The 143,130-nt window shown below is 34.3% G+C and overlaps 12 protein-coding genes, 1 long non-coding RNA gene and 1 pseudogene across 22 annotated transcripts in view; 8 read left to right on the top strand and 6 right to left on the bottom strand.

The window, feature by feature from the left end:
• Nucleotides 1-2,010, top strand: part of LOC103863500 (zinc finger CCCH domain-containing protein 46) — a 3,376-nt gene extending 1,366 nt beyond the window's left edge. The window contains exons 2-9 of the mRNA XM_009141244.3: nt 1-231; nt 306-473; nt 565-750; nt 849-916; nt 981-1,257; nt 1,343-1,519; nt 1,597-1,661; nt 1,748-2,010. The exon at nt 1-231 is cut by the window's left edge and continues 657 nt beyond it. Coding sequence (XP_009139492.1) covers nt 1-231; nt 306-473; nt 565-750; nt 849-916; nt 981-1,257; nt 1,343-1,519; nt 1,597-1,657 — 1,168 coding nt within the window. The 3' untranslated portion in view covers nt 1,658-1,661; nt 1,748-2,010. The remainder of the gene's footprint in view (nt 232-305; nt 474-564; nt 751-848; nt 917-980; nt 1,258-1,342; nt 1,520-1,596; nt 1,662-1,747) is intronic.
• Nucleotides 2,011-8,357: 6,347 nt separating this feature from the next.
• LOC103863501 (protein JINGUBANG) lies at nt 8,358-22,850 on the bottom strand. The gene has a single exon (XM_033289832.1). The coding sequence runs from the start codon at nt 11,608-11,610 to the stop codon at nt 10,336-10,338; it is 1,275 nt and encodes a 424-aa protein (XP_033145723.1). The 5' UTR covers nt 11,611-22,850; the 3' UTR covers nt 8,358-10,335.
• An 8,762-nt stretch (nt 22,851-31,612) lies between these two features.
• On the top strand, nt 31,613-39,022 carry LOC103863503 (calmodulin-like protein 9). Of its 2 annotated transcripts, XR_004457761.1 has the most exons (5): nt 31,613-31,857; nt 31,975-32,135; nt 32,222-32,299; nt 32,490-32,805; nt 39,003-39,022. XR_004457761.1 is itself a non-coding variant. In XM_009141246.3 (4 exons), the coding sequence occupies exons 1-4, from the start codon at nt 31,782-31,784 to the stop codon at nt 32,628-32,630; spliced, it is 456 nt and encodes a 151-aa protein (XP_009139494.1). In that variant the 5' UTR covers nt 31,613-31,781; the 3' UTR covers nt 32,631-32,808. The 2 variants fall into 2 exon arrangements, 1 of the variants encoding a protein (XP_009139494.1); XM_009141246.3 differs by lacking the exon at nt 39,003-39,022 and having other exon boundaries at nt 32,490-32,808.
• Nucleotides 32,812-35,176, top strand: LOC117133759. Its single transcript, XM_033290749.1, has one exon. It carries the CDS (start codon nt 33,895-33,897, stop codon nt 34,852-34,854), a length of 960 nt encoding a protein of 319 aa, XP_033146640.1. The 5' UTR covers nt 32,812-33,894; the 3' UTR covers nt 34,855-35,176.
• A 1,043-nt stretch (nt 39,023-40,065) lies between the features above and the next one.
• On the bottom strand, nt 40,066-47,112 carry LOC103863505 (heat stress transcription factor A-7a). 4 transcript variants are annotated; one of them, XM_009141247.3, is made up of 2 exons: nt 46,290-46,795; nt 40,066-40,810 (listed from the first exon to the last, which is right to left on the bottom strand). In XM_009141247.3, exons 1-2 carry the CDS (start codon nt 46,542-46,544, stop codon nt 40,268-40,270), a joined length of 798 nt encoding a protein of 265 aa, XP_009139495.1. In that variant the 5' UTR covers nt 46,545-46,795; the 3' UTR covers nt 40,066-40,267. The 4 variants fall into 4 exon arrangements, with proteins under 4 accessions (XP_009139495.1, XP_009139496.1, XP_033146632.1 ...); XM_009141248.3 differs by having other exon boundaries at nt 46,121-46,532; XM_033290741.1 differs by lacking the exon at nt 40,066-40,810 and adding an exon at nt 42,550-43,679 and having other exon boundaries at nt 46,290-47,112.
• A 7,793-nt stretch (nt 47,113-54,905) lies between these two features.
• Nucleotides 54,906-56,084, top strand: LOC117133652. Its single transcript, XM_033290365.1, has one exon. It carries the CDS (start codon nt 54,906-54,908, stop codon nt 56,082-56,084), a length of 1,179 nt encoding a protein of 392 aa, XP_033146256.1.
• Nucleotides 56,085-59,707: 3,623 nt separating this feature from the next.
• LOC117125721 (sulfate transporter 3.1) lies at nt 59,708-60,997 on the top strand. Its single transcript, XM_033290366.1, has 7 exons — nt 59,708-59,804; nt 59,907-60,077; nt 60,197-60,252; nt 60,299-60,387; nt 60,467-60,552; nt 60,614-60,690; nt 60,818-60,997. The coding sequence occupies exons 1-7, from the start codon at nt 59,708-59,710 to the stop codon at nt 60,995-60,997; spliced, it is 756 nt and encodes a 251-aa protein (XP_033146257.1).
• Nucleotides 60,998-61,594: 597 nt separating this feature from the next.
• LOC103863507 (cysteine-rich receptor-like protein kinase 38) lies at nt 61,595-63,242 on the bottom strand. Of its 6 annotated transcripts, none has more exons than XM_018658149.2 (5): nt 62,969-63,242; nt 62,829-62,904; nt 62,294-62,732; nt 61,911-62,112; nt 61,595-61,833 (listed from the first exon to the last, which is right to left on the bottom strand). In XM_018658149.2, the coding sequence occupies exons 3-5, from the start codon at nt 62,587-62,589 to the stop codon at nt 61,813-61,815; spliced, it is 519 nt and encodes a 172-aa protein (XP_018513665.1). In that variant the 5' UTR covers nt 62,590-62,732; nt 62,829-62,904; nt 62,969-63,242; the 3' UTR covers nt 61,595-61,812. The 6 variants fall into 6 exon arrangements, 5 of the variants coding, with proteins under 5 accessions (XP_018513665.1, XP_033146648.1, XP_018513666.1 ...); XM_033290757.1 differs by having other exon boundaries at nt 62,234-62,732; XM_018658150.2 differs by having other exon boundaries at nt 61,633-62,112; nt 62,294-62,434; nt 62,531-62,732.
• Nucleotides 63,243-63,466: 224 nt separating this feature from the next.
• LOC103863508 (clathrin light chain 3) lies at nt 63,467-65,088 on the top strand. Its single transcript, XM_009141253.3, has 3 exons — nt 63,467-63,910; nt 64,299-64,452; nt 64,543-65,088. The coding sequence occupies exons 1-3, from the start codon at nt 63,573-63,575 to the stop codon at nt 64,804-64,806; spliced, it is 756 nt and encodes a 251-aa protein (XP_009139501.1). The 5' UTR covers nt 63,467-63,572; the 3' UTR covers nt 64,807-65,088.
• Nucleotides 65,089-69,599: 4,511 nt separating this feature from the next.
• On the bottom strand, nt 69,600-72,221 carry LOC103863510 (probable envelope ADP,ATP carrier protein, chloroplastic). Its single transcript, XM_009141254.3, has 9 exons — nt 71,786-72,221; nt 71,631-71,687; nt 71,273-71,392; nt 71,022-71,105; nt 70,769-70,837; nt 70,558-70,670; nt 70,306-70,475; nt 70,136-70,214; nt 69,600-69,935 (listed from the first exon to the last, which is right to left on the bottom strand). Exons 1-9 carry the CDS (start codon nt 72,134-72,136, stop codon nt 69,833-69,835), a joined length of 1,146 nt encoding a protein of 381 aa, XP_009139502.1. The 5' UTR covers nt 72,137-72,221; the 3' UTR covers nt 69,600-69,832.
• Nucleotides 72,222-72,465: 244 nt separating this feature from the next.
• Nucleotides 72,466-81,581, top strand: LOC103863511 (annotated as a pseudogene).
• A 1,898-nt stretch (nt 81,582-83,479) lies between these two features.
• Nucleotides 83,480-84,082, bottom strand: LOC103863512. The gene is made up of 2 exons (XR_004457771.1): nt 83,910-84,082; nt 83,480-83,801 (listed from the first exon to the last, which is right to left on the bottom strand). It is a non-coding gene; the product is annotated as an uncharacterized LOC103863512 (long non-coding RNA).
• Nucleotides 84,083-90,100: 6,018 nt separating this feature from the next.
• LOC103863514 (calcium-dependent protein kinase 13) lies at nt 90,101-93,727 on the bottom strand. The gene is made up of 7 exons (XM_009141255.2): nt 92,711-93,727; nt 92,094-92,237; nt 91,767-91,919; nt 91,561-91,676; nt 91,306-91,473; nt 90,960-91,190; nt 90,101-90,568 (listed from the first exon to the last, which is right to left on the bottom strand). Exons 1-7 carry the CDS (start codon nt 93,333-93,335, stop codon nt 90,419-90,421), a joined length of 1,587 nt encoding a protein of 528 aa, XP_009139503.1. The 5' UTR covers nt 93,336-93,727; the 3' UTR covers nt 90,101-90,418.
• A 36,641-nt stretch (nt 93,728-130,368) lies between these two features.
• On the top strand, nt 130,369-133,628 carry LOC103847601 (acyl-coenzyme A oxidase 4, peroxisomal-like). The gene is made up of 13 exons (XM_033290732.1): nt 130,369-130,558; nt 130,846-130,950; nt 131,052-131,158; nt 131,271-131,348; nt 131,446-131,569; nt 131,697-131,770; nt 131,855-131,914; nt 132,002-132,111; nt 132,352-132,511; nt 132,636-132,712; nt 132,777-132,948; nt 133,083-133,175; nt 133,255-133,628. Exons 1-13 carry the CDS (start codon nt 130,531-130,533, stop codon nt 133,384-133,386), a joined length of 1,320 nt encoding a protein of 439 aa, XP_033146623.1. The 5' UTR covers nt 130,369-130,530; the 3' UTR covers nt 133,387-133,628.
• The last annotated feature ends 9,502 nt before the right edge of the window (nt 133,629-143,130 follow it).

The raw sequence follows: 143,130 nt of genomic DNA on the forward strand, positions 1-143,130 counted from the left end.
TTCTGATTTAGGGTTTGGAGGTGTACCCTGTTCTTATTACGCTAGAGGCTTCTGCAAGAACGGAAGTAGCTGCAGATTCGTTCACAGTGAGGGAGGAGCTGAGTTAGTTGGCTCTCCAAGCAGAATCGAGCTTCTTAGGTCTAACTCGGTACCTCCAAGACTTGCTCATCACTTCATGACTCGCTCTTTCTCTCCAAAAGGAGTAAACTTGCAGAGCAGCGATGCACAAAGGTTCGAGCCTTTATTCAACTCTTTTTCTTTGTGTTTTTTATTTATTTATAAATCTTGTGTAAATTTATGTGCAGAGCTGCTGCTGCTGCTTTGATGATGGGAGATGATTTTCAGAAGCTTGGGAGATGGAGGCCTGAGAGGATTGATCTCTCTGCTATGGCATGTCCAGCTTCAAGACAGATCTATCTGACATTTCCTGCCGACAGTAGGTTCAGGGAGGAAGATGTGTCCAACTATTTTAGGTAGTGCTTGAAAACACAATTAGACAGACCTTCTCTTTAGTCTTAATATATGTTCTTGTGTGACTTAAGCTGTTGTTATGGTGGGTAATAGTACTTTTGGACCAGTTCAAGATGTGAGGATACCATATCAGCAAAAGAGGATGTTTGGGTTTGTGACATTTGTTTACCCTGAGACTGTCAAGAGCATTCTCGCCAAAGGGAACCCTCACTTTGTGTGTGACTCAAGGGTTCTTGTCAAGCCTTACAAGGAGAAAGGCAAAGTCCCTGACAAATACAGGTACGTAACTAGTTGTCATAGTAGTGATAAACTCTCATACTTGGGACTGATTGTCCCTTGAATCCCTATGTTTACTTCACTTTTATCCTTTCTTGTAGAACAAACCAACCAACAGAGCTAGAATTGTCCCCAACAGGCCTTGCTTCAAGCCCCAGAGATGCTATAGGTAAACAAACACTTAAGCTCTGTCTTTTGGAGCTTAGTTGGTGAACCTTTTGCTTGTGGCGCAGGCGGGAGAGGGTTTTATAACAACACCCAAGATGTTTTGTGGGAGAGTAAGTTTGAAGAAGAGATTCTTGAGCTTCAGAGCAGAAGGCTTATGAACATGCAGCTTCATGACGTCAAGAAGCATTTCCAACTCAATTCCCCTACACACATTCATTCCCCAAATCCTTTTACCCAAGCACTCGTGTCTCCACGCCCATTACCGGTTAAAGCAGGAAGAGAGATAGGGAAAGGAAGTTCCAAGGAAGGATCTGATGATGACACAATGAATCTACCAGAGAGGTAGGTTTGCTAATAAACAATGTATTGTTTATGTATTTTGAAGCTGTGAGGTTGAATAGTAAGTTTTTTTTTTGGATTGGTATAGGTTGGAGGATAGCTTGCCGGATAGTCCATTTGCCTCGTCCACACATCATTTGGTTATGTTTGGTGAATCTACAGACAACAATGGATCGGATTTGTGGTCGCCTTCTTCAGACAATGATGATAATTCTACTCCATCTACACTCTCTGATTCCAACTCTTTCAACTGCCAAATGCCTAGGTTTGGAGATTTAACCACGGTATTGTGTCCTCTATCAAGTAAATGGTATTTAACATTGCTTTCATGAATCTAAATAGGTTACTGCCTATTGGGATGTTGCCCGGTAGGGGTGGACCGGCCTGTCGTGTCGGGATATAAACAGGTAGAAAGAGTATATTAATGGATGGTGAACACATAGAGCAAGAATCTTGCTAGGATAATCATTTTGTTTCTCTGTTGTTTTTGCAGGAAGAGAAGTAAGAAAAACTGATAATATAGAGACCTTTAATAACCAAAGATGCAGAGGTGTAAAATATAAAGCAGGAAATTTAATGTAAGAGATAGAGAAGAAAAAGAAGGATGATTGCTTTGCCATTTCTCTAGTATTAATGTGTAATGTGATGGACCACAGAAAATGATGTAATATGATATGATATATAAATATATAGGACAAGAAGTGTAATCTCTCTAAAGATTTACAAAAGAAAGACATTGCAATTTGGGTTTGACAAGTGTGAGTATTGTTCTTGTCCTTACCAGTTGCTACCCTCTGAGTACTCTAACCACTCTCCAACTTGAAAAATCCAGAGATCTTCTTTTGGTTATATTTTCTTCAACTATAAATCTTAAAATTTTGATTTTTGTGAAGGTAGGTTATGTGTCCTCGTTATTAAGTGCGACTTTGTGAGGTGGAAAGCGTAAAAGGAGTAGTTGATACATCCATTGCTATTACCGTGATTTAAGAGAAAGGAAGAATGTTAATGTCATACTGCATGTAATATGTCACTAGTTCAGCTTTTCTAATCGTGTAAAAATAGTTATATAAGTACTAATTTATAATAAAATATCATTATTATATGTATGAGATACTGTATCTTTGCCGATAATGATGTTCACTAAAGTTAGGATAGATACTCAAATTAAATGAAATGTGTGATATTATGTGAAGCATTAATGATTTTAGCAAAGACACGGACAGTGGCGTGTGGTGGGGCATGCGAGAGAGAGTGAGTGCCAAAAATTAAATCACAGCATTACAAATATAGTACGTGACTTGCGGTTTACTTACAACTATGTCGCTTCTATTATGTGAAATTAGTAAAGGTTTACTTCAATTCATCATACCCACCTATGATCAAACGAATGTGAAGGCCATATATATTTCTTTTAGGGTTAATAATGCACACATCTGTGATGTGATGTGATGTGTGTATAGAACGTCTTGCCATGGATATCCGCTATTCTTATATCAGGAGCAAAGAATAATGCATTTACCTAAAAAAGAGTACAGAAAGCATGTAACAATTGTATGGTATCTTTTAAGAGTTTTCTGATGTTTAATTAAGTCAGAACTAAAATCATATGATTCAACGAAAAATGGAAGTTCAATAGGTCAATTAAAAATGGAACATTTTAAAGTCTTACTACAAAAATTCACAACTCCATTGCATTTTAAAGAAATGACTGGCCAAGCATGCAAAGGCCCTTGGCCATGTGACACTCTTTATATACTTAAGTTCCTAGTTATTTCATTGCAAAAAGTCACAACTCTTCTCCATTTGTTTGTATAAAAACAAAGAGAATAAAAGCAACTTCGAAATAGGAAAAACAGGAGAAAGAAAATAATGGGATCCCACGAGCCAACACACAGGCCATGTGGTGTGGGGATAAATATGCCAGAAGTTGTGTTCTTTGGAGACATCTCCACAAATATACTCTTTCAAATGGTTTTTTAATATTTACATATGTATAAATGAGACCATATACGAAATGCCAATTACATGTCCTTTCCTAATTAATGTCAATTAAGCGCATACGGATACGTGTTTTGATTATAAACTCATAACTAGATTTTGATCCGAGCTTTCAAAGCGCAGATTTATTTTATTTTCAATTGACAAATATTTAGTATATGTCATATTTTCATATATTTGTGTTTTATTTTATAAAAGACTTAAACATTTTATCTTTATTTATCGTATTTCATTTTAAATGACTATTTATGTTTAAAAAATTAAATTTTATTATTTTCATGAATTAAGTTGGTATAACTCTGATAAATTAATTTTATTATGTGGTTAATATTTTAATAAAAAATTTATATACTTTTAATAAAGATTTATACTTTTCAATGAAAAAATTCAATTTTTTTATGAATGCTTAAATTATATTAAGAAAGGAAAAAAAATAATAATTAAGAATAGTTGAAAAAAAATTATTTGAACTTGGACTCAATGGGTCAAAGGAAAAAAAATATGAGAATTGGACCTGATTTCTTAATTAGCTCAAATGGCCCAAGAAAGATCTGATGTAGGCTATATCCGAAAAAATGACCCAATATAGATGTGTTATTAGTATTACTTGATTGTCTTTAATAAAACATGCAATATTATTAAAAAAAATGGCAGGTTAAGATAAAAATGATAATATGATCTTGCTTTAATAGTATAGATGTTATGGCAGCTAGTCAGACATACTTGAACCGAGCAATACCAACTCCAAAACTTCAAATATGATTTTTTTCATATTCCAAAAACAACTTTAGATCTCGAGGTATTAAACAGTAGTTCCATATGCAAAATACAAACGAAGATCCATACTTTAAGTCTTTTCAATTATATATCTTTCAAATTATCATGTTAACTTTTGTGGTTCTCATTTTAGTCTTTATAATTTTTAATTCTTATGAAAAATATAAATATATTAATAGCAGTAAAGCCAAATACTATGCAAAACAATATTACAATGCACATTTAATACAAATTATAAAGCGAAAATACAAAAAGATAAAATTATATGAAAACAAAATTATTACATCAACTAAAGAAAGTACAAGATTTCAACAACTTTTAGTTTGTAATCTACAAAAAAAAAACTCAGTTATTATTTCGAAATGCATGTAATATGCTCTTAAAATGTATTATCTTACTAATTAATAGTGTGTATAATGTTTTTATTATATATCTTATTGTTAGATAATTTTTTTTTTGATTTTGGTTAATTTTTATCATTAAGAAATACTGTATTGTAAAATATAAATTTTCAAAGTTTAATTTGAAGTTATTCTTTCGGAGATGAACACCCCCAAACTTCAAATTTGAAAATTTGCCAACTTCAAAAATGAAATTGCTTTTGGAGATGCTTAAACTAGTTAATGCTAATCAATGTTACAAAAAAGTGTTAAGCGGTATTTAGATGCTTAAAAATATTATTCTTTTAAGTATTAAGTTTTCTGGTCTCTGAGTTAAAACTACTTAGGACTAAGTTAGTCCAATTATATATATATATATATATATATATATATATTCTTAGTTTACTTTTAGTTTTTTTCGACGAAACGCTCCAACACACTCTTTTGAAATAATCTTTTTTAACCATTAATCTCAAAAAATCTATCATATTTCATCTGAAATGATATTTTCTAGTTATTATGATGAATTGTGTATTTTTGAACCATCAACTAATGGTATGATTGGACTCTTTTATGGATCATATTAATGGTCCAAAATGTGGATCAATTCTGATACCATATTAAGTTAGATGAATTACTAATCTAAAATTAATTGGCGATAAGTGGAATGATCCAAATCATTTAGATATTATACATACTTTTAATCTTTCTCATGTAAGATTTTCTCTCTCTAACACTAAGGGTCTAACTAGTTGAAACAAAACAATCGCGGGAGTTTGTAGATATGGATGGTTGCGATTCTAGCGTTGTTAAGCGATTTTTACGACTGGTGCAGCGGTTAGAAATTGGTGCATTTCCGGAATATTTATGATTGGTTGATTATAAGAGGATGCAACAGTTTAATAATAAATGAACAATATTAAAACATTATCACATTGTAAAAATATCAAAACATACTATTATGATAAAATGTAACAATTCTTAAAATAATATAACTAATAACAATATTACGTTTATTTAGTTAGTTTAAATGAAAGTTATAATTTTAATAAAATATATTTTGAAGATTTATATTTGAACTTTCAAATGAATATTTTACTCTCGTTTATGTACGTATATTTCTTTATATATGTGTATATATTAATGTTTAAAAATTATAATGAATATTCAATTGGTTTAAAGTTTTTATAATATAAATGATGATTTTGTTGGTGGATTTAAAATTAAAATATACAATGTACATATATTTTCATTTATAATATTTTAATTTTTAATTTTTAAAATGTCTTTTAGAAAATACTTTATATCTACTTGTCCGTCCGTAACTGTTCGTAATTACAAACGCAATCAGGAACCAAATTTTTATTTTAAGATGTTTTGAGCGTTTTGAAACGACTATAGCATTTTATGATTGTTGCAAAATAACAATAACCTCTAACAACTGTGTTTGCGGCCGATAGTGAGGAAACTAGTCATTGCTCTAAATGCCTTGACGCTGTTAAACTAACTTATTAAAAATCATTTTAAAATTGTTTTGTTTATGACTACAGTAATTTGTTGGGACGTCTACGAATTATCCTGAATTTTTTTTAGAACCAGGGCCAGCTTAGATAGGAGAACAAGCGGTGTAACCGTTCTGGGTCCAGTCCGTTGTTTTCTCTTATTTTTTAATACATAAGGGTTCAATTTTTTTTAAAAAGATGTATTTTGATATTTAAAATATGGAAAAGGACTCCAATTTTTTTATATAAAATTATTTTTTATTTTCTCTCAGTTTTATTTTTTAAAAATATTTTTGGTATTTTGACAAAAACCAATATCTATAAGCTTTTAAAAAAAATATTAATTTAAAATTTTTAAAAAAATTTTACTCCGGAGCCCATAACATCATTGAGCTAACCTGTTTAGAACACTTGTGGCAATTAACGCGGGAAGAGCGAGTGATGAAATAAATGGACGACATTGAACCTGTATTTGTTTCGAAGAAAGAGGCATATGCTGATTATTGTTATTCATTTATGCTGATAAAAACTGAAACCTACCCAATCCAACCCGAAGACTGAGTCAAACCATTAAATGAAAGAAAACTCTAAATGAAACGAAGAGCTCAATAATAGATGGATTTTTTAAATCGATAGAATAAAAAAAAATCATCGGCGCGTGAGAATAGCAGCCAGTGGCTGCGCGTGAATGTCTTAGAGAGTGGAAGCAACTAAAACTAAAATGATGGTGTCAGAGGGTTGAATGCAACACAACGTGCGATTACCTTTTCTTGTCTTAAAAGTGGTCCCATATTTTCTCTTTTCTCTTTACTGTTTTATTTTATTTTTGTGTGATTATTTTCAATTTATAGCATTTTCTACAAAAGCAGAGTGGAAAGATCTGTTCGAGTAAAAATAGCAATATTAAGAGCGAATCGAACATGGAAGGCGACGTCATTTTACTGATGGGGAGCAATTGAGCGATGATTGTCTTTATGCACCAATGATTCAACAAGCGTAACTTTATTTAGTATTGTTTCAATAGGTAGTGGTCAATGTGTGAACGCAGATACACGCGTAAGTTTTGCTATTTTTAGTACGAATTCAATAGTTGTGGTAACAATTTCATTGAACGTTGCAAAACATGAACTTCAATCTGTGGTGGACATGAAATAATAACGTGGTACTTTACTTACTATATAGATATAGAACAACAATTAATTAATTTTACTTTGACCTACAAATATGATTTTACTAAGTAAATTTGTTTAGACATTGGAAAAGAGAAAGTTCAAGTTTTGATGTTGTCTGTGAAAGTTTATATTTTTCTGTAAACTAGTTAGGTGAACAAGTTCCAAGGGATAGGAGGGACAAAATTAGAATCACTTGCATTGTTGATGCTCATTTCGAAGCGTCATTTTGTTTGAAGAAAAATATGATAGTAAGTCGTAGTAATTGACTAGTAGACTCAAAAAAAAAACATTGACTGACTAGTAAACTAGTGAGTTCGAGAAGCTTGGTCCCAAAAGAAAGCTCAAAGCAGATAAAACATATATGAGCTGCTGATTAAGCACTTGATTTCAAATAATGAAAACGTAAGTTAGTTTTGTATGTATGGAAAGTTTTATACGTATGGAAACCAGAGCCTGAAAAGATCTAAAAGTTACATAGCAATGGAAAGAGAGAATTTCATTCAGTTTCAGATTGCTACGCGAGAAAAAGAAAAGAATACTAAGACCATCTCCAATGTATTTCTCTATTTTTACCTCTAAAATAGAGGAACTCTATAATAGAGATGGGTTTTACTCCAATGTATTTCTCTAAAATAGAGATCTCTATATATAGAGCAAAATATAGAGGAATGCTATTTCTTCCCCTATAAATAGAGGAAAAAATAGCAATCTCTATTTTAGAGGCAAAAATAGAGATGAGTTGGAGTGATTTTGCCTCTAAATGCTATTATAGATGTAGAAATAAAGGTGGGTTGGAGATGCTCTAATAAGTAATGTGATGTGATAATCTTATGGTCACTTTGGTAGTGTTGGTTTCTTTTAAGAATGCTTTTGCTACAAGCAATAACTTTCGGTAAATAAAGCTTACCTTGTTCTAGGTCGGGAACAAGAATTTTGTATATAAAACAAAAGAAACAAAATTTGGTATTTACATATTCAAAAGAGATGCAAGAATTTTTAGTCATGTGCCCTAAAACATCGCCTTTGTGGGTATTATAGATGTCTACGTCTGCTGTTTGGGTCAGTCTCAATCTAACGGGTTAAATAGGTCCCGGACCTAAGCAAATATGGCACAGACATTTGAGTTTACATCGCGTAAATGCTCCAATTTTACACATTTTTCATTTCAATCCAAACAAAACTCAGAAGAGGCAGGATATCCTTTTTCAAACAACATTTTTGAAAACAAATGACGACGTATACATGTTGTCTAAATTTGTAGTATTGTTGTTGTGTTGTAACTAACATTCTTTTTTTTTTTGAAACACTTTGTAACTAACATTCAAAATCAGTAATGTGCATATGCAAGTTGTATACGATAGAATCAATGTTTTCTCCCTCAATCATTTGCCCTGGAAGTGACAAAATCGTATTCTACAATTTTATTGGAATATTTAGGTCAACCAAGAATTCTAGGAGCCCTAAAAACTGTCTTCAACTTTTGGCCCATTTATAGACGAACGTAAAAACTCGGGCCGTTACCAAAATTAGGACTTTTCTTAAAAAGACACCTGTGTAGCTTATTCGAAACCGAATGGTGAGATTATCTAACTTTTTTTTCTTTTGCAAAAGTTCTGGTTAAGACGATGAGATTCCAGTGTGGGAGAAGAAATTCTGTGAGGTGACTGGATCAGTGCCATGAAAAATGCTGTTGAAGCTACTGACTTCAAGAGCTGGTACACAGGTAAAGTAATTACTTGGGATGATTCTGCATGCCTACGAGGAGACTTTCTACTATGAGAAAAAGCGGTTTTGGCCACAATCTAACGGGGGCATCGAGACAAGAGTTGGAGTACTGGGTGTAACATCTGAAATATTGGAAGAGGCCATAGAGAAGGAAGTGACAAAATCCATGATGTTAGTGGAACTTATTAGAGAATTGTACTGATCATCTGAAATATCGGACGAGGCCTTGGGAAGCCAAGCCTAGTCGTGGAAACGAGAAAGCAAATGATACAACATCTGGAGATTGCTTGACGACTGAGGAACGGAAGGAGATCTATTGAAAGATAGGGATACTGCCAGGAAGGTCAATTTCTCATTTAATTAAGTAGTTCAAATGATCCTTAGTTTTTGGTGATGTCTTTTTGCGCTTGATGACTTAATTTAAGCTGGGTCATTTATATTTTCATGTAATTCAAAAAGGTATTTCTTTTTTCTCTTTCCAAAATCAACATCTCTAGTCTATATACACGACTACAAGTACCCTTTTATGATAAATAATTAGGGGTTTTGGCTCTGGGACGAGAATATGATAATGTTTCTTCCTGAAGAGGTTATAATCACACTTTACCTACTCTCTTCCGAATTCAAAAAGAAACGCATCTACACATATGAATACACTTATGTTTTGGCTACATGCATCCCTTCGAAGCTTTCTCATCGCATTTTTATATTTAAAACTGGGGAATTATATATGCTTTTTTGCTGAATATACTTTGGAATAAACAAAGCTTGCTATATGCTTCACTTTCAAAACAACAGGTTGGTCCATTATGATGGGTGCATCTGATTAATAAACAAATAAAACATTAATTGGACATGGTTAAAGCATGATGGTGATGGAAAAAGTTGCATAACTCTTGTTTTGATAATTGGACGGCGATCAAAGCCTAAAAAGTAGGCTCAACACAATATATTGTCCAACGCAGAAGCCATCACCCCCCATTGCTACAGTTTCAATACAAAGCAAAGACAACCCCAAAGCATGAGACTTTACTTTACTGTATTATCTTTATTAGGACCAAAAATAGTTGGTAGAAGACACACATGTTAGAACATGATTAACTCAGGTTTTTAATTTGAGGTTCTTAACTCATGAATTGACATTTTTTTTATATATTTTTCGGCTAAGAACCGACTCTTAGTTAAAAGCTAAGAAAGAGTTCTTAGCCGGAGCTAAGAAAGGATTTTTAGCCGGAGCTAAGAACCCCATCCTAAAAACTTGAGTTAATCATGGTCTTAGTTAACAAATTAAAAATCTCATTCATGTTCTCAATCAATTCAACATATAATTAGGATACATGAACTTACATTAAGCAAAGGATTATGTTGGTTGAAGAAACTCAAGTCAATCAAAACGAATCAATATCATTTATATATCTTGGAGAAAAAAAAACTCTCGACTTTACAAATCGAATAACAAATTACAAATATCAACCAAAACGTATATGAAAACCACAAAAATATAATACCAAATAAAATATCTTTCACTCATTCCTGCTGCATCAACAATGTTTTAAAACTTGTTTTCTTCTTCTCTTCTTCTAAGTTGTCTTGTTTTGGCACCCACCAAACCCTAATGCTCTTGTCAAGACCTCCACTGTAAAGCATGAATCCAGCACCCACATTGTTGGGAGAAGCTTGCAAGCATTTCACCGGACCTTCATGCCCTTGTATGACTCCAACTTTACAGAGCTTACCACTCCCTTCTCTCTTCCACAGTCCAATGCTCTTATCAGCCGATCCACTACACACCATTTCCCCAACCAGACACATACACAGAACCGCCATCTTATGTCCTCTCATCTCAAACCCTAACTCCCATTCCTCAAAGTCTCCTCCTTTCTCTCTCTTCTCCCATCCCATCACAAACCCATCTGACCCTCCTCCGTATACCCACTTCCCGTCGCCGGAAACCACCACCGAGTTCACCGAAACCTCCGCACGACCCTCCAGTGTCGCCTTCAGAACATGTGAACAAGAAGAAGAAGAAGAATGAGAAGACAAAGACGATCCCGTCTGCTTTCTTTTCTCCTTCCCCCAAATCTTGATCTTCCCGTCGGCAGACGCGGAGTACACTCTACCTTCTCCGACGAAAAGACCGTTAATGGCATCATCATGTGCCTTGATGGACTCAAGACACTTGAGATCCGACAATCTCCAAACTTTGAGAGTCTTGTCCCACGACCCTGAGTAGATTATTCCAGCGTGGACCGCAAGGCAAGAGATGCTGTCCGAGTGTTCTATCCAGAGACGCTTGTGGTTCCTCCTCGTCTGAACGTAGTTACTTTGTTTCATAAACTTCCCCAAGTAATCTTTAGTCGTGGGCAGCGTGTCGACAAGGCGGAAAGCGTTCTCGGAGCTTCTCCGAGATACTTTCCAGACTCTGATTCTGCTGTCTTGATGAGCGGTAAACACTTTGCTTCCCACGCTGACCAAAGCCTTCACGGACCCGTCTCCTTGTCCGAACTTCGCGAAGATCTTGAGATCTGGCTGTTGCCAGACGATGATGTCTTTCCCCTGAGAGGCACTTAGCAAGAACTCGCCGCAGAGGGCTAGCGAAGAAACAGAGCCGACGTGAGCGGAGAGGACGGCGAGTGGCTTGTACGCGGCGGTGATAAAGGGAGTGAGAGCGCTGAGGACGAAGCTTTTTGAGGAGGAGGAGGGGCTGAGGGAACCGTCGGAGTCGGTTCCGTTGCTTGTGGTTGTTGAAGAGGAAGAAGGTGAAGACGTCATCAAGTCTCCTTCTTGGATTGATCTCACCATTGCATCAAGAGATTAAAGATTTTTTTTTTTTTTTTTTTTGGTAACCAAAAGTGGAGCGTTTGAGGAAACGTTGAAAGAGTATTTAAAAGGGGATAAAAGAAGAGGAAGGTGCAACGGCTACATGACGGATGGCGTGACCTCCTTTTTCGCCTTTTTGTTTCATTTATTCTTATAAAATAAAATGGAGAATGATATGTAACATTCTTTTTCAATTCGTATTATTGGCTCATGGAATCTTTATGTGTATAATAACAGACTGGTCGTTGGTCTCTTGTGTTGACCACTGAAATATTAGTTGAAAATATGGAATTGTGCATATTGTAACGTTAAGGGATTATGTTAATTAAGATAAAATATTTGTAACATCTAAAAATTATTAACGATTAAATGCGAGAAAATTGATAATAATCAGAAGACCTCGACATTACTTAGTAGCTAGCTTTGTAACATAACATAACTACGAGTTAATTCTCAACTTATATATTACTCTCTTAAAATGAGCTTAATTTTCTTTATGGTTTGATAGATCGGATCAGTGGAGCTTAATCGATTTGATGATTACTTGTATTGTCCCTTTATGTGTTTGTCTTAACATGTATGATGTTATTATTCGCGGGAGAAGACAAAATTTCAGGAAGCTCTGCCATTTAACACGGAGATCAAGACATATAGGCTCAAAAAGTTACCATAAACTAGTGTGATGAAATTGAACATTTAGTTAATAACAATTAAAAATAGCTTGGAAAGTAAATACATAATGTAGAGATTTGGGGGGATCAAATGAGATATCTCCAACTAGCTAAAGCGGAGTGGGAGTGTAACTTCACGTGCTCCAATTATGAATCATATCTTATCTACCAAATCAAACATTCCCTTGTTCTTTCTTGATTTGTTGAGTTGTCCGTATTTGGTAAGTACTATTACAAGATAATAGATCTAAATCAAGTCATGGATCTAGATACCAAAATGGCAATGCCCACTTGTTGGTTATTTTATTTATTTGGTCATTTGAATTGATCACTGTTCTGATTTGTATTAGTTAAGCAAGTCTTTAGGGACTTGTAATATTAAGTTATGTCTTTCTATCAAGTTTTTACGTTTGGTATCAGAGCGCCTGTAAAAGAGAACAAATAAGTTTAATGGAGCTTAATCTTCTTCTTTTTTTTTTTTTTTGCAAAGAATGTGAATACAAATGCACATCTGATACAAGTTATTGGCTTGATCCCATTCTGATTTGAAAGCTGGATGGTTTCTAAGTCTCCAAAAAATTAAGAACAGCTAGGAAACTGAAAGAGGCCTAATCCCCTATATATTAATTTTGGAGCATTACAATATGTTTTTGTACCACGTGTCATCACAAAGATGATTTTTAGAATTTTTTAAAAAATAAATTTGTCCATATAAATATACATTTTTAATACAAAATAAGTTTATATGATATTTATATCCGCGAATTCGCAAACAACCACCTTTTTTTTTGGAGTTTCAAAAAAAAAAGTGGTTGCTTGCGAATTCGCGGATATAAATATCATATAAAATATATATTATGTATACAATGGTATAAGTTTTGAATAATAATTAAAAATATTAAAATATAATTTTTAATTTCAAATAGTTTAAAAATGAGACAATTTGCTGTATAACCATAGCAGAGAAAAAAATGAAGAATATAGACATACTTTGGAAAATGTGTCATTATGCCACATAAATATACATTACAGTCCTTTACGGTGAGGGGGTGTGTGTATATCACACATTATAATCATATACTATTCTATTTATAATTTCGATATAGAATAGATTATTTTAACCATATATGTTGTAATACGTAATAATTTGATCTATTAGTATTATCTATTTATAGGGTTCAATGCAGTTTAAGTAGTAAACAATATAAGAGAACATATTTATAGATAGGAATGATGTTTAGTGTATATTAAATTACATAAAATAATATATTTGACTGATATTGTATATTATTTATCTATTCTATGTTTCTAAATAGTTTGGAATACAACAAAATTGTGTCTTATTTGAAAACAAAATATGACTATACTATATATGTTTCTATGATAGTATAGATTTAAAGTCGTGTTTATAGAATATTGTAAAAAAATTATAAAATATATGTTTGTTTTGAAAATTTTAAAACATAATATGTGTAGAAAAAAATCTATGTTTTTATCATGTTAAATTCAAAGTTTAATAATTGTTCTAACCAAAATTAAAATCAATTAAAAGTAAAAGGGGAAAACATATTTATAAGAATAAAAAAGTGTATGTCAAGGGTAATATAGCAATTATTATACAAATATCATAGCCTAAGTTTTCTTATGGTTATATGCTTAATTTGATGATCTGTTATAGACATGAATCCAAATTTCCCTTTAAAAATCAGTCGTAAAGTTTCTATAAATTTGATGTAAAAATAACTGATGAATATTTATTAATAACAAATGCTGTGAAGTTATATATGTAATTATCAAATTAACTTCACCAAGACATATTATGCATCTTCTTTGGCTTTTTTTTTTCTTTTCTCGATATCATTTTGTTCATTTTATTAAACTTTTGCTAATGTTTTCATAATTTTTTTCATATTTTTTTGCTAAATATTTATTTATCTTTCTAAATAGTAATACAAAACATACAATCAATAAAAAAGTCCCCAACGACATGCCAACTGTTATTCTGGGAAAAATGTAAAAACTTATAACTACACCTCTAACTTTTTAGGTCTTAATAACAAAGAACTGAAAAGCCAAAATATAAAATGATAACTTATTTGTTTAGATTATAATTATCTAAATACAAAACATATGTTAATATTGATATAATTCTTTGTCTATAAAATAAATCGTAATTTATTATATTTTGTATAGGCATCATAGAACTATGGAGCAGCACCGAACATCTCGATGTCCCCCACGAGGGTGACTTATGATCTAATAACGGAGATTTTCGAATGCATATTTGGTTTTTAGTAGAGATAAAGATTTGGTCACACAATCTTCAACAACAGATTCTACAGCAACATGGGATTGATAACATCTGGTTTCTGAATTGCTCGGTACAGTTTTCTTTATGGTGTGTTGTTGGTCGAGCTGTATTTCAATTTGGAATTGTTGAGCATCTTGTTTAGGCTGATTCTCCCATTTAAAATGTTGGGCATCATCCTCCTGTTTGGTTGGTGTTTGAAGGTTCATGAAAGTTCTGCAGGTCATATAGAGAGATTTGATATAGAGGAGGGGAAGTTTCAGGTTCAGGTCGTATAAAAATATATATTATGTATACAATGATATAAGTTTTGAAAAATAATTAGAAACATTAAAATATAAATTTTAACTTCAAATAGTTTAAAAATCAGTCGTAAATTTTCTATAAATTTGATGTAAAAATAACTGATGAATATTTATTAATAACAAATGCTTGTGGAAATATATATGTAATTATCAAATGAACTTTACCAAGACATAATATGCATCTTCTTCGGTCTTTTTTTTTTATTTTTCTCAATATCATTTCATTCTTTTTACTAATATTTTGCTAATTTTTTACATATTTTTTGCTAAATATTCTTTTTAAAAAACATAGTAAGACAAAACATACAATCAATAAAAAAAAATCCATCTTAGAATCCATTTTTTTTTAGTGATTAAAAAAAAAACTATGTTATCTGACTTAAATGCAAACATTTTTCAAATCAATTTCTCACATTATCATTAAATATAATCCGTCCAATCTTCAAAATCTAATTATTTATGAAGCATATGGACATTATAAGATATTAATTATTATTATAGATACAGCTATATTTTTATATGAATATAAAATCATTATATCGATTTCTATAAACTGTTTTCTATTCATTATTTTATGTAGTATATAAATATAAAAAGAGTTGATAAAAAAATTATTATACTTTCTATAACTTTGAAAATTAGCTACCATTAATTATTATTTGTAATATAATTTAGATTATTTGGCAAAGAATAATAATTAATTTTAGACTTACTTTTTATTTTAGATCTAATTAAAAGATTACAAAAGTTTCGTTCATTTTATTATTTAGTTTATAAATAGAAAAAAGAATTGATCAAATGTTTTTATTCTTTATATAATTTCAACAATTAGTTTCATAAATCATTATTTGTAATATAATTTATCGACCACACAAATCATAATAACAATTTTCTTAATATTTCATAAATGATCGACAAAAAATCACGTAAGCGACTTCTCGTTTAATATATAGGAGAATTTTTTATTTTTATAAATATTTTATAAACACATATAAATAATTTAAAATTAAGATAAAATAATTTTATAAGGCATGATAGATAATTTTATAAATGTTTTAATTTATTATTAATGACTTATAAGACATATATGGACACTATAAGACATTAATAATTATTATAATTCTTTATATATAAGTATAATGTTTTATAAAAGAATATGAAATCGTTATATCGATTTCTATAAATAGTGTTCTACTAATTATTTTATGAAGTATATAAATATTAAAAGAAATAATCAAACATTACTACAGTTTCTATAATTTTGACAATTAGTTACCATAAATTATCATTTATAATATCATTTTGGCTATTTGGTAAGTGATATTAATTCGTTCTATACTTACCTTCTATTTTAGATCTAATTAAAATAAATAAACATTTCAGCTAATCAAATTATATCAATTTTTCTTAAATTATCTCTATGATTGACGCCTAAGCAAAAATCATTTAAGTGACTTCTTATTTAATATATAAGAGTAATATTGATTTATATAAATTGTGTTATACTAATTATTTTATGTAGTATATAATTATAAAAATAAATAATCAAACATTACTACAGTTTCTCTCGCAATAAGTTATCATAAATTATTATTTGTAATATCATTTAGGCTATTTGGTAAGTGATATTAATTAGTTCTATACTTATATTTTATTTTAGATCTAATTAAAATAATTAAAAATTGCAACCAATCAAATTATAATAATTTTTCTTAAAATCTATCTATGATTGACACCTAATCAAAAGTTACTTAAGTGACTGTTCATCTATATTAAAGCAGAATCCCTCGTATGATTACGCCTTTGGTTTTTAAAAAATTACAATGCAATGCCATTGTCATTTATTTTTAATTAGAAATTTATTAATGTTAATAATTATTTACACCCTACTTCCTTATATGACAAATATATTATGAAACATTTAATACTATTAGAGTATTTAGGCGCATCTGCACAAAATACATAAAATACAAAATTTATAATATTGAGCAATATATATTGTATCTGACATCTCTACGGCTTTTATAGTTTATCGGATTACACATGCAATTTTTTTTTGCAATTTATTAGCTTTAGAATACTATTGATATACTATAATTATCACTAGATCCAAATTGATATGAAACGTTCTAATACACATGCAATTGTAATTTATTACCCATGAATTTTAAATCTATTTTTTCTATACAAAATAGGGATCCAAACTGTGGGTGGAAAACAATAAAATGTGCCACTAAAATTTAAACACATTATCTTTGAAAAATCTAAACAAAAATAATGAAATATTCTGAAACCTATTTTTTGAAAAATAAATTCTTTCAATATCTAACAAACATTGAAAAGAAAACATAAAGTAAATTAAATGATTGTTTTGATTTACTTACCGAAAACATGGTTGTAAATTAACAAAATGTATTGGTTTGATTTATATGTTTAATCTAATGCACAAATTGTTTTTAAATAGTTGGTTTCTAATATGTTATTTGATCCTGACAATCCCAGAAACATATTTGTTCAAATCGAAGTGATTATTAATAACGGGAGCACTATATATTTTATTTTATTCAGATTAAATAATTTAGTTTTGATTTTTATTCATAAAAAGCTTTTAATGAAATAATATGACAAGATTCCAATCACCTCCTTTTGAGTTTGTTCGAAGAATGAAAGATTTAATCATTCATTTAATATTTGTTTCTCCATAATACTTTATCTAGTTATTATGATTGTAAGAATGAGAGATTTGAACTATTTATTGTAATTTTTTTGGTTTATCATTAATAAATAAAACTGTTCTTAGTTTATACATAGTTTACATAGAATGATAAAGTATTATATATTTTTTTATCGGTATACTCTTAAGTAACTAAACCTCAAAAATGTAGGTTAATAAAAATAAGCTATTTGTTTTGTTGTTCTAAAATTAGAGGATTTTTAGACAGAACGAGTGAATATATACTAGACAACCATTTATATTTCAAGTCTCTACTTATATTCTATAACAACTTGATATATTAGATTTGAACACTAACTTGTGAATCGAGTTTGCCGTGATTTTCTTCAAAATTTTGATTCTTAGATATGTATCTAGAGTGAAACTAATTTTTACAAATGACAATCTTTTTAAATTGACACTTATGTAATTCACCGAATTCTTAGAAAAAAAAACTAAATTCATATCAATGAAACGGAAACGAGAACGGTTGTAGTATAGTGGTAAGTATTCCCGCCTGTCACGCGGGTGACCCGGGTTTGATCTCCGGCGGCGACACCAAATTTGATAAGGACTTTTACAATCCTATGTCAAAGTAGTAAAGATAGATGTCAATCCAATCCTAAGTGATCATGAAACAAAGAGAATGCAAGTAATGCTTAATCTAAGTGCAATCAAGGTAGTTAAGTGATTTCAATTCAATAACCAAACAAACAAGAGCAATAACTAGAGTTTTCAATCAAATCATAAAAGTAGAACCCATGGACTTAAGGTAATTCACACAAGGCAATTAATTCGAAGTCAAGATGTTAACTTCAAGCAATCACAAGTTCCTATAGGTCTAGAACACAAATAAAGATCAATCATTTCCCAAGGTAGAGATCCCTTTGCAATCATGAATCAAATATCAATTCCCATTGGTTCAAATCATTCAAGCAAGTATTATAATCAAGTCTACTAACCATCTAGCAAGCCTAACATCAAATCCATTTGATTATTCAAGCTAGAGCAATATTAAGTTCAGTCAAACATTTTAACAAATACCTTTCGGATATAAAATATAGCTTATTATCAAGATGAGAGTGATCAAGTCAAATCAAGCATCAAGAACACTCAGTATGCATAGAAACAAAGAGATTTAATCATTAAACACCTTAACTCTTCATTAATCACTCTAGATCTACCTAACCTATGGATTCAAAAGGTAACTACTAACTAATAGACATGATAAACCCAAAAACCAATGGTGATTTAAGGTTAATCATGATTAGTGATCAAGATAATCCAATAAACACAAGATATAAAGATGAAAAGAAGCTAAAAAATGAATATTTCACCAAAATAGGTTTGTGTTTAGATAGAAAACAAGATAATCTCATCCTTTAGGTCTAAAACATATTTATATTAAGCTAGAATTCGAATTGGGTAAACCCAACAATTTTGGGCCAGCCCAACTAAAAGATGGATCAAAGCTATATAATGTCTCGGCTGCAACCCTCTCCACCCCGCGATCTTCACCCACGAAACACATGCAATGGCCGCGACCAGTACATCCTGCGATCATCACCTGCAAAATCAACTGGACAGTTTCGACGACATACTACCGCGGTCATGACTACCCCGCAGAAGATGGTTGCGGTGAGGGTTCCATTTCGTCGACATCTTGCTGCGGTCAGCTTCTTTCTGCGACGCTTCGCACGCGGTGATACTGTCCTTTCGCGGGCACCAGTTGGTCGCGGTCGTCGACTGCTACCACACCAAGCTTCATCATCTTGAACGTTTTATGACCTCTTAATCTCCAAAACCTGATTAACACTTCTCCAAACCTGAAAACACACAAATGCAGCCTAAACAAACTCTAAATGGATCTAAATGGTCTATATATGAACTAGAATGATGCTTAAAACATGTAAATATACAAGATATCAATATCAATGAAACAAAAACGAGAACAAAAACACAATTTTATAGATGTAGAAAATGAAATCACTTATTGAGAGTCAATAGTAAACAAAATCGTAAGCATAAAACCTAATCCTCTTTCGTCATTTTACAATTGATGTTCTCTATCTGGTTTTGGTGATTTGTGTCAGCCACAAAACTTAATTTCTTAAAAATAATTAAAATGAGCTGTAATACGTTAACTCTTCAACAACGATGATACATTTAAGAGACCAACATTTGTATTCGTCATTTTACATCGATAAAAATTGTAGTGTTGCAAAATGTTAAAACTATTTAATGAACAAACATTAGTATAAAAACCCATTCCGCGTGCGTGCGGATTATCATCCAGTATATTGATATTACTATTGCTGTTTAATATACTGGTAAAAGACACTTAGGAAACATTTAATCTATTGATCGTACTATTTAGGATATGCTTATTTTTGTTTATATTTTGATAGATCAGATCAATGGAGCCTAATCGGTTTGATGCGAACTTTTATTTTCACTTTCTGTTTGGCTTTTCCCCTTCTTTGTCGATGTAACATACATGAAGTTATTATTTGTGGGAGAAGACAGAATTATCAAGGAATTCTGCTATTTAACACGGAGATCAAGACATAGGCTCTAAAATGAAACATAAACAAGTGTGATGAAATGTAACATCTAGTTAGCAATAATTATAAAATAGCAGCAAAAATAAATAAAAGGTAAAGATTTGGAGAAACAAATGAAACATCTGCAACTAGCTAAAGCGGACTGGGTGTAAGTTCACGTGACTCCAATTATACAGATTTTATCTGCCAAATCAAACATTTTCTTGTTCTTTCTTGAGTTGTCCGTATTTTGTAAGTACTATGACAAGAGAATAGATCTAAATCAAGACATGGAGCTAAATACCAAAATGGTAATGTGCACATATTGGTTATTTAGTCATTTGAACTGATCACGGTTCTGTTTTGTGTTAGATTTTTAGTTAAGCAGGGCTTAGTCTTTAGGGATTTGTTAAATTTGAAAGCGATACTAGTTTCTCGTTGGTTCAGTTGTTAAGTTGTTGATGTAAAGGTCTATAAAATTGATTCTGCTTTATTCGGTCAAGTTTTCATGTTTGGTATCAGAGCCTGTGAAAGAGAACACAAAAGTTTCAGAGAGCCTAATCTATTGATATTACTATTTAAAATAGGTAAGCTTAATTTTTGTTTATACTTTGATAGATCGGATCAATGGAGCTTAATCGATTTGATGCTTGTACTAGTATTGTCCCTTTCTGTTTGGCCTTTCCCCTTTCTTTGTCTACTATGTAACATGTATGAAGTTACTATTCGTGGGAGAAGACATAATTTTTCAGGGAGTTTTGTCATTTTATATGGAAGTCAAGACATGGGCTCTAAAATGAAACATAAACTAATGTGAGGAGATGGAACATTTAGTTAACAACACTAAAAAATAGCTGGAAAAATAAATAAATGTAAAGAGTTGAGCAATTACAAATGATATCCCAACTAGCTAAAGCGGGGTGGGAGTGTAAGTTCACGTGACTCCAGTAAATCATATCTTATCTGCCAAATCAAACATTCCCTTGTTCTTTCTTGATTTGTTGAATTGTCCTTATTTGGTAAGTACTATTACAAGAGAACAGATCTAAATCAAGGCATGGATCTAGATACCAAAATGGCAATGCCGACTTACAACCATGTACGAATATATTTACACCACATCTTAAACTCCACTTCCCTCTATAATCAGTTTTAGTACCAAAGTAGTGATGAGTTATCTGAAAACTACCTAGTCACAAGAAAATCAGATTTTTCATACCATATTTGTTTTTTTTTTGTCAAGCCCTTTTATACCTTATTTTAAAGAAAAATATTACACTTTGGGACAGTTTTCTAGTTTAATATTACATTATGAAACAGTTTCTGCTACTAGATTAGTTTTTTTTTCTTGCCAAACTCAATTTTTAGTTATAAACTAACTAAATAAGCTTGTAACTAAGTGATATCACCCTAACTAATTTAACATCTGATTTCTACAAGATTTAATCACAATTCTTTGTCGCAAAGAAAATAAAGTGGGTCCCATGTATTTTTATTTTTCGTTTCTTCCTCTTGAGTTCTTTTTTACTTTCTAAAATGAATGTTGTTTTCTCGAACTTTTTTCAAGAAAATATGTTTTGAATCAGTATCTTTATTATTCAATCTATCTTTTGAGATATGTCAAGCTATATCTCTGATGATGATATAATTATGATGTATACAACGACGTCAATATTGTCATCGATTCAAGCTTCAACCATGGCGTTTATGTCTTCTCGCGTCACCGTACTCTGTTAATGCTTCAATATCGCATGGGAGCCTCAACCAAGCTCGATCTCCAAGCTGTCAGGTTCATTTTCCTCGTGGTGTCACACGACAATTGAATCCAGTCCGTCACGCTCTCAATGTGCCTCAGTCCTCTATGTTGTGTCTCAGCTCCTCTTTTCTCGTTGTGATTCATCATCGCCATGACCTTCGTTCCTATTTAATGCCCCTCCTACTAGCTGGAAAAGCTCAAGAGAAACAATGGCTAACTATGTCACTTGTGCACATCTAGTCCTTTAACAAATTGCTCTTTAGTTTCGCCTCCAAACTTCTAAATTTGCATTTTAGTCCCTGTGATATGCATATAACTACAGAAATGCAATATATACACCTTAAATGTAACTTAAATTGTTTAAAATGAACTAAAATAGGTTATTAAAAATCATTAAAATCATAAAATTTCATAAAATCCCAAATGTCTCGCTCCTATTTATGCTAAACGATTTCAGTTGCTATAAGAAAATATTGTCCATTCTAATATTCAAACCACTAAATGTATGTTAAAACCTATTTGATGTACAAATGACCGGTGTATATGTGAGTTTTTATAACACAATATACATGTGGACATTGAAATATATATATTTGAACTATGACTTGTGGACTGGTGGTGATTAACTTGAGGGCAAAAGCCCAATACGGTGAAACCACCAGGGTTCGAGTCCTGGCGACTTGAAAATTAACATTTCGGCATCACCAAGGATAGGAGACCGACACATGGTAACACGTGACTTGTGACACCCCCGATCGTAGTTGACCAGAAATGACACGGTTGATGTTCCTCGATGGTCGATCTGAAGTTCTCAGAATACTTCTGATCGCCTTAGACCAAGAACCAAAGAACACCAACGCTCCTATCAGATATCACTCTAGGCTTTTCAACCGGAAAAAGCAATACCTGATAGTTAGTTCGTCCGGACAAGGACTAATATCATATGGAACCCGTACTTTAAAAACATTCTTTATATATCATTCAAAAGCATCTTACAAATTTTTTTTATAATTTAACCTTGTGGTTTTCGGTCAACAAATCTTATACCTAAGAAATATCAAAACGTCTTTGCAAGGATAATAAAACTACCGCTGGCTAATGTTGTTCCTTCCCGTCCTAGAGTAAGGTCTCCTGTCTACTGGTTACCTGCATCACAAATGAGTCATGAGTAACTAATTTACTCAGTGAGCCTAGTCCCTCACCCCAACATATATTAATAATATTCTCAAGTAATCAACTTCATTTGTATGCAGTGGAAATATATTTCATAACTGAATATTTATATATAAGGCCTATCCTTCCATCATTATGAATCTAATCATATACCTCACTTCCTATTCCCGTCTCTTATATCATTTATATATATATATATATATATACCAGACCTGAGAAACCACAAAGGCTAAACGAGTCTAGCGAGTTAGCATCGTCATCATCACCATCAGATATTCAAAGATCGAACATCTAACGCTGCATGCAGTTATACGGCCTCCAGGGTGCGACCCCATCATCGTGTCTTCGTGACCTTGTTCCATATCGCAGGACCAATTCACGGTAATGCGGGAACTTTCAGGAGAGTGAGTATACAATAAGGCTTCACATGATTTATACTCATATATTTAATAATATAATATATCAGTACTTGAGAACAAGTACTAAGGTTCGGAATAAACCTCTACGAACATTCATAAATATTTATTAAGTGTTTACACTAAGTAAACACCTCACCAATTCAATATTTGATCAAGAGACAAAGCCTATCAATCATCTATATTTTCAATCATGCAACACTAATTTATAACTCTTTAACCATCTATCTAGACTCACCTTTGATTCCATGAGATTGGCTAGGGAAGACTAGACTCAAGCTCAACTAATAACACTCCATTTCACTCCTGATTCAGAATGTGTTATCAGTCAGGTCGATTCCAACAGAAACTCTACTCAGCTTAGTTCAAAGCAGTTCAGTTCGGTTGAAAGATAATTCAGTTCAGCTAAGCCTTTTAAAAAACTCTAAGAGACATAACTGAACCAAGATCAATCGACATACAGGTTTAAAAACTAATCTGGACATGAAGCTTAACAAATCAGTCCACTTGTTCCAAACAAAACTTCTCTGAACTAGTAGCTATGGCTTACCGATTTCCTCAAGCTTTAAGATGAACTTGGTTGATATAAACTTCAAGCTGAACACATGTCTAACCTGATCAGGACAAGATATCCATGATAGGTTCAATATCAGAAACAGACCAAATCGTTTTGGTTACCTAACAAGAACTGAAGCTCAAGCAAAACTGATCTCATCAAACCCATATGTTCTTACCGATAAAATCCAAGGCTAAAGAACTTGGGTGATTCTAAACTCTTGGACGCCAAACCTTCAGCTCTTAACCACACCAGAACACACTGATTAAAGTCACAGGATGGTGAGAAAGGGTTGTCCATGCTCACTCCTCTTCCCAGAATTTTTTTCTGAATTTTTCATGAAATTTTCTCACAGATTTTTCTCTCTTCTTTCTCTCTTTCTCTCTGAATTTTTCTCTGGTTTTTCTTGCAGTAACAGGACGTCCAGAGGAGAGAAGAAGATGTTTTATACCATATGGGGTTGATTCAGCTCAGGGTTTTCTCTTTACACAAAGCAAGGCTGAGAAAAGACATGTAGAGAGCAGCTTCAGCACTTCCAAAAACAAGCTGCTGTCCTTTCCCTCCCAAGACGAAAGCTGCAAGCAGCTGGTGACAATCATGTGACTGAATTAATGAGCAAGCACAACAAGCAGCTTGTGACTTGCATGTGCTGTTACTGAAGAAGCTAGGCAAGCAGGCAGGTGCATAACATGTGATTTAATACTGAGCAAGCAGGCTGGTGGTGAACATAACTTAGTTCTGAAATTATTTAGGAAGTTGGTTGATAATTTTTAATAATTTTTCAACCAAATATTCCTTGTCTTCAGCCCTCGTTATTCTCTCAGAAAATCTCGTCCAGCTTAAATAAAAAGAATTCGACCAAATATATAAGACTCGACCAAAACTATCAAGTGATGGTCTTTCGACCACAAGACAGTCTTGTCGAAGCATTAGTTTACCGGCTCGATTTTTATTTTTAATTCTGGTCGAACCAACTCTGAATTGGTCGAGCGGAATTTTTCTCGACCAAAATCCTATCCGCTCGTGAGGGTCTTTACATGACTAGTCTAGACCACTTCTGTGGGGCCAGATTACCCATGTATAATTCAAAGAAAAAAAAAGAAATATATATGTGTGTGTGTACACATTGGTGATTTCGACCATGCTATCATTGTTATGTATTCCTGATTATCAAATGTACATTTGAATCATTGCAAATAAATGTAAAATATTATCTGGTGTCCCTGTATTATTGTACAAATTAATTGATGTAAATGTGAATCATTGTACATGTGTATAATAAAAAAATTGTTTACATGGTGTAGTGTATACACCAAATGCCTTTTAAATTTATAGTTTCATTTTTATGCATTTTGTATAACTTTAGTGGTTTGTTTGTGTTATTTTAACATATGTCAAGAAGTTATACACATATAAGTGAATTGGTGGCTGTTTACTAAAAAATACCAAACATAATAAAATATATCAAGTCAAACTGAAGATGGTGTACATAACAATAGGTGTACATATAGTTTTTTTTGTGTTAAGTTAATCATATCTAATGATTTTTACCTTTTGATTTTAGTTAATTTTATTCATTTTATATTACATTTAATTATGTTCATATTTTTGTTCAATGCATTAAGAGGAGGCTGTAGTATATAATTGGTCAATTTTTGGCTAAATCAAAGAGACAATTGATTATTTTGAAAGTTCGGAGGCAAAAATGAAAGCAATCAAAAGACCAACGACAATTCTTGCAATTATGAGAATGTACTGGAATGACCAATCAAGAAGTTTATGGGTTAATTTAAGTATACATATGTACAATTAATAAGTTTTAGATTTAAAAAAATTATACAAAACTTTAAGGACCAAAAGTGCAAAAAACCCCAAAAGTGGCCATTGATATTCTTGAGCCTCTACAGTGTCATGACGGCGAGAGACCTGAGGTCGCGACGCCAGGAAATTTGTTGATACGCAATGGAAGAGATGACTTGATGAATCAACACATCGGAGGAGATGACAAAGAAGACTACGACAGATTTGGGCCCTCGCCGAGATATGAGAAGACGGGTGGCGTTTGTGGCAAGAGCTTTGTTCATATCAACACCGTCTTCAGGTGAGGACGGTGCAACAAGAATCCGACAAAATGACTGTAGAAAGACCACGATGACCGTTCAGTTTCTTCATCTTCTTTTGCCATTAAAGACATTATTTTCTAGATTTTTTCTTAAATTTCTCTGCCATTAAAATTGTTTTTTTTTCTGTTACAGAGAGAGAGAAGAAAAATAAGATTAAAAACGGTGAGACCTATTTTGGTAGAAAAATAAGCTTAGTTAGCTTGTAATCACAAAAAAAACTACTTTAAGAGTAATAACTGCTCTATAGCGTAATAAAAAATCATAAACTGACAATGCATTTGTAACAAATGTGATTGGCTTTTTTTTTCATTTTCATATGGTAACAAGAGATCTTCGTAACTTTTCAAACTTTCTGATCTAACAATCACTATTAACACATACTTTTTCCAAATGGGTCGGCATCATTCATAACTTGACAGAAGTTGATGTAGATTTTTTTGCCCGATTATGATTTTTTTGTGTACCTAAACAATTATTGGACTTTTTTCAAATATGACTCAAAATAAAAAAAAAGCTAAACACAAAACTAATCCTTAATTTTTTTTTAAAACTTTTATTTGTCTTATTCACCCTAAAAGTTCAGATTATTCACGAAAATGCCATTATTTCTTTTTTTCTTCTTTTTTCCAAAATGAGTGTTTTACTTTATCATCTTCATCTTCATCAAATATTTATAATATTGCCATTGCCATCAATATACCAACCCACCATAAACAACCAATTTGAAGCTCTTAATGCCCCAAAGTTTCGATTTTCACTCTTCATATCTCATTACTTATTCACACAAACTACATCTCTTTCAATTTCTCTCTATATTCATCAAAAAAATTCCAAAATTTTGATTCTAAACTTTGTAAGGTTCAAACTCATTATTCTTGGTCATCAACAAGTGGGGTTGTTTCGTGGTATAGTTTTGCGTGATAAGAGAAGCTAATCAAGTTATCTCACTGGTTGAAAGTATGAAATTGATTTTTTTTTTCCAGATATGTTCGCCAGAACATTTCCGTGTAAGTCTTCTCGTCGTAGAAGACTTTTATGGAAGTCTTTTGGTGAATACAAAGGTTATTTTTTCAATTGACTTTATGTGTGTTTTTAGAGATGATTTCTCTAGAAGTCTTCCAACTTTTCTTTGTTAAAAAAAAATCTCGAAAATACCAGAGAAAATAAGTCGTCAAGGATACAAAAGTTAGTTTTGCAATTGACCGGATTGTGTCAGAAGTTTGACTTTCTCTAGATGACTTACACGGAAGTCTTTCGGCGGAAGACTTCCCTGTAAGTCTTCCGAACTCTCCATGAAAATCTTCTCACTGTTGGTGAAAGTTTTCTCGAGTAACTTTTGTAATTGAAAAATAAAAGTTAAATATTTAATTATAATTAAATGACTTTCATGTAAGTCTCCCGGAAGACGACTTACACATAAGTCTTCCAGAATTTTATTACGAGATTCTGGTGAAACCTTGGTTATCAGAGAAGACTTCCGTGTAAGTCTTTTGCCGGAAGACTTACATGGACGTCGTCTAATTAAAACTAAATATTTAAGTTTTTTTTTCAAATGCAAAAGTAACCTGACACGACGACGTACATGGAAATCGCCAACTAAATGTAATATTTAAGTTTTTTTTTCTGGTAGAAGAATTACATGTAAGTCTTCTAGAAAAAGTAAAATTTCTTACACAGTTCGGTCAATTGCAAAACTAAATTGTTTATCGTAGAAGACTTACCGGTAAGTCTTTTCTGATATTTTTGAGATTTTTTTAAAAACAAGAGCAAGCCGTTATTTACAAAGAAAGATTTCCAAAGAAGTTTGCTGTAGAGTAGACTTCTATGAAAGTATTCCTTTGTAAATTGTCAACTGTAAGAATAACCTAAATGGAAGACTTCCTGGAAGTCTTCTGGCGAACGACTTATGTGGAAGTCTTCTCAAGATTATCAAGTTATATGGTTTAATATGTATTCTTAGATCATAAGATATAATTTTTAATTTTCATGAGATTTAAAATTTTAATTTTCATTTAAAACTAAAGTTTCCCGCCTAAATTTTCCGCTTATATTTTATTTCCTGCTTAAAATTTAAGTCCTCTGAGAAGACTTCCTAGAAGATTTCCCGGAAGACTTGCCAAATGACTTCTAGTGAAAGTGTTATATGTTTGAACTTATGTAATTTTTATATTTTGTGAATTTGACTAAGTTTTGCTAAAAGTCTTCTCTCGTAGTTTTAGTAAATTGGATAAAATTTTGAGTTATTTTGTTTTGCTATTGAAATTGTATCAATAACTTCAATAAATTCATGTATTTTTGGCAAGATATTATTGTAAACATGAACATATTTACTAAAAATTTCATTAATATATTTTCAAATTTACAAAAGAATTCACATCTAAAAGAGTACACACATAAATCACAAAACATGCCATAAATAAAACTATTACATATGGAATTAGAGATTATTCCTCCACAAAGATAAGCTTGGACTTTACTTGACAGAATCTGTCAGAACACTAAGGCATTATATTTTTGAAGACTTCCAAAAAGACTTCCAAAATCTGAATCAGATCTGAAAAACTTGCATATCCAAAAAAATTCAAATGACATCAAACAGAGAAAATGAGTGAAAAAGTAGATAGATATATATTTATAGAACACACAAAATAGATATCCAACATTTATAGATCTATCTTTAGAGGAGTGGAAGATGAGAACCATGTAATAAATAACCGACAAGAACAAGATAAATTTGGGAGAAAGACATGAGACAAAAAAAAAGGAAAAATTGGTATAAAGTTTGGTGTTCCAATTTCAAAGAGATTAGTGAAAGGTTATAGAGTTTTAGTTTGGAAAAAAGGTAAGAGCTTTATACAACAAAATGTTACCTAATGAAGAAAAATCAAACATGCAGACTTACCAAAACGCTTAAATCTGTTATGAAAGAGGAGACATAAGAGAAAACTCAGTCAGAAGACTTCCAGGAAGTCTTCTATGAAGTCAGAAGACTTCCAGGAAGTCTTCCTTGAAGTCAGAAGACTTCCTGGAAGTCTTCTGGTGCATTATATTTTAGAAGACTTTCGGGAAGACTTCTTCGAGAGTCAGATCCAGATCTCAAAAACCAGATCTGAAAAACATGCATATCCAAAAACGTTTTATTGGCTTCAAAATAGAAAAAATAAATGAAAGATTAAATAGATTTACCTTAATAAAACATAAAAAAAAACTAGATATCAAAAATTTATAGATTTACCTTTAAATGAGTAGAAGATGAGAATCATGTGATAGAAAATCTACAAAAATAAGATAAAATAGTGAAAAAAAAACATGAGACAAAAATGAAAAATTAATAAACAAATTTGATGTTTTTAAGTTCAAAGAGATTAGAAAGAGGTTGGAAAGTATTAGTTTGGGAAAAGTAAGAGCTTTATGCAATAAGAAGTTACCAAATGAAAAAAAAAAATCAAACATGGAGATTTATCAAAACGCTTAGATCTGTTATGAAATGAGAGACATGGAAGAAGACTCAGTCAGAAGACTTTCAGGAAGTCTTCCATGAAGTCAAAAGACTTTCAAGTAGTCTTGTGGCACATAATATTTTAGAAGACTTCCCAGAAGTCTTCAAAAGTCTGACCCATATCTCAAAAACATGCATATCCAAAAACGTTCAAATGGCTTCAAAAAGAGAAATAAGTGGAAGATTAGATATATCTAGTTTTATAGAAAAAAAAATAGATCTCCAAAATTTATAGATTTACCTTTAAAAGAATAGAAGATTAGAACCATGTGATAAAAACTGCAAAAACAAGATAAATTAGTGAGATGAGACAAAAAAATGAAAAATTCATATAAAATTTAATGTTTTCAAGTTCAAATAGATTAGAGAGATGTTGAAGAGTTTTAGTGAGAATCATTACATTTTTGTTGCATCCATTTCAGAGGAAGAGAGAGAATGTGTACATTTTCTTTATATATGGAGACAAAAATTTCTATTTAGGTTAAATATTTTCGATTCAGAAGACTTTAAGAGAAATTTTCTATTAGACGACTTTCATGAAGTCTTCTACCTCTAAATATACTACTCGCCCTTCTAGACCTTAAATTTATACCCTTAAATAACTAACTAAATAGGAAAAAACAATTCACTAAACTTAAAATAAACTTTGAAATTTTTTAATATACTTGAAACTAAACATATATAGGTCAAATTTTAATTTTACAAAAAAATGTTAAAATTTTAATTTTACAAAAAAATGTTAAGCTTCCAAAATCTAACCTTAAAAATACAAAAAAAAAAATACTACAACATATGTTACCAAACCCTAAACCATATAATACTATGACTCACTACAATCACTCATCTGTGTTGAAATTTTTTAAATTTTATTGTATCTTAATTTAAATCATTTACAAATGTTTATAATTACATGATTTCAATTTCCCCCCCATCAAAATATTTTTAATAAAATTTATAAATTATTTTTAAGATCTACAATATGAGAAGACTTCCTCGAAGTATTCTCCCAGAAGACTTACAAAGCTCTTAGAAGACTTCCAAGGGTTATATTCGTAATAGTACATTTTGTTTTTTTTTTGTCACAAGGAGCTACTTGTGATTTCACTAGCCTTTTGGGTTTGTTTTTCATTTGATTCAACTTGGGGTATACCTTTGTGTTTAAAATCAAGTTATGGGTCATATTTTCACACATATTAATAAAACACATTAAATCACTATAATAAAAATATCATTTTATGTAATTTTCAAGTTTTAATAACTTTTAAGCAATAATAATTCAATAAAGTCAATTAATTTTATTGAAGTTTACAAATCTTTTATAGAAAATACAAAATTTTTATCTTTGCGAAACAATTTTTTTCCCAAAACATCTATCTTAGTGAAACAGATGGAGTATAGTTTTTGTTTCCTTTATGCATCACCATAAAGCTAGTCTTTCTTTCCTGCATAGGTTTTGAAAATATTCATTTTGACAATCATCATTAATAATAGTCATCTTGGAATGAAAGAATTAAAAAATTTATTTGAAGTTCCAAATTGGTTTTATTAAAAATGACTAATATTAATGGGATCAAGAAACTGAAACCAAATTTTCTTTCTCAAAGAAAGTGTTTCTTGAAAATGTAGTTAATCATGTCTAATTTGCATTATTATTACTTACCAGGACACCAGAGACCTAAAATGCAACTTGCTCGTATTGTGAGACTTTTAAACACTTGACTCGTCAGACGTGATCAATACTTCAAGATACTAACTTAAAGCTGTGTAATCAAAGGTTTTTATAGAAATCCCGTACATCATTAATTCCTAATTCAAAAACTATGAAAATGAGCCTTGGAAGTCAGAAGTTTGAACATTGACCCATGACTTGGAGTCGTGCCTCAGAAAAAAAAAATCACAAAATAATGAAAACGCAAGGTCATTTATGTTGACTTTTGACGCGGCAAGAGCCATGGGATGTGTGAGGTCATTACTTAAATCCAGATGGAATGCTCTCTTTCTTCCCCATAATCTTCCTTCACAATAAAAAAAAAACAAGAGAAAAGTTAATCATCAAGAAAATCTTTGACTTTTCTTTGTGATCGACGAAGATGGCCGATGCTTTCACCGATGAGCAGATCCAAGAGTTCTACGAAGCCTTCTGTCTCATCGACAAAGACTCCGATGGTCAGTCTGATTTTATCATCTTTTGTCCTATATAACACACAGTTTGTTTTATCAGAATCGATCATAGGACTGGTGATGATGGATTAGTTGACTTATATATGGTTGCGTGTAACACAGGGTTCATAACGAAGGAGAAACTAACGAAGGTGATGAAGTCTATGGGGAAGAGTCCAAACGAGGAACAACTTCAAGAGATGATGAGCCATGTCGACATCTTTGGCAACGGAGGCATCACCTTTGATGACTTCTTGTATATAATGGCTCAAAACACCTCTCAGGTTTAATATAAATAATACTAAAAAAACTGTGAAAAATTAATATATATAAACTTAGACAGAAAATTTAAATGAAAAAATCGGTTTAGGAAGCGGCATCGGATGAATTAATAGAAGTATTCAGAGTGTTTGACAGAGACGGAGACGGTGTCATATCCGCACTCGAGGTAATATTTTCTTCTTTTACTATTTTAAACTAAAGCTTACGTAGTTATATAGCATAGAAACAATATACAAAGAGTTACTTGATCATTGGTGATATTATATTTCAAATTCATAACATAGAGACAATATACAAAGAGGTACTTGATAAGTGGTAATATAGATGGTGTGCTATTTATTTATGGTCAAATGCAGTTGGGAGAAGGAATGAAAGACATGGGGATGAAGATAACGGTGGAAGAGGCGGAGCATATGGTGCGAGAAGCGGATCTGGACGGCGATGGTGTTCTCTCTTTCCACGAGTTCTCCAAAATGATGATCGCTGCCTCTTATTAGCATTTTATATATCCCTATATAAAAGCTATGATATAAGGGGGTTTGTTTCGGTGATGCTCTGCTCTTTTGAGTTTGCAATTTCTAATAAAGCTTCAGATGATAAAAAGTGGGTTTGTTTAAGCACTTATTAACTACTATTCAGTATGTTAAACTTAAAACACAGATCAAATCGTATGTTGTTGTAAACGTGAAGAAAAACAACGTCAAAATAATACGCACCAAAACTTGACATTTTCGCATTGTTATTTACTATGTGGAGCCCACCGTCACTATGCACACACAGTAACTTTCTCTTTTTCACTTCTATATAAACGATCGTTTCGATCAATTGTAATACACCATCTCTTCTTCCTCTTATAACATATTCTCTCTCGTTATTATCTTATATCAGTAGTATCTCCTTTCTGCGGGTATAAAATTTCGCTCTTAATTAAATTTCTCTATACTATAAAATTATAAGTTATTTTATAACACGTTATCAGCACGATCACTCTGCGATTCGGTAAAACTTATATGTATCATATTTACTCTGCTATAATGGCCGGTATACCGCCTATATTATTATCTATAATTTTATAGTGGTTGTTTTAATTATTATTATTTATCTATATTAATGCGGACGGTATGTCGCCTCGTTAATAAACCTTGATTGCTAATTACACTATAATTATTGGCTTGGCTGTGCCGCCGCCTAATTTATTTAATCTTATAATTTTTCTATCACCATAATATGATTGATATTTATTTGTTTATTATATTATTGTTATTATATAAATGTTTGGTCACCTATATAAAATATTATGAAATTTACGGAATTTGGTTGACTGATTATTACAGTATTTTCAGAATAATTTTCAGTTCATACGATTTAATCCCAACGGTCACAAAGAAAAAATTTCAAAATTTTTACCCTTTTCAAACGGCTATGAACAGTATTTTCATCTATAAATATACTCATTCTTCACTCATTTACTTCATCCAAAATATTTCATCTTCTCTCAAATATTTTCAAATCGCCACATTCCGGTTTTTCATTGCAAGAAAGATGATTCGCATATTTTTGGTTTTATGTGCAATTTTAATTTTTGCTTCTATGGCCGGTCTTTTTATTGGAGAATTTGCTCCTGAACAATTTACGCTTAATGTCGGTTTACTTTTCTATGCATTGTTTCTTCTTGTAATTGCGTGTATTATTAATATAAATGGTTCGTTCTAAAAGTACGAAATTCTAATAAAACATATTATTTTGTGTTTAGAAATACAAATGGCAAACATCGAGAAACTTCAGTTCCCGGCTCTCAAAATAACTGGCGAAAACTACGTCGGATGGGTCACGAACGTGAAACCATATCTGGTGATGAAAAAGATAACCGAAACGATTGTAATCGGTAACAAATCGCCGCCCGAGCATATAGCCGAGGCGATAATCTTCCTGAAGAAGCATTTAGATGAGAATCTAACGCACGACTATGCAAGCGTCGAAGACCCAGCTGAACTGTGGCAAGCTTTAAAAGAAAGGTTTGATAACCAGAGACAAGTCAACCTCCCTCACGCTCTAGAAGAGTGGAAAAACTTGAGGTTCCAAGATTTTCAAAAGGTTGAGGATTACAATTCCGCTGTCCTGAGGATAGTTTCACTCCTGAAATATTGCGGTAACCCTGTCTCTGAGGAAGAAATGATGAATAAAACATACAATACTTTCCACAAACAGCTTCACTTCCTGCCCGAAATATACAGAAAATGCGGGTACACAAGATTTTCTGAATTGATGGTTGCGCTCATGTTGGCTGAAAAGAACAATGAGCTCCTGATCAAAAACCACAATTCCCGACCTACGGGAGCCAAGGCATTTCCTGAAGTGAATGCTACGGCGATAGAAAATTCGGAAAGGAGGAACCAGACCAACCGAGGTCATGGTCGTCGTTTCAACAACAAACGTGGAAAAACTTACAATCCCAAATGGAAGGGATCTAACAAGTGGGTTAGATCCGAACAAGTTTCTAAGGGTAAAGAAACTCAAGGGGATACCACCCAGAAGCGTGAGACAGTGTGTTACAGATGTGGCTGTAAAGGACATTGGTCCCATACATGTCGTACTCCTCCACATCTCTGTAAGTTATATCAAGAGTCCACGAAAGGCAAAGCTAAAGAAGTGAACCTCACTGAAAACTTTGAAGGGACATCGTACCTCGATGCCTCCGACTTCGCAAATGAGCTGGACTAGATTACTCCTGAAGAGAACTGAGATGCTTATAATAAGACTATTGAATAATTTTCAGTATTGTCATGTATAATTATTACATTTCCTGTTTTAAACAAATAATGATGTTTTAACGTCACCTTAATGTATAATTATTGTGTGTTTCCTTATATGATTATTATATGAATGAATTTTATGTTTTTCTTTTATTAATAACAATTTCAGAAATGGATCGAAATACTAATGGAGCAAAATCCAAGAAACGGATTCGTGAAATATGTATACCAGATAGTGGAACAACACACACTATTCTGAAACAAAAGAGATATTTCTCTAATATAAAACCGACAAGAATTGTCGTCAATACAATATCAGGTCCTGCAGACGTGATTGAAGGAACCGGTAAAGCAAACTTTACGTTACCGAATGGAACAAAATTTTCCATAAATAATGCTCTATATTCTCCGAGTTCTAAAAGAAATTTGTTGAGTTTTAAAGACATATATCTTCATGGATATGACACTCAGTCTGCAACTGAGGATGGAAAGAAATACATGTATGTAACTTCTGAGCAATGTGGCAGAAAACACATATTGGAAAAGTTTCCAGAACTTCCTTCGGGACTACATCATACTTATATCGATGAGATCGAATCAAACCTTGTGGTAAAACGGAACCCAGAAGAGTTCACATTATGGCATGATCGTCTCGGCCACCCAGGCACTACAATGATGCGTAAAATCATAGAAAGTTCGCATGGTCATTCACTGAAAGTCCAGGAGATTTCTCAAGGGAATAAAATGACATGTGTTGCATGTTCTCTAGGAAAATTGATCGTAAGGCCATCGCCAACCAAAATCGATAAAGAATCACCAAAGTTCCTTGAAAGAATTCAAGGCGATATATGTGGACCTATACACCCACCTTGTGGACCATTCCACTATTTTATGGTATTAATTGACGCATCCAGTAGATGGTCACACGTTTGTCTATTATCTTCTCGAAATATGGCATTTGCGAGATTTCTAACTCAGATAATCAAACTGCGAGCACAGTTTCCTGATTATACTATTAAAAGAGTTAGACTAGACAACGCTGGTGAATTCACATCCCAAGCATTCAATGACTATTGTATGGTAACGGGAATTGAAGTTGAACATTCGGTTGCTCATGTTCATACGCAAAATGGTTTGGCTGAATCTTTAATTAAGCGTCTGCAATTGATTGCAAGACCATTGATCATGAGATCAAAACTTCCAACCTCTGTATGGGGACATGCTATTTTGCATGCTGAAGCACTTATTCGGATTAGACCGAGTGCATACCATAAGTATTCTCCACTACAGTTAGCGTTTGGTCGAGAACCAAACATTTCCCATTTTAGAATATTTGGTTGTGCAGTATATGTGCCTGTAGCACCACCACAACGTACAAAGATGGGACCACAAAGAAGATTGGGAATATATGTTGGTTGTGATTCCCCATCAATTATACGATATCTCGAACCACAAACTGGTGACGTCTTTACGGCACGTTTCGCCGATTGTCACTTTGATGAGAAAGTATTCCCAGTTCTAGGGGGAGAAAACAAAAATGTAGAAAATGATATCAAATGGAGTGTACCTTCGTTACTATATCTTGATCCTCCTACTAAAGAGTCTGAACTAGAAGTTCGACGAATCATGCATTTACAGAGTATAGCTAATCAGCTACCTGATGCATTTGCGGATACCAAAACGGTAACTAAATCTCATATACCAGCCGCGAATGCTCCTGCTTGTATCAAAATAACAAATGAGCAAAGAAAGGCAGACGATACACGAGAGTCTAAAACACGCTTGAAGCGTGGCAGACCTACTGGTTCTAAGAATAAAAATCCTAGAAAACAAAAAGAAGTCGAAATAAATGACACACCCAAAATAGCGGAAAATATTTTGGAAGAAACAAATAATGAGGATACTGACAAAGTAGAGCATCATGAGTCAGAAAAGAATCATGAGATTTCTATCAACTACATCCATAATAAGAAGATATGGAATAGAAATGAACAGGATGATGTTGATGATGCTTTCTCATATATTGTGTCAAGTGAAATAAATGAAGAAATCGATGATCCAGAACCAAAATCTGTTTATGAATGTCAAAAGAGACATGATTGGAAACAATGGAAAGATGCAATACAAGCTGAACTTGATTCGCTTAATAAACGAGAAGTGTTTGGATCTATTGTACTCACACCTGCAGATGTGAGACCAGTCGGGTACAAATGGGTTTTCGTTCGAAAACGAAATGAGAAAAATGAGGTTACGAGATACAAAGCTCGTCTTGTGGCTCAAGGTTTTTCTCAAAGACCTGGAATCGATTATGAAGAAACATATTCTCCAGTTATGGATGCAATCACGTTTAGATTTCTGATGAGTCTAGCCGCTGATAAAAATCTAGAGATGCGTCTCATGGATGTTGTTACAGCTTATCTATATGGATCATTAGATACTGATATCTACATGAAAGTTCCTGATGGTTTTAAAATGCCAGAAGCATTAAATTCCAAACCTAAAGAGTTATGTGCAATAAAATTGCAAAGATCATTATATGGGCTAAAGCAATCTGGACGTATGTGGTATAATCGTCTCAGTGAGCATTTAACAAAAGAAGGATATGTGAATGATCCTATATGTCCATGTGTTTTCATTAAGAAAACAATGTCCGGATTTGTAATAATCGCGGTATATGTTGATGATCTTAACATTATCGGAACTCAGAAGGAAATACAAAAGGCATCAGACTATCTCAAAGGAGAATTTGAGATGAAAGATCTTGGACAAACACAATATTGTCTTGGCCTACAAATAGAGCATTCACAAAATGGTATATTTGTGCATCAATCCACATACACTAAAAGAGTGTTGAAACGATTTAACATGGATAAATCGACTCCTCTTAGCACCCCGATGGTTGTTAGGTCACTTAATATTGAAAGTGATCCATTTCGACCACCTGAGGAGAAAGAAGAGATACTTGGTCCGGAAGTACCATATCTAAGTGCAATTGGAGCGCTAATGTACCTTGCAAATTGTACACGGCCTGATATATCATTTGCTGTAAATCTTTTGGCAAGATTCAGCTCATCTCCAACTCGGAGACATTGGAATGGGATTAAACATGTTTTTCGTTACCTCCAAGGGACCATTGATTTGGGTTTATTTTACCCTAAAGATTCAAAAGGTCAAATGATTGGTTTTGCAGATGCAGGATATCTTTCAGATCCACACAAAGCCCGATCGCAAACGGGATATGTTTTCACGATTGGAGGCACTGCTATATCTTGGCGTTCTCAGAAACAAACGCTCGTGGCTACTTCTTCAAATCATGCTGAAATCATCGCACTCCATGAAGCAAGTAGAGAATGTGTTTGGCTAAGATCAATAAGCCGACACATCTGTTCAAACAGTGGGATTGACGGAAATACAGAGCCAACTATCCTCTATGAAGATAATGCAGCATGTGTTACTCAAACAAAGGACGGATATATCAAAAGTGATAGAACGAAGCATATTCATCCAAAGTTCTTCTCATACACTCAAGAGCTCGTGAAAAAGAAAGAGATTGAAGTAAGATATGTCCGATCATGCGACAATGCAGCCGACCTTTTCACAAAATCACTTCCGACTGCGGTATTCAGAAAACATGTCCATAACATTGGAATGCGTCATCAGAAGGATCTATGACTGCTCATTCGAGGGGGAGCTTACGTAGTTGTACTCTTTTTACCTTACTATGGTTTTTCCCATTGGGTTTTCCTAGAAAGGTTTTTAACGAGGCAACAAAGACGTTAAGCAAGAAGCGATAGTGACACTGGTCTCCAAGGGGGAGTGTTGTAAACGTGAAGAAAAACAACGTCAAAATAATACGCACCAAAACTTGACATTTTCGCATTGTTATTTACTATGTGGAGCCCACCGTCACTATGCACACACAGTAACTTTCTCTTTTTCACTTCTATATAAACGATCGTTTCGATCAATTGTAATACACCATCTCTTCTTCCTCTTATAACATATTCTCTCTCGTTATTATCTTATATCAGTAGTATCTCCTTTCTGCGGGTATAAAATTTCGCTCTTAATTAAATTTCTCTATACTATAAAATTATAAGTTATTTTATAACATATGTTAAATTATTTTCCCAACATATAATAAAAGTGTCGGTCCCATATCAATGAATTGTTTTGAGTTAATTAGCCTTTCTTTTGTCGTCGACAGCTTTCATTGATAGTTAAGTATAACATGGTCCATTTGATTACATATTTTGTGAATTACATCTACCCTGCTTGGCTAGCTCATATGCAATGACATTTGATTTTATATGAATCTACTTAAAAGAGAAATTACAAACAGTTGATTTTTTTTCATAATACCATGCAAATAAATGGCAAGAGCCAAGGTGGGCGATTTGGGTACCATTCGGGCTCGGTTCGGATCCATTCAAATTTCAAGTTTTTGAAATTAAAGATTCTGGTTCGGGTTTAGTTCGGATCTTTTCGGGTTCGGTTCGGATACGAATAACCCGTTGAAATTGTTTCTAAAATTTTAATGTTCATAAATACTCTAGATTTTTAAAATCTAAAAATAAAATGATATAACATATAAATTTAAATAATGTATGCTAAAATATATGAACATATAAATTGGTTTGTTCGAATATTTGAATAAATAATTAATAGATATTTTAAATATTTTGGTGTTTTAATTATTGTATAGATATTTTAGACATTTATTTTTTACTATTTGTATATATTTTAGATATCTGTCGGAGAATATGTACTTTAGATACTTGATCGGCTAAGCCGAGGGCAAGGGGTTCTCCATGTTAGAGATCAATTTTAATGAAGAGGCAAGAGTCACAAGTAGATAGATGTCTAAAGTTTTCATATTGCATGGAACAAAAATAAGCTGCCGTGGGAGAAACTTTAGAGCAGAGCATGGAAATGTGAATTATTAATCTTGTGAAACAAAACCAGTCATTGACACACGAAGGGATGAACCGAGGACCCTGACCCAGTCCATTGTCTTGCTTCCCTAGACGAGCAGCAAACAGCTGACAATCATCGCCAAAGGAGTTTTCTTCTTTGTCTATGAGTCTTTCCACCATCTAGAATTCTTGGTTCTTGCTGGTACAAAGAAGGTAGAATCATATCCCCTGAAGACAATTTTCAAAGCCCAAAGGGCCGGCACTAATGAGAAAATATATTTCATATACGCATATATCTATGTACATACAGGAAAGAATTATAATGTTCTGTAGTTTACACTATTACTAATTTAAAACTGACAAGAGATGCCTGGAAACAAACAAAGATACAAAGGAAAAAGGGCGTTTGCAAGAAATGAAAATAAAAGCTTCAGAGTACAACTAAAAACCAAAAGGATCCATCTACTAGCTAGAAGTAGAAGCCAAACTCTCATTACTAAGCAACTCTTCCCAGAAACCATCATCCAATTCTCTCTCGACCACCATATCTTCTTCTTCCTTCACATTCCTCTGTTTCCCATAGCCTTGCATCTCCAAAGCAAGAGCTTCAAGTTCCGACATCGAAGAACCTCTTTCCCTCTCTGCCGTCTCATCCTCAAGCTCCTTAAGTCTCATATCTCTCTTATTCAGCAGCTGATGCAGAAACGAAGGGCTCCGCATAGCTCTAGCCAAGAAAGACATCATCTGTCTCTGTTTCCTCTCTGCTCCTTCGATCCTCTGTTCCATGGCTTTGATGTAGCTCCTTGTGGTTTGTTGCTGCTGTCTCAGACACACCAGCTCCATCATTAACAACTGCTTCTCCCTACGAAGCTCAGTGCAAGGATCATTGGTCGATGGAGAAGAACCGAAGGAAGCTCGTCTCTTGATGCTCTTCAGTAACTGTCTCTGTCCTAACAAGAACCCATCGTTCGCAAATTCCCATCTATCCGATTCTATCTTTCTGAAACCCTGATAATCTTTTTTAAGTTAATATCCAAAAATTATCTCAAATATTTATTTAAAACACGATTGAAAAAAAAAAATAATTCACGTTTACTGTTAGTGTTGTTAATTTTTTTTTTTGACATCTGTGTAGTGTTGTTAATTATGTGATTATATAATTAAGAGTTAGTTACAAAATATCATAAAACAAGTGTTTTCTCATAAATATCTGATGAGAACCGCTTATAATTAAGATTTAAAGACCTTCCAATAGAAATGTTGCAAGAGTTTCAAATGTGATATCAAGATATTGAGAGAGAGAGCACAAAAACTTAAACTGTGTATCTTAGATTAATGAAGAATGTATAATGTGTGTCCTTTATATACAAGTATACGGTATATAGTAAAGTATGCTAAGCCTCTGTTTCTATACAAGTATTAGAGAGCTTAGTATATTCAATACGCCCCTCTCAAGCCTCTGAAATGGAAGGTAGAGTTGATGAAGTAGAAGGTGAAGATGATGATGGAGTGAAGAGGCTTGAAACAGACATACGAGAGAGGATGTGATGAAAAGGAGATGGATGTAGCGGCTTGGTGAAGATATCCACATGATTGTCAGCACTGATGACATGTATGAGCCTTATGAAGCCTTTCTTGACCTGATCACGCGTCGTGTGACAATCAATCTCTATATGTTTAGTGCGTTCATGAAATACCGGATTAGTCGCAATGTGAATGGCAGACTTGTTGTCACAAAAGAGCTTAGCTGTGTGTTGAACTGTAATCTTCAAATCAGTAAGCAACTGCTGCAACCAGATGAGTTCACAAGTCGCCAAAGCCATGCTGCGATATTCTGCTTCAGTACTGCTTCTACTCACTGTCTGTTACTTCTTACACTTCCAACTGATCAATGATTTGCCAAGATAGACACAGAAGCCAGTAACAGAGCGTCGAGTGTCAGGACAAGAAGCCCAATCTGCATCAACAAAGGCATTCAAGCATGTCTCCGAGTCAGCAGCATAGAACAAACCCTGGCCAGGATTAGATTTCACATAACGAATGATCCGATGAGCAGCCTGAAAGTGAACATCAGTAGGAGCAGATAGAAACTGACTCAACCGATGAACAACATACGTAATATCAGGCCGAGTTATCGTGAGATAGAGTAGTCGTCCAATCAACTCACGATAAGGAGTAGCATCAGGCAAAGAGACTCCAGTAGTGGCACTCAAAGGAATAGATGGATCCATTGGGACGGCACACGGCTTTGAGGCAAGCAAACCTGTGTCCGCAAGGAGATCCAGTGCATACTTCCGTTGAGATACCGAAATGCCTGTCGAGTTTCTTGCTATCTCCAGACCAAGAAAGAATCGAGCAGGACCTAAGTCTTTTATCTTGAAAGCTTGATGAAGGACCTTCTTAACATCAAGAACAGCTTGAAGATTATTGCTAGTGATGAGAATATCATCAACGTAGACAAGCAACGCAATAAAAGATGATCCAGAGGACTTCACAAAGAGAGAGTGATCTCCTGGAGAAGGTGAGAACCCATTTGCGAGAAGAACAGAAGAGAAACAGTTGTACCACTGGCGAGACGCCTGCTTCAGACCATAGATCGATTTGTTGAGACGGCAAACCGGATTTGGTGGCAAGCTGACACCAGGGGGTGGAGTATATCCCAATGGTAAGCTCATGTATATCTCCTCATCAAGCTCACTATGCAAAAACGCATTAGTGACATCCATTTGATCCAGACTCCAACCTTGTGAAGCTGCAAGACTGAGAATAAGCTTCACACTAGTCATTTTAGCCACTGGAGAGAAGGTATATGTGTAATCAAGACCCTCTTGTTGTGTATATCCTTTAGCAACAAGGCGTGCTTTCGGTCTCTCCACAGTGCCATCTGCATTGTATTTGATCGTATAAATCCATCTGCAACCCACAACATTTTTACCCGGGGGCAGAGAAACAACAGTGAAAGTCTCATTACGATCCATTCCCTCAAACTCCACATTCATTGCTTTTGTCCAAAACTCAGACTTCACGGCTTGCTTAAAAGATGTAGGTACTGTCTCAAGAGAACAGGTAAGGACAGCATCTTTGAAAGAAAAGGAAATGTTATCATATGAGAGAACAGAGGAAAGTGGATAGAGTGGTTCAGATGAAGGAGAGGAAATGATATTAGCAACATAGTGGTTTTTCAAAGAAGAATCCATAGAAATGAGAGAACAATGGTAATCACATTAGATTGAAACATTAATGCACGTGCAACGTTTAAGAGATGCTGATGCTTACGCTCAACAACAGAGTTCTGTTGAGGAGTGTAAGCACATGAAAATTGATGCATAATACCATTCTCTCTTATCAGGTTTGAAAAGGCAAGTTCTTGAGCATTATCACTACGAATCATTTTGATATTAACCTTATATTGAGTGCGCACAAGCTTAACAAAAGATGGTAAGATAACAGAAACATCACTTTTATATTTCATCATATAGATCCACGTTACACGAGTATGATCATCTACAATAGTAAGAAAGTACTTGTAACCCTCAACAGACTCAACACTAAAAGGACCCCAAGTGTCTATATGAATAAGATCAAATGGTTCCTTAGACATGTTATTTTTATGAGGAAAAGGTAAACGACGTTGCTTAGCTAATGGACAAACAGGACAACTAGCATGTTCGAGTAAAGAAGACTTATCTAAAGCAATATCAGCAGAGAGATGTTGTAACTTGGCAGAAGATGGATGTCCGAGGCGTTGATGCCAAAGAGAACCATCAACCTTCAAGGATCCACAGAAGTTCAACGACGGAGAAAGCATTTGTTGATCAAGAATGTATAGATTGTGAATCACAGAACCTCTACCAATCATCAAGCCCTGAGTATGCTCCTGTATATGACATGAATCAAAAAAGAAATGAGCAGAGTGGCGATGTTGTTGTAATAGACTACTAACACTGATGAGATTAAACCGGAAAGATGGCACATGTAAGACATTCAACAAGACAAGTGAATCAGATAAATGCACTGTGCCAGTATGAGTTATCGGTTTCTTAGCACCATTTGGAAGAGAGACTGTAACTCCTGAAACAAGAGACACTGAACTAAACAGAGCTAAGTCAGAACAAACATGTGTAGTAGCACCACTATCTATTATCCAGGAACCCAAAGGGAGATTTGTAGATAAGGAAGAAAGTGTTTGGTGTTGAAAGGTTAAAGATTGATGCTCAAAACGCAGGCTAGTGGAAGGAAAAGAGAAATTTGAGACAATACCACTTGAAGATTGAGCAGCCATGAAACCTTTGTCTGTGATTGACGCATTAACCAATGACTGTGAAGCAAGAGAGTCAGGAGGTCGCATATGAGACTGTAACTGTTGAATGAGCTGATGAACTTGATCAGGATGAAAAGCAGTCAGATCCAAAGTCCCTGCCTGAGGAGCAATCGAGGAAGCAGTTGTTGCATTAGCAACATTGTTCTGCTTAGAGTAAGATTGTACAAGCTTTGTTTGAAGTGGTCTCTGAGAAGAACCAGACTGAGGATTATGCTGAGAGTTGCTTCGCTGAGAGTTGTTGTTGTTGTAAAATCTGTGACCAGGCGGATAACCATGCAACTTGAAACATTTATGCACAATGTGTCCTGCAACGCCGCAATGTGTACAAATAGGACGTGGCCTAGACCGATATGAGTTATTGTTGTTCACAGTAGCATAGGCCGCATTCTCAACTGGTCCAGAGTAGTGAGACTGATCAAACTCACTCGTCGAACTTTGAAAGACAACATTATCAACTCTTGTAGCCGGCTTAATACTCTTCTGACGCTCATCCTGAGTAACCAAGTTGAAAACTTCCTCAATTGGGGGAATTGGTTTCAGCATCAGAATGTGACGTCGAGTAGCTTCATAGGACTCATTCAAACCCATCAAGAACTTCATGACACGACTCCTTTGTTGGAGCTTCTCCCAAGACGCCGCAACACTACACTCACATTTGCCACACGTACACACAGGGAGATCAACATAATTTTGATACTCCTCCCAAAGCGTGACAAGTTCCGTATAGTAAGTACTGATGTCCAAAAAACCTTGCTGGATAGAGCTCAACTTTTGCTCAATCTCAAAGATGCGAGGAGCATCATCCTGCTTGAACCTCGTCATAAGATTCTTCCAAATACATTCAGCACTAGACATGAAGAGCAAACTCTGACCTATCTTCTTAGAAACCGAATTCATTAGCCACGTAGAGACCATATCGTTGCACCTAGACCAAGCACCAGAGTCTCTATGATCAGCAGAAGGTTTCAAGATTGTACCGTCAATGAAGCCGAGTTTGTTCCTGACATTAAGAGCCATACGAACGGAACGACGCCAAGAATGGAAGTCAGCACCAGAGGCAAGACGATCTGTAACAAGCGCCAATCCAGCATGATCAGAGTTGTGAAGATAGTAAGGATTCTCATACTGATCCACGAGTGGGCGAGTCGAAGTAGAAGGCGAAGTCGCCATCGAATGAATGTCAAGAAACGAGTCGACTCAGCGATGAAAGTCGAGTTGAGCTGAATCGCAGTTTGCAAAACGGAATCGAAGAACCGGAACAAAGAAACGAGAGCTGCGATGCGAATCGGAACTCAGTCGAAGATGAAACAAAGCTCAGAGGCACGCGAGACGAAGAACGACGACGAAACAAACGAAAGCAATCAGATCCAGCACTCGAATCACCAATGAAATGAGGAAATCAAAGAAAAGATTTGAGATCGAAGCACTCATGGTGAAAATCGAAGCTCAAGAATGAAGAAAAATAGCGGAAAAATTAGTTATGCTCTGATACCATATTAAGATATTGAGAGAGAGAGCACAAAAACTTAAACTGTGTATCTTAGATTAATGAAGAATGTACAATGTGTGTCCTTTATATATAAGTATACGGTATATAGTAAAGTATGCTAAGGCTCTGTTTCTATACAAGTATTAGAGAGCTTAGTATACTCAATATGTGATTAAACAACAACAATTACTGAGAGAGTTGTGTACTCTGATTTTTATATTGGTGAAGATAATATAAAGAATGGAACAAGTGGGCAACCTTAAAGCTGACTATTGAATAAACAAAGAGTATCGGGATAAGATTGATGACTCGTTCTTGAGATTATTTTAGAAGCAAAGTTGCCACGAATCAAGATTCTAGAACTTACTAATTGTTTTCGAAGCCAAGTTGACACGAAACAAGATTCTAGAACTTACTAAAGAACCTTCTTCTATTCTACGGAATCCTACATTTTAGATGTTTCTAGAAATGACAGAAATAAATTGAATTTCAGTATGGGTATCATTACCAAGTAAACGATGAATCCACAATACTTCACTTCATTTCCAGCAACTATAATAAGATGAAGGGGAAAAATATTTGGGAAGTACAAGAAAAACAGAGCATTACTCTGTTTTTTCATTTCTTCTTGGGTCAGACAACATAGACAAAAGAAAGAAGAGTGAGAAAGGACTTACATAAGTGTTGAGTTGTCTGATGAAACTCGAGAAATTGCTGTGTTTGAAGTGTCGAGGGAGAAGAAACGTTGAGAAAGAATGCAAATCCCAAACGACAAAACTAGTGCCTCCTCTGTTCCAAGATACGATGTGGTCTGTGTTTGGATCCTCCACAATCTCGAATGTCTTGATTAGAAACGGTGGTGGACCGACTTCGTGCAACCCTTCGACTGGTTTTGGTGGTGGATCACCTTCTTGGAGCTGAAACGGATTCATCGAGTTCTGGAAACCCAAATCGAAAATTAAGAAAAAAAAAACAACAATCTTGGATCAATGACTTGGGTTGGTTTGATAAAAATCTAGAGGAGAATGGGTCTTGTGCGGCTGGCCGGTTTAAGTTCGTTGATGGCAGTTGGGTAGAGAAGAAGGAAAGGAGGGAAGGTAATCTCCACGTAAGCGATGCGAGGTGGCTTAAATAAGAAGAGTGAGAAAGTTAGTGACGATATTAAATTGATTAAAATAAGATAAAGATAATAATATAGTACTCTCAACTTAGAGATTTCGAAAGTTCCGGAACAATGAATGCGAAGAGAGAACGGGTGGGTTCGAAACTTCTCGAACTTCAATAGTTTGACGACTGTACGGTCTGGTTTTCACGTGGGTACCTACCCATCATCTTACTTTTTACTTATCTGCGAATATAAAACTCGACAACATTGTATGAAATGACAATTCGCTGGTTGTTTCTAACTGGTTTTTATGTTGACGTGGTAGTCGGTCCATCTAGAGACATTTGGTTTGTGGTCTAAACCGGTTGGTCAGTGACATAATTGGATTTCTTTTTTTTTTTTCGTTTTGGATCACAACTATGTATGTATTTAATTACTTAAAGGATATTTAGTTTTATAAAGCAAATCTCAAAAAAATATTAAAAATAATTTATGATAAAATAAGATACAAGAAAAAGATTCCCAAAATAACATTAATTAAATAGTAAAATAATTGATTACTTCAAACCCTAAATTTTCATCATAATTTTGCTCCTAAAAATTAAACTCTAAACTCTCACTACTAAACTAAAATAATTTTTTTTAGGTAAACTTATTTTAGAAATTTTTATTTATGTGTTATTCATCAAATGTAAATATTTTTATTATTATCATATAATATTATTTTAAAAGGTAACTAATTTAGTTGTGATTTGATACAAATTTTTTAGAATATCATTAACCGTTAAATTTGAATTTATTATGGACTTCTAATTTAAAATCAATTGACGATAAATGAATTTTCTCTAGTCCTTCATACCATGATAAATTTAGTTTTATTATGAGATTTTAACCTAAAACAAAATGACGATAAATATTTTTTCTAACATTTGATATATTACTCTCTTTATTTCACAAAAATTGTCATTTTAACATTTTCTTTTGTTATTCAGAAATTGTCATTTTAAAATTTAATGCAATTTTTAATTACTTTCAGCTTAATATTAATTACAACTATATTGATCTTATAAATAATTTTACTTATCTCAAATATTATTAATTAAGTATGTGTAACTTATAAGAACATAAATACATTTTAATCATTTTTAATTTATATGAAAAATGTTAGAGCGATTAATTGTGATGTATGGTGTAGTATCTGTGGGGCAGAGGAGGAAGCCACAAATCATGTCCTCTTCAAATGTCCAGCATCATTACAAACTTAGGCTTTATACAGGGTTCCTTCTCATCCAGGAAAGTTTTCGTCCTCTTTGATTTTCACTAGCTTAGACTATCTTTTTTTGGAGGCTTCCGAAAGACGATGATTTCAGCTATTTTTCATGGATCATGTGGTATATATGGAAGAATATAAACAACAAAATTTATAAGAATAAGAACGAGAATCCGCAGGAAATTCTACGCATAACTGAAGTAGAAGGTGCACTTTGGGCTGAGATGCAGTTATCAGTGAATGAACATCATGGGGACGTCCAGCCGGTTCTTGATTGGCAATCTATGGGGCATACCATAGTCTGTTATGTCCACGGCACATGGAGGGAGCAATATGTTTTTACCGGTCAAGGATGGTTATGTCGAACGATCGATTCAGATGATGTGATGATGGGAGCGATGAATCTCCGACGAAGCCCATCACCTTTACCTTCAACATGTAAAGCTCTGATTTTGGTAATTGAATGCATGAAGACCTTCCAAAATATCTGATGAACTTTTTTGCGATGGATTATTCTCAATTGGTAAAGATCGTGTTGATACCTAAAGAATATCCAACTTTTTCTACACATATGGAAGAATTTCGACGCAGTAAAACTTTGTTCCCTAACTTCAAAATCAGACATATTCCAAGAGTATAAAACACAATGGCGTACAAGCTTTCAAGTGGTGCTAATAATTCTCCTTCAGTTATATTTACGTCGGTTCTTCACTTTTGGTTTGGCTTTATTAACTAACAGGTTAGTTTATCTTTTGTTATAAAACAAAATACTAATATAAGACTTTCATTCATTTACTAGCATTAACTTATTGACTTAAACTATAGTAAATATAATGGCCTTGAATTCATTTAAACAAACTATACACGACATATACCTTTTGTTACCAAAAGAAAAAAAAAGAGTAAGAAAAGAGAACCAACCATAAGTGTTTCAAGAATGACAAAGTTTTCGTTGACTATACGTCCTTGCCGGTAGTTTAGGTTCAAGCAAATGGCGGTAATCCCGTTGATTATGTCGATGTCATGAGAGAAGCATACACTAACAAGAAGACGGGCGAAATTCAGGATCCCCTCATGAGAGATGTCATAGACTTGGTGCAAACCAAAAATAAAACAGAATTCCTAGCTTCTCAGCCAATCTCTGATGACGATTCTACGGCAGCTTCTCAGCCAATCTCTGATGACGATTCGTATGATATTATTTTTAATTTCAATTTTTATGGATTTATAAAACATATTTCTAAAATACACATTTATTTAAAGATAAAATAAATAAAGTATTTGAAATTGAAAAATAATAAAGGATTCAGACAAAACAGGTTCCGTCGGAAATTTCCGACGAACAGTGGCCGTCGGAAATTTTCCACGGACTCCCACGGATGTATGTCTCTCGGAAATTCCGACGGAGTCAAGTATCATCGGAATATCGGAATAACACATCGTCGGAATTTCTTCAGAAATTTTTTCTGTTGCCCGCCTCTGTCAGAAATTTATTCCGACAAATTGCAGACGAAATCCTTCCGATGAAACATATTGGCGGAATATCCGTCTGAATTCTATCCGTCGGTACTGGTCGGGCTTTCGTCGAAATTTGTGACGAATTTCCGACGAACATTTTTTTCCGACATAATAATTCCGCCGACTATTTTCGTCGGAATTTTGTCGAAATAGCCTGACGAAGTTCCTACGAAATTGGCCGTCGGATTTCACATGTTTTCTTGCAGTGATGGTGGTGATAAAGATTAATTAATTTGTCACAACTAATTTGTTCAAAAGCATATATAAAGGTAGAATATGTTGTTGATACTTGAAAAAATTACTGCTAATAAAAAGGCGTTAATGAGTCACACCCACTTAATTTAAGAAAAATCAAAAGAAACCGAAACGAAGTTTGCAGGTTAAGGTTTATAGTGGATTTCTATCGCATGCAACGATAGTAGGGTTCATGGGAGGAGCAGGGATGGTGGTGAGTCGTCAACAGCTTAAGGATATTTTCGGACTTAAACGTTTGACAGAGGCCACTGATGTTATCTCCATCGTGCGTGCAGTCTTCTTCCAAACTCACCAGGTGTTTCTCTGTAATGACCTTCATATAAAAAAAAAAAAAAAAAAACCACATGATAGTCACAAGCAGTGTGCTTGCTTGCTTAATTAATTAAAATTAAATTATGTGGCTGGGAGAGATTTCTTCAAAGGAAGGAATTAGTGAGCTGCTTAGTTGATGATTATGAATCAAGTTGCCAGCTGTCATATGTTCACCAAGTTTGGAGTAACTCAAGACACTTAGCTTGACATCAAATGATTACTCTTCCTTTCCCCTCTCTCCTTGTCGTGAACAAACTGATCAGAGAAAGAAAAAAAAAATTGCAGAGAGAAAACAGAAAGAGAAGAGAAAAAGTGAAGGAAAAAAAATCATAGGAAAAATCAGAGAAAATAGACAAGACCTTGGAAGACTTTCTTTCATCCTCTATTTCAGTTCCTTGCTGTATAGAATATCAGAAGTTCAGTAGCAGGTTCAGTGTAAGGGGGAGGATCAAGTGAGTTCTTCTGTCCATCAGTTGTTGTGGTAAGCTTAATCTTCTTGCCTCAGTCAACTCTTGATCAGAATCAGATATTGATCAGTTAAGCTGTTATCATGGATCAGTTGTTTAAGCTTCATCGTTTCAGTTTTATATATTTCAGATTAAATCAGTTGCTGGAATAATTAGCTCATGTTTTATGAACTAGTTTGATTTAATCTGAACTGATCTTATCGTGGTATGAACTTCACTTGATCTGAACTGATAAACCTTGTTCTGAATCGAGCTGATAAGATCTTATTTAAAATTCTTCTTCAGAACCGAACAAAGTATCTAAAGATAGTACTTGTGTTCTGTTTTGTCAGCTGCTTGCTGGTCTTGCTGACTCACTCCAGTTCGTCCTTGTACCTGTGTACTCCCTTGGTAAGCTGTAATGAAGTGGTTTGGATGTGGTGATCAGAAAACGTAGTAACCGTAATGAACGTTGTCCATTCTCAGGTTCCTTTCAGCCTGTTCGAGATCAGTTCCAAGCTTTCTTAAATTTCGGTTTCAAGACTTATTTTAAGGTGAGTCTAGATAGTTGGATAATAAATCATGTATGAGTGTAGCATGATTTATCTGCAGTCAATAGTCATGAATGGCTAGGTGTTGTCTAATTATTCTTAAAAATTAGTGAAGAGTTTAACTTGTGTGAACTCTTACGAAATACTCATAAGTGTTCATGGAGGTTTATGTGTGACTAGTATTTGTTTCTAAGTACTAATCTGATATGCATTAATATAGTTAAGTATTTAAGTAATATTCATATGAAGTCTTGGTCAATACTCGCTACCTAAATATCACCGTAATATGAAAAGCCGTCGCTTGATCGTACGTGGTTCACGTGACGTTTCAAGCTGTACGAAGACACGGAGTTACGGTATTGCAGACTAGGGCCGTGTACTGGGTGACGATCCAGTGTCGGGTGTTCATCTAGTGATTATCCGAAGGAGATGAATTTTAATTATTTTAATTATTTTTATTACCCGCTAAGCTCTTAGCCTTTTGTGGTTTCGGATTTAGCATATGCCTATACAATAAATATATATATATATAATTATGAGTTAAGGGCGGGTGATATGGAGCGATGTATAGGAAGAGATTCATAGTGATTATGTACTAGTACTTGAATGATTATACTAATGCATTATTGTGATTGCTTGTGTTGATTTGTTGTGTTGTGATTCTAGATTCACTGAGTATTTGTTACTCACGACTCATTCGTGTGTGCAGGTAACCATTAGGCGGGAGACACTTTTCTCTTTTGGACTAGAAGGAACGGCGTAATCAGCGGTAGTTTTTGTTGTCCTTGCAACGAACCTTTTGATGTATATTTACTGTAAACGTTGTTGGGCGATAGGCCGTAGGATAAAACTATAACGGTTTGTAAAAGGTTTAAAGTAAATAAATAAGGTATAAAGTATGTTTTATAAACTACTAGTTCTCACATGATATTAGTCCTTGTCCGGGACAAACCAACTATCGAGTATTGCTTGTCGGGTTGAAAAGCCTAAAGTGATATCCGATAGGAGCGTCGGTGTTCTCAGTTTGTTGATCTAAGGTGATCGGAATTATTCAGGGAACCTCGGATCGACCTTCGGAGAACAACGACGGTGTCATTTCCGGTCATCTATGATCGGGGGTGCCACATTCTCATTTCCGTTATTCTTTTAATTAAATTATTCACTAGTACATCAAAAATCTCATTCCCAATGTCGATGATTATTCTTTTAATTAAAGTAATAATTGTATTTTGACAATAAACATGTGTTTATTTGTTGTGTAGTGGAGATGGGAGAGTGGCGTTCTCGGTTGTGTTTTCCTTTTTTTCCTTCTTTCCACTAGATATTTCGTAAGTATTCTCATTCTACCTTTTATCCATGAAAAATGTTTCCCAGCTAATATGGTGAAATCCATTCAATGTATGAGAATGTGTCAACAATTATACGAAGTTTATGTTAATACATACCACATGTACGAAGTAAATGATTATATGATGGAAACATCACAATTCAGTTTAATTGATTTTAAGCTAAGTTAATGAGGTCAATCCGTAATATAAGAAAGTTAATTATGATTTACAAAATTTGACCCGACCCAGCTCCTTTACCCGACCAATTGTGGATTTAAGTCTCATGTTTGGATCCCCAATTTTCGAAATTAGGGTTCATAACAACAAAAAATCGATTTCAAACATATATATATATAGAGAGAGAGAGAGCGATGGAATTGAATAGAGGATCCAACATTAAGCGAAGGGGCAAGGCAAGTGAAGTCAATGTGCTTTGTTTTTGTGGGTTACCGCCAATTATATCTTAAGCATGGACATACAAAATCCCACTCTGTTTTATCTAGTTAAGGGTTCGCAGGACTCTCACTCTGTCTCTAGTGGCGACTCCTTCCCTTTCTCGCAATTTCTCACCTCTGTTTCTCCCAAATCGATTTCCGTTATGAACCCTAAAATTTTCAATTGGGGCAAAATCAAGAACAAGGGCCGGGTTAAGGAAAATGAAGAAATCGGGTTTTAATAATTTGGGTTGGGTCGGAGTTAGTTAAATTGGGGTTAAGTTTAATAATTATGAATTGACTTCATTAACTTAAATTTAAATCAATTAAACTCAATTATGATGTTGCCACCATATAATCATTTATTTCATACATGTGGCATATATTAACATAAACTTTGTGTAGTTATTGATAAATTTTCATACATTGAATGGTTTTCACCATATTAAGGTAAACCTCGTTTAGGTGAGAAACGTTTTTCCTTTTATCAAAATATTAGTAACTCCAAAAAAAAAATTAAATTATAAGTTTTTAGAACCTATTAGTAACTCTAAAATACAAAAGTCATCATGTAAGAGAAAGTTAATGTTTTTACTAACATAAAAAAAAAATATATATACATATATATAATTGACTAACTATAATTTTTTTTTTCTTTTAGAAACTTATATGGTTTCTTATTGTTGGAGTTCCTCTTAACTTTACACACGGCAGATCTTAATAAAAACACGTTATAGTAAAAAAAAAACGTTCCCACAAGGTCATAATCTATAGTTTATCAATCTTTTACTTACAGATAATATATAAGAAAAAACGTTCATAATCAATGTGTGTGTCTTTATTTTTCTTTTCTGACACCACATATCTAGCTAAAATGATGATACAGAGCACGAAGAAACCAAAATTCTTCTGGGTGGCGGCGATGGCTCCTTTGACCTCAGTGATTCTTGGAAGCCTCTTGGTTTACCTCACTCACGCTGAGCGACATGGTGTTCAAGTGGTATTTTTCAGTCTCTTTATTTTACAATGACAACCCCACAAAAATAATCTATTAAGAGAAAGTATATACGTACATCTCACTGAAAATCTACAAACTTAATATATATATTCAACGGAAATCTGAAAAAAAGAAAGGTAGGTAGAACATTGTGGTTAGAAAAGATACAACATGCAAGAAATTTTAGTTTATAAATAGATTGTGGGAAAAGAAGTGAGATCATGAGCATTTTTGGCCTTTTTAATATTGTCCGAAATGGAGAGGAATTATAGTAAAAGAAGGTGTGTGATTGTGCAGATAGGGAACCTTAAGAAAGGGCTGAATCCACTGTCCATTTCTGATCTGAGATCTCGTCTTTACTTCGCCTTACATGCCGACAGCTCTCAAAACTGGCCTCATTACTGGGATCATAGCTCTCGCTGTAAGTTTAATACCAAACATTCTTTTGTTCATTCGGGAGAAAACGCAATAATCAGGGTTTGAACAATCCATGCCTGCATAACGTCTCCTCCAAAAAACATGCACTTATACAAATCATAATAAGCAGTTTTTAAGGTTGAATCATGAAAAAAAAAAATCAAAATTTAAGTAAAATTCATGTCTAAATGTAGGAAGGGGTAGTAGCTGTATTAGAGTTATAACCGGTTATTGATATCTGGTTTAGACTGGTTTAGTTTCCTTTAGCTTAAACCAGCTATATATATACAAACACTTGTACAGTTACATGATTGAGCTGAATAATATACAGTTTTATATTTTCTAACAAACTTTCTTCATCGTCTTCTTCTCTTCATCATCTCATCGATTCATCACCTTCATATCTTCTAATATGGTATCAGAGACTTTCTGATCTTCGTTCTTCCGCTTCATCTCTTCCGATTATCAGCTCCGTTTTCGCTTCATTCCGCCGATCATGAGTGTTTTCATACATCCTCTGCTCGTCGAACTTCTTGAGCTTCTTTCTACTTTCATCGTCGCCGTCTACGAGCTTATTCTTCTCGTTCTCTTTCTCGTTTCTCATTGAACCGAGTGTTCTTGCTTACGACTGGATCGATATTTTCTTGATTGGATTTCGCTATGGCTTCTCCAGATCTGGAATCGATTCCGCCGCCTTCTTCTTCGATTCCGGCTCGCTCGAGCTCGATTCCGTCATTATCTAATCCAAATTCCAATCCTCTGTACGTTCACAATGCGGATCATGCCGGTATCTCTCTTGTCTCTGAAAAACTTACTGGCCTTGGGAACTTTAATAGCTGGCGTCGCTCGATGTTACTAGCTTTAGGTGCTCGCAATAAGGCCGTCTTTGTTACGGGACTCTATCCGGATTTAGATGAGAGTCATCCTGATTTTGGTTCTTGGTCGAGATGCAACAACATTGTATGCACGTGGATAGTGAATGCCGTTGATAAGTCCATTGCTAAGAGTATCATGTATCTTGATACTGCTCGCCAAATGTGGCAAGATATTCACGACCAGTTCAAACAGAGTGATGGCCCTCGTACTGCTGAGATCAAACAACAGATATATGCGGAGACTCAAGGTTCACAGAGCGTCAGTGAGTATTATACACGTCTCAAACAGCTTTGGGAGGAGCTTAAGAATCATGAGGATCCGTACACATGTTGCTGTGGACATTTGGATTGTGCTAGTCATAAGCAGCTTGCCACAAAGGATGAACAAGATCGTGTTCTGAAGTTTCTAATGGGTCTTAATGACAGCTTCACTGCTACAAGAGGGCAGATTCTGATGATGGAGCCGAAACCACTTCTTGCAAAAGTGTTTAACATTGTCTCTCAAGAAGAACGTCAACGGTCTATGAAGTCTACAAGTGGTGTGGCGTTTCAGGCTTCTCAAATGACTTCTTCTCCGGACTCAGTGGTTGCGGCTTATGCTGGTGGCTATAATAAACAGAGGCCTCGTCCCATCTGCTCTCACTGTGGTCTTGCAGGACACACGGTAAACCGATGCTATAAGCTCCATGGTTATCCTCAAGGCTACAAGGCTTCGAACTCCAGCTATAAGGGACAGAATCAATCACAGCCCAAACCTACTGGTGGTTCTCAACAATGGAACAAGAACACGAACGTGGCTAATATGGTTGCTCAGGATCTTGGGAGTATCTCTATGCATGATCAACAGGGAACTCACTTGGAGACAGTGACGACAGAACAAGTTCAGCATCTTCTAAGTGTTCTCAAAGCTAATTCTAACAGCAAGGAGAACAATCATTCTCAGATTTCAGGGAGCACAATTTAACTTGCAGATGGCTCAGTCTCTACTATCAAACCTCAACCACATCTTGTTCCCATTTCGTCTTCTCACCCTTCTTCTTCTGGTACTCTCCTAAATGACTCAAACTTTATCTTTTCTGCGGGAATCAAAGACAGCCTTACTTTTATGCATGATTCTTGGGTCATAGATACAGGAGCTAGTTGTCACGTGTGTTCTAACTTGAAAATGTTTTCTCAAACGCAAACAATTACTAACACCACTGTGACTTTACCTGATGGAACACGGATTGCGGTAACAACTTCTGGAACTATTGTCTTGACTGACAACTTGATTTTAAATCCGGTGCTTTATGTTCCTAATTTTCATTTCAATCTTCTAAGCATCAGTGCATTAACTAAAAACACTTCTATCTCGGTTCTTTTCTCTTCTAGTTCATGTCACATTTTGTCTTACAATCCTCTTGAATTTCTTCAGGAGCATACTCCGGATTACATGATTGGGAAGGGTAACCTTCTCGACAATCTCTATATCCTGGATCCATGTGCTCCTGCTTCTTCTGTTTTACCTCAAGATCATCACGTTTCTCAAATTTCATTTGAAGTATGGCATCAAAGATTGGGACATCCTTCGCAGAATAAAATTCATATTCTTTCAAAGAGTTTAGAGGTTTTCAAAAACAAGATAGGCCATGATCATTTGTGTAAAATTTGTCCTTTGGCTAAACAGAAACGCTTGTCATTTTCTTCTTCTAATAAAATGTCTGCTTTACCATTTGACTTGTTACATTTAGACATTTGGGGTCCTTTTCGTGTTCCAACTATTGATGGATATAGATATTTCTTAACAATAGTAGATGATTGCTCACGAGTTACATGGGTGTATCTCTTGAAAGATAAAAGCTCGGTTGCTACGGTTTTCCCAGAATTTTTAACTTTCATTGAAACACAATTTCAAACTTCTGTGAAAGCCATTAGAACCGATAATGCTCCTGAACTCTTGTTTACATCATTGCTTGCTTCTAAAGGAATTCATCACTACTTTTCTTGCGCTTACACGCCACAGCAGAACTCTGTTGTGGAACGCAAACACCAACACATATTGAATGTTGCACGATCACTTTTATTTCAATCTAACGTACCATTAGAATATTGGGGTGACTGCATACAAACTGCCATATACTTGATAAATCGAACTCCTACTCCACTTTTGAAAGATAAATCCCCTTATGAAGTTCTCATGTCAAAACCTTCTTCTTATGATCATCTTCGTGTGTTTGGTTGTCTCTGTTTCACTTCAACATTACTCAAAGATCGTCACAAATTTTCACCACGTGCATCTCCTTGCGTTTTTCTTGGTTATCCTCAGGGATACAAAGGGTATAAAGTTCTTGATTTACACACAAACAAGATTTCTATCTCGCGCAATGTGGTTTTTCATGAAAATAGCTTTCCCTTTTCTGAAAACCTTTCATCTGATGATGATATTTTTGGTCAATACGTTCTTCCTTTGCCTGTTCCGGATTCTCCATTCTCTGCATTTTTTGATCTTGGTGATAACACATGTTTTCATGATGAGTCTTCTGTTCCATTTTCTGAAACCACTACGTTTTTGGATCCTACGGTTTCTACTAACTCTCCAACTCATTCATCACAAACTGATTCTCATGTTTCTAACACACGTTCACGAAGACAAACTAAGGCTCCTGCTTATCTTGACCAGTATCATTGCTATCTTCTTAAACAAAATTCCTCTTTCCCTGCCCATCAAACCCATACTACTTCTTATCCTATCTCAGCATTTCTGTCTTATGACAAATTTGATGCCTCTTACCGAAATTTTCTTCTTTCAATCACAACTGTTACTGCTCCCAAAACATTTCATGAGGCCATTCTGCTTGATGAGTTTAAAGGTTCTATGAAATCTGAAATGGATTCTCTAGAAGAAACTGGCACTTGGTCTATCTGTCAACTACCTCCAGGGAAGCATCCTGTTGGTTGTAAGTGGGTGAATACTTACAAATTCAATCCTGATGGGACGGTGGAGAGACCAAAGTCACGTCTTGTTGCCAAAGGATACACGCAATTAGAAGGCCTGGATTATCTAGATACGTTCTCTCCTGTAGCTAAGCTGGGAACTTTCCGGATTCTCTTAAGTCTTGCTGCTGCTAAGAATTGGTCCATTCAACAGCTTGACATCATCAATGCTTTTCTTAATGGCGATCTCGATGAGGAGATTTACATGACGATTCCTCAGGGTTACACAGAGCTTACTGGTAGAAGTTATCCTCCGAACTCTGTGTGTCGACTTCATAAATCTTTGTATGGCCTCAAGCAGGCGTCTCGACAGTGGAATCATAAGCTTACCTCTGTTATTGCCGCAGCTGGTTTTACTCAAGCTCCGTCTGATCATTCTCTCTTTGTTCGTCAGACTACGTCTTCATTTCTTGTGGCTCTTGTCTATTTTGATGATATTCTCATCATGGGAGATCGTGATGAAGCTATTGATGAGTTCAAGACTTCACTGAAGAATGCTTTTAAACTCCGAGATCTTGGTCCTGCCAAGTATTTTCTTGGATTTGAGATAGCACGCAATGAGACTGGTATCTCCATAAACCAACGTAAATACACTCTTGAGTTACTTCAGGATGCAGGGTATCTTGGATGCAAACCAGTCTCAGTACCAATGGAGCCAAACTTGAAGCTATCAGATACATCAGGCGATCTTCTTCAAGATCCTTCAGTCTTTCGGAAGATCGTGGGTAAACTTCTCTACTTGACTCACACACGTCCTCACATCACCTATGCTGTACATAAACTCAGTCAGTTTATGTCTGCTCCTCGTGTGGATCATCTCAAGGCTGCTCAGCGTGTGTTACGGTATTTGAAGAATGATCCAGCTCAGGGCTTATTTTACTCTGCTTCATCCTCTGTCAGCTTGACTGCATTTTGCGACGCTGACTGGGCCTCATGTCCCGACTCTAGGCGATCTACAACGGGTTACTGTGTCTTCTTGGGTGAATCTCTTGTGTCTTGGCGTGCAAAGAAACAACCTACAGTATCCCGTAGTAGCTCGGAAGCAGAGTATCGTTCAATGGCAGACACAACGTGTGAGTTGATCTGGTTAGCTTCTCTGCTACGTGATGTACATTGTCCTCTCACTGGCCCGGCGACATTGTTCTGTGACAATCAGTCTGCTTTGCACATTGCGTCAAATCCAGTCTACCACGAGCGGACAAAGCATATAGAGCTTGATTGTCATGTGGTTAGAGAGAGACTACAGAGTGGTTTCTTAAAGACGATGCACGTGAAGTCAGCTCATCAACTTGCCGATATATTCACCAAGGCAGTGCAACCTGCAATATTCCATCACTTAACGCTCAAGATGGGTCTTCACCACTTGTTCATTCCATCTTGAAGGGGGGGTATTAGAGTTATAACCGGTTATTGATATCTGGTTTAGACTGGTTTAGTTTCCTTTAGCTTAAACCAGCTATATATATACAAACACTTGTACAGTTACATGATTGAGCTGAATAATATACAGTTTTATATTTTCTAACAAACTTTCTTCATCGTCTTCTTCTCTTCATCATCTCATCGATTCATCACCTTCATATCTTCTAATAAGCTGTGGGAAGAAGCTTTGCGATGTTCAAGAACTACAACATAGTCGGAAACAATGAAATGATAGCGTTTGGAATGATGAACATCGTTGGTTCCCTCACATCTTGTTACCTCATAACTGGTATACACACAATCACATATGGCTTCTAAATTATCACATTAAGTATATGTAATGTGAAAATAATTGTGTTTCAATAATAATGACGACGTACCACACTATTAGGACCGTTTTCGAGATCGGCGGTGAACTTCAACGCGGGTTGCAAGACCATCGTGTCGAACATAGTGATGGCAATTGCGGTTATGTTCACACTGCTCTTCCTCACGCCTCTTTTCTACTACACACCACTCGTCGTCCTCTCCTCCATCATCATGGTTGCAATGCGGGTTGGGGGTAAACAAATTCGATTCCTCGTCTGCATGAGCGCCTACTTGGGGGCAGTATTCAGTAAGTATATATTTTATTGCGGAAATTACGTACACTTAAAAATGTGATTGTTAACTGTGATGAAGGTGGCTATATCAATAGCAAGGTTGTTGCTATTCGTGTCAAGGCCGAGGACTGCAGTGTAGGGAAACATGCCAAACAGCCCGATTTATAGGAACACTGAGCAGTATCCTTACTCAAGAACCGTTCCTGGTCTTCTCATCTTGGAGATTGACGCTCCCATCTACTTTGCCAATGCTGGTTACTTGCGTGAGAGGTAACTTTAACCCTAATTCATACATTTATGTCAAGGATGCAGGATGCCTTATGAATTATGTTTGCCATTCATTACACAGAATCACAAGTTGGATCGATGAAGAGGAAGAGAGGGTCAAAACATCAGGAGAAAACAGTTTACAATATGTTATACTCGATATGTCGGGTAATTAATTACATAATTCGATTTTATCTGACACAATAGTGGTAGTGACAAAACAAAACAGCTGGTGGTAATATCGACACGAGTGGTATAAGCATGATGGAGGAAATTAAGAAAATCATGGATAGAAGAAAGTTAAAGGTAACGACCGCTGCTTAATCATGTAGCCGTATGCTACTTTCTTTCTTTTTTTTTTTGAACTATATATGCTACTTTCTTTAGGATATGTTGCCATTAATTTCTTCGCATTATCCTTTTTGATGCTCAGTTAGTATTGGTAAATCCAAAAGGAGAGGTCGTGAAGAAACTAACAAGATCCAAATTCATCGGTGATAATTTGGACAAAGAATGGATGTTCATGACGGTTGGAGAAGCCGTAGAGGCTTGTAGCTACGTGCTTCACACGTTAAGAACTGTACCAGCCTCCAAAGACTCTAATAACGTCTAGTTCTTTTTTTTTCTAAGTCGTTTGAGACGACTCCTTATCAAACAGTTTGATGTAATTCAAATATCAAAAAAAATGTAAAAGAAAAAGTGAAAAACCCTTCTCGATAACCAAAAATTAGTTTTCTTGTAACAGTTCTTGAATTTTCAATTTACTGTTGATCCAAGAACATAAGGGTTACTTGAATGTCCTAAAAGGACACCATATAAAGCCCAATAAGAAATCTGTTGGTATAATCGTGTACATCAAGGTCCACCATATGCATGCTACTCTGCTCCATTTATAACAAAACACGTACGAATAATCAGATAGAGTCAGATCCACGATACTTAGAGCATGATTATTGCTATAACCCCATTTGGGTTTCTTAGTGATTAGTTTAAGGATAAAAGTTAGTTAAGAAATTTAGTTAAGAAACCCATAGATTTTATGCTTTATTGGGAGTTTCTTAATTAGGGGTTCTACAAAAATTTATGCATAATTGAAATATTACTTACTCAAATATTTATGCATATTGTATCATAATACTATGAAATACGTTCTCGTGAATCTCATCTTTGAGCACAAGAAAAAGTCTTAGAAGGAAACGCAACTTTCTTGTTCTCCAAGTTTAGTAGTATTAACAAAAAGATAGTATATGACCGCCAAAAAGTCCCCTTACATAAAACCCTTTCCATTTTTTTATATTATGTACCGGCAAATGATAGCAATTTCTAATGCAGAAAATTTCTTTTGGCCACATTTTATATTAAGTCTTTGTTCTGAGAAATACCAGATAGATTCAGGTTTGAGGCCCTTGATGTTGTATTAACAGAGTCTTAAATCTCTTTTCTCTGTTCCTGAAGCAATGTTTCACGTGAACAAAGCCGCAAGACTAGAAAACTATGTGTGTTCAAGAAGAGCACATGACGTTAACCTTGAGCATCTGATAGCTTTCCAATAAACGGGATTTGTTAGGGTCAGATAAAGCAAGCTTTGCAAGTGTCTTAAACTCTTCAAGCTTTGATACAGAGGAAACAGAAGATGGTGATAATGTCCCAAAGACACCATCTGCAACTAGTTGCTGAAACAAGGAGAAGTTTTCTTTGAACTGAGAACTCTCAAACATGCACATGAGCCTGGCAAAAGAGAAAAACAGACACTGTAAGAACTCGAAGTAGCTTATGAAACAAATCTGCGAAACCAAAGACGAGGACTTCCGTGACACTACAAACAACAAAATTAGACCACGAGACTAACGTGACACAATATAACAAGACCAGAAGACCACTTCCACGAGTTTCATGCATGTTAAACAACCTGGCCATCCCAAAGTCTGCAACTTTAGGGTTCATCTCAGCGTCTAAGAGAACTATACTAGCCTTTAAGTCTCGATGAATAATCCTCAGTTGAGAATCTTCATGGAGATAAAGAAGCCCTCTTGCAACTCCTGCTATGATTCTACACCTCACATCCCAAGTAAGTATCCAACGTTTGTGTTCATCATCAAAAAATATAGATGTTTTGAAAACATATTTTACAATGAAAAGTTCATACCTTGTAGACAGATGATCCAAATCCACCTTGTCCAAGTTTATTTCCCGCTGAGAACTCATCGGTTGCGATTAAGATCATGCCGAGATCAAATCTTAACATAGATTGACCATCCGAATCAGTCTAGAGCAAAAGCATTGGCTTGGAGAGCTTTATCAATTTCATCAAAGGCAATAGCTTTAGCTTTTTCCTCTTCAGCAAGAACCTAAACAATAAGTAGAATCCATATCTCAACTTAAGAAAAAAAAAAAGAGGTTCTCCCAATTAAAAAACTCTCATCAATGTAAAAAAAAGGAATCACCTTTATGATTGCAGCAGTTAAAGTAGTATTCCCATGTTCTACATTCCCAATTGTTCCCACATTTACATTTGGTTTACTGCAAGAAAGAACACTTTTATTAAATCAAGCTCCAACCAATTCAAAAATACAATCAAACTCACTTTCGAGCGGATGTGGCCATCGATCTCCACAGAGAAGTTCTGAAACTCAACGGAGGAGAGAGATCATCCGATCGAATGAGAGATCCACGGAGAAGGAGACAGAGAGAGATTTATCGGGTAGAGAGGAGGCCTAACGAAGTGAGATGGAGTTTAAGGTTTCGTTTGAACCTTGTAGGTGTGAAGGAGAGAACAAAAAGCCACCGTCTTCCCGCGGAGAACACAAGAGGAGACAGAGAAGACGAGGCACGAAAGAGAAGAGGAGAGAGAAAAAAAAAACCCTCATTATTTAGTTTGCTGACACGTGGCTTAGAAATCCCCTTTGTAATCGGTCACAGAAATCCTATATTAAGGATCGATAACAGCAATTTTCTTTAATTTTGATTTAATTAAATGCCTCATTATTTTTAAAAACCCTCTTAAGGACCCCGGTTAATGGTGCTCTTACGATGGCATCGTTTTCACTACTTCCGTGGTCTTAACTCTTTAACCAATAATAAAACGCAACGCAGCGTTTCTAAGAAGAACCTCGTCGTTACGACAACAGTGTGAACACGCAAAACAGAGCAAAGAAGACTTTTCGAGAAAAACAGAAGAGAGAGAAGCCATGTCGTCATCTTTGAGCAACGACGATTCGCAGCTCGGTGAGTCAAATCGTTCTGCAGAAGTAGATGGCGGCGAGGGAGGAAACTACACGGCTTACGAGTCTCGGTTCCAGTCGCAGCGGTTTGACTCGTCTTTCTCCAACTTCGAGAAAGACTTAGCAGGCGGCGGCGATTCGTCTCCTTACTCCAACCAAGAAGATATCTCGTCGCCGCAGAGGGAACTACCGGAAACTCAATCTCCGCCGTTGAAAAACAGTTCCGATGATACCAACGGTCCGATCTTGCCTCCTCCATCGGCCATGGAGAAAGAGGAAGGTTTTGCTCTCAGGGAGTGGCGAAGGTAAAAGCTTTCTTCGTGCATGCAGCTTTTTGATCGTTTACTTGCTTCGCTTCATCACGCAAAGAATCTTTGCTCTTAAAACTCTAATTTAGATTAATATTTTCTCTGTTAACCATAATTTAGCCATTCTGTTAAATACCCAATGACTAAAAGTCTCAACTCCAAACGTTGACCTAAACATAGTTCCATGGAGTCTTGTAGTGTGTTCAACAAGTTATCTTTCTCAGACCGAAACTAAGTCACAATAAAAGTATAGTCCAAGTGAGTGACTCTGTTACTAACTGTGGTTGATATGATTACACTTACCTCTTAGCCATAATCTATGATTGAATGTCTAATTAGATTACTTATATTGACAAGTGTTGTGTTTTGTGTGTGTTTCATCAAGGCTTAATGCTCTGAGATTGGAAGAGAAGGAAAAAAAGGAGAAAGAAATGGTTCAGGAGATTATAGAAGCAGCAGAGCAATACAAGGCTGAGTTCTATAGCAAGCGTAGCATTACTATTGAAAACAACAGGAAAACCAACCGCGAGAAAGAGAAGGTGATTTGTCTCTCCGTAAACTTGTGTTTTAAGCATTCAAGATTTTTGTTTGAACTTTGTGATGAACTCTCAACCCTTTTTGATTGACAGTTGTTTTTGGAGAGCCAAGAAAAGTTTTATGCTGAAGCTGACAAAAACAGCTGGAAGGCGATTGCTGAACTCATTCCTCGTGAAGTACCAGTGTTAGAGAAGAAAGGCAAGAAGAAGCAAGCTTCCGTAACTGTGATACAGGGGCCAAAACCAGGGAAGCCAACTGATTTGTCTCGTATGCGTCAAGTGATCACGAGACTCAAGCACAATCCACCTTCTCATATGAAGCCTAAAGTACCCACACCATCTGAAGTGGACCCGTGAGTGAAACGGTGTAGTATGTGTTTGTGTTAACTTTTTCTTTGTTTTGTCTAAAGCGTGTGTTATTTGTTAGCTTCCTCATGTGTTCAGTTTCGAATTTTGCTTTTCGTGTGTTACGTTTCTCTGGTCCTAGCCTTGTTGGCTTCCCACACAGTTTTCGACTTGGATGTATCTATTCTAATAAAACACACCAAAATATGTGTACTAATGGTCCTGCCAAAAAGAAGAACGGTTTGTTCACTCACCAATATTTATTGTATTGCAGCTGCATTGCTTTGTGGAGTATTGCTTTGTGGAGTGATCAGTTTGGTTTGATTTTATATAAGTTTCAATCAAATTAATAACATAATCTATGACACCAATTCTTAATCAAACTACTATTTCATTTTTAATATTATATAGCCTGCAAATAAAAAACACATAAAATGCTACGAATTCTTCACCAAAACTGACTCAAAACTATTATGGTTTTGAGTTTAGTAGTGGCAGACATTTGATCCTTTTGAATTTCATGAATTTTGATATCATATCCATAAACTTTATTCAGATTTACATAATTTTGGATTAGTTTTTAATTCGTTTTCTTTCCAAATTCGTTAGGATCGTATTTAAAAGATCTCATATCAAGAACCCAAAAATCAGAATAATCAAGCGAAAGTATTATTCGAAAGTATTCAACATTATTTAAAACATATAAATCAACCAAACCCTATATAAAACTCTCTAAATACGCTTAAGTATCCAAAATAAACAAAGTTAGATAAAAAAAAATTAACAAATCTAGTGCCTTCGTTATTATACTAGTTAAGATTCCATTCAGATATCTGATGAACTAGCAGCCATTAAGCCACATTAATGTATTTCTTTGAAACCAAGATTTACATTTCGGATCAAATTTGAACTTTTGTGTTGGGTTTTGATTTCAAGTTATTAATGCATATGCATAAGTTGTGGATTGAAAAAACTCGTGTTGGTATAATTTGGAATTTCAATTTTTATCATTTATTGGATGCTAAGATTAGATGCCCAAATCTTGCTTCATCTTAGACATGCAAGTGACTTCCATCACATCCTTATTGTATCAATTGATTCTTTCATTGTATATCTTGAGGTAAAAGCATTTGGGATCTATAGACCTTACACTAACTAGTGAATGTTTTTTTTAAATCACACATTCATCAATCCTTTCTTTCTCTCTAACAATTTTTCTTTCTTTCTCTTTAGATTTGAGTTTTTACTTCTTTTAGAGTTGCAATCAATAAGTATGATGAGGGATTAATGCAATCTTTCATCTCTTTGGCTGAACTTTACTGTCACATCATAGTTCTGGTTTTCGAAAAATGTTTTATTTGATAATGAAAATTATTCGTTAACCATTAGTTCTTTTTTTTTTGCGTATATTCTAAATTTGTTCATTTACATTAATAAGTTTTTTTTCAATTAAAACACTAGCATCTGATCTTCATATAGCTTCATTAAAATATTTTAGAAAGCAAAAACCATAAACAAAAACAGATGCTAGTTATCACTGAAAAAACTCATGCAACTATATGAACAAATCTAGAAGACCGACAAAAAGATAACTAATAGTCAATGACTACTATTCGTTATCAAAACTGAGAAATAATTTCTGAAAACTTGGATTTTTCATAGCTTAGAGGAATCCATTAGAAAACATTTGTCGGGTTTTTACTTTAAAGCAGTTTCTCTTGTGATTGTGATATCTGATGCAATCCTATTCATCAACAAACATATCAATTGAGAGTTTGGCTTATGGGCTTGGGTTTACACGAGATGGAATTGATGATTTATGAAAATATGTTTATGGACATGTTTCAGCCCAAAAAAAGAAAGATCCAACAAAAAAATATAAGTCATGGTTGTATAATATATTAGTTTGACGGCAATACATAGCAACCATACGAAAGGACGCGACCAGCCGAAAAATCATTCAGCAAAAACCGTCAAACTTTTGGTTAAGTCAAAGACATCTATTATTCTGGTCAAGTCTTTTATATTTATGAGTTTTCAAGTTTCTAGATTTTGACTAAACCTTTTGTCTACCACATTGCATATCATATAAAAGCATATGCAAGCTTTGTAATAATCATTCAACTTTTTTAATAAAATTTACTTTTAAATTTGTTGAATCATTTGTTCTTCGGAACATCTTAATGTTAGGAGTTCATTCTCTGTAAGCAACTCGTCCTTGATCGGAAACCATAGTTCATTCTCTTGATCAAGGGCACTTCTACACAATGGATTGATCCTTCCACAAATCAGTCTCTGAAGACCATCTCATCATCTTCGACTCCATAATCCATTCTACCTTCCTTTGCTCGAGTTTTCGATCAAGCCTATTCATCACCAATCTTCGAGTGCCGGTTCATGGGAGGGATTTCTATCAATATCTAATATAAAACTAAAAGTTTTGGTTTTGTTTGATTTTTTTTTAAAAAGGGAAAGAGGAAGGAACCAAAACTAAAAGTTTTGCTTATGTATGATTTTCAGAAAAAGGGAAAGAGGAAGGTATCCATTACATGTGGAAGGAGAGGAACGATCGTAGACATCAGAAAGGTTATCACAGTACAGAGCAAGCTATCCGAATCATCGACAAGGCCATACGGAACCGAATCAGTTCTCTTCGATACAAACCTGATCATAAGCTAGCCGGGTTGATGCAGCGTTGGTTTGAGGTTTTTGATAACACATAGGTCTTTTCGAGCATTTTCTTTGTATAGCTCATAGCTTATAGTTTTCTCACCCAATGTAAATGCATATTCTTTACTTGATCAATAAATTTCACATTTCATCAAAAAAAAAAGAGGAAGGTACCGGGTGAGAAGCTTAGTAAGCTGGAGACTCGTAAATAGAAGAAGGCCAAAAGAACCCAAATAAACCCAAAAGATCTCCTACTGCCTTCTTTGTCTTCCTGTAAGTATCCTTGGATGCATGCTTGTTGAACTTTCTACAAAACATTCCATGGTATACTGTTTTTTATTTCATGTTCTAAAGTTGAACTTGTTGGTTTATTTGTTTTAGAGAATATTTTAGGAAAACTTTCAAGAAAGAAAATCCAAATGTGAAGGTTGTCTCTGTTGTAAGCATTTGGCAGATTCCTTGAAATATTTACATGTATTTAGTTAGTTCTTTTCATGATAAAATCCTCATAGTTCTGTTCTACCTTCCCTTTCCCTTGTGAAGGTTGGGAAAGTTGGAGGGCAGAAATGGAAGTCAATGTCTCAAGCTGTGAGCGTGTAACTTTCCTCTTTGATACTGTGATGGAAAGACTTGCTTTCTAGATCTTTTTGTTCATGAAAATAGTTACCTTTCTATGTCGAAAGGATGGTTCTGTAGTCATCTGCAGGACAAAAAGTAGAATCCTGCTTTGTTTGTCATAAAACAACCTTCTATAGATGACTAGAGAAAACTAATGTTTTTGTTTCTACCGAGAGCTTTAGCAAACTAATTTAATCCATGGTTGCATATGTTGCCAGAAAGTTATAACAACTCTGGTTATTTTATATAGTTAACTAATATTGTAGTCTTTGAACCTCCAAAAACATCACTGTGATCTTTGAATCAAAAAGTGTCACTGACATAAATGAAAAGCTCCATATGAGAGAGCTGCAAAGAGGAAAGCTTGTGGATATGAATGAAAAAGCATACAACAAAAACATTGCAAGTCCTAAGCCCTATGTGGCGCATAGACAAACACTTGTGTGGCTAACAATGAATATCCTTGAAATGGGGGCAGGAAAAAGGTAGTGATGAATCTGAAAAGTCTATACCCGAGGTGAATGATGAAGATGAAGCTAGTGAGGAGGTAACACTCCCAGTGCCGTCTTAACCAATATAATAGCCATGGGCGAAACACAGAATATTGACCATTTTATAAATATTTTTTATATTTTTCTTCACTGTATTTATTTTAACTTGAATTCTAAAACCTGAGACCAATATTTTGAAAACTGGACCAGACCGGCCGGCTGGACAAGACCTTCTGGTCGGACCGTGACTCGGCCATCTATTCGGTTCCGGGTTATACTAAAAACCAGATTTGAGTTAAATTGGCAAACCCGGTCAACAAACGGTAAAACTCGCTAAAACCAGTGATCAAGATTGATATTAAAATCTTATTTTTTTAAATTCAAGTATTTTTTTAAACTGCCAATTTTAAAAATATTTCACAAAAAATTCAAGTTTTTTTTCTAAGTATCTATCTAAATAAATTATTTTCATCATTTTATATTATTTTTAAAAATTTTATTTTTGTTTTCATATCATTTTTAGATTCTAATAATTATATAAAATTTTATAAAAATAATTTTATGTTATACATGTAATAGTTATTTAATATAAAATTTAATTAAAATTTAAAATCCAGTTGAACCAGTTGGACCGGTCCTACCATTGATCTAGTTACAATGCCGAGTCAACGTCTGGTCCGGTTTTCAAAACACTACCTGAAACAAATAAAAAAAATATCTCAAAACTAATTGTGAATATACAGATTTTTTATTGTTTTGTCATGTTATAAATAAATTAGGTTTACTTAATTATGAGTCTTTTTGATAATTTAACAAATTGAAATAGACCTTTAAAACAACAACACAATAAAATTTTGTCCCATGGACCCATGGCAAATGCCCATGTTGCCATGGGTAATAGCCTCCCTCTAAACAATGCAGAGTTTATACACGACACATTGTGTCTTGTTGTGAGTTTTAGGTTTCTGAATAATATGGTTGGCTTAATGTTTCTATGTAGGAAGAGCAGCTAGAGAAGGACAACTATAGATCGAAATGGTGTGTGTTTTTCCTCCTTTTTCCTAAGAAAGCGAAACAGTTCTTAGTTTTGTTCCAACAAAACAGGTCCAGAAGCAGAAGTATAACTGCAGGGTCTAAACATGAACTAGAAAAGTAAAAAAAACAAGACAAAATACAATGTAAAACTAGTCGCTCTCAGCGAAAAATATTCTAGCGGCTCCAAAACTTTCATATTCCAAGGAAGGTTAAGAAAATGGTTGTCAAGTTTGGTCTCGATTCCGATTATCATCGGTGATCTTCTGAAGCTGCTTCTCGCTTGTGGCGATAAGGCGTTTCACCATATCAAAGGTTGTAAGCCTAATGCTGCAAAATAAACATAAAACGGCAATGGACAATTAGTAGGCATGTTCTTATTAGCAATGTGAGGTTCCTAAGACATATCATATATATTGATGATGAAATGATCAGAACTATTATCACCAAATATGATCCAATCTACAAAACCTAGAAGCATAAAAATAAATGCACTGACAATTGCTAATTATGTGTTCAAGATGTCTAACCTGCTGTTTGGTAGAGTTTTCAATGCATTGGGTAAAAAGCCACGGTACAAGCCTATAAGCCCATCACGGTCTATAATTCCTGCACAGACAGATGTAAAACAACTGAATCAGCTCAGAACTCAAGTCTTTTGCTCCATATATAATAACATGCTTGTAACATATCAATTTACCAGCAAATGCTTCAGGGATAGATTTGTATGGAGTTCCTCTCATTTGCATTTGGCGTCTCACAGTGTCGAGAGGGTAACATGTTAGTGTTGCAATACCAGCCGACAGAACAGCTGTGAATAATGACGATTGTGCCTTTTGTCGATATTCTTCCGGTAAAGACTTCTTCACCCTATTCTCAGTTATGGAGAAACAAGTATATTAGCCACGGTTTAAACTTGACACATATGGAATGAAAAGTTTAGTAGACTCACAGATCGAAAATACAAAAGTTAACAGCAATGTATGGAGCTATTCCTACTAGAGAAGGTCCAAGGCCGTAATAGAAAGATGCAAGCCCTTCTTCCCGGAGCATACTCAAAGCAACCTGCATTTATCAGCACAACAAGGAAAAAGAGAGCAAGACTGTTAAGGACTAGAGAATGAGAGCTTAAGGAGGAATGATAAAATGGAAAACCATTTCACCTGAGACATTGTTCGGTACCCGGGTTCAACTGCCAGTCTCAATCTCAAAACATCTAGTGGGTATGTCAACTGCATAGGAATCAAGAAGCAATAATCAAAATGATAAGTTAACATATCTATATTTAAGGAGCATGCTGCAGCATTGCATACTCTTAACCAAATGTTACTTGAATGCCAAAACTAAAATGAAGAATATACTTATTCATGACAGCTAATTTAGCCCCAACAAATAAGAGCAACAACAATAACTCACCAAGGTAGATGTCATGCCAGCACAAGCACCAGCTGCAAGTCTTCCAATCACGGAGAGCTGATCATCTGTACCTTTGAATAATTTCTGATATTCAAAAAATGTGGAAGCATCAGTATAACGATACAAGTGACTACAGAGACAAGAGCCAAAAAAGTGTATATTTCTTGCTTTAAGCTGAATGTTGTTAGTTTCAATTACAAAACAAATTAACTCTCACAGAAGCTCATAAGCTCGTGATGACACAGACGCACCTTGTAACTCTCGTAAGCCAAAAGCTGGACCGCACTATAAGGCAATACTCTTATCACCTGAGGCAAGTTTCCCTTCCAGTAACCTTTCATCCCTTCTTCTTTGCCTATCAGAGTAATTGCCTGAAAATCACTTCCAACAACTCTTGCATCAGTTAGTAGAATATGAAAATACTAAGTAGCAACAGAGCAGGGTAAACCCTGAGATCTTAGTGATCATAAATAATTTTATAATTTTTAAAGATAATATAATGGCTATATATAATTTGTTTTTTTTTTGTAAATTTAACCATTTAGGCCAAAAGACCAATTTTTCATTAGACTATGTCAAGGAGACAGAGACGGAAGTACATGAACATACCTCGACAAAACCTATTGCCTTCTTTGCACTCTGATGTCCAATTCGTATACCATGTGTCTACAAGATAAAACCATTGTTCCGTTAGAAGCATGAACGGACTTAAGCTATAAGTAAAACCGTAACTATTACTGTAATAATTATTTAATACACTAAACCTGCATAAGAAGCTTGATACGGTCAAGCGGAGCCGTAACCGTTTTAGCGGCAGCTCCGGCAATAGCACCGGCCGCGAAGATGGCGGCATCTTTGGGAACAAGAGCAAGGATAGCAAGGGGGTTGCTCAAGAGCTGCGCCGGCGTGGGAGAGAATTCCCTCTGCTCGCACTTCTCCGCCATGGTAATGCAGGCGAATTTACTCCCGAAACCGACATCTCCCGGAGCTGAACTCCGCAAAACACGGCGGCGAAACTGTACGGTGTTGGATTTGGAGGGAGAAGAGGTGAGTATGGAGGAGTTTAGGGAAGGTATACGGTGAAATGTGAGAGTAGCTCTGTCTTCGTCTCCCATGGCGTAGAACTTCTTAAGAGGGAAAGAGATAAGGCTTAAAGGTTTTGTTTAAAAAAACCCCAAATAATAAGAAAATGGCTGCTCTGTTACGTCAAATGGCGCGATGACATTAGGGCTCGAGCGTTCTACTGGGCTTTCATGGGCTTCTTTCTTCTATGCTTTTAAACCAACATAAAAATCGCATGATTAGTGATACAATTAGGAATGGCGTTCGGATACAGTTAGGTTTCGTAAATACAAAAGTTATAAACTCTCACCTGATATAATACAACATGTTATCAGCATGAAAGGTCTCATACCAACAGAGTGATGGTTCTGCCTTCTCGTTTATTATTTCGGAATGATAGGTATTTTTTCCCTAATTTATCGTTATGGTATACTATGTCTTCACTATCAAAAGATTACGTGGTAGGCTTTTCTTCTGAGAATTTTCTAAGCTATTTCTTTTCAGATCATAAGAGAGGCAAAAAATTATTAAATGATCAATATGGTATACTATGTCTCCTTGGATCATATGGTAGATTCTGCTTCAGATATTATTTAAATTTTATCTTTTAATTTTTTTCATTTAAATTATACCTTTAATTTATGTCTTTAAATTAATCCTTTTAAATTTCTGCCTTTAAATTCTTCATTTAAATTATGAAATACAAATTTTTTTTTACTATATATTTGTATTTATATTTCTATTTTATGAATGCAATTATCATTTCAAATTTGACAAAGCTCAAAATAATTTCTTTTAATATTACTGGAAATCCATGTTCTGAATCACGCTAGGGGCTAATCGGGCAGCTATGGTAGGCCTAGCAAACATTTTACAAAAACATTAAATTATAAATACATTAAATTGTGTGCCTATAAATTAACGCACCGCATGAACGTAAGATTCGCAAGTTTGGCTACTCAAAAAGCCCAAAACTTATCAACAGTTAAAAAACAAATAGGTAAAAAGTCAAAATGAAGTGGTATTAAGCCGATTCGTTGGTTTAGTCGGTCGATTAGTTAGTTTAAGCGGCTGATTAAGTTTTCAAACTGGTCTTATTTTCACCTCGAGCGTCTAGGCGTCCTGATAATCGGCTAGACGCCCACATTTTTGAATAGGACTCTAAATAATCATATGACAGGCAGTAGGTGCAAAGATACACCTAAGAGAAAGAAAAGTCGAAGAGAAGAGAGAAAATGTAGAGAGAGAATTCGCTCTGCAGATTTTAGATCTAGATTCAAATTTTGAATCTTTTTCCCCTGTTACTTTTTTCATCTGAGCTATGTATGGAACAGAAGAAGATCTCCTCTCTTGAAGCCACCGTCGTTGCCTTTAGTCCTCTTGTCGCTCCAATCTAAGGTTCGTATGAAACAATTCAACCTTCTCATGGCTCCTTTGGTGATGTCGTCTTTTCAGTCGTGACGCCAGGCTCCGCCTCTTCCGTTGCGACTCCGCCCTCCATCTCGACTCCACCCTCCATCTTCATCTCCGCCGCGACTCCACCCTCCGTCTCGACTTCGCCCTCTGTCTCCTTCGCCGCGACTCCAGTTCCGTCCTCCTCCTGATCCGCCACCGAGTACGTCTTCCCCTGTTCCGCTTGAAGCTCGCTCGCTGCCAAAACCACTGGATCCTCCTGACGTACCTGATGGAGTTATTTATCTTGTGTATGTTGATGACACAAGTTTTGTCTCAAAGTGCTTGTCTCCTGCAATATGCAGTGTGTTCCTTTACTGGTGCATTGATTGGAGTCCTTACTGGTTCTCTCTCAGCAATTTCATATTTCCTCCTCTCGGGTTCACTATGCTTGTCATTGTGTTTGTTGATTCAACAATTGGTTGCTCGATCCCCATCTCCATCTCCGTCTCTCTTCCTCTTCCAATCCAGGTGTTATCTCAGAGATTTTTTAACTTAATATTGAGAGATGAGTTGATATCAATGCTTTCGTATCTTGAACTCTCCTTTAATCTATCTCTGTTACTCGCCTTGGTGCACCCCTTTACTGCATTATGAGTCCCTTTGCTGCGGTATGAAGTTCCATCTTTGTGGTATTGAAGTCCTTTTGTGCTCAGTGGCAGCTTAATAGATTGATGCCTCACATATTCACTCATCATGTGAATCGGGTTATTTACTGCCCAGTTTCCGCTTTTATGAAATTTGTTCTTCTCCTAATTTCATCATCTACTTTATGTGGCTTTGGTGTAGGGAATGTACTGTTGAAGATTAGAGATACTTCTAACATTGAAGTTCTAATCAAAGGCTTTGTAGCTATGTTGAAGATTGTTGATTGTGCACTTGTTGCTGCTTCAGTTTTGGGATTTATATCACTGATTGTGGTCTCAAATTTCTAATGCTTCATCTCACTTTACAGCTCGATGGTCGCTGAGATTAGAGGATGTCTCGACATCATTAGTTGTTTAAGCGCTTTGTATGCCCCTATCTTTCAATGTTGTATTAGCTTCCTTGTAATAACTTTCTCCAATGATGGAGAGTAAGAATTTTATAAAAGTAAGGTTTGATAAAAAAAAATACACCTAAGAGAAAATGGGCTTTTATAAACCATCGATAAATCAAAATTATTATCGGATGAGAAAAAGGTAAAAGCCATGATATGTGTACGACACCACATACATGATGGTTTAAAATAGAAATATATTATGAAATATGATTTTATATATATTTTGCAATCTTTAAAAGAGAGGTTTGATCACCGTAAATATGTGATCTTACCAAAATCCAAACACGAATGGATCCATCTTTGGGTTTTTAGCAGTGTTTTTAACACAATACCAGACCGGTGGTCGAACCGGGTTCAACCATGAGCTGGATACATGGCCGGTTTGGGTTGACGATTAAACCCAAGGGAAATCAAACTGGCTAAAAACCACATTAGGCCGAAAAACGGAAACCGATGAACCACTTATTGTCATTCTCGATGCGCCATCGGGACATTTGGCCGTGCAGGTCTAGCTGGTATTGTAGGAATCCAATGATCTTTCCATACTCTAACTGCATATCCAGAATGTATCTTGTGTCTGATTCCGAGCAATATTAGATTCCTTGCTGATGATATGCGTGTCTATACTTAAGAAGGGTTTTCTGTCGAACTTTATCGCAATGGCGAACTGAGACTACTTTTCTCTCAAAACACGAGCTATTAGCTAATCTTGGAATTGAACCAAGCACCATAATTGTTTTGCAAGAAATGCAAAATTAAATTCATGGATCATACCGAATACCATTCTACCCTCTTTTTTTGGCAAACAAAGTTTTTCCACTATGTCCAATGCATTCTTCTTTTAGGTTGATTGATGACGCTCTACCTGAAGTTGCACTCGCAAGTCGGAAAAGCTAATAAAATAGATTTAGTTAGCACTTCTTTCCCCTTTTTAGATATAGCCATCAGTCCATCATTCCATTTAATCTGTAACTAGATCTCGACCCGCCCAACCGGGCGGGTGTTATTATAACTTCATAGATTTTTAAATTTATGGTTTTTATGTCTTTTAGTTATTTGTAAATTGTATTAGTGGTTGATATCAGTTTTTGGATGAAAATTAGATGAAATCAGAAAGTGGTATGTTAGATACGTTTGATTTAGCAAGACAATAACTTAAATCAAAAATAATAAAAATGTAATAAAATATATTTTTGTGAATAAAATAATAACTTAAATCAAAACAATAAAAATGTATAACATTTATTGTCACTTAATTTTTCACTCCACATAGTTATTTTACTAAATAAAAAAAACTATTTCTATTTCATTTAATTTAGCCAAATTCATACAAGAATTCTTTTTATTAGTTTATAAAATCAGTTAGACATGAACATTGACTATCTATTTAGGTACGGTTTGTTCATTTCAGCTATTTTTTTTTTTTTTTGAAATTATGTCCCACTTGAATATTATAAATTTATGTATGAGTTTTGAGTTTGGTTTTTTGAGTCTGGATGAGTTCGGTTCTGATGTATAAAAACCTAAAAATATCTAAATAACAAATGTATCTGAAACGGTTTCAGATATTTATACCAAAAATAACCATATTATCCGATTCGGTCCAGCTCTTTTGAATATAACTACTTATATTATGACACATCTAAAAATATATGACATTAATTATAAAAACAATTATCAATGTATATAAATATTTGAACCATTAACCGCGAAGATGTGCGAATCAATCTCTAGTGATTGTTAATGATAAAACCTTTTTTTTTTTAATAGCTGTTAATGATAAAACCAGAGATAACACCATTCATATGTTCAGCCATATATATATATATATAATTTTTATATATTGTTCTGTATTAATACTATATGAAACAAAATATACACAAACATTCAGATTGTCACGCTGGTCTCAAAATATCTGCACTTACATGTTTTTGAACACATGTTTTGAAAATGCATGGGTAATTTAAATATCACCTAGGTATTATTTTAGTAAGAATATACGGTTTGTATATCACGAACAACTTGCTCCTTCTCAAGAATATACAACCTATTATTTTAGTAAAAAAAATAATATACTTTATTTTGTAATCAATAAATGGGTGATATATATGGATATTTGAGCACGATTTGGGGAATACTTCAGTTTGAAGATATTGTTAACTATTTGGCAAGATTTTCTCTAAGGTTAACTGGATAGTTAACAAAAATGGTTACGAAAACCGAAATTTTTGTATATTAATTACTCGTTTTTTAATGTAGACCAAATTAATTTGGGTTATGTTAGAAGAATATACCCATATAATTGATGCAATAATTTCTGTTTTCTTATTGAATACTCCGTCGACTTCGTCTTCTCCAAATGTATACTGTACTGATAAAGGTATATGGATAATAGTACAGGAAATTAACAAAAAGTCAATTGCTTCTTATTCTAGTAACGTTACAAGTCAGACTTGTGCATGCTAACAGAACCTGAACAAAAAGGACTAATATATATATGACACGAGCAATAACAGAAAACATTATTAGTAACAATTCAAGTCATGTTCGTTCTTGGACACAACATTGATACCATCATATATGCTAATGTTTAGAGTGGTTTCAGAGATCTGCTTAAAATGTCTATGAAACAACTTTGAGTAAACGATAGATATAGTAAACATGCAGAATAAACATGACTTGAAATCATATAGCGTTTGATTGAAAGGTTTATTATAGAAGTCACGATGTATATAATATATAAAGGTTTGATTCTTTTATGACTGCATATATAAAGGTTTGATTATGTTCTTAAAACATAGACATTTTTTATTTATGTAATTGTTGTTGGCAATGTGGGACTTAATGTGATATTAATATGAAACTAAATGATATAACAACTTAATCTAATGACTTTTCTAGTGGAGAGTCCAAAATAAAATATCACACATGAAAAAAGTCATGACTTCTATTTTAATATATAAGAAGTTATCTTATCTCTTAAAAGCACAAAAAGCCTATCTAAAAATAAATTTGAAATTAAACGAATTGACTTAGATAAAAAAAAAGGTTTGAAAGAAATTAAAAATAACAAAAACGACACGGCAATTGCTAGGTCAACCCCATTGATATTATAAATGCCAACAAGAAGACCAATAGTTAGTCAAGCTGACAAGGAAATATTATTGGCATTATTACAAAGAGAATAACGTTCACACATTTAACAGAGGGCATGTCCGAAATCTCCAGTGATAAAAATTCTAAAATATATGTACATAAATAAAAGTTTGTCGAGAAGAAAAAACAGGCAAGAACATAATCAAATTGGTGTTGAGAGATGATAAGTGTATCGACCTACTACAATACATACACCGTTGTCCTCATGGTCATCTTCTTGGTTTTAATATTGTTTCATGCTTTCTCTGTCTCTGCCAACTCTTTTTCGGCTACAGAATCTCTCACCATCTCAAGCAACAAAACCATTCTATCTCGTAGTGAAATCTTCGAGCTTGGTTTCTTCAATCCTCCATCAAGTTCTCGTTGGTTTCTCGGGATTTGGTACAAGAAAGTCTCCACAAGAACCTACGTATGGGTTGCGAACAGAGACAATCCTCTCCTTAATTCCAGTGGAACTCTCAACATCTCCGACAATAATCTTGTCATATTCGACCAATCCGATAAACCTGTATGGTCGACCAATTTGACCGAGGGAGAAGTAAGATCGCCAGTGGTTGCCGAGCTTCTCGATAACGGTAATTTTGTTCTAAGACACTTGAATAATACTAATAACAATCCAGATGGGTTCTTGTGGCAGAGTTTCGATTTTCCGACAGATACTTTAATGCCGGAGATGAGACTCGGTTGGGATCATAAAACCGGACGCGATAGGCTTTTGAGATCCTGGAAAACTCCAGATGATCCATCAAGCGGAGATTTCTTTACTAAACTGAAAACCAAAGGATTCCCTGAGTTTTACGTATGCAGCAAAGACTCCATAATATACCGGAGCGGTCCTTGGAACGGAGTCCGGTTTAGCAGCTCAGCTGAGACAAAACCACTTGACTACATAATTTACAATTTCACAGCGACTAATGAAGAAGTGAGTTACTCATACCTGATTACCAAAACCAATATTTACGAGAGAGTAAGACTAAGCTCCGCGGGGTAACTTGAACGACTAACTTGGATTGAGGCAGCACAGAGTTGGAAACAGTTATGGTACTCACCAAAAGATCTATGCGACAACTACAAAGAGTGTGGGAGTTACGGTTACTGCGATTCAAACACTTCACCGATTTGTAATTGTATCAAAGGGTTTGGCCCTGGAAATGAGCAACCTTGGACTTTGAGAGATGATTCCGCTGGTTGTGTTAGAAAGACAAGGCTGAGCTGTGACGGTAGAGACGGGTTTGTGCGGTTAAAGAAGATGAAATTGCCGGATACCACGGCGACAACTGTGGACAGAAGGATTGGGTTGAAAGAATGTGAAGAGAGGTGTCTAAAAGACTGTAACTGTACGGCATTTGCTAGTACGGATATCCGTAATGGCGGGTCAGGTTGTGTGATTTGGACAGGAGAGATTTTTGATATCAAAAACTTTGCTAAGGGAGGTCAGGATCTCTTTGTCAGACTAGCAGCTGCTGATCTAGGTTAGTTTTTTTTTTCTTTTTCTTTCATTTTTTGGCCAAGAGGTGTCTGACTAGATCCCGAACGCTTTACTCAACCAAGTATATTGCTAATGCTTGGTCATTTTTCTATTGCATTATTTCTAAAGTAAAGACGTTTTAGTATATTAACATGAGTTAAATTTTGCAATGTTGTTTGTTTATCAGACTTTGAATTTAATCAAATGTTTTATAGTTTTCTTTTCTCCCTCTAACACACTTCTTAAAGTTCTCAAGAAGTTGACGTATGAATATTAATTGAGGCGCTTAGCAAAACATCTGATTACTATATTATTCATAAAAACTAAGATTAGTATGGTGTAAGTTAGATCGAATAACAAGTATTTTATTTAGGTTTACCATTGTTTCTGATAGAAAAGTCTTAAAGCAGTATTTTGTTTCTTTATTAAATATAACAAACTATACTTGGGTAGGATTTGTTTCTTTAATTAGTTTCGTTTTGTGTTGACATCTACTCAGAAGAAAATGCATGCCTCGTTTTTTGTTGCAGAGGACAAGAGAACCAAAAAGAGAAATATAATACTAGGTTTGAGTATTGGGGTGAGCATTTTGCTTCTTCTAAGCTTTATCATTTTCCGCTTTTGGAAAAGGAAGCAGAAGCAATCAATAGCAATTCCAAAGCCTATTGGTAAGTCAACAACTTTCATTTCCTTTATTTATATCTGTCAATTTTAATAGTCATGTCTTGATTTTGTTTTTGTCTGAATGGAACATTTGATTAAGTAACAAGCCAAGATTCGATAATGAATGAGGTGGTAATATCAAGCAAGAGACACACATCAGGCGATATGAAAACAGAAGATCTAGAGCTTCCATTGATGGATTTTGAAGCTATTGCCACCGCAACACACAATTTTTCTACCACCAACAAGCTTGGACAAGGTGGTTTTGGTATTGTTTACAAGGTAAAAAAAGTAATTCAAAATTTATTCAGAATTATCACGGCACAAGGTTTCATTGCATAGTCAAATGTCTGGTGATAGGGAAGGTTACTTGACGGGAAAGAAATTGCGGTAAAGAGATTATCAAAAATGTCTTTGCAAGGGACAGATGAGTTCAAGAATGAGGTTAGACTAATTGCAAGGCTGCAGCACATAAACCTTGTCCGGCTTCTTGGTTGTTGCGTCGATAAGGGGGAGAAGATGTTGATCTACGAATACCTGGAGAATCTAAGCCTTGATTCTCATCTCTTTGGTTTGTGACTGAAACATCTTATTTTAACAATTCAACATCTAAGTTAACACGTTTTCCCGCTGTGCCAATTTGTAGACAAAAAACGACGCTCCAACTTAAATTGGCAACTGAGATTTGATATTGCAAATGGTATTGCAAGAGGACTATTATATCTTCACCAAGATTCACGGTTTAGGATCATCCATAGAGACTTGAAAGTAAGTAACATCTTGCTTGATAAAAATATGATTCCAAAGATCTCGGACTTTGGGATGGCCAGGATCTTTAGACGGGATGAGACAGAAGCTAATACCCGGAAGGTGGTTGGAACTTAGTAAGAAATAATTCGCCAAAACAACAATGATTTTTTTTCTTAATCCAAACTTAAAACAACCTCATAATATATGAGTTTAATCTTCATTATGCAGTGGCTACATGTCTCCAGAATATGCAATGAATGGGATATTCTCGGTGAAGTCGGATGTCTTTAGCTTCGGGGTCTTGCTTCTTGAGATTATAAGTGGCAAGAGGAGTACAGGATTTTACAACTCAAGTGGTGACCTTAGTCTCCTCGGTTGTGTAAGCTGAGAACCTCTTGAATTCGATCTTTTTTTCTGTACTCTTAATCTGATTATTACAAAAAGAAAAAAGATCCCATTATTATGCACAGGTGTGGAGGAATTGGAAGGAAAGAAAAGGGCTAGACATCATAGATCCAATCATAATAGATTCGGCATCATCAACGTTCAAGATGCATGAAATCTTAAGATGTGTACATATCGGTCTTTTGTGTGTTCAAGAACGTGCTGAAGACAGACCAGCCATGTCGTCTGTAATGGTGATGCTTGGAAGCGAAACTACGACTCTTCCTGAGCCTAAACAGCCAGCATTTTGCGTTGGCAGAGGTCCTCTTGGCGCTGAATTAAGTAAACTGGGTGACGATGAGTGGACAGTGAACCAAATCACTCTCTCGGTTATCGACGCTCGGTAAATTTGAAAGTTACTAAGCGGATCTGTTTATATGCTAGTATACTAGGACAAAATCCACGCTTTAAGCGGAGCAAACAATATATAATGGACACTGTATTAAAAAAAACAAACACTATATTTGATCGTTCATTATATACAATTTTCTATCAAATCGAATGATTTTTTATTTTTGGCTAATCTGATTAAATACTTTGCTTAGTGATGGGCCGAACCAAACTTTATTCTAGAAAATAGTCGGCCGAAAACTTTAAATACATATTTGGTAAATCAAATTCGAGAAAGGTCCTCGTTCGTGTTGTCCAATATCCATTCAAGTCTGATAATACCTATTATATACTGTTTAAAGCATTATGTTCGTATGTTATGAGAAGGAAATTATAACATATCAGGACTGAAATTTTGATTAATGTTGTGTTTATGTAAGGATGATAACCTTTAGTTGTTACTATATCTATATGTAGGACTTTAACAAAAAAAAAAATCTATATGTAGGTGACGAAGCATTGAAGTTAGCTAACTGCTTTACATACGGATCACTTTACGATTGTGAATGTGACAAAGAATGGAGTGAATTGCAGGTACATATACAATAGAGAGTGGAGAACAAATTGTAAATAATATAGACGAAACATGATTCTACACTCGTGTGTGTGTGTGTGTTACCAAATTGAGTAAAAATATTTTTTAGTAATGTCGAAAAAGAATGATTTTTGGGTTGAAAAAGAATTTTAAGAACATACGGAATATAAAGAAACTTAGTATTTGATATATATATATCAGGCGTCACTGCCCGCCATAAAAGGAAGGGGGGAATCAGAACTCCATGGCTTCGCGTCTGTAGAATTAGGGTTAGAGACAAAATCCATTTGTCTGGGCCGTACACACAATTTCACGTTTAAAGCCCACGACAGAGTCCATCACAATACAGAATTAATGAAACGATGAGTTTCATTCTCCTTTAACACGTGTCACGCGTACAGAGACAGAATTTCTGACTTGGAATCCTAGATATCCTTACCAGGAGAGAAAGAACTCTATTATATATTAGTGGTATTCCGGCGCTACGCGCCGGGTTTGTATGTTTTATTTTTACCTGAATTTACAATTCTTTTATGTTTTTAGTAAAAAAAATATATTCAAGAAAATGAAAATTAAAATATGTTGAAAGAAGATGATTTTCCTCCGATTTATTTGATTTTGGCTAGCGATCATAGTGTATTAATTATTTTTGAAGTTTCTTAGTTGAAAGTGGATTAGCCTAAGTGGCCGTGACTAATTGATTCAATAAAAGTAAATAAAAAGATGATAAACATATAAGAGTTAATTTTGTTAGAATTTAAGCATAAAGTAAAGCTGATATTTAGTTTAAAGAACATATTTATATTATTAAGTACCATATGGACAATATATCTAAGGAATATTATTTGAAATTTTATTTTAGAGACTAAAGTCACTAAACTGAATTTAAATGTGTAACGAAATTTTGTTCATATATTCTTCTTATTTTATTTTTGGGAAGAAATTAATTCTGGCTATGGAAAATATTTGGAAATGAGGAAAAATATTTATATTTTTATTTTGAAAATTAAATGAATATCCAAAACTGTATGTTAATGAAACGATGGTCGTGTATGCTTGAAACAAACAAGATTGTAAAATAAACTCTTTAGGTTTGGATATTATGAGGAACAGTAACCAATCAGATTAAAAAGATGGTGTTTGTTTAGAGCTTGAGCTTAAATTACATGCCTCTTCTTCAGATCAAGAGGTGAGTGCTTTTTTCATTAGGTTTGACCAGCAAGTTCTTCATGTGCTATGAACATCCCTATATATATATTCAGGGACTGGTATTAGTTGCTTTCATGCAGGATGTTTCTCGTAAGAGAAGAAAGATAACTCGGGAAACACTGAAATCTCATCTAATAGTTACTCATCATCTCAAGCTATTCAAGATAGTTCCTTTGCTAACGTAAGTAACATATTAAGTTCATAAGCTCTGAAATTCTCTTTCAAGTAAAACAAACTTGAGATGATGTGAATTATGTGTAACTATGTATTTTACCATCACAAGCAAATAAAAAATACAAAATCATCTGCTCAAGTCGGGAAAACAATCCCAAACCTTCTGACCACATGGGTGTTCCTTGGTAACAAATACAAAATAACATCTAGTCTGTATAAGATCTTCTTGAATCATATGGTGATTGTTACAAATGTTTTGTGTCTATGAGTAGAAAATCTAATATTCATATTTCTATTTGCGAAAGTGATTTACATTTTTCGAGAAAGCTGGTAACCATGATGGTTTTTGACTATTTTTTACCTGGAGGATTGCAGATCTCAAGAGTTTGTGAAACTCATGAATGCTGATTCTCCGATCTTCATTAACGCCAGCTTCTGCAAGAAGTGATTCTATAGAGCGTTTCAAACCCGTTTGATGCAAAGGTGGAAACTTGATTAAACGATAATTAAAAGCGAGGTGAATATAAGAGATGTGAGCCTGACCATTTTTTGTTCCTCAGATGTTATAAACCCATCTCTGGCAATGTCAAACTTCTCGAAAGCTGCTCATGACCACTACTCCCACTGGTCAGAGTCATGCTCCTCCAGTTGACTAACATGTAAAGTAACGACCACAAACTCAGCGTAGTTCACTAACCCATAAGTGTTGCTATCGATCCGCAAAGACGGATATTTTATTTTTGAATATTTTTAAAACAAAACGTGGAAAGTGAGCAGACTTACTCCTTGAAGAATTGCAGCTAATCTTGCATCATTGAGCTTCCAAGGACTATCTTTCACAAGAACCTGTGAAATATGGCTAATGAGTTTACGCACTATTGCCTTGAATCGCTTACTTGCATCGCAAGTCTTGTTTTCTTCTTACCTGCCTCATCTCCACAAGACTAATGGAATCATTCTTGACTTTGTGTGATATGGAATCTCTACATATTAACTTCTCCAAACTGGTCTATGAGATCATCCAGCTCATCATCATCATTAGTCGTCTCCTGAACCGTTCAAAAACACACTTCAGTTAAGTAAAAAACTCATGAATATGAAACACAATCTCTGTCTTTGTTTCTTTTTGATTACCTTCAGAGCAATCTGCTTAAGCCGGCTAACTTCAGAAACTGATGTATGTTGACAAGAACAGATGTCTATTACAATCTCTCACCCATGCGTGTGCTGCAAAACGCCAACAAACCAAATACAAAAACTGTAAATCTACAAACATAAACATTGGCTATTAAGAATCACATTCATAGTGCTTCACCTGCTGTTAACCGTGCTCATGACTCCTTTGCCAACAACTTCTTCACAAGATCTTTGGCTTCCTTGTAATCGTTGCCCGTGTGTTTGTTTCGAAGTCATGTTTTTTCTTCTCATTACCTGTTTTATTGTCTACAACTCATTCAGTATCACGTCTTGTGTCTTACCCCAAAAGGGTCTTCTTCCACAGAGAAGAATGCAAGTGATGACACCCATACTCCAGACATCTGATTCAGGTCTCGACTTATGCTTGAATGATTAATATAACAACAACCACGACACTGATATCAACACAACAGAGGATGTCACTATATCTATTACAGCAAAAATTCTTGGCTCTCTCCCGTAGCTATCGAATTTGCTATGGAATGCAAGAGCCAGAGAGTCAAACATACTAACACAAACGCTTGTATCCCTGCACATAAACTATCTTACAAAGTCAGACTTGTTAAGTATCTATATATAATAAATGAAGATTACACAATCTAAAGTGCCTTTCTAGACGCAAAGTAAGCATTATTGTGCTCCTAATTGCACTAAGCTCCCCCATGATGTCTGATAAATTATCTAACGGGTTTACGTCAACTCATGCTTTAACAAAAACCAACTTCAACACTGAAACTTCAAATACATACCAGGGAGCTGTTTGCCGGTGTTTGCTAGTTCTGGTAACTGGTCGTATGATGGAAATCGAAATATTTCCGTTGGTATGGTCCTCACGGTCATTGCTCGCTTTTCGAAAGAAGTTCCATCATTGAACCATATGGAGAGGAGGGCATCAGATAACCGGAATTTGGGGTTTTTGCGCGAAACATCAAATCCACTTAGCGTGAACACAGAGCCTTCTGCAAGTCGTTACCTAAATCTCAGCTGTCGAATCGCACCAATGGACCCTTGAATAAGTGTTGGAAAGGAGTAAAATAAAACATTAGTAAATCAGAATGAATCTAATAGTCGACAAGGTTAATGGGAAACAAAGGTTCTGGCCTCTCAAAACCTCAGCAGACGACCGAACCTCCGGGAGCAGCGTCTGGCTTTCCAATCGGCAAGGAGAGTGTATGAAGACGCCATTGTCGGAATCGATTGCTTAAACAAACTATTTTTGTGGATCTCGTTTGAGTTGTGGTATTCATCGTCGAAAGGTGGGATATTTGTAGTTGAACCTTCAGCCGGTAATTGGAGGACGAAGGTAAGAACGCATTTATAGAGATCTGAGGCGTTATGTATATCGGAACGGCGATCTGAGCCTATACGTGGGTTCGTTGGTGAGCTCACGCCGCGAGAAGAAAATGGAGAAAACCCTAATGAAATTGTGGTTTGGGCTTCATGCGCAAATACCATAAAGCCCACATTAGACTCTCGTAATCAACAACGCAAGAAACAAAAGCAGGAGAAAAAACACGGAACCACTCAGGTGTCGACACGTGTCGAGATTTGCCTTCTCCTACCTGATGACGTGGCTTAACGAGGAGAGAGGCAAGTCTGTTTTATTGTATAAAATATAAAGATATATATATATATATATATTCTTTAACATACAAACATACGGAAAATCTTGTACATAATACTCAATTTAGTATTGATGCTTATATATTTTATTTTGTGATGTTGAGAAATATTTTTTTCCCTAATGGGTCTTACCAAAATTAATTAGTGGTCATAAGGAGAGACATCACTTATTATATACGAGGCTAATAAATTTCCTTAAAAAATAAAAGGTTGGTCTAAGGTTTGCCTAAATTAATTGTAACTCTGTTATGTAAGCATGGTAGTGATGTAAGATGTTGACAACTCACCAAAATTAAAATATAATTAATACATATTAGGAGGTTATATTTTTTAAAAAATATCTTCATATAATATGTATAGGAGATTAAATTTATCAAATTTAAGTAATGCTTTAATAATTTTGTATTAAATAGCATAATCGTCTAATTAAATTCTTAGGAGGGTTAATTTTATCTTTTTCACAATAAACCACAGGTATTTATGAAATTTTTTTTATCATTTAAAGCTAATTTTAAAATAGTACTAAATTTAAGGTAAAGTTAAAAATTAATAGTTGAATGGTGGTGATCCAACATAAACACATCATTAGAAGACACTATTATTTAAACAATCAAAACATTTCTAACATAAAGAATATTAGATGTATATAACATAATATATACAACATGAAGATTTATAAATAATAATTTATATCATGAGAAATACCTTAGAATAGTTCAAAAATAATTGTGTCACAAAATAAACTCCAAGAGTCAAAATGACCAAAACAAAATTTCACTAAAGAGCTAAATGGTAATTATACCCCTACTCTAGAGATATATAAAAATAAATAATTCTTAAATAGTTTTTTATATAAACTTTTTTGACATTTTTATTTTTTGAGAACAATACAAAAACAAATTTCATATTTTTATATCTTTTTCTAGAAGTTTTGTATGACAAGAGTTTTTCCGGTGTGGTTGTCACTTCAGTTTTAAAACCATTGGTTTTCAAATAGTTTTGAGGTATCCGTTTAAGCTCAAACCTAACTCCGGATGATATCCGTTATCCAAATTACCGCTACAAGATCCATTACAATAGTTTAGAGCACATAACTCATATTTAGTTACAAATGCTGGGTAGGTACAATTAGAACCATTATCCATCAACTAACATAATGAATTCTTTAATCTGATTTGGTTTATCAGAGAACCAACTCATTTATTCCGTAGGTTTATCACAATTAGCATTAAAGTAGATTTGATCCGCCCTTAAAAAAGGTGGGATTATTTTAGAGATCACACGAAGTTCTTATGTGTTGGGTTGCGGCACCATAAAGAATTCATTTTGAGATGACAGATTTTAAAATATTTAAGGTGATTCATTAATAATGGTTTTGTATGTATTTATTAGGTGATTCAATATTTCTGTTATAATATTTTTTTTGGGTGATGATTGATGAACGATGGATCATTAGAGAGCACGACAAGTTCATATATGTTTCAAAGTTTTCGCATCGTTAGGAGTTCACTCATGATGACAGATTTTGATTTCTGTAATGTGATACTGTATTATTTAATTTGTATGTATATATTAGGTGACTAATTATTGATGTCAATATGTTCTCACAAAACGAAGTGGTTAATAGGATAGATTTGTTATGATGTTTGACTGGTATATTATTTAGGGGAAAATCACATAAAATTTTTTTTAAGGTGGCAGTCAACTTACACTTTAAACCCTAAGAGTATTTCACAAACATTTTAAACCTCTAAAACCACAATTGTATCAAAATAAACTATCAATCTGGTTTATTTGTACATCAAGTAAAAACGGTAACCGGTACTGTACAAAACCGATGACGTGTAGTATTTTTTTAAGTTGTTTTATTAGTAAAATAAATATAAAAATATAAAAAATATAAAATTCATAAAATAATTCAAAAAAATCATAAAAGTCACTAAATATTTGCAAAATTCACCAATTTTTTTTTAAAATTATTTTATCGATAATATATATATAAAATACAGAAAATATTAAAATTAATAAAAAATTCACAACAAATCATGAAAATCACTAAAATTCACAAGACAATTAAAAATTACCAAAAAAAATTTAATTATTTTATTAATAAAATAAATAGAAAAATACAGAAAATATAAAATTCATAAAAACTACAAAATAAATCATTAAATCATTAAAATTCACAAAACTCAAAAAAATCACAAAATATTTAAATCATTTTATGCATAAAATAAATATAAAAGTACTGAAAATATAAAAATTCATACAAAAGTTCAAAAAAAATCATAAAAATTCATAAAAATTCACAAAAAAAATCACAAAAAATATTTATATTATTTACTTGATTTGGTTCACAAGAATCATTTGAAGATAATGATTTTTTTTCTTTGAATTAGAGTAATCATAATCCAGAGACTGGTTGCTATTTTGGATTCTTTTATCTGTTATGTTCTGTATGTGTGTTGGTTGGATTTGGGAAAGTTCATGATTGTTAAATGGAAGAATGGATACTAATGATAGCTTGAGGGTGCCAGTTTATATTTTCTGTATTTTATACTTGTTTTATTAACAAAATAATATAAATATTTGTTGTAAATCTTTTATTTTTGTAAATGTTTATGACTTTTTATGATTTGTTTTGAATTTTATAATTTTTTTATATTTTATTTATTTTATATTTATTTTATTAATAAATTATTTTAATTTTTTGGGTGAATTTTTTGATATTTGTAAAATTTTAATGACTTTTATGATTTGTTTTGAATTTTTTTATGAATTTTTATATTTTCTGTATTTTATATTATTTTATTAATAAAATAATTTTTTAAAAAAACACATCAACGATTTTGAACAGTACTGTTAACCATTTTGATTTGATGTACAAGTACGCCAGATTGAAGGTTTGTTTTGATACAAGTGTCACTTTGGAAATTTAAAGTGCTTATAAAATACTCTCAGAATTTAAAGTATAAATGGCTGCCACTTTGAAGGTTTTTATGCGATTTTGTGATCATTAGTGATTCAAAAATTAAGATATAAATGAAACATGATAATATAGAAAAGTTCTACTGAAAAAAATAACACACATTAAGTGAAGCTGTGACTTCTATTTTAATATAATAGATAACATATAATACTTATTGGCTCCATGTGGCTGATTCTTCTAGTATCAATTACATAACCTTACAAGTTTGTGAAAACTTAATTTTGGCAAGTTTCAAGATATTGGTATTATTTTTTTTAACGCTGATTTATTACGATCTTACAATTATGATATATGAAAGATTACATAGACGATTCTACAACTGACAATACTACCTGCCTTATGAAGACCTACGCCTAACTGCATCACCTGAGCCGTCCTATGAAGATCCACGCCTGACCAGATTTACTTGCATCATGTTGAAGATCCCTTGCAAGCCTTTCCAATATAGTCTGCATAATTATTTAATAAACCGCTTTCTCCGGGACTTGATATGTTTCCTTCTTTGAAATGGGTTTTAAAGTTTAACATCTTGAGTCTTGACGCTCAAATCTTGTTGAAAAATGATTGATGTAGTCTGTTACTGCAAACTTTGTAAAGAAAGCAAGTGACGTTTAATTTGTTATTACTTTGTCCTATAAGATGAGTGATTCGTCTCCAATAAAGGAAGGCTCATTAGGACAAAATAGAGTTGGTTGGATTATTCTAGATCCTGAACTGCATCGCTTTGTGGACGTTGATTGATATTTTGATAGCTTTGCAGGCCAATAATATAGGTGGCTTGCTGCCTTGCTGGTGGTCAGTCACTTGATGTTGATGGTCTAAGAGTTGAGACAAGGATAGTAGGGACTACTACTAGGTAGCTTTCCTGTTAAATTTGAAATCAGCCTCATGAATATGCTTGGATTGATGTATTCAAAAGTTTGAATTGTCTTGTTCATATCAATAAAGAGGTTAAGGCCAACAAAAGAATATTACAACATCATTACAAGAAAGATCGTTGTTTTTTCTTCTACACATCAAAACATTGATTCTCATGTCTTTGGCCTTTCTACCACAACAAACTAAACAACACACAAACACAATACAAAAAAAAGAACACAGATGCATAAATCACCCCAAAAAAAAGAAGTTAAAAAACGAAAGATTTACAACAAAACAAAAGATTAAATTCTGAGTCCATGACGTGAAGGGAGGACGTGACGTGAGAGACAAATTCTATTAAAAATCTAATGCGGGCTTACTGCTATTCGTTGCCTAGGTTCAAAGATCCGTCCTTCATTAGCTTGATGCTTAGGCTATTGAATCTCCCTCTCGAGTAATGTCGAGACGCCTTTCTCCAATCCGTTCCTGTTTTCATCATTGCCGCAAACTCTTCGTAGCTTATTCTCCCATCCTAATGTGTCAGTAATCCATATTAGGCATAACCAGAAGAAACATCATTTACACTAACTACATGATAAGTGAACTCTCTACACAAAGCATTTGCAGCACATTCAACACTGAGACCATTCTTGCCTTAGTTTATGGGGGACCGCATGCACAACAGACAAAGACCAGAAAAAAAGTGACTAAAGCTACTACATGTTTTGTCCTCACCTCGCATGCTTTAAGAACTTTTGCAAAGCATGTTTCTGTTACCTATTTGCAAGTCTATCATGCATATGGAGGAAAAAGAGATTTAAAAGTCATACTCTCCTTAAAACTCTGGTTTCCTGATAGTCTTGCAAAAGGAAAGATCCTTTTGAATATGAGATCATACCATGCATAGAAGATTTGACACTTACCTTGTCTGTGTCAACTTCTTGGAATATATCATTGGCGACATCCACACAGTCATCCCCTCCATCTTCCTTTAAGGCTTCACAAAGCTCTTGGGGTAAAATGTACCCGTTTCCATCCTTGTCAAAGTAGGAGAATGCTTTGCGGAGATGCTCATCGTTTGCTACCTTTTGCAGGTGGAGAGAGACTGCAACAAATTCCCCATAGTCTAGTGTTCCTTTCCCTTTAGTATCCACCTATGTTTATACAAATATGAAATTCAAACACCATAGTAATGACAGGATCATGCTTGTTCGGTCAAGCAATCAATAATTAAAAGATAGGATAAGTAGAAGGGAAAAGTATGTTCACCGCTTCAATAAGCATTTGAACTTCTGATTCAGCAAGCTGTGTACCAAAATCGCGAAGTCCAGCTTTCAACTCCTCGATGGTAACAATACCATCTTTGTCAGTATCCATTTTGTTGAACATTTCTTTGATGTCTTCTACTTCTTGTGAAGATAAAAATTCAGCAATAACCTGGTGTGAACAAAGGTAAGTAAGCTAACTTTGGTCTAAAGAAAGCGACTCATGCAAATAAACAACATTTGGAGCTGATTAACTAACCCTCAAAGCTTTTCTCTTGAATCTGTTCATCACTGAAAACTGCTTTAATCTGGACTTCACAACATCTCCAAGAGGAACATTTGGAGCTTTCTTGGCATTTTGAATCCACGGGTGCTCTACAAAATGAGAAATAATATCAAAATTAGGAATAAGGATAGTAACAGATGCAGGGACTAAGAGCAGAGTCAAAGGTGGATTCTGTGTACCAAGCACTTGCTTTGCAGTCAGCCTGCGCTTTGGATCAGGCTCTAACATTTGTCTGACAAGATTCTTAGCAGTCTCCGAAATGTTTGGCCACGGTTCCCTCTTAAAATCAATTATCCCGCGTAGAATAGCCTGAGCAACTCCCTGTTCCGACTCTGTGGTTGAAAGAAAGAAAAGAAAAACTGGCTGCAATTATGAAAACTAGATTGCAAGTACTATAATAGACATAGTTAACCTCTGTGAGATGACATAAATGTTTATTATAAGACTCAATAAGTATCAGTAAGCAACTGCTCAGAAATAGGGTACCGAGGAAAGTGTGAACAGACCTGCCCAGAAAGGAGGAACTCCACACAGCAGAATATAAAGAATGACTCCAGCACTCCATATATCTATTTCGGGTCCATAGCTCCGCTTAAGCACTTCAGGTGCCATGTAATATGGACTGCCAACTATCTCCGAGAACTTCTCACCTGAACATGTGCAAGCATTACATTGCATTAAGGTCAATTAAACTGGCCAAGATGCATCCACGGTATCAATCAAGCAAAAAAAATTTCGAACTAAAAAACGAAACCGAGCTGTGATAAAACATGAATGAATCATGTAGGGTGAAATAAAATGTAAACTCATAAGAACCTGAACAACTAATCCTAAAAACTCAAAAGAATCTGAATAACTCCAAGAAACCCAAAAGAAAACTTACCTGAAAAATCTGAATTAGCATCAGAAATAAATATTCATAACCTAATTAAATACCTTAACTACTTCATTCTATGTTTATTTTGATATGATATTTAAAATATACCTGATCTGGAACCAAAACTATCCAAAGTTATGATCCAAAATGGATCTTAAACAGAGTTGTAGTAAAATATTATTAACAGAACTGATCCAAATATATAGATGATTACAGAATCTGAATCCACAATGCAGTGACACACACCTGGCTTGAAGAAGATGGACAATCCAAAATCAATAGCTTTGAGAGGAGAGTTCTCCTTCTTGTTAGCGAACAAAAAGTTCTCCGGCTTCAAATCCCTATGAATAACCCCATGCTTGTGGCATAACTGCACCACCTCCACAATCGTCTTCGTAACCCCCGCGGCGGCGCGCTCGGTGTAATGCCCTCTGGCAACAATCCGATCGAAAAGCTCGCCACCTTCGCAAAGCTCCATCACCAAATGCACGGCGTTATCGTCCTCGCACGCCTCCTTGAGAGTCACGATACTCGAGCTCTTAGGCAGATGCTTCATGATCGCCACTTCCCTCTTCACATCCTCGATGTCCACGGCGGTCCTCAGCTTCCTCTTCGAGATCGACTTGCAGGCGAGGAGGTCGCGCGTGGACCTCTCGATGCAGAGGTACGTGACGCCGAACTCGCCGCGTCCGAGCTCTCGGTCGAGTAGGTAACGCTCCTCGATGTTCTCCTTGGGGACATCGCTCAGGACTCGAATCGGCGCTGGTTTTTTCCCGCCGGAAGCGACTTTACGGTGGTGATCGCGGCCGGAGTAGTTCGATTTGACGTCTTCTCTAGCTACAGCGGCGGGAGATCTGCAACAGTTCCCCATCACTTGAAGCTCAGAGGTAGAGAGAGAGAGATCTTTGGGAAGGTCTAACTAGCTAATCTAGGGTTCCGCATTCTAGCTTTTGGAGAGGATGGTGACAGTGGAATCTATGAAAGCTAGCTGGAGAGAGAGAGAAGAAGCGTACGGTGAAGAATGATGAGTAGCTAGAGGGAGGTCTCTCTTCTTTTGATATTTTCTATAAATCTTTTTTTCTTTTATATTTTTTTTTCTATCTTTGTGAAACTCAATCATGATGTGGTGGTCTCTCTGGTTTCTTTTTCTTTTTGAAAAACGGTCTTTGCTTGTTTGGTAAATCAGCACTTTATTGGATTTATATTTTTTTTGACGACAAGAAAAGTAAGATTTATGTAACATATAAATTTTCCATATATTATTAGTGGAAATTAATTATTGACATTTGTTAAATATGTCAACATTTTTTAAATTTTTTTTTGACAGCAAAAAATTTACAGACTCATGTTGACTCTGTAAACCAAGTCGGTAACTCCGCATCCATGTGAACGACAAAAGACGATTGTTTTCTAGCACTGCGTGCTAAGCTATCCGCCCGAGGTACATGGACGATGTCTGAGTTGAGGAAACTTCTTTTGAGAAGTTTGATGTCTTCCAAATAGCTTTCGGATGCTGGTCATTCTTCTGGTTCCGAAACTATTTTCACCAATTGAGAACAATTCGTCGCAAACGTTACATGTAACTGTCTTAAATTCTTCATACATTCCATTGCCCAAATCAATGTCTCTACCTCCGAATAGAGGGGTGAAAGACATGCCCTTACATTCCTTGCCCCTAACAGGTCATCAAACCCCGGTAAAGTACTATACCAGCCTTGCCGTGAAAATGAATCCTTATCTTTCCATAAACCATCTTTGAAACACCATCGACCTTGTGTTGCTAGGAAGGAACTGGTCTGTACCGAAAGCCCTCTCGTAGGGTCATTTCCCACATGTGCTTCTGCCCAAAATGATGATTCTAGTTCATCTAATTGAAGAGTATCCTTCGGATCAATATCCGTATTACTAAAAACTTTGTTATTTCGGGCTTTCCAAATATACCATAAAATCCATGCAAACTGATGGTCATCCATCTTTGGCTGAACTCTCCAAAAAAGATGATCCATATTAGCAAATAATGAAGTGATAGGAAAGATATTAGGAGACGACGAAATCTTGGATAATGCCCACACTTGACGTGCCGGGGGACATTCAAAAAATACATGGTTAATTGATTCTTCCGGATCTCAGCTAATTGAAGAGTATCCTTCGGATCAATATCCAGATTACTAAAAACTTTGTTATTTCGGGCTTTCCAAATATACCATAAAATCCATGCAAACTGATGGTCATCCATCTTTGGCTGAACTCTCCAAAAAAGATGATCCATATTAGCAAATATTGAAGTGATAGAAAATATATTAGGAGACGACGGAATCTTGGATAATGGCTGCACTTGACGTGCCGGAGGACATTTAAAAAATACATGGTTAATTAATTCTTCCGGATCTCGGCTAATTGAAGAGTATCCTTCGGATCAATTTCCAGATTACTAAAAACTTTGTTATTTTAGGCTTTCCAAATATACCATAAAATCCATGCAAACTGATGGTCATCCATCTTTGGCCAAACTCTCCAAAAAGATAATCCATACTAGCAAATAATGAAGTGATAGGAAAGATATTAGGAGACGACGGAATCTTGGATAATGCCCACACTTGACGTGCCGGGGGACATTCAAAAAATACATGGTTAATTGATTTTGCCGAATCTCAGCTAATTGATGGTCATCCATATTTGGCTGAACTCTCCAAAAAAGATGATCCATATTAGCAAATAATGAAGTGATAGGAAAGATATTAGAAGACGACGGAATCTTGGATAATGTCCACACTTGACATGCCAGGGGACATTCAAAAAATACATGGTTAATTGATTCTTCCGGATCTCCGCATCGAGCACAACATATATATCCTTGTATCCCTCTTACCTTAAGATTTTTCATTACCGATATACATCCCGAGAGAAGTTGCCATAAAAAATGTCTTATTTTTGGGGGCACCGAACTTTCCAACAGAAAGCTTTAAGTATATCCATTATAGGACCATAAAAATCTGGTGGTTTTTCCTTATCAGGATAGACTCGTTCCACTTGATAACCTGATTGGACTGAATATTTTTCATTATTAGTAAAATGTCATTCATTCCTATCCTCAAACTGATTCCTACTTAAAAGAATACTTTTAATAATTTTTTGCATCCGTAGGATCCACTAGATTCCTGATTGCCTGTAAATTCCATGAGCGAGATTCCGAATTAATGAGGGAATCCACTGTGAGGTCCGGATAAAAGTTGGGAAAATTTTTGTTTGCTGGTCTCGGGCGAGCGGCTGGGATCCAAAGATCATTATATACAGAGATACCCGAATATGTTCCTACCCTTTTAATTAGTTCTTTGCAAACCAGAGATCTAGCATAAATAATACTCCTCCAACCATATGACGGAGAATAAGAACGAATCGGTTCCAGGGTGAAGCATTCCTGTAATACCAATCTTTTGAAGACTCTTGAGAAAAGAGTATTTGGTTTCTCAATCAGCCTTTATAGTTGCTTTCCAGTACCAGCTAAATGTTAATTACAAACGGAAATACTTTCGATGAGTTTTGTGTTTGTAAAAATTATATAATTATATGATTTACTTAGAAAAAGTATATACATATTTATCCTATAAAAGTAATATTAGATTTTGAACCTGTGTTTTGAAAGTACAAGATTGTTACTTGGTATAAATTCTTTTATGTAATGAAAATCACGACTTTTATATATGTTTTAATACTTTTAAGTTTTTATATAATTTATATTTAAATTTGTGTGTGTGTGATTGTGATTCTTAAGTGGATAAAAGTTTGGATAATTATGACATGTACTATGAAATTGTTTATTTTAATCATCTGTTTAACCTATTTTGCATTAGTTTTATTACAACTGATTTAAATTTAAATAAAATAATCTTTTTTAATTTGTTCTACCTTGATCAAAATTGATTTTAGTGATATCTTATATATTAAAAGAGAATCATTGTAATAAATGCATTCACACTATAATAAACACGTGTCAGCCTCACAATAATTTGATAATAAGTATGATAATGTGTTTACACTATATTCATAAATATGATTACACTATGTACTTTGTGTTTTTTTAAATATAAAATTCACATACATGGTTCCAATAAAACTATGGATTTTTCGGTTCGAATGAAAATAAATAACGAATCAAAAGCCAAACTATATATATATATATATTATTTTTATTGTTTACGGATAAAATTGAGCAAAATATTCATAAATTTTGATTCGATTCGTTATCCGTTTTAATTTGAACCAAAAAAATCTAGATATCCGTAATTCTACGAAACAAATTAACTACTAAAATACAATATCCAAAAAGAAGCAAATTACAAAAACCAATATTTTTAGGAACATATATATGATTCGATCTGTTATATGCATATATATATATATATATATTTATGTAAATAATTATATATATACATTATATATAATATAATTTATATCAGTTTTACAATATTTTTATGAATTAAATTTATTATATTAGGTACTAGAATTTAAAAAGTTAAACAATGTTTTATTTTTGTAATAAAATGTTATTATTAAAATTTTCAACTATTTTAAAATTTATTTTATTTACGGATCTAATCGGATATTCTTTAAAATTCTAAAACATTTCGGATATCTAGGTGGCTAAAGTCGAATCGACACGAATGCTTCAAAATACCCAGATATTCGATCTGTGTCCACCCCTATTTACGGATACAATTTTATTTTCTTTATATGAAAAAATGACTTATGTCAAGGCCTTTTTTATCTTAAATTAATTTTAATTTTATCTTTCATGTATTATTTTGAACAAAAATGCCATTTAATATTAATTAATAATATCTTTATATATTTATCAACTATTTTAAATACTTTTTTACATACACATGCATGTGCACCTTGATGTGAACACCTTGTAACTAAGTATTCACCACAATTGAAGTATCTATTTTTTTTTTAAAGTTGAAATATTTTTTCTTAATGCTTCTTTCACTACCGACCAAATTGTAGTGAAATAAGAAATTGTATGCTCTCTTGGACTAATAACAGTCTATCCTTTGCTAGGCGGTTGCAGTTGATAAAGTCAGTCATCTCTGGTATCATTAACTTTTGGAGTCAAGCTTTTATACTTCCGATGGGATGTCTTAATGAAATAGAGAGTCTCTGCAATGCACTTTTGTGGTCTGGCTCTCCTAACCTCACACACAAGGCGAAGGTGAAGTGGGAGGATCTCTGCTATCCAAAATCTGAAGGTGGACTTGGTCTGAGGCGTCTACGAGATTCTACAAAAGTGTTTGCATTAAGTTTGATATGGAGGCTTTTTACTATGCCTGAGTCTTTGTGGGTTTCTTGGGTGCAGCATTACCTAATGCAGGAGGGCTCCTTCTGGAATGTGAGAGATGATGCTAAGGGATTCTGGATTTGGCGGAAACTACTGCAGATGAGGCCTTTGGCTTATCAATTTTTGCAGTTGGAGATTGGTAATGGCAGGAAGGCTTTTTTCTGGTTTGGTGATTGGCTGCATGTTGGGAAGCTTATGGACATCACGGGAGCTGTTGGTACACGCTATCTTGGTGTCAAACGAAAGGCGAGAGTATGTGAAGCTGCCTCAAGCCTGCAGTGGAATGTAAGAGGACAGAGAAGTAGATACTATCATACTCTGCATGAAAGGATTCAGATGGAGCCAGTTCCATCATCTGATCGTGGGGAGGATGTAGTTCTTTGGAGGCATTCGAGTGGAGAATACCATGATCATTTCTCCGCAAAAAAAAGCTGGCACCAAATTCAGATGAAGCATGACGTTGTTGGCTGGAGTAGTAGTATTTGGTTTTCTTAGGGGGTGCCTCGGTTCGCTTTCATTGCTTGGCTGGCAGTCAAAAATAAGCTTGCCACACGAGATCGAATGAGGAAGTGGGGAAACATTCATGAGTGTGTTTTGTGTGGGGAGAAAAACGAGACGCGCGATCATCTATTTTTTTGCTTGTCCTTATTCCTATACAGTATTGGATAAGCTTGCTAGTAAATTAATTGGAGCTGGGATTAACCCAGATTGGAGTGATACCCTTCTGATGCTACAAAGGAGACGGTTCACTGCAGTAGATCAGGTGCTTATCCGACTTCTCTTTCAAATGGTGGTTTATCACATATAGCGAGAATGTAATGCTAGGAGACATCAAAAAGGGGTTCAAACGGTGGAGCAGATGATCAAACTTACTGATAAGACGATCAGAAACAGGTTCTCATCGCTCAAACATGCAAGTGATCATAAGCTTGGAAGGCTTATGTGTAGATCGTTTGAGGTGAAGGGAGATTAGAAGATTCTAAAGAAAATTTTCTTTCAGATAGGGCATAGGAATTTTTAGAACATTCATTTACTTGTAAATGTTCTCTTGAGTGATCAATAAATTTGAAATTTCACCAAAAAAAATAATTTTCTTTTTTTTTCTTAAACTAGTATATGTTTAGAAACTATAATATGAACCTATTGGTTCGACATGAAAACTATCTAAAATTCATAACATGAAAGAAACAAATAATATTAATTTTTGGTTTTTACCAGAAAAACAAAAACAAAAAATCAAACATTTTAAACGAATAAACTAAAATGAATATTAATTTAAAATAATATTTATATTTTAGAAGATTAAAAACCATTAAAAACTTAAAACCGAAAAAATATCCAGATTTAATATCTTTTTATTAAAAATAACAAAATTAATAATCACGTCTCGCGCAAGACGTGGATTATTACCTAGTTTTAATTATAGTTGGTGTCAATATGTTTGTTCAAATACCTCGTCCTCGTACTTAATAAATATTTTATATGTGTATTAGACAACTTAAAATAGTAGATTTGGTAATTTGACTTTAACCTGAGAGGATCAAGAGTCTCTCTCCTCTCTTTAGAAAGTGAGAATTCTCTCTTGTTCCCTCACTTCTATCTTTCACAAGGGAGATTTTTTCTGGAGAGGAAGAGACTATCTTTTGGTGTAATATAACCTTTCGATCACTAGATTGATCTTGTTCTTTGCTTTAGGCGATTTTCAGTTTCGCGTTGGCGAATTTTTTTTCCGTAATAGACGATTTTGGGACTTCGTCAAGACAAGTTTTTGTTGTGTTTTCCAAACCAAATCAAAGTTGTTCTTCATCCTTTTCATCTTCTATCTCTGGTTCTATTTGAATATAATAAAGTTCTGATTTTGTTTAATCGGAATTTTAGTTTTCTGATGCTCCTATATGCTCTTTTAAATCCCAATGATATTGAAATCAAACGTTTTTGCTGGTTATGCCTTTCTTCTTCTAAACAAGCATAAATCTTGCTCTTGCTTATAGCGGCCGTTGATATGAAGTAGCTTGTAGGAAGTTTGAATGGATTGTTGATTTTACTTCGATTAAGTTGAGTTTGGTTTTAACTAAAGTTGGGATTTTTCCGGTGAAAAGCGTCCTAACAAAGACCTTAACTTAAATTGTATTGAAGTTAACTCGTGTTTTAAAGTTCCAACAATCTCAGATTTGATTTCTGATATCTTTGGTTGAAAAGAGGAGCATCTGTTATGTTACACGAAGCTGATGGAATTTCCAACTTCACGGAAGATGATATTATCGACGGAAGAAGCTTTCACTGGAGAGATTTCACCGCCGGTGTAAGAAGCATCAGTTGATGAGGTGTCCTGTGAGGTGTCCAAAGATCATCGCATGAAAGCCACGTGTCTACGAAGTTTATCTTTTCCTACATGTATTGGACAGATGTATTTTCTTGGTTTATAGTGGGAAAATGAGTTGGGCAAAATTGATGCAATTGGGTTCACTTCGTGTAATATTTAACCTTGGCACTTTTAATAACAAAGTTGACCAAAAAAAGACAACTTAAAAAAGTAAAAGAAAAATGTAATTCAGTCCACTATAAAATTCTCCTAATCAAATAATATAAATATTACCTGATTGTTAATAACTTATTTTTATTAGATAGAAACATATTGATTTATTTGTAAATAGTCTGACTTAACGTATTTTTATTTTATAAATCAAAACTAATTGTACTCATTAAATGTTTCTTTATTGATATTTAAAAAAAAAATACTTGAAGTAAATTGTAAAATATCGTAGTATATTTTATTTTGTATGTACAATTATTTTAATATAGTTTTAAAATTAATAAATATTTTTTATATTTAGATGATAGTTTGTGTGTTAGATTATTAAAGTATATTTATTATTCGGTGTATAATTTAACTACACTTAGTATTTTGTATATAAAAATTATATACAATACAAAGTACATATACACATTCTAAAACACAATATAAATTTGAGGTTTGTAACTTAATAAAATAAAATATCGTATTTTTAGATTATAACATAACTGCATAAGTATTTGTTACCTAACATGAAAAAAATTATATAATCAACAACATGTGTTATTTAATATCTTATCAAAATCTAATCTATATATATATTAATATATTTTTTACTAGGAGATAAATCAGATCATTTTAGCCAACTACTGTTTGTTAGTTTTTTTTCTTAACTAAAGGTCTTATAGTTGGGTAAAGTTTCATGAATGCTTGAATCTCAACCTATGAAAATAACAAAGGAAGAGACTGGAAAACCAAGCAACTACTGTTTGTTAGTTATGAACTCAGATCAGATTATCTCAATAAATACTCCCTCATTGCATAAATAAGATAGAATATTTCATACACGTATCATTTACGTTTTATAAGAATATTCTTTTCAATAATTTACATAGATCCAAATCCTCGAAACTACTTATTTCATTCGTTATTCATATTTATTTCGTTTCACATCGTTACCAAAATAATGATCTGTGGATCACACTCGACTGGTTCAAGATTCAACTATGCACATTATGTTTCTGTTTTCTAACTCTTTCAATCAATCACTGCTTTCACTTGAGCGTTTTCAATGGTGTGATAGGCAGGGCCGTCTCAAATTAATTTGAGGCCCTGTTCAAATAAAATATTAATAGTACATTTTATCAAGTAATTTTAAAATTTAATAATTTTGTCTTATTTTTTAATTATAAGTTCTAAATTTAGCATTATATCTAAAGTTTTAAAGTTTCTTACCATAATTTATCTATATATTTCCAAAAAGCCTTAAATTTTTATTTTTATATTTCGGGGCCCTGTTCGACCGCTCCACTTGCGCGTGCTGTTAGACGGCCCTGGTGATAGGAGAAGATAGTTCATCTAGAAGGAGATGTATTCTTCTTCCATTAAAAGCAACATTTCACTATTTTTGGTTTAAAATGCACTTAGAAGGAGATTTGTATAGACTTCAATATTTTGTGTCTTTAAAAAACAAAAAGCAAATGGACTGCATGCAGATCTTATATATATATATATATATATATTAAAAAACAACAACTATATATTTAGTGTTGTTCATCAGTTAATTTATTTTATAGTCAATAAATGATATAAACACCACATTACCATATTTCTATTTTACCCACAACTTCAACAATACAAAACACTCTCATTTTCTACTTCTCAATCTTTTTATTTTCCTGATATAGTTTTAACATTTATATAAGAGAAAAAGACCAAAATAGCACTAAATCAAGTTTTTGTTCCCAAACTAGCACTCAAGTCCAAAAGTCACAAAAATAGCACTCAAGGGGTGGGGTTTAGGGTATAGAATTTAGGGTTTAGGGTATAGAGTTTAGGTTTTAGGGTTTAGAGTTGAGAAGTGGGGTTTTGGGGATAAGATTTCAAATTTTAAAAAATAAAAAAAATTAAAATTTTCAAAAGATAAAATGCTATTTTGGTCATTTTAGTTTTTGAGTGCTATTTTTGTGATATAAACTTAGAAAGGTGCTATTTTGGAGATTTGCCCTTTATATAAATTATTATATTTATAGAATTCTTGTGTTTTGATTATGATATGTATTATATAAATATATAAAATTGTAGATTATATATAAGTCAATATTATATATAAACTTCGGAACCAGATAATTAACGATACATTCGGATATCGGATCTGGTTTGGAATTTTGGATTCAGATAAAACATATTATTTTCTATACATTTGGATTATAATAAGTCAATCTGAATCTGAACAAGAATTGAAATTTTTCCGGTTCATTAAGATATATCCGAAAATATCTGGATCCGAAAAATACCAAACCGAATCCGATCCAAGATTTAAAATTACCTGATCGGTTCCTGTTTTCTTATATCCGAACCATCTGATATTAGAAATAACCAATCTGAATCTTATCCGATACCCCAATGCACATGCCTATGAAAAACAGATGTCTCTCCGCATAGTTACAAACGTGTATTTGGTGGCGAGTGGATCACAAAATTGTTTTGAGAAGCTACAAACATCTATACAATTACTACCTTTTTTTTTTTTTTTGTCCAACAATTACTACCTAAGAAGCACCAATAATGCGTTCACATTTGACCAGTTAATGCTAACCAACTAAATCTCAAGACGTAAAGATGCATTCCCACAGACAACATCATATCTCCTTAATTTATCTGGCTTATTTGAAATGCGTCCACACATAACGCCCAATGAGACTTATTACATGAATAAAGAGAATGTGTGAGTGTACATCGGCTATCTTTTTCAATTCTTGCGTACTTTTCTGGGATTTTTCTTAGAGTTATATTGGTTTCGGTTTTAGCAATAAACATAGGTTTTAACTTGTTTGGAATGCGTTGGCGAATTTATTGAACAGCGTGTAACTTTTGATAATATTAGCTCATCACTCTTTGTGTGTAGTGCGTCTTCTACCACTCTTTATACCGATTCTCTAATAATTGACTGACAAAATCCATAACAGAATATCCTATTGTCACAACAGCCAATCCTCATAAATCCATTAATATTCATTTCTTGAGCGTCCTAAGCTATCCACCCAAAGTTTTACATCATGGTGTCTTTGTTAATTTAAGACAATACAGACACAATTGGTCAATCATAATTATTACATCTCTTAAAGAATTTGGTAGTCAGTCAAATAACTTAAAAGGCAAGATTTATCGGCGGGACACACAAGGTAGATGGATATATGTATTAATGTATAGTTTCTGATAAATAAAACCATAAACACATCTATCTATCTATAATAATAAAGAAGACTTTTCTCCCACCTCCTGCAGCCACGTCATCAGGTAGAGTAGGGCGTTTTGCGCCAGGTGTCACTTCTAAATTTCCTTCATCGTCTGATTCCGTAACTTTTGTTGGGCTGGGCTTATGTTTTCATGTTTAGTGTAATATATTGAACTTGCTTCTGGGCTTCTAAAATCACTGTGTTATAGATTCAAACCCAGTGAACTATAGGGTTTTTTTCATCTTCTCACTTTGACGTTCTTTCGCATCTCACAGTCAAGTTTTCTAGAAAACAAAACGCCTACCAACTCACAGTAACGCCTTCACCTTGCATTAATATGTTCTTTAATCAGAGCTTTAACGTGATTAACCCATTGCTTCCATTCTGAAGCATTCAATCAATCTCACCAGCTTCTTCCAAGGTAACGGAAGGACGCTCCGCTTATAAATGTGTATGCTCGCAGCGATGAACAGAGTATCTTCTCCGAAATCAAAAAGAACGATCTCTGTTAGTAACCATCTCCAACAATGGCGAGTTCCTCCATCTTGCTTGCTGATTTAAAAGTTGACCTCTGCTTGAACACCGTAAGATTAGAAACATTTTAGCTTCTTTATCACCTTGATTGCATGTTTTAGAGTTATCCGATGAGATTCTTGTCTGGAATCTGCAAGTTTTCGATGATCAATACTTTATGATAGATTTACTTTATTATTACGGATTTTTGTTAATTTCAGATTCCTCGATTGACAGTGATGAATGGCGGGAGCCAACATTGAAAGCATTTACAAACCTTGTGTGCTCATGTTTGTCAGGAATCTCCAGATGAGAAAGTTTATGTCCAACAAATAGTAAGTTTTGCGTTTAAAAAAAGTTAATTGCGCCTATGTCTAAAGACTAAATCGTATAGTTAGCATGGTAAATACTTTAATGGTTGGTGCAGATCTTGAAGCCTGCTTTGGAGAATGATTGTGGCATACTCAGGATGATCTGCACGTTGGACTCTAAACGTACAAGACTTTCTTTGTAACAACAAGTGAATTCTTACCAGGATATTTAATCGATATGGTCAATGTGAGCACTTACTTCCCTTTTGCTTGTGGTGTCCTATAATGTTTTATGTTTTAATCTTTTGGGATTTGACACATCTTTCTTCTTCCCAGATATAACAGAAGACAAGGACAAGCCTTTTTACCATTACATGCAAACATGTTTCTACTATTTAGTTCTTTGCTTTTCCTGTTTGACCGGAGCTCCAAACTCACAGAAGAGGTTCAGAAAAATACTGTGATTGGTGGTTAGTGAAAATACTAAAGCGATGCTGGAACAATCGGTCCAGCAAGACTGGGAGAGCAGTCAAACTCATTGAATTTGGTACAATGCATTGTCTCTGTACAACGTTATCACATTGCAGGTGATCATTTGTCTTTTTCCTACTCTCTTTCGTTATATATTGCAAATCCATGTTGCTGATTGTGTTTTTACCTCCTTAATTTTCTTTGCAGTATTCCGATCTTGACTGTAGAAGGAAAACATATGATGAAAACCACATAAGAGAAAATTAGGATTGCATCTAATAGCTTAGTAAGCTGTGCAACTTTGACCGTATAAGATTTGTGCTCCGGTTGTAAAGATACGACTTTTTCTTTGCTTACTTGGGAAAGCACCAACTTAAGTACACAACTTTGATACACAATACAAAAGCTTTGATTCATGCCTCGAACATGTTCCATCACTTTAGCAAGTCCACACTATGTGTGCTTCCAAATGGCCATGAGTTCAGACATTATTTTTGCTGTTGCCACACAAGATTCTAATTCATATACATGAAAAAAAGAGGCATCTGTTGGAAAATCAAAAACTAATTAGATACAACAAAAATTTGACCAAAATAAAATAGATATAACAAAATAAAATAATAAATATTTAGTGAAAATACTTAACTAGCTTCAACTTGGTAAAAACTATTTAGCAAATAGTAAATTAGTTAATTGTATAGATAATCTAAAATACATAAATTTCAAAGATGAATAGAAAATATCACAAAAAAAATTTATAATATAGTTCTTCAAATTTCATCAAACCTAGAACCATGAAAAATAATAAAAGGGAATCTCACATATATTTTTTTTGTTACCAATTTCAAGCATAGACAAATTAACCAGAAAATGATAGAAGCACAATAAATTATTAATATGTAATCAAAATAAATATTTTACAAAAAATCAGTTTAAAAATAATAATATAACAAATAAAATCATAAAGTTAACAAAATTACTCAATAGAACTTGTGCTTGGTAAAAAAATTCGTCAACAAATATTAATTTAGTAAACATATATAATATAATTTAAAAATATTACTTCAAAATAAATAGAAAAAAAAACTATACGACTTAATAATATTACGAAGGGAAGAGTTCAAGATCGGTAAAGCTTACATGGACAAATTTGAGAACTAAGCAAAATAAAAGCGAACAAATAATGAAAGCTCATCAAGAGATCTTTCCACGAATTAAAATAATCAAACTATCATGTTATTTAACAACATATAAGAATACAAAACAACAATTACATTTCACAACATGAACATCAAAATAGGTGTGACACCTACTATTGCAGTAAACACATGAAAAACATTTGTTTTTAAGCTAAAGATGTAAGTTTACGACACTCTTTTTTATCCTCGACGCACCGTCTGTAGCTCCTCCACAAACCTCTAAGTATTTCAGGAACACTTCAAGAAGCTCATCCATCAAGCCACTGTTTAGAATAGTTTGTTGAGTTTCAGGAGAAAACTTGAAGAGATCTTCGCTTACACATGTATAAAGATCAGTGAGACCAGAGAGACCGTCACAGACCATGGTCTCCGACTCTGGCGAAGACAACCCCAGAGCTCTAACCTTGGAGACCACTTCTTGAATTCTCCTAACACTCGAGTGAGACCGAACTGGTAAGTTAACACATCTCGGTTTGTATGCTCTGTGGAGTCTTGGAGATAATGAAGAACATATACACTCAAGTAATGATGATAAAAATTGAGGTTTTCGAGTTATGCTTTGTTTGGTCTTTTAGCTCTAGGGTTAATATAAACATACATAATGATAACAAATGTCAATGAGTAGGGCCTATAGCTAGCGCTAGACGTGAAGACCATGTGAAGTGAGTGTGGGTGTTTCACGAAGCAGAAGCAGAAGCACAAGACTTAAAGCTTGTGGGAAAGTAAAAATAAATAAACAAATAAATAAATTCATATTAAAAATTAACAAAATCTAATTACAACTATGTACATTAATGTAAAAAGTTGCAAAGTCTGGACAAGCATGGCAATACATAACATAGGTCTGAAATTATTGTCCGGGATCCGGATCTGATCCGAGATCCACTCCAAATCCGCTCCATAAATAGGATATCTGGAGTGCCCGAATATGAATCTGGATAGTAAAATCATGGTCCGTCAAAACCGAATCCGGATCCGGATATCTTAATTTTTTTAGATATGGATATCCGGATCTGTATTTTAAAAATATATTAAATTTTTAAATATCATTAATATTAATATTTGATATATTAATATTTATACATAAATTAATATTATAATATTTTATTTTATTTAAATATTATACACACATATATATATATATATATATATATTTATAAATCTAAAATTAATAATTGATTTAAGTATTATTTAAAATTTTAGTAATTAAAAAAAATATTTTTTAATATTTTTACGGATCCGAATCGAGCAGCGGCTGCATCAAACACTCCTTAACAAAACGCAAAGAAAGAAGATGCTGATTCATATGAGGTGACCCTAGACGAAGACTTTCTCACTGCCCTGGAATATGGAATGCCTCCTCCTGCTTCTGGAATGGTACTATATCTTATTTTCTTTCTTGTATACGAGTAGATTCACTACAAGAAAACACAACTTTTACGAGAGCAGTTTTCCTCGTGACTTCGTCGTAAAAGCAGTGTTACGAGGAATTAGCGAGGAAACCCGTTTCGTCGTTATACGTTTGTCGTAACGCATATATCCTCGCTAATTCGTCGTAACATAGCGAGGAAATAATTTCGTCGTAAAAGCGAAGAGGAATATTTCGTCGTAAAGACCACGTAAAGCTTCCACGTAAGGACGTCGCTAAATTTCCTCGTAAATACCACGAAAGACGTTCCTCGTAAAACCCACGTGAATAACTCGAAAGTAAATACTCGTAAAGTAAACGTAAATACCTTGATAGCTTTCCTCGTAAAGACCACGTGAACTTTCCACGTCATTTTCTTGTAAACAATTCCTCGTAAAAACCTCGTTAAGCTTCCACGTAAAGAAGTCGCAAAATTAGCTACGAATTTACTTTGTTTCGTTATTTTACAGAAATATAAAAAATTATAATTAAAAAAATAGTTTAAATAATTTAAATTATTAATAAAATTAAAATTCTAAAAAAAATCAAAACCAAAATATTTTATATATAAATAAGTTTTGAATTCATAATACAAGAACCGAAATTAAAAAGAACTAAGGGTCGTGAATCGCCCGATAAAATTCATCACTCCTCGCCGTTACATCTGCCTCGGCATGTGTGTCGGATGTTGACTCGCCTGGAATAGGATTTCGTTGTCGCATGGTCATCGAGGGAGGAGGAACCGATGGTCCTCTAGAAGAAGGAGACCCAAAGACTCTCTGAGTGTACTGAGTCTCGGGGACAGTCTCTTGTCCCGAAGAACCGGGAGCTGATGAAGACGACGGGTCTAAACGATTACCCGGCTCACCGAACATCTCTCTGTAATGGGCAGTAAGTCTACCTTTTCGAACCTGAGAAAAAAATTTAATTTTTTTAATTTTCGTCAACAGTATATTTTCCAACATTATCCACCTAATCAACACTAAATAACATAAGATCCGTAAACTTATTTAAATTCCCTATACTAACCACCTAATCTACCTACACTAACCAAATTAGAGAGGAATTAGAGAGGCTTACTATTGCAACGAAACAGGGAGGAAGTGGAGAGGAAGTAGAGAGGAAAGAAAGAGTGAGCGCTCGGGGTGTATATATAAAATTACATTCCGTCGCAAATTCCTCGTAATTTTACGACGAATTACACAGGCCCGTGTTTTTTTTACGACGAAACAGCAAGAGATTACAAAGGCCCGCGTTTTATTATACGAGGAAGTTACGAGGAATTACAAAGGCCCGTGTTTTTTAGGTACGAGGACGTTACGACGATTTTGCTTACGTGGAATTACCGAGGAAAGCTTCCCTATAAATATACCCGTAACTCTCCTTCTCAACCCACACCCAAACTCCTAAATCACACCCTATCTCACATCATACTCTCAAATCCAATCCTATTCAAATTATAAAAATTTGAGAAAAAAGGAAGAGAAGATGATATTGGAATTTATGTTGGTGAGACTTAAGTAATATAATTGCTGGAAGTCTTGCCACATGTAAATCCAATATATTTCTTCTTTTTCTTTTTTTCTAGTTTTTACAGTACGAGGTGTTTACGACGATTTTGGTTACGTGGTTTTTACGACGATTCCGTCCTACGTGGAATTAAAGTGGGCCGCGTTCATCATTTATTTTACGTGGTATTTACGACGAATCTCTCCTACGTGGTATTTACGACGAATTTGTCCTACGTGGTATTTACGACGAATCTCTCCTACGTGGAATAAACGAGGAATTCGTCGTAAGTTCGACGTCAACATACGAGGAATTAACGAGTATTCCGTTTAAATCCCTAAAATCCGAAACCCCAAACCCCATATTCCTTATCTTCTACTTCATATATTCCAAACCCTATCTTTATTTTCATTCCAAACCACAATTCCTTATCTTCTAATTCATATATTCCAAACCACAATTCTCACTTTTACTTATTCATAAAACAAACTCCAACATTTTCTTATTCACAAAACAAACTCCACATTACCTTATTCATAAAACAAACTCTCACATTACCTTATTCATAAAACAAACTACACAAAATCGAGTATATTTCTTCTTTTTCTAGTTTTTACAGTACGAGGTGTTTACGACGATTTTGGTTACGTGGTTTTTACGACGATTCCGTCCTACGTGGAATTAAAGTGGGCCGCGTTCATCATTTATTTTACGTGGTATTTACGACGAATCTCTCCTACGTGGTATTTACGACGAATTTGTCCTACGTGGTATTTACGACGAATCTCTCCTACGTGGAATAAACGAGGAATTTGTCCTACGTGGTATTTACGACGAATCTCTCCTATGTGGAATAAACGAGGAATTCGTCGTAAGTTCGACGTTAACATACGAGGAATTAACGAGTATTCCGTTTAAATCCCTAAAATCCGAAACCCCAAACTCCATATTCTTTATCTTCTACTTCATATATTCAAAACCCTATCTTTATTTTCATTCCAAACCACAATTCCTTATCTTCTAATTCATATATTCCAAACCACAATTCTCACTTTTACTTATTCATAAAACAAACTCCCACATTTTCTTATTCACAAAACAAACTCCCACATTACCTTATTCATAAAACAAACTCTCACATTACCTTATTCATAAAACAAACTACACAAAATCGAGTATATTTCTTTTTTTCTAGTTTTTACAGTACGAGGTGTTTACGACGATTTTGGTTACGTGGTTTTTACGACGATTCCGTCCTACGTGGAATTAAAGTGGGCCGCGTTCATCATTTATTTTACGTGGTATTTACGACGAATCTCTCCTACGTGGTATTTACGACGAATTTGTCCTACGTGGTATTTACGACGAATCTCTCCTACGTGGAATAAACGAGGAATTCGTCGTAAGTTCGACGTCAACATACGAGGAATTAACGAGTATTCCGTTTAAATCCCTAAAATCCGAAACCCCAAACCCCAAACCCCATATTCCTTATCTTCTACTTCATATATTCCAAACCCTATCTTTATTTTCATTCCAAACCACAATTCCTTATCTTCTAATTCATATATTCCAAACCACAATTCCCACTTTTACTTATTCATAAAACAAACTCCCACATTTTCTTATTCACAAAACAAACTCCCACATTACCTTATTCATAAAACAAACTCTCACATTACCTTATTCATAAAACAAACTACACAAAATCGAAAATACATCAATCGGATTCATCGACATTCTCGTCATCACTAGAAATATCTTCATTTTCATTAAACTCGTCTTCAACAGCTTCGTCTGTGGCATCATCGGTAAGATCTTCGTACTCGTGATTATGCGGATCAATGAGAAGGATGTCATCAATTTCTTGTTCAGGTTCCTCGACTTCATTTATCTGTTCTTCTTGCAATGGTGGTTCTTCTCCACTGATGATTCGTCCTCGAGGTATTACTTTGATCACTGCTAACCAATTTAATACCCGAATCTCTCATCCGAGGGTATGGAAGGAAGCTAACTTGGTCTGCTTGTGAAGCTAAGATGAAAGGCTCGAATTTGTTGTACCGTCGTCCACCGTTGACATCAACTACACCGAATTTGTTAGACCGAACACCTCTGTTGACGACGGGGTCGAACCATTCACATTTGAAGAGGACGCATTTCAGCTTCAGTATCCCTGGAAATTTGACTTCAATAATCTCCGTGTGTCACTTACAAAGTTGGTGGATTCAAAATTAATTAGGTGCAAAAAAAAAACGTGTGTCACTTACAAAGTTGGTGGATTCAAAATTTTCTCGCTAAATCCACATAAATAGTTTCCTCGTAAATAAGACGCGAAGTTTACGTCCACTTTACGAGGAACGTACGTGAAACATGATATCATCGTTATTTCCTCGTAAATGACACGTCACATTACATCGACTTTACGACAAACGGTTTTTGTCGATAGTTTACGAGGAAATAAAGATGATACCGTTATTCACGTAAAATCCTCGTAAAGTTGACGTAAACTTACGAGGTTTTTTTTTCCTCGTTAATTTTCCTCGTTAAGCTTGAGTTTTCTTGTAGTGATTAATAGTATTGACGTTGCTTAATTTTCATAGTCAAAAACATTACCAAGCTTTGTATGCTCAAGTACTTATATAAGTTCTCTTATTGTTTTTCCGTCTTTCCTAGAGGCCTGGTATTGACAGGCAGGTGATGCTGTTGACAAACTCTGCGCGTATAAGAGACGTCATTACCTTTCCTGTTCTGAAGGTTCAGCAGTAATAATTGCGCCTAACGTGGTAATACATGTTGTAGCTTTAGCATTCCTTGTGTATCTTCTTTTTGGCTATTTCTCGAGCTGAGGAAGTTGGAAGAAGCTTGTGTAACATACGCAACTGGATAGTAAAAAACAAATCCAATGATCTTTTGCTTGATACGTGCTTGAGAATGAAATAGACGTACAATAATACATACGAAAATAGTTCCATCATGTTTCAGAGCTCTGGGATCAAACCCAATATCAGAACATTCAACATCCTCCTTGATTCATATGGGAAAAGAGGAAACTACAAGAAGATGAGTGCTGTGATGGAATTCATGAACATAGTCACCTACAATATGGTCATTGACGCCTTCGAGAGAGGAGACTTGAAACAAATGGATTTTGCTCTACTTTGTCATTTTATAGGATTTTGAAAGGTAGTTTTCAAAACTTATAGAATAGTATGAATCTCGGATTAGTTGATAAATGATTTATAAGCATTGTAAAATTTTATATGTTCTTATCAAACTTTTTGAACTCTTCTAATTTCTTAATATGCGACTACTACTATTACTGTACGCAAATGAAAAAATTTAAAATTGTCTATTTCATTTGAAATGCGTCCTATAACTTTACATCATCAAATAATGTTAACGTAGGAATAAACAACCCCGTTTATTTTCTCAACCAATAAAATATTGTATCTGAGTATTTGTTTTCTTTGTCAAACAAGTAGCATTTTGTAATATGCTCACAAACACCGGACACTATTAACATTATGTGAACTATAAAATCGACACCTACCCAGAATAAGATCATCTCTATGACTTCCTTGATGCAATAACATGTCACATTTTTAAAAGGAAACTGCCTCGACACAAATAGCAACTACAAAAGTCGATTTTCAAATTCGACAACGATAGCCACAAACAAATTTTTATAGTTACATAACACGAACAGTGATTGTTGATTGTTGATTGTTGATCGTATATGTAGATTCGTATATATAAATTTAAGTAGATTCAAAAATATCATTTTTTTCAACATATTTTCATTTTCATATTTTAAAACATATTTTCTTTACGAAATCTATAAAACGAATTTACAAATTCATGTAAGAAGAAAACATACGAACCCGGCGCGTAGCGCCGGAATACCACTAGTATATATATATAAGAAGTTCGTGATCTTTTACAGAATAAAAAGTAGCTGATGATTTTTTTTTTTTTTTTTTTTTTTTTGATGAAATTTGAAATTTATTGATCAAAATATGAACTCATTTACAAAAGAATTAAAGAATCATAAAAAATGTCTTAGTTCTTGTCATTACGTGACTATAATCGACTCTAAACTCTCACTACGTCAAACCACCTTCTCATCAATCCTTCTAACTTGTGAGGAAACCTGTATCGGAGCGATGATATTCTGTTCCTGACCATTTTGTCAATGAGCTTAATGAGTTGTTCTACAGTCTGACTACCACTGTGATGCCTCCGAGCATTGCGCTCCCTCCAGACCTGATAAACTGTTGTCTGAAAAGCGAGGCGGAGGAGAATACTATCTAGTTGACAGCGCCCTCCACCTTGAATAGAAAGTGAATGTATCCTGCCAGTCTGGATTGATACCTGGTCCGATGAGCACACTAGCGATTCGATCCCAAACTGAATACGAGTAAGGGCAAGCAAAAAACAAATGATCCCTAGTCTCATCCCGCTCTCCACACAAGACACAGTCCTGCCTAATGCCCCACATTCTCATTCTATCTCCAGTTGATAGCCTATTTAGAACAGCTAGCCAAAGTATAAAGGAGTAGCGAGGCACACCCTGTGGAAACCACACACTACTACACCACTCCACTTGTGCCTTCCTACTTCGAATTTGATCCCAAGTTTCCTTTGATGAGAAATGATTTTTTATAAAAAGTAAATTGTGTTGGGCTTGTCTTTTCCTCAATTGTCGTGAAGTCTATGGTATAAGCGAAAGAGAAAGCATAGCATGATGGGCCATCTGAATATAAACTCAAGTAGGCTACAAAAACAAGGTTTCAATGCACTCATCTCGTATAGCATTTCTATTTATTTTTTGTTCATGTGCTCCCCATTAGCTCGGCAATAAAGTTCGGTCTGTGTTGATGGTTTTTGAATACGAGTTTTATTCGTAGTTAATCAAATTAAAATACAAGTTTAATTAGGAGTATAAATCTAAATGCTATGTATTCTACTGTTGTCGTTTACGGCTTGGTCTGAAAAATATAATTTTTCTGGAAGACAGACTAAGAGGGGGTTATTAGTTTTTATGTATTCTAGTGGATTTGAAAATCCAAACCTAATATTGGTTCAATGATTTAAAATCAATATTCAAATCTAGTATTATTAGTTCTATAATTTTAAATTCATATTCAAATGTACTGTTATTGGTTCTATAATTATAAAACAAATTTTAATATCAAGTGTTATTCAACACCATATATTTAATTACAGATTTGATTTGAAACTGGATTTGAGTAGATTTATAAATGCTTTTAGTGTTAAAATACATCATATCAAATATTGAGTTCAACCTTGTTATTTTGATTGGATTTGTAATATTGTTTTTTTCATTTTTTTTCGTTTACGTTTGGACACATTTTCAAGTATTAGGGCTGATTTGATATATAATATGTTTTCTACTTGTCAGCATTTTATATCTTGTCTATTTAGTCAATATGTCATATGTTATTCATCATTACCTTTTTCTCTATGGATAACAAATAACTAAGTCGGTCTGGTATTAATGCTTGGAAAATGCGATTCCGACCCTCCTCCACAGATATATACCGGAGATCGGCCTCACATCAGTTGCCGAGAAGTCCCCTCTCCTCCCTTAACATCCCACTCTCTTCAGTCATGAATAATGCTCCTCCGTCGGCACGTAAAGCACACCCTCCAAATCTGCTATATAAGTCTGCCAGAAACCTCTTTCAAATCCTAGTAAGCAATTTTCACCACGAAATTCTGGAAAGTGAGAGAAACCTCTATAAGTTTTCTATTCCCTCTGCTGAAGCTCCCTCCTATGCGGTGCGCTTCAAATCCTCTTTCAGAAACCTTAAAAAGATCTTCGACCCTATGTTTTTGAAGACGGTACGCAGGTAGTTCTTGCTCTAGATTTTGTGCTGTTTTAAACTTCGGACATCTGGAAAGACCACATTATGGCCTACGTCCACGACAAAATCTCTCCTCCAAAATGAATTTCAATAATTTAAATCCATCTTGTGAAAAATTTGGAAACATCACAATCAAGACAGTATCTGAAATGTCTTTCTTGATTAATATTCCATTAGTTCAAACTCGCGAATGGGTCTTCTAGGTCAGGTATTGGCAAGCTACCCATTGCGCTTACACAGCTGTTTGTCAGTCTGCATATGGTAACATTGTTCCTCCAGAACTCACATCAGCCCCAACTTGGACGATTCTCAAGAACGTTCCTCCTCAACTTTACTCTCTTATGGTATTAGTGTAGTGGCCAGGTGCTCGTGGAGAACCATTGCATACAGCGAAGTCAAGACTGGATCCTTATCATTTCGGCGACACTAAAGTAAAAGTTGCAATCAGTTTGGAAGCTCCTCCACCAGAAGTAGTAGAAGTAAGAGGCACTATAGGAAACTCTGTGAGAATTCAAGTTCATATCCTAGATTGCCACCAATATTTTGTAACTGTGGAAATTATGGGCACTCCCTTCACCTGTGTCCAAAAACAACTCAAAGGAAGAAGGCTCCCTTTACCTCTTCGAAGGGTAAATTGTTTGTGGCTAAAGTCTATACAAAAACACTTCTCCAACCTCAAGTCCATGAACAAAGCAATCAAGATAAAACTAAGAAAGCATAATCTAATAACAAGGCCCCTAATAAAAACACAATTACAAGGGCAATATCCAGGTTGAGAGAAAAATCAAACCCTCACAATAGTGTAACATTCCGAGTTGCGATATATGAAAAAGCTTAAGAGAACTGATTTTGGATACCTATGTCACCAAAGTTGACTTACCTTTTCCGTCACACATCCGTTTAAAATTCTAGAGTTAAGCGTGCTTGGGCTGGAGTAGTGAAAGGATAGGTGACCTATCAGGAAGTGATTCGTGATACCGTGTGAGTGAGGCCAAAACACGGGGAAAGGTTGGGTGGTGATTGCAGGGTTAGTAAACATTGATTTCAAGCCTTGAAAAATTTACGCACATATTGTTGGAACGGGATGGGGCCCGAGAGACCGGGCGTGGGTGGCCCATTAGCTGTGGGCTGTCGGGTGGTTATCAGTGGTATCAGAGCTGGTTAGCCATCTCGGTTCTGGCCCGAGAGGCGTCTTGAGACATGTCGTGCGAGGACGTTTCATTCTTTGAGAGTGAGTGAATTGTAACATCCCAAGTTGTGATATATGGAAATGCTTAAAAGAATTGATTTGGCTACGTATGTCACCAAAGTTGACTTATCTTTTTCATCACACATCCGTTTAAAACAGATAGTTAAGCGTGATTAGGCTGGGGTAGTGAAAGTATCGTGACTTATCGGGAAGTGATTCGTGATACCGTGTGAGTGAGGCCAAAACAGTGGGAAAGGTCGGGTGGTGATTGCAGGGTTAGTAAACAATGATTTCTAAGATACAGAAAAATCAACGGACCGACTTATCGGGAAGTGATTCACGATACCATGTGAGTGAGGTCAAAACACGAGGAAATATCAGGTGGTGATTGCAGGGTTAGTAAACAATGATTTCTAGCCTTTAGAAAAAATAACGGACCGACCATTGGAACGAGATAGGCCCACAGACAACCGAGTGAGCGGGCGTGGGTGATCCATTAGCTGTGGGCGGTCGGGGAATTATAAATAGATAGACGAGAATGATGTTGAAAATCTTGTTTTGGTAGATCAGATGGTGACTATGGAATCAAAGAATCCTTCTCACCTTTAAGGGGAGATATCAACCTAAAGTGTGGAAGACAATGATACAATTAAGACTTCACCATGTTGTGAGAAGGAGCTATCCATGAAGATAGAATAGGAGCCAGCTTCCATTCCATCAGTGGAACCTCTTGATGAGGATGACGATACACTTTGGATCATCAAAACTTACAAAAAAAAATGAAAAGAGCTAAATACCTAATAGTTTTTTTATGACAAAAACAATTAAAATAGAAAAACTATTAAAATAAAGATAATACAAATAAATGGTAATTATCTTAATTCTATGCTGTATCATTATTTTCGGGTGTTGCGAAACAGTGTCATCATGGCTGCATCCTTGAATTAAAAATCGCATAGAACGTCACACATTTCAGCTTATTTATTGAGTTAAGGAAAGCGATCAAATCTCAACTCTGTGAATTCGTCTATTTTCTTAAGATTTCTTAAATGGTTTTAGTTTTTATATTATCATTTTATATGCTTTCTGTTTTGTGATTTTCAATCAGGATATTTGTGGTCCTACAACATATACAAAGTCATTGGTATGTCTATGGTTGATTATAAAACCGAAAAAACTAAAAAGTTAGAGAACGAATAAAATTTGTTTAAGATGATCTGATTCTTAATTTTTCTTCATTTTTGTAGAGATGGATAAGAACATCACTTCGGCTAACCAACTCCCACCCAAATGCACTTGCTCGGCTTGAGACTACCTTTCTCAGCTCCACAAGGCGCGCCAGCTCGGCTCAAATGCCCGATTTTTTGGCCCAACTACTCAGTCCGAGAAGGACCAAAGCCTATTAGGTCAAAGACGACCTATGATACAAGAATAAATGACTGACCTATAAAAGGAGGAGGAGACCGATAGGATAGGGTATCCGAACATTTTTACACTCACACTTGGCGGCTAGAAATTACGGTTTTACTCATTGTAATCTTGCTGACTTGTACTTTCGCGGCCAGCTCTTCGAGAACCGGCTTACTGTTATGTTCACTATTTCTGACTTGTAACCGTTTATTCTATTCCGATCTAATAAAATGCATTTGAACTGACCCATTGACGAGTTAGGTCCTACCGTACAAGTCCCGACCAAACTCAAATCAAACCGTTTTTAATTTTAAGTTAACGTAATATTCATCCTTGGCTAATAGCTATCGTAAATATACTGTTATTTTCTTGCTACGAAACAACTACTTTGCTCTCAGTGATGGTCCTGCCAGTTCCTCTATTATTGTTGTATTATCATTTTATTTTGTCAGTGCATGGTCGCCAAAGTTCTCGCTGTCTCTGAAACATTAGAGCTTCCATGCCGTAATAGAACAATTTTCTTTTTTCGTAGGTGAACAAATTACATAAAAAAAACTACAACATAAATAATTTTCCGTAATGAATGGCGACCTAGTGCTGTGCGGATTTTAGAGCTTTTTATTGAAAACCGCATATGTGTAGCTTTGATTAACTCGAACCCTCTTGTATCAACTCAAAGATAAGAACACTCTTTTATAAATCACTCTTAAGGAAACTCACTCAAAACCTTAAGCTCTCAAACTCATAAACTCTTAAGTTATATCACAAGTTGATATCTCCTTATATAACACTTTAATTATCCTAAACTCATTAGGATAAACACAACACAATATATCCTAAACTCATTAGGATAAACACAACTCAATATTTCCTAAACTCATTAGGATAACTTGTGATCTAAGTAATCTTCAAGCTTATCCAACATTCTCCCCTTTAAGCTTGAAGTTCTCCTTCATTCCAATATAGCTTCTCATTTCTTGGAATCTGATTCTTCCCATGGCCTTAGTCAAGATATCTGCCTTTTGTTTATCACCTTGAACATACTCAACTTCAATCTGTCCATTCTCAACACATTCTCTAATAAAGTGGTACCTCCTGTGTATATGCTTACTCTTCCCATGAAACACCGGATTCTTTGTTAAAGCAATGGCAGACTGATTGTCAATACGAATCACCACCTTCTCGCTTTCCTGGCCGGTTATCTCACTTAACAACTCTTGCAGCCATATGGCTTGACGTGCAGCCTCAGTTCCCGCCATGAATTCTGCTTCACAACTTGATAATGCCACCACTTCTTGCTTCTGAGAACACCAGGATATTGGACTATCATTGATGAAGAACATATGACCAGTTATGCTCCTTCCATCATCCTGATCAACTATGTAGCTACTGTCACTGTATCCAATTAGTCTTGGTATCTTCAATGTAGACCGCTTGAACATAAGTCCATACGCAATGCTTCCTCGCAGATATCTCAATACCTGTTTCATAGCAACACCGTGTGACTCTCTTGGGCTCTGCATAAAACGACTGAGCACTCCAACGCTGTATGATAGATCAGGTCTTGTGTGTAGAAGATACCGCAAACACCCGATGTTCTTTCGATATATTGTTGCGTCAACCTCTCTCTCATTCTCTGCTTTTGACAGTTTCAAGCCTAGCTCCATTGGCGTTTGTATCGGATTGCTTTTGATCATCCCCGCATTCTCTAAGATCTTAGACGCATAGCTCCTTTGATTTAGAGTAATACCTTCTCCATGTTGACACACCTCTATCCCGAGATAGTATGATAATGTGCCTAAGTCACTCATCTCAAATTTGCTTGACATGTTTTCCTTGAACTCAACAATGTTTCTCTTGTTTGTTCCAGTGACGAACAAGTCATCGACGTATACTGCAACCACAAGTAGCTCTCCGTTCACAACTTTGCGGTATACTGATGGTTCTTTAGCACACTTGACGAACTGAAGCTCATATAGAATCTGATTCAGCTTGTGGTTCCATGCTCTTGGGGCTTGTCTCAGCCCGTACAAAGCTTTGTTTAGTTTATATACCTTTCCTTCACTTCCTTTCTTCTCAAAGCCTTCTGGTTGCAACACGTAGACAGTCTCCTTTAGCTCACCATGGAGGAATGCTGTTTTTACATCAAGATGATGCACTTCCCATCCATTTGATGCAGCAAGACTTACCAGAAGACGTATGGTTTCGATTCTTGCTACTGGTGCGAACACTTCGTCGAAATCGATTCCATGGCGTTGCACATACCCCTTGGCAACAAGTCGAGCTTTGTGTTTACTGATACTCCCATCAGAGTTACGTTTTAGCTTGAATACCCACTTCAAACCAATAGGTTTAGCTCCATATGGTAAGTCTACTAAGATCCATGTTTTATTTTTTATGATGGAATCAATTTCTTCTTCGCAAGCCCTCGTCCAATACCTTGATTCTTTTGCTTCTCCGAAGTTTCTAGGCTCATCATTGAGATACATCAACACTTCTTCTCCTAATTCTTCGGCTAGAAGGATGTAGTCATCAAGATACTTCGGTTTTGTTGTTTGTCTTTCGGACCTTCTGAGATTTTTAGGTTGTTCCTCTGTTTCTTCTTCTTCAAGCTGCTCTGTTTCAGTCTCTTCTTTAACTTCTTCAATCTCTCTTTGGTCATCTCTACTCGTGTGTTCTGTTTCTTCCACCCCACTTAATCCATGGTTTCCAAATCTCCCAACTTGTATCTCAAAACTTTCGTTATTGCATGTCTCAACACTTAGCTTGTTCCATTCCCAGCCTTTTGATTCATCGAACACAACATCTCTACTTACAACTACTCGCTTTGTGTGTGGATCATACAGCCTGTATGCTTTGGACCCTGGTTCTGTTCCCAAGTGAACCAGCATCCGTGATCTATCGTCTAGTTTCTTCAGATGTATGCCTACTATTTTTGCATATCCAATACAACCAAAGACTCGCAGATGACTTACGTTGGGTTTCTTTCCTCGAAATAACTCGTATGGTGTTTTGTCATTTAGTGATCTTGTTGCTAACCTGTTGAGCAAGTAAGTGACGTGACGTATAGTTTCTCCCCACAGGAAGCACGGTAGACTCATGTGCTTCATAATACTCCTTGCCATCTCCATCATTGTCCGGTTCCTACGCTCCACCACACCGTTTTGTTGTGGTGTGTATGGTGCGGTGAGTTGCCTTTTTATTTTTTCCCTATCACAGTAGGAGTTAAACTCTTGTGATATGAATTCCCCTCCTCTATCAGTCCTCAAGGTTTGTATCTTCTGCTTTGTCTCTTGCTCAACAATGCTCCTTAGCGATTTAAATTTCTCAAACGCTTCTGATTTTTCCCTCAAAAGTGTTGTCCACATGTATCTACTGTGATCATCTATCACGACAAATATATATCTTTTGCCAGCTTGTGTGCTAGGTGTTATTGGTCCACACAAATCCCCATGGAGTAGCTCTAGTACCTTACTAGCTCGATATGATGTTGCTTGTGGGAAGGCTTGGCGGCTCTGTTTCCCAAGGAGACACGATCCACATACTTCTTTCTCAATGTTAACAGTCGGTAAGCCAAAAACTAATTCCTTCCGTATCATACTTCGTATAGTCTCGTAGTTTACGTGTCCTAAACGGGCATGCCACTTGCATGATTCGCTGCCTGCTGTGAGATAGAGACGTGATGTTGATTTTAGACCCATCTTTACTTTGTATAATCTGTTCTTTGATCTCATGGCTGTCACGAGTATTTTGCCGTGTGGATCACGCATCGTAAGTGTCTCTCCTCTCATTCTTATATCACATCCTGCCTCAGTAGCTTGACCCAAGCTTATAATATTGCTTTTGAGGTTAGGAATAAAATAGACGTCTGTCATCTTTCGAGAATCTCCATTCATGTCAGTGAAAGAAACTGTACCTTTCCCTCTGATGTCTATCCTGGAATCATCTCCAAATCGAACCTTTCCAGTAATTGTGATGTCGAGTTTTGAGAAGTACCTTTGATCTCCGGTCATGTGGTTACTAGCTCCGTTGTCGAGGTACCATGTGTTATCATCTCCACTGTTAGTCTCATATTTCTCTGGCACGAAATTTTTCTCGTTCAAAAACACAACTTCATGCATCATAAGCTCATCTGCCTCTTGTGTCTCGGTGTTGTCACTTTCTTGAGCTTCTTGTAGCTTAAGTTTCAGCTCTGGACAGTTAGCAACGAAGTGACCTACCTTGTCACAACGGTAACAAGTGACGCGAGATGCGTCTCTTCCTGCGTATGAATCTCTTCCTCCATTGTAATCTCCTCTTCCTCCATTATTGTAATCTCCTCGTCCTACATTATAACGTCCTCGTCCTCTTCTCTGTTATAACGACCACCACGACCTCTGTTTCTATAGTAGTCGCTGTTGTAATCACGATTTTGCTCATATCCTCGAGTAGGTTGATCTTGTTGGGAACGGCTCTCTGTATTTGAGTACATTAGCTTCCCTTGATCTTCCTCTGTTTCTTCTTCTTCACAAATACGTTCTTCATATGCTTTCAAACGCCCCATTATGTCTTCAAAACTTGTAGTATTAAGATCAAGTACCTGCTCGAGAGAAGCAACAATTTGTATATACTTCTTTCGAGGAAGGCTACAAAGAAATTTCTTGACAAGCTTTGTTTCTTCAATGGTGGAACCAAGAGCAGCCGATTTTGAGGCTAGCTCAGATAACTTCCCTCCAAAGTCATCAATACTCTCGTTATCTTTCATCTTTAACCGCTCAAATTCTGTCATTAGGGTTTGTAATCTTGCCTCTCTTACTCGCTCTGCTCCGACATGACGAGTTTTAATTGCTTCCCAAACCTGTTTAGCTGTTTCTAGTTCTCCTACTTGCAAAGTAAGATTCTCCGGTATTGATTGAAACAGCAAGGCCAGGGCCATATCATTCTTCTCGTTGTCATTCATCTCTGTTTCTACGGCTTCCCAAACTTTGTGAACCCGTAAAGTGATTTTCATCCTTAACGCCCACACAGTATAATTTGTTGCACTCAGCATTGGACACTTAATAGATGACGGTCCTCCGCCTTCTTTCATCTTCCCGGTTATAGCAATGATATCACTCATGATTGATTGTAGCTCTGATACCACGTGTAGCTTTGATTAACTCGAACCCTCTTGTATCAACTCAAAGATAAGAACACTCTTTTATAAATCACTCTTAAGGAAACTCACTCAAAACCTTAAGCTCTCAAACTCATAAACTCTTAAGTTATATCACAAGTTGATATCTCCTTATATAACACTTTAATTATCCTAAACTCATTAGGATAAACACAACACAATATATCCTAAACTCATTAGGATAAACACAACTCAATATTTCCTAAACTCATTAGGATAACTTGTGATCTAAGTAATCTTCAAGCTTATCCAACAATATGTAACACCAATCAGGAAAATAATAAATGTTTGTGCGGTTTCTTAAAATCAAAATGAAACTAGCCCGCGCATAATAACTAGCGGTTCATGCGTTTTTTGACCAGAAATGTATCAAACCATTTTTTTTTCTTTTCAAATTTTATTTATAACATTTCAAATATACCTAATACAAAAATGTAGGTTATGTATGTATTGTAGTATGCATCATAATAATGTCCTTCTAACAATTTTAAGAGACTAGTTTTTGTTTATTGAGATTTTAGATTTTTTTATTGTTAAAGAACACTTTCAATTTGATCAAAAAAAGGAACACTTTCAATAATATTTCAGAATATATACATACTTAGGCTTCAAATGTTACGAATCGCCCCGCCAACCCCGCACCACAGTTAACAGTAACAAAAATCTCTACATATACCATATATCTATACCTGTTAAAACCGCACCGCAGTTAAAGCACTTGTCCCGCACTGTTCAAACCGCAATTACCATTCGAAGCCTAATTGACTTTATACACACTGAGTTAGATATAACTAATTTAATATATATAAATTTAACTAAATTACTATAAATTAATTGTCTGATTTAATTATTTAAAATTATATAAAAGTGAAATGAATCATAACACTAATTTTATAACAAATACGTTTAGATTTTAAAATACTATAGAACAACACTAAAATATATTTTTATTTTCAGTACAGTTTTTATATTATTATAATATGTGATTTAATTTTAAACGTGTTTTAGTTTGTTATCTAAATTAGGATGTTAGTTTGAAACACAAATAATTTGTATGTTCCTCAATCTATACTATTAAAAGGGAAGGAGTCCTAAAAAATCTACTTAAACAAAGTTGTTGGACCTATTCATTTTTTATTTTGCTTTTATATCCTATTGTTTATTATCCTATTTTTGTGGACACCGTTATTTTCAAAAAATATCCTAATAATAATGCCTACTATCTAGGATTCATATTTTGAAGTGTTATTAAATTAGTGATTACAAACCTTACGATTTTCAATATGTTAAAATATTATTTTATTAAATAAAGTTGACATATCCACTTTGGTTCATGAATAAGAGCCCATCAAACTGGTATAGACAAATCAGGTATTGATCTTTTCTTCCACATAGAAATAATAAAGAACAACGGACTTTAGAGTTGCAACATTAAAATGTTATTAGTAATTATTCAAAATGTCATATAAGAAATATAAGAAAGTTTTGATGATGGGGAACAAAATTAAAAAATAATTTTGTCATATGCAAATTAGTAGAAAAAATGTTTTAGCCACATATGTTATTATTTAGAATATAATTACTCAAAATTATAGTATAACAATGTACTGCAATAATATGATTATAGCCCATAAGGATCATATATATCGAATTCGACCACATGATATATTATTTTTTAAGAAATACAATTAATTTATTTGAGACCATAGGTTTGTTTCTTTTAAATTTTTTTAGATTCAAATCTTTTTTATAAGACTACCTCCAATAATAGTGAATTTTTAGGGTTTTTACCAGATTATATCATATTTTTAATTAATATATTTTTTAAAAAATCTGAACCAGATTATATACAGGGTACCGGGTCTATTGTTAGACCACGACCCCGACTCGGATAGGAAAACGCTTCTTAAAATTCAAACATCATAATAAACAACTCTAAAATTTTTTTTTTCTAATAAAAATTTATAAATTCATGTGTAAATTTTATGAAATTGTCAACAAAAAGATACTCGTGCTTTGAAAACGGGTCAAAAGTAGTATTTTTTAAATTGAATATATATAAAAATAGTATATAATGATGGTTAGAACTATGATACAAATATGTGACAATAGAAACTCATCTAATCTATTAAAATAGAGTCCTATTTTTTATCTACTGTTACAAGTTGTTATTTAAATTTTGGACCCTTTAAAATATCTAGCATTAATATTACAAGCTACTTATTTAAAATACAACCAACCTACTTAAACTAAACCAACGTCACATTAGACTTAAATACTAAACCAACGTCGCAGTAAACCAGCTGAACTCTGCTTATACTATGGCTTCAATACTAATTCCAACTGGACATCATGTTGATATACAAAATCGTGTTTGCTTTTCTTCGGTTCACTAATTGCAGCTGCAACACACCAAAATCTAATCATTTCATATTTTGTCCATTTTTCATCATACTAAAGATTTTAACTATCTATATACTTACATATGGTTGGAATAATACCTTATTCATATATTAATGTGAGCTTCTTCCTTTCTTTATTGTATTCTTGCAAAATCGGAGATTAATTTCGTTTTTGCTTTTTTGAACATCCAATTTTTGTTTGTACTCGATCTATCAAATAGAGACGAAAGAAACTTATTAATTGGAGTTCTAAAAACGTTTAAGAATATACAGATTATAAGACTTAGGGTTAAAAATTACCAACTTGAATCTTACAGCGATTGACATAGCAAACATCATGCATGTTTTGAGAAACATCCACAATCAATCTCAACTGATTTCGTAGTTATTTCGGAAAAAAAAATTTTGATCGATATCATGGAAGAACAAAGAGAAGGACGAGAAATTATAAAGTTTATCCAGTTTTCACCGACAAAGAATCTAAACAAGTTGTTGACTTTAGATACGTTTTTTACTTCCTGGAATAAAATCAGTTATACTATTGATCTAAAATATAATTCATGGACAAATCAAGTTGTGAATATATTGGACCTGATCCATAAACACAAATTTTTATTTAGTTTGTAGATTAACGGATTTTACCAGCAGATTATCAAATACTTTCCTTCTGGGCCTTTTGTGTGTTTTAAATATTTTTTTTTTAAAACGTACATAAGTAAACCTCATTAATATTTGGTATATACTCAATAAATGTTCTAAAAAATGTTACTCTATGTTTAATATTTACTATGTAAAGCACAATTAAGCATGTATATATATTTCAATAATTCACTTTAGTAAGTACCTTCCTAAAATTTGTATAAGCAGATTATTAATAAAGTTGATAAAACAAATTTGTTTTGGTTAAAATTGTTAAATATACAAATTATTTAAATCAATTATTTTGTATAAAGTAAATTAAAAATATGCAATTTAAACAAAAAATTAACTTCTTGGTTTAAGTAAGATAATATTACAATCAATAATGAAGCCAAACCACTAAATTATTACATATACCAATTTGAAAACCGGACCAGAAATTGATTTGACATTGTAATTAGGTTAATGGTCGGACCGGTATAACCAGCTCAACCGGATTTTAAATTTTAATCTGATTTTAAATTAAGTAACTATATATATAAAGTACAAGTATACAATTATTTGTATAAAATTTTATATCATTGTTAGAATCCAAAAACGATATCATAATAAAATGAAACTTCAAAACAATATAAAATTATAGTGAAAACTAATTTATTTAGATAGATATTTTTTTTAAAATATAAAAATTCATTAAATATTTTTTTAAAAAATTTAGTTATTTATTATTTTAATTTTAGAAAATTGAGTGTTAATATAGAACCAGATCATTGGTTTTATCGACTTTGGTCAGTTTTTGACCGGATTTACCAATTTAACTCAAAATCCGATTTTAACATAACCCGAAACTGGCCAGAAGAACAAATCACGGTCTGATTGGTCTGACCACCCTGTCCGGTTTTCATGACATATATAAACATTATACATTAAAAATTAACACCATATACAATTTGTCTATATATACTATTCAAACACACACCAATACTATATATGTTGAGAAAATAAATTATATCCAAATAAATATATTCTACAAAATATAAACCAAAAATTCGATAATTATATAATATAGATTGAATCATTTTTACGAAAATTTAATTAAAGAACATATCCGCGCATAGCGCGGTCCGTATCTAGTTTTCAATTTAAAATCACCAACTCATATCGTTACTACATTTCAATTATGAAAACACATTGTTCTTTATTATTGAATATATATATATATATATATATATATATATATATATATATATATATATATATATATACTATTAAATCACACATATAATCTTTAAGTCAAAACATAAAGTTTTAAGATTCGAAACAAACAATAAAAGTAGTTTTTAAATCAATATTGGATCAATAGGTGAAAAAACAAATTCGCACTTTTAAGTGCGGATCAAAATCTAGTCAATACTATTAAAAGGGAAGGAGTCCTAAAAAATCTACTTATACAAGGTTGTTGCACCTATTTATTTTTTAGTCCAACCTATTGTATACAACTAAATATTATTAACTATCCCCTATTATATAGCAACCAAATAATATCTTCTAACATTCAAATAAATCTCACCCACTTTAATAAGTCATGACTATCAATTTAACATATATATATATTTGATATAAACGGCACCAAAATTTCAATACGTAAGGGTCATTGTCATATATATCTTCCTCTTCCATTAGATCAAAATTTTCTTACGAGATCAACTTTTGAAATATAAATGAGCCATGTCCTATTAAACACTATTGATCAAACCTGGAGAGTATTTTTCACCCAAAATTTTATAAAACGAATCAATGAATTTTGCTAGGTCTTGGGTTTTTGGACCTAATTAGGTATTTAGAAAAAAATTATTTGAGTTCGGCTCGGTTTCTTTCGGAAGTGGATGGTTTCGACTCCATAATTAAAATACCTATTAAATATATGTTATTTTTGTATGTAACGGGTATGGATACCGTTCAGATATTTAGAACTCAAATAAAACTCGATAAACATAAATATACTCGAAACACAAAAAAATATCCAAAATCTAAACAAATACCTGAAAATCAGAAAATACTCAAAAGACCTAAAATTGTACTTGAAATCTGACCCGAGGAACCAAAAAATACCTAAAATTTTATCTGAATACCCAAATATATTTTTAAAATTTGATTTTTTACTCGAAATCCAAAACTATAACCGGAATTTCAAACCAAAACTCAAAAATATATGTATACCAAAAAAATATCCAAAATACACAAATATATATAATTTACACAAATATTTTGTGTACTTTGGCTCCCAAACGGGTTTCGGGTAGGTCTTAGACGCGAACAAAGACCCACATTTCCAAAAAAAAATACGTATTTTTCTCTTGACCCAACGCAAACCGAACCAGAATTTTCGAGTTGATTTTGGTTTGCTTTTTCGGGATCCATGTAAAATACCCATGCGTAAGAGAGAATTACATAAGATTTATACAAAATTCTAAATAAAGTAATTCATGAATTATATAATATTTTTTAAAAATATGTATTTTATATAATTCGACTTTGTAACATAATAATGTAAAACAATCACACAATACTAATTGATATCAAAATTTGTTATAACAAAAGAATCCGCGCTTTCAAGCGCGGATCAAAATCTAGTTTTATCTTTAAGACCAAATCAATACAAAAATAAAATATATTGGAAATTCACTTATTTTTGTATTCACTAAATATTTATCAAAATATTCACTATATTAACATTATTTTTTTTATTGTTCAATTCCGCAAACTATACATGTTCACAATTAACACAATTCTGTACCGCTAATTTTGTCAAAACCACACTTTTTCCGCAAACCGCACGAACCGCAGTTAAATCATGCTGCATTTAAATTCCGTCCCGTTAATATTACCAATTCTGTGGTCACCGTTCAAACCCTTAGTATTGAAAAATCAGAAAAAGGACCGATAATTGACTGATGTGGAACCATTCAATGACAACGTGATGAAGCTATTTGTAATCTTTTTTATCCTCTAACAAACTAATTTTCAAAGCTTCCATAATAATAGTCTTCTCATGCGATAACAACAAACGAATAGCAACAATGTATGTTCGCTGCTGTCGTTGATGAAATGTTAACGACACAATACGTCGACCATTCGTAGCTAAAAATTCTAGACATCTCGTTATATGTCGCCTTATTGTTCACGACTAGACGGGGCCCGTACGCAACGTCTACATTTTACTTTAGCAACAAAAGAAAAACTCAATAAATCTAAAGGCCCGCTTTAAAAAAAAATTTCTTCTAAGCCAATGAATGAGAGATGGAGCAAATGGTGTGCCATACACCTCAAGTGAACCTTCCACTTTTTCATCCTATTCAGCAAAAATTTCTAAACACATTACATTTGTGGAAGATACACTAGTGTATCAGATTTTTTTTGTCTTTTAGCAAAAAAAAGTGGAGGACTGCTTTTACAAGACACAGGGAATGTAACAAGCAGTCTAAACTTTTTTAAAAATAAATTTGAAATATCATGATTTGTTAATGTTGCATCTTTTTTTGTTCAAACTATCATATATCCACAATTTACTTCTTATTACTATTTGAATTAATAAAACTAAACAAAAAAAATATTTTATAATTTATTCAGTATTTAAAAATTATATTGTTCTAGATATATATTTATTATTTTATTTTTACATCTATAATAATTTAATATTTGCAAAATGCTATAATATTTTTTGTTAATCACTTTACTTTTTATTCTAAAATATAATACCACTGTAATATAATTCAACTCTATTATAGAGTTACATTATTTTGAAAAAAAAATAAAGTGAACTATTGGAGATGGTCTTATTAAATATTTTTATGATTTAGTAAGAACCACTAATAAACATTTTTCATATTTGGAGTGGTACAAGTGGTTTTCTGTATATATTATATTATTTTAATTTACAAAAAATTAATATTATATAATGTACATAAAAACTAAATGATATGAGTAAATAATAAATGAATTATTTCTATGACAAAAATAATTAAAAAAATTAATGAGTTTTAAATTTAATAAAATTTATAAATAATACTTACATAAATTATTATAATATGAATAGAAATTTATATTTATTACATTATTAAATTATTAAAAACACTTTTCACTATGAAAATAATAAATAATACAACATTTTTTATATATTTTTAATTTGTACAGTATTTTAGACCGCTTTTTATGCACTTTCACCATTCAAACATATATTTTAGACCGCTAGATCCGCTTAAACCACACTTGTACCGCTAGATCCACTCTTGTTCCACTCGATCCACTAGATCCGCAACGCTTGATCCGTGTTTCCCATTCGGAGCCTTAAGTGTAATCTTTATTTTGTATCTCGTCAAGAAAAATAACAACTTTTTAGCTTTTTCTTTTATTTTAGTAGTTTGAATTTCTGAGAAAAAGATATATATAATCTTAACTCACCAATCCCCCCCCCCCCAAAAAAAACAAATCTGCTTTTATTTTAAAAAAAAATCTGTTTTCGTAAAATATTAATCTTAAAAACGTTCTTTCGGTTAAAAAAACATTTTTTTTATTTGAATAGAAACCGGTGATTAGTCAATAACTCGTATGAAAAAAAACTCGAGAAAGATAAATTATATTTCTAAGGAAAAAAATCTATAAAAATACATTTTCTCAGTAAACATTTCTATAAAAAGTTATTTTTTTCTAAAAAAAGCAGATATAATAGCTTATCTGAAAAAAAAAAATCTAAATAAAGATCCACGTAAGCGGGTCGGGTCTTGAATCAGGACGCGTGATTATTATCTATGTAACATTTCATTCTATCTCACTGCATCGATTTTCGTTCCTATCACGAAGCCAAAGAAGCTTTCCATATCGCCATGACTGTGCTCTCATCTGCAGATCGTGGTTCGTCTTCCTTCCTTTCTTCTCATCGTTATTTGCACGTCTCGTCCTCTGTGATCTTCTTTCAATCCTCCAGAAATTCACAATATTTTCTTCGTTCTGTGCAATTCGTTCGTCGATCACCGATCGAACAAGTAACATCGTTGGCTCCGTCAAATTCACAATGTTTAGAGATTGGCGAAGTTTGCGATTTCAAATTCGCAGACTGTTTTCATTTGTTATATAGGAGATAAAAACGAGTAATTGAATTAGTTTTGGATTTGAGAGTTGAGAATGTTACCGTGTTGCAGATAATGCTGAGAAGAAGGTGAAGAGTTCGTATTTTGATTTGCCGCCTATGGAGATATCTGCAGCGTTTCCTCAAGCAACACCAGCCTCTAAGTTTCCACCGTGCAGTAAGGATCTCTTCTCTTCCAGATATTATTATACATTTTTAGTTTGTTGTTCTTTTGTGGCCTCAAACTGTTTTTTTTTGTTTTTTCTGTACTTGATACAGCTTCAGATTATTATAATTTCAATGATCTATTGACTCCGGAGGAACAGGCTGTTCGGAAGAGGGTGAGAGAGTTCATGGAGAAAGAAGTGGCTCCCATAATGACTGAGGTGAATGTTTTGATAGACATCTTCATGTTCAGGATGCTTTTTTTCTCTTTGTTTATTTGATAGTTATCATTGTGTCACATAATTGTTCTTGTTTTGATTTTTTACTCATCAGTACTGGGAGAAGGCAGAGTTTCCTTTCCATATCATTCCAAAGTTTGGAGCTTTGGGTGTTGCTGGTGGCTCCATCAAGGTTTTTTCCAGTGCTTTGTTTCTTGGATTTTCTTTGATTATGTGGATGGACAGAGTTTCAGTTTTTTTTTTTTTTTAAATTTGGTCTGACTTCTCAGGGTTATGGCTGTCCTGGCCTCTCCATCACAGCCAATGCTATTGCTACAGCGGAAATATCTAGAGTTGATGCAAGCTGTGGGACTTTTAATTTGGTGCATACCTCTTTGGGCATGCTTACTATTGGTAAGACGTCCTAATATTTCTTTTGTAGCTTGTTTTAATGTTCAGTTTTTTTTTTTTCCTGATAAACAGCAAGCATACTGTGATGTGTATAAGCATATTTTCTTATGTTTTTTTTTGTCAAGAATAGCTCTTTGTGGATCAGAAGCACAGAAGCAGAAATATTTGCCTGATTTGGCTCAGATGAAAACTGTGACTTGTTGGGTGAGTACGTCGAGACCATTTGCATCCCTTTGTGTTATGTAAACCTGATGCTGATACCATTACATATATTGCACTTGTATAAAGGCTTTGACAGAACCTGACAATGGAAGCGATGCAAGTGCTCTAACAACAACTGCCACAAAGGTTTAACCTTCTTGTGCCCTTGTACTCAGTTGCTTGTACGAGAATGTTTCATTGTTTTGACTTGTTTCAAATTTTCTACTTCATTAGGTGGAAGGAGGTTGGGTGCTTGAGGGACAAAAGCGTTGGATTGGAAACAGCACTTTTGCAGATCTTTTGGTCATCCTTGCTAGGAATACGACAACGAACCAAGTCAACGGGTATGTTAGGTTCTAGGGGTTCTTAGATCTTAGGTATAGAGGTCGTTTGAAGTTAATAAAGTGGCTCTTGATTTCAACATGAAAATCTAGTTTCTAATATGCTGAACTAGGTTGCTCTATGATTGGATGTACTGAAGAATAACTTTTGTACGGACCTTAATCAATAGCATACCTGGCTCCATATTCATTCGGATAGACTTTATTTTCTGAATTATAAAATGATCAGCTACCGTTTTACAGATTTTTAGTCCAGAAAGATGCGCCTGGCCTAACGGTTACGAAGATCCCAAATAAAATAGGTTTACGTATTGTTCAGAATGGAGACATTCTACTAAAGAATGTCTTTGTTCCGGATGAGGAGCGGTTACCTGGGGTAAATTCATTTCAGGACACAAGCAAGGTACTGTTTTGCCTCCAAATAATCCAGAAATGCTCTTCAATATTAATTCTACCACAAGCAAAATACATTTTTCTCTTTTCTTCATTCCTTTATAACTGCTTTTCTGTACACTATACTTGAATAGGTCCTGGCTGTCTCACGTGTAATGGTGGCCTGGCAACCAATTGGTATATCAATGGGAGTCTACGATATGTGTCACAGGTAATATGAGCATTCATTTCGTTAGTTATAAAGGAATTCTCATTGAATGTGTTTTGTTTCCAAGGTATCTAATGGAGAGGAAACAGTTTGGAGCACCGTTGGCTGCATTCCAGTTAAACCAACAGAAGCTTGTGAAGATGCTGGGCAATGTTCAAGCAATGTTTATGATGGGTTGGCGCCTCTGCAAGCTATATGAGTCGGGTCAGATGACTCCAGGTCAAGCCAGTTTAGGAAAGGTATCCTACAAACCATTCAAGTTCATCTTCGCTGATTATGTAATACAGTCACTGAGAGCTATTCTTTTAGCTCGAGTGAGTTGAGGAATCAAACATAGCTATTATTTGTATAACCAATGATGTGGTTCAACTAGGCATGGATTTCATCCAAGGCAAGGGAAACTGCTTCGCTAGGTCGGGAGTTACTCGGTGGGAATGGAGTTGTAGGGGATTTTCTGGTGGCAAAGGTGAGCGAGCTAATCTTCATACCTGACTTGGTTGGCTAATAACCGATAAATTGATATAAACGTGAAAATTTATTTGCAGGCTTTCGGTGACCTTGAACCCATTTTTACATACGAAGGGACGTACGACATAAACACCTTAGTGACGGGGAGGGAAGTTACCGGGATTGCGAGTTTCAAACCCCCAGCTTCACGGGGCCGTAGCCGTCTTTAAGATTGTGCAGTGTTTGTTGTTGTTGGCAGTTAGTTACTTTGGTAAAATGTAATGTGTGAGCTTTACATTTACCTGGAGACACTAAGTGCGCCAAATAATATTGGCATAAAGGGACATATGCAACCATTGTATTGCAATAAAGGATCCGTGCTGTATACGGCATCTAGTTTGGTGGGAATAATCCTTCCATAAACATTTTGTGAGTTTAGTTCAAGGATGAAATAATAAATTACTTTTAGTTATTTACTTATTAGTGTTTTTGGTTGCCAACATTGAACAAGTGCTTGGCAGTACTTTTCTGTTATGTGAAAATTTTATTTATTATTCACACACATTACAAACCCAAACATAGGTGGTTCACTACAAGAAAACAGCAGCATATCGAGAGAAAAAATCGTCGGTATGTCGTCGGAATAACACTATTCTGACGACATACCGACGAAACAAGTCCTCGAAAAAAATTCCTCGGAAATTCATTATTCCTCGGAAATCCCTTGGAAATTTCCGACGGAATTCCGAGGAAACGGATTTTCGAGGAAACTCCGAGGACCACCAGTTCGTCGAAAAAGTTCTCGGAATATACCGAGGGAGGACTTCCTCGGAATATTTCGATGGACTTTCCGATGGTCCAATCCTTGGAAGTTCCGACGAAACGTTCCTCGGAATTATCATCGGGAATTTTCGAGGAACGTGGCCCTCGGAAAATTCCGAGGATTAGTCCCTCGGTATATTCCGACGACTTATTTCGAGGAAACGTTCGTCGGAAATTTCCGAGGGTTCATTTCCTCGGAATTTCGAAAAAATTAATTTTTTTTTTAAAAATTAATTTTTTTAAAAAAATTAATTTTTTTTTAAAAAATTAAAATTTTTGAAATTTAAATTCGAAAATATAAAATTAAAATTAAAATTGAAAACATATTAGATAATATTCAAAGTTGTACAAATAAAATTAAAACATTCCGAGTTTTTGAAAAAAAAAAAAACTACGGGTATTGAATGTTCGGGAACACCTCGTTCGGGTACATCCTCTTCATCATCTCCATCATTTGCTCGTTCAGCCTCTTCTGTGTCTCATAGCCCGCCTGTTGAGCTGCCATCTGGGTCTCCAACGCAGATATGCGATCATCCTTGTCCTTTAACTGAGCCGTAAGTACTTCTGGATCAACATAGGGCGGTGGTGCAGAAGAAGGAGCAGCCGACCGGGAGCGACGACCCAAACCGACCAAACGTCCCTTCTTCTTTGGAACCGACTGAAATAGAAAGTAGCCAAATTTAAATAATATAAAAAGATGATAAAATAAAAATCAAGAAATAAATGAATTGAACTTTAAAAAAAAAGAACTTACCGATTCAACGATTTCGTTGATTCGAACCCGGGACAAGTTGGTCGAAGCCGTGGAATCGTCATCATCGGTTTGAAGCTGAGACACTTCGTCGTGCACCTGAGTTTGGACCAGGCTGACCACGTCCCTCACAAGACCATCATCAATCTGGCCGGTCTTCTTGTTGGTATACGCCCTTTTCATTAGGCCGGGATCATCAACCGGCTCGCCATCATTTTCTTCCGCCTTGAAAAAAATATAAATTAAACAAACATTAGAAATTAGAAGAAATGCACAAAAAATAAAATTTCAAAACTTAAATAATTGAAGAAAAAGCGGCTGAACTTACCATGCGATCCCCGAGAGTGGCAATAGATTGAGCACCCAAGTTATGCTTGTAGACGCCCTTCCCTTTACGGTCGCTCCTGCGGTTGTTGGAGTTGGTGGAAGAAGTTTCTTTCGTCTCTTCCTTATCCCAATGCGCACACAACTCCTTCCAGACCGTGTCGTTCATCGATTTTGGGACCTTTTAATAAAAAAAGAAAAGAAAATAGTTTAATAAATTAAAAAATTGTTTAATAAATTAAAAACTACCTTGTTTATTTCCCACTTCTTCTTCCACTCGTAGATCTGCTTCCCATAGTTGTCCATAACTTTATGGACGAAGTGGTGATAGATAAAGAGCGTATCATCGGAATTCCAGTTGAATTCTTGCTGAAAAAAAACACAATTAGTAGAAAATTTATATTAAAGATTAAAAATATAAGTAAAAATTAGAATACTTACCGCAAACTGACGAAACCACAGATGCTGCTTCTCGGTAGGGAAGTCAGTGAAAGTCGGATGTCCCTTGTCGAGGGCCGAGTACATCATACGGTTGATCCATGCGCTGATCCCGTTTCCGGATCGGTTAAACTTAAAAAAAAGAACAAATTATTAATAATGAATCAAATTTTAATGAAAAAAAAAATACGTTTAATTACCATGTTTGACCCCGTCCATGTGATACGGAGTAAGATAGGGAAGATGGTCACGACCGGGCTGTCGAACCAACTCCGCAACACTCATCACTCCCGGAAGACCCGGAGGAACAGGAGCGGGTGCAGCAGCGGGAGCGAGAGGAGCAGGAGCGGGAAATGGAGAGGGAGATGCATGGTAGGAGCTGTGGGGCGAAGCGGAATCCTGAATATGGCTGGACGAACCCCGAGACTGACTCCCCGTACCACCACGACCACGACGCTGTCGAGGCCGGGTCTGATCATCATTAGACCTATAAATTAAAAAAAACATATTTAAAAATTAGTTCTAATAATTTTAATAAATAAAAAAACAGTTTAAAAAATAGTTTTAAAATAGTTTTTTATCACAAAAATATAAATAGTTTAATAATTACAAAAAATAGATTTAATAAATAAAAAATAGTTTAATAATTACAAAAAATAGTTTTAATAAATCCCAAAAATAGTTTAATAATTTCAAAAAATAGTTTTAATAATATTTAAAATGTTTAATAAATATAGAAAATAATTTAATAATTACAAAAAATAGTTTTAATAAATAAAAAATAGTTTAATAATCAATAGTTTTAATAATATTAAAAATGTTTAATAAATATATAAATTTATATTATATATATAAAAATACATAAAACGTTTTATAACCACAAAAAATGATTTTAAATATTATATATATGATTTTTAATCACAAAAAAAGTTTTATAGATATTAAAAATGTGTAATAAATATACAAATGATTTTATAATGCAAAAAATAGATTTTATATACAAAAAAACGTTTTCATATTATATATATATAATTACAAGTTAGATTTTTATAACCACAAAATTAATAAAAACTATAAAAAAAATCCAAATCAAGTGAAATACATAATCAAACTCGATTTTACACAATCCTACCATTCACCCTAACAAAAATCTATAAATCTCATTCCAAAATCATCAAATCTACTTAAAAACTTAACAAATCTAACCTAAGAGGGTGTGATAGGGTTCATACATGAAATTGAGGAGGATTAGGGCGGATTCGCCGGAAATCGTCGAGAGAGAAGGGTGGAGTCGCCGGATTTCGCGAGAGAGGAGAGAGTGTTCGGCGGAGAGGAAGAGAGAAATGGGGAAGAAGATCTGGTTCGACCTAATAAATGACGCGTCCGACGGTAACTATCCGTCGGAATTTCCTCGGAATTATTTAATATATCCGTCGGAATTTCCTCGGAAATCATTAATTCAATTTTCGCGAAATATTTGACGGCTTGGTTTACCCGGTTAAATGAAAATATTCCGAGGAATCAGGTTTCCTCGGAATACCCTCGGTAATTACTGAGGAAATTCTGAGGAACCAGGGTTTGGGGTTTCAAAACATCGATTTTTTTCGCCGTATTTCATTTCTTATACAATTATAATGCATACCATTGAGGATTCTTTGTATAGATGATCATAAACCATGAAATAACAAAATTTCAAAAATAATTGTAAGTATTCCCTTTACCGTTTATTAAAGTGTATAAGTGTTTCTCTTATGTTGTGTGGTTTTCGTTCATGCAATCGTAAAAGTGTTTGTTATTGGGTAAAACACCAAAGTTTGACTTCATAATCTGGTTAAGACACTTAATGAAGGTTATATACGTGTATTCAATCCGCAAAACGTTGTTTTCGGTTAAAAACCCCTAGTTCCTCGAAATTTCCTCGGAATATTCCGAGGGAATTCCGAGGAAAATAATGGAATTTCCGAGGAAACCCCTACCTTCCTAAGAATTCCGTCGGAATATTTCGAGGAAATTCCGAGGAAATTCCGAGGAAAAGGACTCTATAATCAAATCCCTAAATCGACAAAGTCTATTCCGAGGAAATTTCGAGGAAAACCTATCTTCCCTCGGAATTTCCTCGGTATTTCTATTAAAAAAAAAAAGTCGACGCTACTCTGTTTCCGAGTCATCATCACCAGATGAATCTGAATCTGGATCTTGGTGAAACTCTCCAATCACTGGTTCATCCTCTACGTGAACGGCGGCTTCCTCTCCGAAGTCGGTTAAATCGACTACAAGGCCAACTCCAGCTAAATCTTCTGCTGCACTGATGTTGTCGGATGTGCTTGGTTGTAGTGGGTCTTCCAGCTCAGAACTTCCCTGAACTCGGCCTCTCGGGTTGAGTCTTGTAACAATAACCCATGGATCATCTATGTTCCTTACCCGGGGGTACTTGATATAACAAACCTGTAATATTTAAAAAATTATTAGTAAAATTATAAATTAATACACATGATGATGAATCCTTCTGAATAATTACATTTAATTACCTGATCGGCCTGAGAAGCAAGAATGAAAAGATCATAATATTGCAAGCTTTCGCTTCGAATTTACTGATGTAACCCCAAATGCATCTGTTCTCACACCTCGATCTGGAGTGTTGTCGTGCCAATCACAATAGAAAACAGTACAGCGCAATCCAACCATGCCCAAATACTTGATTTCCAAAATCTCATGTATGTGTCCGTAGTATATATCATCTCCTGATGCAGAACAAACGCCAGCATCATAAGTCGTACTCGAACGTGTCCTCTTCTGAGTTGTGAATGCATATCCTCGAGTACAAAATCTCGGATATGACTTCACAACAAAGTTTGGTCCAACGACCATCTCGCATATCCAATCGTCAAATGTTTCACCTCTGGCCAAACCAGCAGACACCTATTAATAGCACATATATATGTTATATCAATAAATGTGAATTAGTATAAATATGTGATAAATGATATTTTAATTTGTTTAAAGCACTCACATAAGTAAACATCCATCCACCAAATTCTTTCTGCATCATTTCTTCTAGTTCGTCATCTGTGGCGTATATATATTCGAACCGCTTTTCTGCCATGAAAATCCCGTACATATGATGACAATAATGTAATTAATTAAGATTTAAATTTCAACTTGTTAAAATAAAAATTTGTAAGCTAATTTATTTACCTCTCATATTGAAGAACATCTTCGCAGTTGGTGAGCAAATATGTTTGCAAATGACTACGCTCCTGCTCAGTAAGTCGACGGTCCTTTGGTTTTCTGCTAAGTCGTCCAACGTCTGTGAAAATGTCTGAAACCGTAACATAATATGTTGCCCGTTCGCCTCTATCATCATGCCGAGCAGATCTTCTATTTTTGGTCTGAACTTCTGCTGGAAAGTAGTACTCGGCAAAGTTTGAAGTTTCTTCATTGATCATCTGTACTCGGCAGAGTCTTGTAACAGTAACCCATGGATCATCTATGTTTCTTACCCGGGGGTACTTGATATAACAAACCTGTAACATTTAAAAAATTATTAGTAAAATTATAAATTAATACACATGATGATGAATCCTTCTTAATAATTAACATTTAATTACCTGATCGGCCTGAGAAGCAAGAATGAAAGGATCATAATATTGCAGCTTTCGCCTCGAATTTACTGATGTAACATCAAATGCATCTGTTCTCACACCTCGATCTGGAGTGTTGTCGTGCCAATCACAATAGAAAACAGTACAGCGAAATCCAACCATGCCCAAATACTTGATTTCCAAAATCTCATGTATGTGTCTGTAGTATACATCATCTCCTGATGCAGAACAAACGCCAGCATCGTAAGTCGTACTCGAACTTCTCCTCTTCTGAGTTGTGAATGCATATCCTCGAGTACAAAATCTCGGATATGACTTAACAACAAAGTTTGGTCCAACGACCATCTCGCGTATCCAATCGTCAAATGTTTCACCTCTGGCCAAATCAGCAGACACCTATTAATAGCACATATATATGTTATATCAATAAATGTGAATTAGTATAAATATGTGATAAATGATATTTTAATTTGTTTAAAGCACTCACATAAGTAAACATCCATCCAGCAAATTCTCTCTGCATTATTTCTTCTAGTTCATTCTCTGTGGCGTATCTATATTCGAACCGCTTTTCTGCCATGAAAATCCTGTACATATGATGACAATAATGTAATTAATTAAGATTTAAATTTCACCTTGTTAAAATAAAAATTTGTAAGCTAATTTATTTACCTCTCATATTGAAGAACATCTTCGCAGTTGGTGAGTAAATATGTTTGCACTAAACCAACCTACTTAAACTAAACCAACGTCACATTAGACTTAAATACTAAACCAACGTCGCAGTAAACCAGCTGAACTCTGCTTATACTATGGCTTCAATACTAATTCCAACTGGACATCATGTTGATATACAAAATCGTGTTTGCTTTTCTTCGGTTCACTAATTGCAGCTGCAACACACCAAAATCTAATCATTTCATATTTTGTCCATTTTTCATCATACTAAAGATTTTAACTATCTATATACTTACATATGGTTGGAATAATACCTTATTCATATATTAATGTGAGCTTCTTCCTTTCTTTATTGTATTCTTGCAAAATCGGAGATTAATTTCGTTTTTGCTTTTTTGAACATCCAATTTTTGTTTGTACTCGATCTATCAAATAGAGACGAAAGAAACTTATTAATTGGAGTTCTAAAAACGTTTAAGAATATACAGATTATAAGACTTAGGGTTAAAAATTACCAACTTGAATCTTACAGCGATTGACATAGCAAACATCATGCATGTTTTGAGAAACATCCACAATCAATCTCAACTGATTTCGTAGTTATTTCGGAAAAAAAAATTTTGATCGATATCATGGAAGAACAAAGAGAAGGACGAGAAATTATAAAGTTTATCCAGTTTTCACCGACAAAGAATCTAAACAAGTTGTTGACTTTAGATACGTTTTTTACTTCCTGGAATAAAATCAGTTATACTATTGATCTAAAATATAATTCATGGACAAATCAAGTTGTGAATATATTGGACCTGATCCATAAACACAAATTTTTATTTAGTTTGTAGATTAACGGATTTTACCAGCAGATTATCAAATACTTTCCTTCTGGGCCTTTTGTGTGTTTTAAATATTTTTTTTTTAAAACGTACATAAGTAAACCTCATTAATATTTGGTATATACTCAATAAATGTTCTAAAAAATGTTACTCTATGTTTAATATTTACTATGTAAAGCACAATTAAGCATGTATATATATTTCAATAATTCACTTTAGTAAGTACCTTCCTAAAATTTGTATAAGCAGATTATTAATAAAGTTGATAAAACAAATTTGTTTTGGTTAAAATTGTTAAATATACAAATTATTTAAATCAATTATTTTGTATAAAGTAAATTAAAAATATGCAATTTAAACAAAAAATTAACTTCTTGGTTTAAGTAAGATAATATTACAATCAATAATGAAGCCAAACCACTAAATTATTACATATACCAATTTGAAAACCGGACCAGAAATTGATTTGACATTGTAATTAGGTTAATGGTCGGACCGGTATAACCAGCTCAACCGGATTTTAAATTTTAATCTGATTTTAAATTAAGTAACTATATATATAAAGTACAAGTATACAATTATTTGTATAAAATTTTATATCATTGTTAGAATCCAAAAACGATATCATAATAAAATGAAACTTCAAAACAATATAAAATTATAGTGAAAACTAATTTATTTAGATAGATATTGTTTTTAAAATATAAAAATTCATTAAATATTTTTTTAAAAAATTTAGTTATTTATTATTTTAATTTTAGAAAATTGAGTGTTAATATAGAACCAGATCATTGGTTTTATCGACTTTGGTCAGTTTTTGACCGGATTTACCAATTTAACTCAAAATCCGATTTTAACATAACCCGAAACTGGCCAGAAGAACAAATCACGGTCTGATTGGTCTGACCACCCTGTCCGGTTTTCATGACATATATAAACATTATACATTAAAAATTAACACCATATACAATTTGTCTATATATACTATTCAAACACACACCAATACTATATATGTTGAGAAAATAAATTATATCCAAATAAATATATTCTACAAAATATAAACCAAAAATTCGATAATTATATAATATAGATTGAATCATTTTTACGAAAATTTAATTAAAGAACATATCCGCGCATAGCGCGGTCCGTATCTAGTTTTCAATTTAAAATCACCAACTCATATCGTTACTACATTTCAATTATGAAAACACATTGTTCTTTATTATTGAATATATATATATATATATATATATATATATATATATATATATACTATTAAATCACACATATAATCTTTAAGTCAAAACATAAAGTTTTAAGATTCGAAACAAACAATAAAAGTAGTTTTTAAATCAATATTGGATCAATAGGTGAAAAAACAAATTCGCACTTTTAAGTGCGGATCAAAATCTAGTCAATACTATTAAAAGGGAAGGAGTCCTAAAAAATCTACTTATACAAGGTTGTTGCACCTATTTATTTTTTAGTCCAACCTATTGTATACAACTAAATATTATTAACTATCCCCTATTATATAGCAACCAAATAATATCTTCTAACATTCAAATAAATCTCACCCACTTTAATAAGTCATGACTATCAATTTAACATATATATATATTTGATATAAACGGCACCAAAATTTCAATACGTAAGGGTCATTGTCATATATATCTTCCTCTTCCATTAGATCAAAATTTTCTTACGAGATCAACTTTTGAAATATAAATGAGCCATGTCCTATTAAACACTATTGATCAAACCTGGAGAGTATTTTTCACCCAAAATTTTATAAAACGAATCAATGAATTTTGCTAGGTCTTGGGTTTTTGGATCTAATTAGGTATTTAGAAAAAAATTATTTGAGTTCGGTTCGGTTTCTTTCGGAAGTGGATGGTTTCGACTCCATAATTAAAATACCTATTAAATATATGTTATTTTTGTATGTAACGGGTATGGATACCGTTCAGATATTTAGAACTCAAATAAAACTCGATAAACATAAATATACTCGAAACACAAAAAAATATCCAAAATCTAAACAAATACCTGAAAATCAGAAAATACTCAAAAGACCTAAAATTGTACTTGAAATCTGACCCGAGGAACCAAAAAATACCTAAAATTTTATCTGAATACCCAAATATATTTTTAAAATTTGATTTTTTACTCGAAATCCAAAACTATAACCGGAATTTCAAACCAAAACTCAAAAATATATGTATACCAAAAAAATATCCAAAATACACAAATATATATAATTTACACAAATATTTTGTGTACTTTGGCTCCCAAACGGGTTTCGGGTAGGTCTTAGACGCGAACAAAGACCCACATTTCCAAAAAAAAATACGTATTTTTCTCTTGACCCAACGCAAACCGAACCAGAATTTTCGAGTTGATTTTGGTTTGCTTTTTCGGGATCCATGTAAAATACCCATGCGTAAGAGAGAATTACATAAGATTTATACAAAATTCTAAATAAAGTAATTCATGAATTATATAATATTTTTTAAAAATATGTAT

The sequence above is a fragment of the Brassica rapa genome, chromosome A04 (assembly GCF_000309985.2).
Source record: "Brassica rapa cultivar Chiifu-401-42 chromosome A04, CAAS_Brap_v3.01, whole genome shotgun sequence".
Lineage (NCBI taxonomy): Eukaryota > Viridiplantae > Streptophyta > Magnoliopsida > Brassicales > Brassicaceae > Brassica > Brassica rapa.

Coding starts and splice junctions, on each gene's coding strand:
- LOC117125721 (XM_033290366.1), top strand. CDS start 59,708: ATGTTCAAGAACTACAACATAGTCGGAAACAATGAAATGATAGCGTTT. Junction 60,078..60,196: donor GGTTGCAATGCGGGTTGGGG/GTAAACAAATTC, acceptor ACTGTGATGAAG/GTGGCTATATCAATAGCAAG. Junction 60,388..60,466: donor GCTGGTTACTTGCGTGAGAG/GTAACTTTAACC, acceptor TTCATTACACAG/AATCACAAGTTGGATCGATG.
- LOC103863503 (XM_009141246.3), top strand. CDS start 31,782: ATGGCCGATGCTTTCACCGATGAGCAGATCCAAGAGTTCTACGAAGCC. Junction 31,858..31,974: donor CATCGACAAAGACTCCGATG/GTCAGTCTGATT, acceptor CGTGTAACACAG/GGTTCATAACGAAGGAGAAA. Junction 32,300..32,489: donor GTGTCATATCCGCACTCGAG/GTAATATTTTCT, acceptor GGTCAAATGCAG/TTGGGAGAAGGAATGAAAGA.
- LOC103863507 (XM_033290756.1), bottom strand. CDS start 62,589: ATGAGTTCTCAGCGGGAAATAAACTTGGACAAGGTGGATTTGGATCAT. Junction 62,113..62,233: donor GTCTTGTTATATTGTGTCAC/GTTAGTCTCGTG, acceptor CTCTTTTGCCAG/GCTCATGTGCATGTTTGAGA.
- LOC103863510 (XM_009141254.3), bottom strand. CDS start 72,136: ATGGGAGACGAAGACAGAGCTACTCTCACATTTCACCGTATACCTTCC. Junction 71,688..71,785: donor GTATCAAGCTTCTTATGCAG/GTTTAGTGTATT, acceptor TTTATCTTGTAG/ACACATGGTATACGAATTGG. Junction 70,215..70,305: donor TATCCCTGAAGCATTTGCTG/GTAAATTGATAT, acceptor CTGTCTGTGCAG/GAATTATAGACCGTGATGGG.
- LOC117133759 (XM_033290749.1), top strand. CDS start 33,895: ATGGCAAACATCGAGAAACTTCAGTTCCCGGCTCTCAAAATAACTGGC.
- LOC103863508 (XM_009141253.3), top strand. CDS start 63,573: ATGTCGTCATCTTTGAGCAACGACGATTCGCAGCTCGGTGAGTCAAAT. Junction 63,911..64,298: donor GCTCTCAGGGAGTGGCGAAG/GTAAAAGCTTTC, acceptor TGTTTCATCAAG/GCTTAATGCTCTGAGATTGG. Junction 64,453..64,542: donor CCAACCGCGAGAAAGAGAAG/GTGATTTGTCTC, acceptor TTTGATTGACAG/TTGTTTTTGGAGAGCCAAGA.
- LOC103863514 (XM_009141255.2), bottom strand. CDS start 93,335: ATGGGGAACTGTTGCAGATCTCCCGCCGCTGTAGCTAGAGAAGACGTC. Junction 91,677..91,766: donor GACTGCAAAGCAAGTGCTTG/GTACACAGAATC, acceptor CTCATTTTGTAG/AGCACCCGTGGATTCAAAAT. Junction 91,191..91,305: donor TTCAAATGCTTATTGAAGCG/GTGAACATACTT, acceptor GTATAAACATAG/GTGGATACTAAAGGGAAAGG.
- LOC103863505 (XM_033290740.1), bottom strand. CDS start 45,293: ATGGCGACTTCGCCTTCTACTTCGACTCGCCCACTCGTGGATCAGTAT. Junction 43,680..44,062: donor GGCTGCTCAATCTTCAAGTG/GTATTGTCTCAA, acceptor TGTCATATACAG/GAGCATACTCAGGGCTTGAT.
- LOC103863501 (XM_033289832.1), bottom strand. CDS start 11,610: ATGGTGAGATCAATCCAAGAAGGAGACTTGATGACGTCTTCACCTTCT.
- LOC117133652 (XM_033290365.1), top strand. CDS start 54,906: ATGGCTTCTCCAGATCTGGAATCGATTCCGCCGCCTTCTTCTTCGATT.
- LOC103847601 (XM_033290732.1), top strand. CDS start 130,531: ATGACTGTGCTCTCATCTGCAGATCGTG. Junction 131,570..131,696: donor TTTGGGCATGCTTACTATTG/GTAAGACGTCCT, acceptor TGTCAAGAATAG/CTCTTTGTGGATCAGAAGCA. Junction 132,713..132,776: donor GTCTACGATATGTGTCACAG/GTAATATGAGCA, acceptor TTTGTTTCCAAG/GTATCTAATGGAGAGGAAAC.